We start from the raw sequence: 144,179 nt of genomic DNA, 5'->3' as shown, positions 1-144,179 counted from the left end.
CTCTGTCGCACAGCAGCCCTCCCAGTTCCTCTTTGTTCCTGGGCCTCTGTCCCCTGGACGGTGTGCCCACTACCAGTGCCCCCAGGTCCCTGTTGTTGTTGGGGTTGTGGGTTACCCTGGGTGCCCTGTACTGGTACTGCTTGACCTGTCCTGGAGACAGAAGCATGGGCCCGCTGGGTGGGTGCTGTGCTGGTGTTTCCAGAGGGGGGTAGGTCTGCTGTGGCCTGTTGCTGACTGAGGGTAACCGACTGTCCAGAGGTCCCCGATGGTCCGGGCTGGTCATCAGGTTCTAGGTCGACAGAGCTGCTGTCATCACTGGGGGCCTGTTCTGGGGTGGGATGGACAAATCTGGACCCTCCTGGCCGGTGTGTTGGCGTTCGGGCCCTGTAGGGGTAAAATAGTATGGTTATTGCTTTTGTGTGTGCCATGGCGTGCGATTTGTGGGTGCCCTTGTCCCCCAGTGCTGGCAGTCCCATGTGGGAGGAGTTGTGAGGGTAGTTTGTGGGGGGGGGATGGGTATGTGCAGTGGTCATGCTTAGGTGATGGGTGTCCATGGTTTGTGTTGGCATTCAGGGGTTGGGGTTGGGTGGGTTGTGCTGGTGAGACATTAACAGGGAGTATGTGTGCTGGGGGGTTGGGGATGAGGGTGGGGGTGTGGGTTGGCATGCTGGTGGTTGGGGGGGTGAAGTAGTTGAGATTAGACTTACCAGAGTCCATTCCTCCGCCTACTCCAGCGAGGCCCTCAGGATGCAGGATGTTAAAGACCTCTTGCTCCGATGCTGTGAATTCGGGTGGAGTGGTTGGGGGTCCGCCGCCAGTCTTCTGCACAGCGATGTTGTGTCTTGACACCATCGACTGCACCTTCCCCCGTAGGTCGTTCCAGCGCTTTCGGATGTCTTCCCGATTTCTGGGATGCTGTCCCACAGCGTTGACCCTGTCGACGATCCTTTGCCATAGCTCCGCCTTCCTGGCCAAAGAGCTGGGGCTCTACCCTCATTATTTCCTCCACCATGACCCTGAGTTCTTGGTCCGAGAACCTGGGGTGTCTTTGGGGTGCCATGGGGTGGTGTGGATGAGGTGTGGGGTGGTGTTTGTGGTGATGAGTGTGGTGGAGTGTGGTGTTTTGTGCGTAGATGTGGTGTGGGTGATGATGTTGGGTTCCTGTGTGTGTTGTGCTTTGCGTTCCCTGTGCTCTCTCTCTGTGTATTGCGCCTTGTCTCTGAATTTCGATTTGTGGGGGTTTGAGGGTGATGTGGGTGTGTGTTTTATATAGTGATGGGTGTGTGGGTGTGTTGTTTGTATGTGTATCAGGTGTGTGTATTTCGAATTGTCCAATGTGGCTGTGTTTTGTAAAGGTGTGTGTATTTTGAGCGCGGCGGTGTGTACCGCCAATGGAATACCGCGGTTGAAAGACCGCCACGTGGATTCATGGGTCGTAATGGCATGGGCGTGTTTGTGTTGGCGTGACGGTGGAGGTTTGGTCATCTCCAGTTTATTGCTGACCGCTGATGAGGCGGGCTTCAGTGGATGTTGGGTTTTTGGCGGTTTGGCAGTTGTGGGTCAGAATGACCGTGGCGGTTTACCGCGGCCGCGGCGGTATAATGGCGGTCTTCTGACCGGCGGTAAGAGCCTTTTACCGCCGAGGTCAGAATGACCCCCTTAGTCTCTTTTTCGGAGATTTTCTTTACCGGGACGAACCAGCAAATCAGGCCGGGTGGCGGTTGAGGCAAGCCGGTTAGAGTTGCCACGGCCGGTCGGTCCCTCTATGGAGCTTTTTTACAAAAGTTGTCCAAACTTCTCCAAACTTCTGGGGCTTCTCCCAGATGTCCTTTTAAGGTTCTTTTGGGGTCCACAGCTCACTCCAAGGGTCCAGAAGTTCTGAGATGGTCCTTGGGGCGTGCGGACTACAACTCCCAGAATGCACCTGGCACAAACTCCTTTTTGGCCACTGGACAGTGGTCAGCTGGTCGCTTTCTTCAGGAGTTGGTGCAGGGGACTCTGGATAGCAATTTTTCACCTGTAGCAAACAGGGAGTCCCTCCTTGAACCAGTTGAAGCCAGGCAAAGTCCTTCTTGTGGTGAAGCCCAAGTGTGCAGTTGGTGCAGTCCTTCTGAGTGCAGGTTCCAGGTGCAGGCCAGGGGTCCAGCAGGGCAGTCTTTCTTCTCCTTTGGTTCTTCCTTGTTGCAATCTGATGGGGATCTGAGGTGTGGGTGCAGGTCTGCCAGTTTTATCCTTGCTCCTGGGTGAAAAGCAGGAGGGTCCTGGCTCTTCAATCTGGTGCAGGGTCCTTCCCCCTGTGATGAACACTTCCTGGGAAGTGTTGGAAAAATCAATCCCAGGAGGCAACAGTCTCTAAAAATCCATCATGGCTGAATCTGATTTTTGGAGGTTACATCTGGCTGAGCCCACCCACTGGTGTGGCTAAAAATCATAAACACACCCCTCTCCTGCCCTCTCCTAATCTAATCAAGGGGGCACCTAGTTGTCTGGGGTTGCAGGATGTGGGGGTGTTGCTGGTTGCTCCAAATGTCCTTCTCTGCCTTTGAAGACCAGTTTGGCAGCCCTCCCCCTTCCTGCCTCACCATCTGCTGAGGGGAGCTTCCCTCCCACAGGCACATTCCTTTGTGTGAAGCCAGGCCACTTCACACCTCATCAAGGCAGCTTGACCAAGCTACTAAAGGCTGGCCAATCAGAGCACAGCAGCAAAAACAATGCAGGGCTGAAATGGGCAACTTTTCAGGTAAAGTTTAAAACTCTTTACCTGAACAAGTTATATTAAATCCAACAACTGGAAGTTGTGGGATTTATTACAACAATTAATTTGATACCAAATTCTTGGTATGCATCATTTAAGGAGACTTTAAAAATTTAAATAAAGTCTCCCCATTCTAGCCTATGAAGGCCATGTACTACAATGAGGGAAAAACGAATTTGGATGTTTTTACCTCACCAGGGCTTATAAAACTATGTGGGCTTATAAAACTAGTGGGGCCCTCTTATGGGGGCCCCTGCAGTGCCCATGCCATTGGCATGGGCACTGCAGGGGCCCCCAGGGGCCCCGCGGCACCCCCTACCGCCATCCTGTTCCTGGCGGGAGACCCGCCAGGAACAGGATGGCGGTAGGGGGTGTCAGAATCCCCATGGCTGCGGAGCGCGCTCCGCAGCCATGGAGGATTCCCCCGAGCAGCGGGAAGTCGTCGGGAGACCGCCGACTTTCCGCTTCTGACCGCGGCTGAACCGCCGCGGTCAGAATGCTCGTGGGAGCACCGCCAGCCTGTTGGCGGTGCTCCCGTGGTCGGTGGCCCTGTCGGCCACCGGCCGCCAGGGTCAGAATGACCCCCTACATACCTAAGGACCTGGTGCCCAATTATGTGGTGAGAGATGACATAGATAAATGGCTTTTTGCTTACAAGGTAACCCTGGGGTGCACAAGGGGGATGGCTTGTGGAAACATCTGTCTCCAGTGAGGAGGGAAACTCCTTACACTAGACGTAGAGGACCAAACTAGGTACACCCATATGAAAGCCATATTTTGTGCTGAATTTGGACTGACCCCTGAGAAGTAATGCCAGAGGTTCAAGGACAGGCAAAAACCTCCACACCCGCAATGGGTGGATTTCTTGGACTATTCCATTAAGGCACAGAATGGTTGGATGATGGACAGCAAGGGTAATGATTACAATGGGCTGTACAACTTGATTCTCAGGGAGTGCATGTGTCATATTATTGTTGCAGAGCTGTACCAGCACCTAGTCAACAGCAAGATGGCTGACCTCAGGAAGCTTGCTGAAGAGGTGGATCTCTGGGCCAGTGCTAGTGTGCCAACAAGGCATCAGGGGTAAACTCTCAAAAGGTGGTCAGTGGTCCCACCAAAAGAAAAAGAGGAGATAAATACTTAAAGATTAGGTGTGCCCCCCAAATAAATCCCAAGGGAACAGCAGTAATAGGTCCCAGTCTGAGCCAGGGAAGAAAGGATTCTTTGACATACAGGGAGATGTGTTACCCAGTGTACTAAAGGCTACAAGTATGGGCACTCCAGGAGAGACATCAAATATCCCAAGAGAGCACAGAGTCCACCAGTAGGCAGACTGTAGGGCTTATGCAGAAGGAGGTCCCATTTAGCTTTGGTGAGAAGATGGCGGTTACCTTAGTGACCCTGGGATATAAGGAGATTGTGCCAAAATCCTATATGCCTGCAAATAATTCTAAGTATAGGCAGTGGGTCACTGTGAAAGGGAAACATGTGGAACCTCTGAGGGACACAGGAACTAACATGACCACTATACAGTGTTAGCTAGTACCCTCAGAACAGATCCTCCCTCACACATTCTATTAAGTCACAGACAGCCATTAGTATTGGCCTACAAGTGACTGTGGTTCCCTTTCAGTGGTGGGATTTCATGTTCTCTGAATTTAGCTTTGAGTCCTACTATGTCTGTAGATTGGTTATTGGGCAATGACCTGGAGCAGACTGTCTGTAGATTGGTTATTGGGCAATGACCTGGAGCAGACTGTCTGGAAGGAGGTAGAGCTCAGGTCATACTTGGAGATGTTGAGATTGACTGAATGGGCCTATATAACCACAAGGTCATTGACTACCCAGGAAGGGAATCAATGGCAGCCGGAGTCTGGAAAAGTAGCTCAAGCAGCTGCTAAGGCCATCATAGAGGCCGTCCATATGACGATGATGGCTATCTGCTGTGACCAAGACCCTCATGAGGATTTGTACCTATGTGGGGTTCCCCTAAGTGGTAGTATCCAATGGAGGCAATAACTCCATGTCACCATACATAAAGTCCATGAGGGATGTGTGGCATGACTTTCCAGTTCTCCAAGCCCTATCACCTTCAAACAAAGTGGCATATGTGGTGAGATTGAGCAATACCTGTAAAGATCTGACAATAGGTCTACTTGAGCCCAGGAGGTATAAGTGGGACATCCTCTTGCCATACCTTTTGTTTGCCTCCATGGAGGTTCCACAGAAGGGGGTTGGGTTTAGCCCATTTGAGCTCCTCTATGGACACCTTTGTAAGATAAGGATGGGAGCACGCTTCCATGAAACCCCCTTAGATATGGTCAGCTACATGCTGTTGCTTCGCAAACAGATGCAACACTTCTCAGAAGTTGATCTTTATACCAATAAATAAGTCATGAAACTCTGGTATGACCAGAAGGCCACTCTAGTAGAGTTTCAACCTGGCCTATAGGTGTGGGTTAAGGATCCTGCAAAGCCCTGAGCTTTCCAAGATCGCTGGACAGGCCCATATGAGATGAGAGTGGAAGGCAGAGTCCACCTACCTTGTGGAGCTCAAGACCCGTGGAAATCCATTGTCAAGTGACCTACTTCAGTAGCTTACAAAGTGGCCTCACAGAGATAAGTAACCTACCTTAGAAATCCTATACATGTCCCATATTGATTATGTGGATAAACTCTGCAAGTGTCACCCCTTACTCACAAAAGGAACTGCAGGAAGGCAGATGGGACCAAGGAAGGAGCTCCTGTTTTGGGGATAATGATGTAGGCTCCATTCTCACATTTTTGCTGTTGTTGTACCTTTAGGAGACACAAAGGACCACTAATGAAACCCTGACCTCGCTCTGTGCTGGATGCCCCCCTGTGAACCCTGTACATGTGGCAACAATGGATCAAAGATGAGTACCTGCAAAGAACTAGATGTTCTTCTGTAGTGGCTTGTTATACCTGAGTTCTTATTTATCTCTTTTATTTTACAGATGTGAACGAAGGACTCTGTGGCATAACAGATGGTGTTAGTGTTTCAGGTGAGTTGATCTCTGGATGGTGAGTCACAGCTTTCTGCTTTGGCAGGCTATTGTGCTGGGATCCTCACCTGTTGGTGTCCTTGAAGCAAAGCACGCCTCATTGCATAAGTGTGGTTTAAACAGACTGCAGTGCCTGTGACTGCCCACCAGTCACACCCAATATGGCTACAAGAATGCAGAGATCACACAAGATCCCTGCATACTCGTATCACAGAACAGCAAAGTAAACAGAGCATCCAGTGCTTGCCAGCTAATAAAAAAAGTAAGCAAAATTTGTAAAACAAAAATGCATACGAAATAAGGGCATCATTACACAGCACTCGGGGCATATATTATATACATGAGGCAACAGATCAGATCACTAAGTGCTTGGGGCATAGGTTTAGAGCCCACTGACATTCAAGAGCACACAGTGCTTGGGCATATTATCCATTGAGCATCATATAGTACAGTGCTCAGGGCACCATACATCAGATGGACCACATTTATGAGCACCACACAGGAACACTACTTATCAGAAACCACGAGGAGGATATATGGTATGGGACATGATACCTTGAGGGTGTTCCACATAAACCGTCTCAAGCCTCAGTTTGAAAAGCCTGAATTTGCAATGCTCCTGGTAAAAGATGAAGGGGTGGAAGAGAAGAGAGAAACAGTCCCTGAACCCCTATTTTCAGATGAGTATAATGGATCAGTAGAGGAGATAATCCTCTCCAATACTCCAACTCTAGAGCAGCAGTCTGACATTTGCCAGTTATAGGGACATGTTTTTATTTCTGTTCTCCCTTATCCCTGGGCTAACACGTGTGTGTACAGATATCATAGACACTGGAGACAGGCTGTCAGGTAAGGTGAGGGCCAGTATCAAGGAGATATTATAGGTCATGGCACTATGGGTGATTGAGCGCTCCAATAGTCCCTAGTCTAGCTCCCTGGTGCTGGTACCCAAGGCTGACCACAGAACGGTACTCTGGAACTCGGTTTCTGTGTGGACTACTGAGGAATCCATTCTGTCACTGAGACTGATACACACCCTACCTCCCAAGCTGATGAGCTCAAAGACAGGCTGGACCAAGGTTCCCAATACATATGATCTCTCTTCAGGATATCGATAGATTGCTCTGAATGAGGGGCTAAAAGAGAAATCTGCATTCTGGACCTCTGCTGCCCAGTTCAGAATGATGCCATTTAGCTTAATGAATGCCCCTGCCACCTTTCAGAGATTGGTCAAAAGGATCCTAGCTAGTAAGAAGGTCTTCTGTGCTGTTTCCTTATGACATATCTGTTTTCAGCTCTCAATGAGAGGAACACCTGTACAACCTCCAGGAGGTGCTTCAGGCCCTGAAGCAGACAGGCCTGACTTACAAAGCCAATAAGTGCTGGATTGGGAAGGGTTCTCTGGTATATCTGGGCCACATGGTAGCCAGGGTCAAGGTGCAGCCTCTCCCGATCAAGACTGAGACAATCCTGGGCTAGCATCCCCCTAGAACACAGACAGAGTTGAGGGCCTTCTTGGGCCTCACAGGATACTATAAGAGGTTTAAGTGATATGGTACCATTGTTTCTCCCTTAACAAAGCTGACTACAAAGCAGTCCATAAAGATGATCTAGATGGAGGCTTGCCAGATAGCCTTTTATACACCATGTGCTCAGCGTCTGTACTTAGGGCTCATGACTTCTCTAAGGTGTTTGTTGTATAGACAAACACTTCAGATTATGGCATGGGGCTGTCAAAGCACAGTTAAATGAGGAGGTCCTAGACCAACTAGCAGTCGACATTAGTAGGAGGTTACTTTCATAGGAACAGAGGTGGTGGGCAAATGAAAGGGAGGCCTTTGGTATGGTCTAGGCACTGAACATTTTAGACCTTATCTATTCAGGATTTACTTCCAGGTTCAGATAGATCATAGGCCCCATGGATGGCTCATGCAAGTGAGAGGTGAAGATCCCAAATGTTGAGGTGGCCCTGCAACCAACAGGGAATGGACTTTATAGAAGTACACAGTCCTGGGTCTGACCACAACAGTGATGATGGCCTATCCATGTTATTCTTTAGTGATGGGAACTCTCAAGATGTTGGGTAGTTCTCCCCACTTTCATTTGGGAGGACCCATATTTGACCTGTTGTGCCTTAATCCTCCATTTTTGTTGATTTCAAATTAAAGGAAAATCTTCAGAAGCTTCCCATTCTTTAACATATTCACTGGGTATAAATATTTGACCTCGGACATCAACTCTTCAGTACACTTCTGTACCTGTGAAGACTCCACCAGTAAGGAGTGCTGTGGTGATGACAGGCCTGCTACTCTGCTGAACTGCTGCCCTGCTAGACTACCACCATGCTAGACTGCTGCTTTACAGATTCAGTACCCTGCTGCCCTTCTACCCCCCTGCCTGAGTCAGAGGAATTAGACCTGCACCTGAACCCAGGACTCCCAAAGCAACTCCAAGGGCTAATCTGCTGGTTTCCTATTCAGAGCCACCGGAACATAACAGACTCCCAACCACCTGTACCAGTACCCAGATCCAGAAGGACCCAGTCCCTGACCCCAAAGTGGTACACCCAGGTCCCTGGACCCTTGGTGTGGATCTAGTGGACCTTGATTGACATTTTCGGGGGCTTAACAGCTGCAAACAGGCCCATTAGTTCCAAAACCTTGTTGCTCACACTGCCTGCCAATGTTAAGTTCCATTAAGTTGACTCTTTGCACTACATCATCAAATGCTCACTTGGACTGCCACCATGAAGCTCCAGATACTCTGCTCTCAATGATAACAAGATCTTCATGCTACAATGCTGACAGTCTACGATGCCATGTTTACACTTTGCACTACATCAACCGTCCAGTATGCTTCCCTGCGCCTTGGGGTCCCCTCGACCACAAACAGGACTTTGTGTCCTTGTATCTGACCCAACCTCCATTGTGGTCGGCCTGAACTTGTGAATTTTTCCCAGTGTCTCACAACCAGATATCCTCAAATGGCGCTTTGGATTTTTTGGTTCTCTTTTCACTTAAATCCTTAGAATCTCTGGTTCTATTGATTGGCTTTTGATTGTTTTGGTCTTGATTTATTTATGAAACTTCTGACTATCCCTCTAAATTGGGGTGGGATTTTTCTTGTGCTGTTTTATTTACTTTATTACTGTTTGAAGTGCTGCACTAATACTTTTCACATTGCCTCTAAGTGAAGCCTGACTGGTCTGTGCAAAGGGGTGGGTATAGGTCAATTTGGAATTTGCTTGTGCCTCACCCTGACTAGGATTGTGGTTGCTGTTTGAGTAAGGCTTTACCTCCCTAAACCAGTAACCCTATTTCTTACAGTGAAAGGGCCAAATGTATGGAAGGAATGGGATCAAACGCTTACTGCAATAGATGGGAAATTCTCTCATTGCAAGACCACAGGAAAACCTTGAGGCACAGATAGAACTTACCCTACTTGCCAATTGAGTGGTAATCCAGGTTCTAAGAAAAATGCACTACTTGTGTCAATTCCTGTTATAACTGTTCCATTTGAGTGGATGGTAATTGACATTGTTGGTCCATTTGTACCTCCTCTGCAGCAAGCAACAAGTAATTATTGGTTCTTGTAGATAAGGCCATCCGGTATCCAGAGGCAATTCCTCCAAAGAGCACAACTGAAAGGTAGCAGCTAGGGCATTCCTAAGTATCTTTTTAAGTGTTGAATTCCCTAAGATAATGATTTCTGCCCCTCCCAAGATGTGGTGAAGATGTGGAGAGGATGTGGTATAACAGCCAGAGCTGCCGACTTTGGAGCTAGGGAACCAGGTTTGAGTCTCAGCATCAGTTCAACATCCTGTGATTCTGGGCCAATCACTTAATTTCCCTTGCCTACCAAAAATGAGTGTCCTTGTGTAAGATAACATGTGCTCATGTAAAGCACTACAATACTTTTGGGTCAAGTTTGTGCTTTATAAAAAAAAAATGCAAAAAAAAAATGATCTTCTCACAAATCAGAGACATTTGGAAACAAAGTAGTGTGACCTACCACTTCTCCACAGCAGACCACCAGTAAACTAATGGTTTTGTTCAATGTTTAAAAACTCTTAATAGCATAATCAGAATTCTATCTCAGAACCTCGGGAGGTAGTGGGTTTTTGTTCTGTCGTGTTGTAATATGCCTACAGAAACATTCCACAGAAGAGGTAATAAAGCATTCCTTTCAGCTTTGGATTGGGCATGATTCAAGGGTGATTAAGCATTACTTTTGTCTTTCAGCCTTTCCAGTAGTATTGGTATTCAAACAAGGATCAAGAGACTTTGGGCCTGATTCTAACTTTGGAGGACGGTGTTAAACCGTCCCAAAAGTGGCGGATATACCACCTACCGTATTACGAGTCCATTATATCCTATGGAACTCGTAATACGGTAGGTGGTATATCCGCCACTTTTGGGACGGTTTAACACCGTCCTCCAAAGTTAGAATCAGGCCCTTTGTGTGCACTTCCCAGCCCATAATGAGGTGACCAAAACTGAAGCTCACTTGATCCTCAGAGTTGATAAACTAGTGTGTTGTATTCGAGGCAGGAGTCGTTCCGGTAGGAGTTAACACGTTTATTGGTTTTTAGAAAATACATATAAAAAGGCTGCCGCTGTCGCGTCTTCCAGCTTCCTTCCGATCCCTTCAATCGTCCTCACAGAATGCCCGAGGCACGAAGACGCGACCGCGGGATGCACGCAACAGTTCGGGTTCGGCACGCAACACCACGAGCCGAACCTACAAACACAACATAGTGGCTGGGTGTTTTTTGTTACTTCAGTACCTTTGAACCCATCAATGGCTAAGGGAAAATTCCTTTAACACATAGGCCCTCATTCTGACCCTGGCGGTCTTTGACCGCCAGGGCGGAGGACCGCGGGAGCACCGCCGACAGGCCGGCGGTGCTCCAATGGGGATTCCGACCGCGGCGGTAAAGCCGCGGTCGGACCGGCACCACTGGCGGGCTCCCGCCAGTGTACCGCCGCCCCATTGAATCCTCCACGGCGGCGCAGCTTGCTGCACCGCCGCGGGGATTCCGACCCCCCCTACCGCCATCCAGATCCCGGCGGTCCGACCGCTGGGATCCGGATGGCGGTAGGGGGGGTCGCGGGGCCCCTGGGGGCCCCTGCAGTGCCCATGCCACTGGCATGGGCATTGCAGGGGCCCCCGTAAGAGGGCCCCTACATGTATTTCACTGTCTGCTGCGCAGACAGTGAAATACGCGACGGGTGCAACTGCACCCGTCGCACAGCTTCCACTCCGCCGGCTCGATTCCGAGCCGGCTTCATCGTGGAAGCCTCTTTCCCGCTGGGCTGGCGGGCGGTCTGAAGGCGACCGCCCGCCAGCCCAGCGGGAAAATCAGAATTACCGCCGCGGTCTTTCGACCGCGGAACGGTAATCTGACGGCGGGACTTTGGCGGGCGGCCTCCGCCGCCCGCCAAGGTCAGAATGAGGGCCATAGTGCCACAGTTAAGGCCATATTTTCCAAATCAGAAGAACTATACCAGTTTAGGATGATGCATTTTGGCCTCAACAAGCTTTTCAGTGCCTGGTCATCCATGTTGTATCCAGGCTCAAAGTATTCTTCATGACACACCTTGCAACATTGCCAGGGCAGATATCTGTAAATGGTAAACAATTTTAGACCAACGTATGGTGTTGTTAAAGGCTGGTGAGGCATGCTTTTGTGAAATAGATTCTGACAACTCAGCTTAGACCTCTGCAAAAAAAATGAAGAATATCTTGACTTTACTCAGTTACATTTCACCATGCAGTGTTAGCACACACTATTTGAGTGAATTGTTAGTTGTATGTGTGCGAGTCAAATTAAAGCAAAACCAGAAGGAATCTCCAGGCATTTATTTGCGTGGAAAAATAAGTCTCTTACTTGGGGCACATTGGAGTGTGGCCTGTGAGGAATGGAGTAGTAGGCATAGCTATCAGAGCTTCCTGGCAGCCACCCAAAATCAAACATTATTGCATTTTCAAGATTGAAACCCAATGCTACAGAAGATCCAGCAATGTTATCTTCATTTTCCTTGATTACACAACAGCAATCCAATACAAAAGGAAATCTTTCTGGAGTTAAAAAATGCCTTTGTGAAACTGAAATTGGTTGCATGTTGGAGTTCCTTGTTAAACTGGACATCGACAATAAGACTTCATTTTTCATGCTACTTATTTCTAAACAGAGGTAGTGACAAAGCACAGGATAAACATAGGTCTTCGTATATCAGTGGTGTCTATTGCTTTCACCAGTGTTGATCTTTGTTCTCCTTGTTTCCCACAAAAATCAGATCACACACATCCCCAGATACATATCTATGCACTGCAAGCCAACAAGGCCAGATCAGCAGACAGCGTGACTCCCACTGGCTCTTGTGCTACCTGAGGAAGCGGACATGTTCAACTCTGGCTGACAGGTTTAGTCTACAAAAACCCATGCTGTAGAAAGTGATTTTCTTTGTACTATCTTGGGAAAGGGATGCATGAAATCTTCTGTAATCCCAATACTAGACATTTCCTGTAATTCCAAGATCGGCAGAATAACCTTTTGAAGCTGGTCTTTCTGTATTTTAAACAGTTCTAATGAGCTAAGATGGTAGAAGGAATAATTCCTGTGTCCCTGGTGTCGAAATCGACTCAGTTTTCGTTTGACATCGTATTGCATTGTCCCTATTGTTCACAAATTAAATATCCTATGGCAATTACAAATGTGTGAAGTGCAGTTAAATAACATTTATAAGTATCTTATAATGATTTACAAAAATGAAACTGCAGTTTAGCTCAGTGTTAGAAACGGTTCTCTAGTTGACAGAGGTATGTCCCTTGTCCAAGTAAGGTTCACAATCCTAGTCAGGGTAAGTCAGATACAGACTATAAATTAACTTGTGTTCACCCTCTGGTAGCTTGGCACAGAGAAGGCAGGCTTTACCTAGGAAGCAATGTGTAAAGAATGTGTGTAACACTTAATGTAGTAAAACATTGAAATCACCACATAAAAGTAATCCACACCAGGTTACAAAAGGGGTTTCATTTAATGAACAAAACACGATAATAAATTGCAAAAATCCAATGAGTAGAAGTTGAGCTATGAATCATTGAAGAATATCTGCAAATGTAGTGCTTGATAAACTAAAGCGCCAAGGTTGAACTGGGGCTATCTGGCTGTCCTACACTGGGTAAATCCAAAAGTTCAGTCTGACCGTGTTGGAGCACAGGCTGACTACAGGGCCCAACCTTGTCCTGCTAAGACAGTACCTTGTATGGAGGGTTGCGTCGAGGTTCTGATGTGAGGAGCAGAGAAAAGGCAATGTGTCTGTTCCAATTAGTGCAATTGGGGATGCAATGTCAAGCGGTCAAGTCAGTGATGTGATGTCATTGAGGTACAGCGTCAAACCCTTTATGATAAAGATGATGTGTGGTGAGCAACGCTGCCAGTGGTGTGAAGGCGATGCATCAGGGCTGATGATGATGTGCCAGTTCAGAGCTGCGCAGTGGGTGTTGTAATATCTTTGTCCACAGCAACAACAGTGATGTGTTGAGGAGAGATGCTGCGGTTCCGATCCACACAGTGACAGTGATGCATGTATTTCTGTTGGAAAGACCTGCAGAACCCGCTTCCAAAGGCCAATGACTGGATTGATACCACATGTTAGGGTAAGACTCAGTTTGCAGAGTCCAGAAGCTGTAGCAGCGGGGATTGAGGGGAGTGAAGTCTTTGATGCCCCTGAGACGTCAGAACAGGAGGCAAGCCAGCAAGCCCTTAGAATCACTTTGTCTCCGGGGATGCAGAGATAAAGGTCCAGTCATTCTCGCTACCAGGCAAGGAGAGCAGCAGATAGTAGGGCAAGAACAGCAGAGCAGGGGTCCAGCAAAGTCCTGGAGAGATCCATTTCAGCAGCACAGCGGTTCTCCTTCCTGGCAGAATGTCCTCTGATCTAGAAGTGTATTGATTTGGTGGTGTCTGGGGTTTCAGTACTTATACCAAACTGTCCCTTTGAAGTGGGACAGACTTCAGAGAGAGGCCTTTGAGGTGTAAAAAGTTCCTGCGCTTCCTACCCTGGCTACTGACACATTACAGGAGGTTATGGAGCCCATTGTGAGGGTTCGCGACCCAACCTATTCAGGTGTAAGTGTGAGTTCCTCCCTCCCACCCTGAAAAGGATGACTCATTATGATGTTAATGGCCCATTAGGATGTAGATGGCCCATCAGCCACACCAAAGCTCCTTTTGTGTGTGGCTGTCTAGAAGCAATACATAAGATCCCAGCTATCACCCACCCCAATGTATATTCAGAGATAGCCAGATGCAAAGAATGATTAAAGTGAAAAAGTGGCAACTTTTTTAAAGTGGCATTTCCAGACTTGCAACTTAAAATTCAACTTTACCATGAGATTATGATTTTAAATTGAGTCTAGAGACACCGAATTTCTATCTGGTCCCAATTGGAAATGTCATAAGGCAATCCCAATTTTAACCTAGGGGAGAGATAGGCCTTGCAGTGGAGAAGAGCAAATGTAAGAGTTTTCTTTCATTTCCTGGACATGTAAAACTAAAAAGTAGATGTCCAACTTCTTGGGGGTTCCAGTACCTACATTAGGAGTAACTTGTATGTATTAAAAACAAAGGTTTGGGCCTTGCATCTGTGTTAACCTGCCAGGCTGACATGGCAGTTTAAAACTGCACTCAAAGGCTCTGCAATGGATGGCCTGAGATATGTTTTAAAGGACTACTAATGTGGGTGGCACAATCAGTGCTGCAAACCCACTGGTAGCATGCAATTTACAGGCCCTAAGCACAGGTAGTGCACTGTACTGGGGACTTAAAAGTAAATTAAAGATGGTAATTGTGGATAGGCCAATGTTACCATGTGTGAAGGAAAGAGCACATGCACCTGAGCACTGGTCAGTAGTGGTAAAGTGCCCAGAGTCCTAAGGCCAACAAAAACGAATTCAGCAAAAATTGGAGAAAAAAGGCAAAAGGTTTGGGGATGACCCTGCAGAAAAGGTCAAGTCCAACCCAGTGTAATATGCATATTTGAGTGAAACAAGTGTTAATATAATTCACATGCCTATTAACTCCAACAGTTGGAGAACATCTAAAATAGAAGAAACAAATATGAATTTATTGTACACCTCACTTTCATTTGCTTTACACTTTAGTGTTTAAGAGTAAGTCCAAAGACAGTCAACCAAACCCAGTTTTTCATGACCTTCACAATATCATAAATGTTCACAATAAAGAGGTGTCTCATCCACACCAGCAGCTCCCACCTGACGCTCCTGATAGCTGACTGACAACAGGTTGGGGTGACTTTGTCCCATTCCCTCCTGCATGGCCTGGTTAGTCTCCAGAGGCAGAAGAGACCCTTCTGAATTAGATGGTGGAAGACTGGGTGCACACCATAGTCTAGCTACATAAATAATAGTGAAGGATCTGGAGCCTCAGACAGGAACAGAGGAAATTCCAGTTCTGGTTGACTCGCCACTTGAACAGTGAAGCAGAAGGGTGAACGGGCCATAGAAGCAGTGACTTCTCAGCAGCGGAACCCGAGAGACACAAGGTGGCTGAGTGCATGCAGCAGCACCACATTGCAAACAACAGCAACTCCGTCTGCAGGAGCCATGCCTGCCATTCGCTGGTGATACCTTGAAAACGGTCCTAGGATGCTTGTTTGCAGTCCAGGGAGGACCTGGCCTGGCAGTTCAGTCAGATCTGTTCCCATGAGAAACAGGGTCAAGACTGATTTGCATATGGCTGGGTCCAAACGTGGTGGTATGGTGAACAAAAGAACAATGGATTAAACCTAGATCTGTGACTGGGGGGTGAGTGTTTGAAAAGTTTCAACACTCCGTCCATCATCCTTTTGTGTTGCTAAAGTTGCCCTAAGTGTGAAGGGTATGCCCAGAAGTGGGTACCTTGTTCACTGTGCCACTGGATTCAAGCTAGCCTGGCTGATGAAGGGTGCTATTCTAAACCAGTTTAAGAATGCTTGTTGCTAGTCCAGAGATGACCTGGCCTGGCAGTTTGAGCTGGACTGTTCCCATGAGAAACAGGGTCAAGACTGATTTGCATATGGCTGGGTCTAACTTCTGGTAGCATGGTGAGCAAAAGAATGATAAATTAAACCAAGTTCTGTGACTGGGGGTGAGTGTCTGCAAAGTTTCAACACTCTGTCCATTGATCCTCTTGTGTTGCTAAAGATGCTCTAAGTGAGAAGGGTATGCTGAGACGTGGGTCCCTTGCTCACTGTGCCACTGGATTCAAGCTAGTCTGGCTGATGAAGGACGATACCCTGATACCTGTCCTAAGATGCTTGTTTCCAGTGAAGGGAGGACCTGTCCTGGCAGTCTGGGCTGAACTGTTCCCATGAGGATCAGTCCTGGCCTGGCACTTTGGGTTGGACTGTTCCCATGATGAACAGGGTCAAGACTGATTTGCATGTGGCTGTGTCCAAATGGGGTGACATGGTGAGCAAAAGAATGATGGATTAAACCTAGATCTGTGACTAGCGGGGGTGTTTGAAAAGTCTCAACACACTGTCCATCATCTTTTTTTCTGTCCTAAAGTTTCCCGAAGTGGTAACGCATGCCCAGGTGTGGGTCCCTTGCTCACTGTGCCAGAGGATTCAAGCTAGGCTGGCTGATGAAGGGTGATACTGGTCCTAAAATGCTTTTTGCTGTTCTAGAGTGGTCCTGGCCTGGCAGTTTGGACTGGATTGTTCCCATGAGAAACAGGATCAAGACTGATTTGCACATGGCTGGGCCCAAACTGGGGTAGCATGGTGTGCAAACGAATGATAAATTAAACCAAGATCTGTGACTGGGGGTGAGTGTCTGTAAAGTTTCAACACTCTGTCCATTGATCCTCTTGTGTTGCTAAAGATGCTCTAAGTGAGGAGGGTATGCCGAGACGTGGGTCCCTTGCTCACTGTGCCACTGGATTCAAGCTAGTCTGTCTGAGGAAGGGTGACACCTTGAAACTGGTCCTAAGATGCTTGTTTCTGTTCCAGGGAGGACCTGGCCTGGCAGATCGGGCTGGACTGTTCCCATGAGGAACAGGGTCAAGACTGATTTGCATATGGCTGGGTCCAAACTGGGGTGACATGGTAAGCAAAACAAATTATGGGTTAAACCCAGATCTTTGAATGGGGGGTGAGTGTTTGAAAAGTTTCAACACTTCGTCCATCATCTTTTTGTGTTGCTGAAGTGCCCTGAGTGGGAAGGGTATCCCCAGATGTGGGTCCCTTTGCTTACTGTTCCAGTGGATTCAAACTGTCCTGGCTGATGAAGAGTGATACTCTGAAACCAGTTCTAGGATGCTTGTTTCCGGGCCAGAGAGGACCTGGCCTACAGTTCAGACTGGACTCTTCCCATGAGGAACATGATCAAGATTGATTTGTATATGGCTGGGTCCAAACTGGGGTGGCATGGTGAGCAAAAGAACAATGGATTTAACACAGATCTGCAACTGGGGGTTAGTGTTTGAAAAGTTTCAATACTCTGTCCATCATCCTTTTGTGCTGCTAAAGTTCGCTGGTGGACCAGTTGTCACCTGCAGCTCTCCGATCCCACCTGTATAGAGGCAGATCACCAGGGAAATAGGCATTGAGGCGTGACCAAAGAAGGATGTGTGATGCCATACAGATGAGCAGCCTTTTGGCACATTTGGCTGTGGTAAATCCTTTGCGATGGTGGGGAGGTCTCAGCTCACCAAGTGAAGACTGAGGTTGAAGCTGGACTCGGAGGCAGCTCAAGTATACTCTTGGTACAAGGCATTTGTTTGGCATGCTGCAGCAGCAGGGCTTATGGCAGAGAGAGAGAGAGAAGTCAACTTGGTTTTGCAGTAGCAGCTGGAGACTGGGCAAAGTAGCAGAGTAGGGGCAGGGGAAATAAAACAAAAACATATATATATATATTTTTTTTAAACTTACCTTAAGCTCACCATCGCACTCCAGACACAAGCTCCCAGCCTGCCCTGTGGCCAATCATGAAGCTGCTCAGAGCAGCATAATAATTGGCTACAGCACTTTGGCTTTGCGCTGCCAGGCAGATTGGGAACCTGGGCCTGCTGTCTCCAACCCAGGAATACAGTGCCCAGGTTAGACAGAGCCCTTTGTGCATGTGTGTTTGGCCTCCCTGCTTGTCATCCCCCATGCCCCACCCCTTTAACAATAAAACAATATTAAATATTGTTTGTCATTGTTTTATTTTTCAAGGTTTGCAGTTGCTGCTGACAGGGGAGCAAAGCTCTTCCGCCATAGCGGAGGAGTCTCTCCTGCTGGTTTGGTTAGTAGAAAGCAAACTGCTAAAGCTGTCCCTTTTGGCCATGAATGATTGCCCTGTGCAGAATGTTAACTACCCGTAATAGAGTGGGTTTGCTCTATTGGCGGACCTGTTTTTGGAAGACTTTGTAACAAAGGAATGCCAGGTAGGGGAGAATTTTTGTTGTTAAAAGTTTAGAGCTGGCTAGCGTCATTTCTTAACACCACCCGTGCGTCATATTTATAATTTGACCCACGGTGGCGCTAAGAACAGGTTAGAGTAATTTTTTGGGACACTAACCATTTCGTCTTGTTGTAAGGCAAAATGACGATAACACAGGAAAAATTACTCTAATCCGGTTTGCGACATAAAAACATTTCACAAAACGGATACGCGCCATTTTCCCCAGCAATAGCGTCAAAAAGAGACACAAACGCAGCAAACAGTGCTTAGGAGCCCCAAAATGGATCCCAGGAAGCCATGAGAGACCTCAGGGAGACCCCACACAACCAGAAACCAGCCAGGAGGACACAGACATGACCTGGGGGAGAGACAAGAAGAAGAGGAAGTGTCGCTTCAGTGAGGAGGAGCATGAAATCTTGGTCAAAGAGGTGACAGAGCACCAGTATCAACTATTCATCACCTCTAAATTGCCAATTGGAAGGAAAGAGGCAATTTGGCAACACATTGTGGACAAGATTAACAGTGTGGTGGAGGTCAGGAGAACTGTCACATAGCGCAAAAATGCTGGCATGACCGTAAGCGCAGGACAAAGGAGAAAATTCCAAGGAACAGGAAGGCAGCACTGAAGACCAGAGGAGGGAGTCCAGCACCGCAAGAGGACCTGGACGAGATGGAGGAGAAGGAATCAGCCGTCATCCCAGAGGAAATCATCACTGATATCGCAGGATAGGACAGCACAGTCTACCAGGAAACATAAGTTGCATAAGGGACCAAAATGCCTAAATGTTAAGTGCAAGAAGGGGGAGGAACATACCTACTACACAATGCATGTCAGCCCTGAAAATCAGGCAGTGGAAAGGGTAAAGGGACACGGCACGGGTGTAGGGGCTGTGCAGGGGCATCCAGGGGCACAGCACAACACAACACCAACAACCTTTGCATGGGGGTACACCTCCATGTCAAGGCTGCTGGAAATGCTGAAGCAGACTAGGAGGGTAGGGTAGAACATAAAACTGGGCTGTTGACACAGGATATCTGGTATTGTCAGAATGTAAACTAGATGACAATGCTCAGTCTCAGGCCGTTGGTTCAAGCAGCATTTACCATTGACAACATTTGCCACTACTACCTGTGCTGTGTGTGCTGGTCAATTAGGAAATGGCAGTTAGGTGCCCATAGCACAAACACACTCAAAATGAGGGATCAGTATGACTATGTGATCAATCCCCATCAATCCCTATCCAACTGTGCAACTCCTGTCAACTGCTCATGTCCATAGACTCAATCAACATCAGACACTGTCACATACATTATGAAGTACACAGCAGTAATCTCATACCCATGCTGCCCATTCCAGGGCCTACCGGGTGCCTGCGTCACAATAGCTGCAATGCCACCATGCAACATCTCAGGTGTCGTAGTGCCAAGACAACAGCATTGAGGGGAAGGACATTTGTGTGTAGCTATGCAAACACACCCACACAGTCATAAGAGGAAATGGAACTCTGCCAGGCTCATCAGTGTAATGCAATGTAGCACATATACGCAAACATAAACATGAGAAACTACCAATGGTGACCCCTGTATTGCTTCATGGAAATGCAATACATGGTGTGGTGCTAGGTCTCAGCACCGTAAAGGTGTATGTGAAAAATGATAGACTGGGACAGGGCCCTATTGTTATGTGTGATGCATGTGGCATCAGCAAACCAACAATCATTGTAAAGCCTCACCATGCAAATGGAAGCAGGGAGATGGTTGATTAGGACAAGAAGGTAGCAAGCTACGATTTGGACAGAACCCACACCCAGAAGATGTGACGCAGACAATTCCCCAAATTGCCCACACTACATGTGACATTCAGGTGGGGCATAGGCCTGAGAGGGTGCAAACATTAATGACAAAAACAATGCATGGGAACCAAGATTACATTGTACCACCAATAGGAAGTCAGTGACGTCACATTACAACTGCCACAACAAAGACACACTAATTGTACAATATCTTATTACAGAGGATGATGGCTCTCCTGTGGATCTGTCTGTCCTGGACTATCCTGATGAACTGGATGACCAGCTGACAACCATCAGCCAGGAAACCTTCCAAGATGTCCAGGGAACCCTCCAGATGCTACCTCCAGTCGCAAGGAGGAGCACACATGTAGCAGCCATCCCAGAGGACCCACCCACCACCCTAATAGTACGACCTGCCAGCTCAAAAACAGCTGAGGACTCTGATGACACTGGGACCACCTTTAATAGGACAGTAGTGGGAGTACAGCGTGAGCTGGCCAAGGAGTTGCGGGTGGGGATGCAAACTATGGCAGCCAGCCTTGAGGGGATGTGCATGTACATGATGACCTCCACAGAACAGTCATCAGCCATACAAGTCACACAATACCTACTGCAAGGAGTCCAACAGTGTCGGAAGGAACTCACCACTGCTGTGAGGGAGTTGCCACAACACCTGCCCTCCCAATCTTGCAGCTGCATGCATGACTACAAGCTGGACTCCCTCTGGGCAGACATCGCTGCCTACCACAGGGACGTTGCTGCCATACTCAATAATCAGCAGCTCCTTCTTGATGTAGTGATGCCATAATTAGTTCCACAGATGACAGCTCCTGGGAATTTGGAGTACACTTCTCCAACCACTGAAATGTGTGTTGCCCCCTCTAACCCACCACCACCCTCATCTAGGGCTGAGGAGACGACATACACATCAGAGGATAAAGATGTGGAACAGATAATATTCACCCATAGGAGTGCCCGGTAGCACCAGCCCATGCCACATGGGCACTGATTTTCCTTTGTCCTGTGCTTGACAGCATGCCAGTGTTGCTACAGTTGGTGACATGCACTCTTCACCAACACACTGTTATCCGTACCACTATGGACTGCAATTGTTTCTCACCACTCAATTCGCAATTCATGTTCCTCTGCACTGAATGACGCTTCATCTCAGCATGTCCAATGACATGTCCCTCAACATTGCACTTGTGCTGCGTCACAATAGAATGCTTTCACTAATGGGCTCACAAACCTGGACTATGTAAATATTGCACTACAGCATTTTAAAATAAACAGCATCCATACAACCAATTTGTCTCTGTGTAATTTGACACACCTACTTCGCTGGAGATTTGTGATGCATGTAACATGTCAATGGTCACACAGTGTCAATACCAGAGTGCAGAAATAATGTGGGCAGATATTTACGCACAAGGGCCATTCCACAGAAGTGTCCAGTTAAAGTGTGTGGGCATGTGTTCCCTCTGTCAGTATTGGTCTCCATGGTGCTACGGTTTTGTGCGGGTCTAGTCATGAGTCTGTTGGGGCAACCCTTGAGTTCACAGAGTATTTTGCAAGGAAGAAGTGTACCAAAGCAGAAGAGCAGCTTAAGGGGATAGGGAAGCTATGGTAAGGCAGATAATACAGAAGAGTGAATGCAGAGCAACCTTAGTGTGACAAATATGGTACAGGTCAGTAACGGACAAACATGCAGGGCTCATCACTAAGATTGTTCACAGGGTAGGACTCAGAATTTACCACAGCAACAGGGAACGTCAGTGCCTCTGTGCAGATTATTCTCACAGCTAGTCGCTATGCAAACCCCATAGAAAAGTGGCAGCAGAAGTGAATCTGTGTCTGGACCTTTAGGGCACAAACAAGGATAGTACTTACATACACAAGACTAGCCCTTGTTGGTGGGGCTAAAGACACAACAACAATTCCTGGAATACAGCCATTGCACACCATCACTGTTAGGCACTAATGACTACATGCAACACTAGACAAAGGATGGGGCCTGGATTAGCCTCCTGGAGACCAGGTGCCGGCACAAATACAAAGTTAAACACTTCTAGACAGGTGAGGACTGATAGTACACTTACCAGACACAATACCCCAAGAGGAAACAGAAAGCAAGGGAACCAACATGGAGGCAAAGCTAGGCAAAGGGAACAAGCTCTGGTTGACACAAAGGCTGAAATAGGTCTGAGTAACATAAAGCAGTCTCTGGCAGAAACAAACATGAACAAGGCTGAGAAACAGGGAGCAGAGTCTCACTGGAACAAGCAGGAACAGCACTTGGTAAACAGAGAGCTGGTTCTGGCTTAATCAGGACTGTAACACAATCCAACAAGGGGTCTGGAACACAAATGAATCGTACTTCAATGCACGATGAGGAGCTTTAGGGAATGGCAGATTCTAAGCAGTTCCAGGCAGCAGCAAGTCCAGGGCAGAGTCACATGGCTGGGCTGCACAAGAGAGGTCACAGATGTGTGAAGTTTTCAGTCTCTCACAAGTCCTGGAAAAGAGAATCCAGTATAAAGGGACAACCAGACTTTTCCCACTAGAAGCTATGGACAGAGGATTACAGGTCTTACAGACTACCAGGCAGTGCATTATGGGACATGAAGTCCATGCAGGCTAATGTAGTTCTTCTATAGCATGCCCTATGGAAAAGGGAAGCAAACAGGAGTCAGAATGGGAGTCTGGGTGAGTGTTAATGATGATTCCCAGGGTACAACAAATAGACCATTTACAGCGCCCCCTAGAGATGGGATGGAAGAGACTTAACACATGGCAGTGACAGGAATTATTCCCAGGAATGGACTGCGCAAGGCATGTGTTGTGAACATTGCTTGTCATATCTGAGAAACTCATGCTATAACTTTTCAGGAATTATGCACCTCTTGTCACACATGCTCCTTGCAGAGTTAGCAAATGTCACACTTATTAATGCCTGGGATCTGTTGATACATTCCTAATACCTCTGATATTTCACACCTACTGCCTCATGGATGAAGTGCTTATTTACCTCATGATCGGAGATGTCATAGTTGTGTGTCATGTGCTACAATAGACCACGTTGGCAATGTGGATGTGTGTCATATGCTGTGCTCCTATGATTTTGTCCTTCATATATGAAATTCGAAAGATTATTTTTTTTTATATGTGTGTGATGTTTGCTGTACAATCATACTCATCACATGTGATGTTGCATCAGAAGTTGTCAGATTTGTCTTTGTAACATGCTCCCTGTGGTAATTCTCACTTTCCTAAAGAACATGTGATGGAGAAATCAGTAACCAGAGAAGGATTGTGTTGTAAAGTGAGGTGTTTAATTACATATCCTAACAAGGTGTTTAGAGTGACTATTGGTGAAAATGGTTTTTAACAATCTGCTGTCTGTGGCACATTCCTGCAGCTGTGTTTGGATGTTATCCCTCATTTTCCCTGGCACCATCCTCCTCCTCCTCAGGCAGTTCTTGCTCGAGTTCTTATAGAGGGTTGTTCCTCCTCACACAAATGTTGTGCAGGATGGCACGGGTCAATATGATCTTGCAGACCATTTCTAGGGCATATAGGAGGCTGCCTCCTGTGATGTCCAGGCACAAGAATCTGGGCTTCAGGATGCCAACGGTCCTTTCTACAATGGTGCGTGTCCTCTGATGTCCCTCATGATAGGCACGCTCTGCTGCAGTACTTGGGTTGGGGAATGGGGTCATGATCCATGGCTGGATCTCGTAGCTCTGATGAGCTGACAAATTAGGAATAAGTATTTTGTTGTTGCTTGCACCAGGAATGTCAATTAGCATGCAGTTGATATCTTGTGTCACCTATGACCCATATGTGTTTGTGGTATTGTGCGAGATCCTGAGCTTCTGTGAGGTTTTTTCTGCAGTGGGTTGGTTGACTTGACAACCTGTGTTTGGCTCATTGACCAGGTATCTATGATTTTGTTTCCAAACTGCTGGTCAGTATGTATGTACCATGTGTTGTGTAGTGAGCAACATGTTTTAGTGTGCCATGATACTTCCACACACACAATAGATTCCGATGTGGTGGTAACATGGTTGTACTACATGGTCTAGTCATCCCATCCAATTAGACACATGTCATTGCAGATGAAATGCAACAGTGAGGCCCTTTGATTAGGCTTGGTGACAATGCAAAACATATCTCCCTCAGTTGGTAACACTGAGGTATTCAGTATTGACACTGCACAATTGTCCCATTTGTGACTTGGTTCTATGCAAACCTTTGTAGTTCCCTCTGCCAGTGGCTCAGGGGAAACCGTGCACATACACTACCAAACTTGCTCCAGGTAACCTGGCTAACTGCCTTGTGGAGGTGGATGTATTTGTTCAGGAAGGGCCATCTCCCTGTACATATTTTATTTTGATGGACAATTGGCTCTTTCAGTGTGTGCAGCAGTGTGCAGTTTGCATTAGTGGTTCATAGCACAGTCCACTTCCTTATTGCTAACTGGCAGCAGCACCCCAGGAGTGATGTATGATGTTGGGACTGCCTCAGTATTTCCGTGTCACCTACATGTGAGTCTGCATCATCATGCTATGTGTCTCATGGTGTTTGACTTGCAGCAACAAGCATTGCACAGCCCTTCCACAGTACATATTGCTTGGGAGGGGTTGGGATCGACTATGTCGCCTAATGTAATAGTAAATGGTTCATCTTCCAAGTTGTACTTCCAGTGCAGGCCATGTCATTGCCACTGTGTGCTTTGGCATTGGTCCCTTGTAGCTCTAGAGTGGCAGCTAATGTTATTGGCAGCCGTCAGTTGTCCATAGGGGTGTATCCCATTGTGTCAGGGTATACAACATAACTACCTGTGTCACACCTCAGTGTCTTCCTGCCCACGTGTCAATGTAGTGGTGTATGATTGTGTGTCCTACAGGGTCGCTGTGCTGTGTGTATATTGCTAGGTTTATGGACTTACCGACAAGAAGGCCATTGCCATACCGTCCATCCTGGAAGTTCTGATTGATGGTGATGTGGTGAAAGATGAAGGAATCATGTATACTCCCAGGATTCTTGGCCAAGATGTTGGTAAACAATCCCTGGTGGTCAACTATGGCCTGCACATTTATGGAGTGGGTGTGCTTTCAGTTCCGGTACAGATGCTCTGTTGCTGCAGGTGGTACAATCCAGACATGGGTGCAGTCAATTGCTCCAAGCACATGAGGGAAGCCATTTATTTGATAAAACCCCTGTTTGATCTCCTGCTGCTTCTGCTGGGTGTTAGGAAAGCTGATGTGGTGGGATGTGAGGGAGATGATGGCATCTAGGACCTTGGGAACGAAGGTGGAGAATGAAGGCTTTGATACCCCAGCGACCAGTGCACCCATTGTTTGGAAGGAGCCACTTGCCAACATGTGCAGGACAGCTAGCAGCTTGGTCACCGGTGATATATTGTGTGGTGTCTGCAGGCTGGCTGTTATATGTGGCTCAGCTGCTGGATGGCTTGCTAGTTGAGTCTATACCTCCGGATGATGTCCTGTTCCCTGAGGCCCTGGAGTTTTGTCCTGGTCCTAAAGACTCTCTCCTGACTTCTGCGTTGCCTTTGGGGGCCACATTGGGGTGGTGGTGGCTGCTGCTGTTGGTCCTGTGCTTTGCGTCATCTAGCATGCTGCATCAGTAGCACCTCCATGTTGTCCATATTGAGCAATGATGTTGCTTGTGTGTGTTTTCCTTAGGTAGTGGTGTGTTTGCCTCATATTAACACCTGCCCTGACCTGGGTGTTAAAATTTGACGCAAATCGGGCTTAGCATCATTTTTCAGGTTCACCTCCCCTGTGCATCATTTTTGCCCTGTTGGATATATATGGTGCTAAGAGGTTTGAGTCATTTTTTGGACGGAAATACCTACCTTGCATCTCATTGATGCCAGGCAGTTTCACGCATCCTTAAAATGACGCAAACGCCATCTTTTTGACACTAGACGGGTCTGGCATCAAAATATAACTATGGAGTTAAGTTTGCATGGGATTTGCATAAAACAAAATGACGCAAATCCGGCGCTAACAGAATATAAATATGGGCCTTTGTGCCCTATGGAAGTAGCCAGAGTGCTCATACCCTCTGAAAGGAAGAACCTCCAACCTTGTGGTGGCAACCACTCTTATCCCCTTACCTCCTGAGTTGTTCTAAGGCTTGGTAGCCAGCCTAAGATGACTATGGGCAGTGGGATGCGGAGCAGTTCTATACGGTGTGTTAGCCTACCCATTGGGGAAAGGCACCATTGGGGCAGGCTGTAAGAGGCTTAATTCTCCCCCTTATTCTTTCAAGTTTAAAATGGAAAAGGTACAAAATTCAACATGTTTGTTCAGGTCAAATAAAAATTGTAATGCTCAATGGATAAAGGGGAAAGTTTTGATCTACTTACAAAGGGCTCAGAGGAACCAAAGTCAATTACAGAATGAGAATTGGAGTAATATATAAGTTATCTTAATGATTTTGATAAGAGAACTTCGTTATCAAACTATATCAGGAAATTTGTAACAAAGCATTGTCTCTCTGCAAAAGGGAAAAATGGTTTTGAGGTTGATACCCAGACAGAAGCTGCTGGATGCAGCACCCAGGACATTGTCAAGCAACTCGATCATGGCACGATATGTGACTTGGATGCTTCTGTGTCGCCTATCCCTTTTAAGAGTTTAATGGAACCAAGACTATCATCCTACCATTGTTTATAGCAAATAATCTGTGAGAATACATTGGGGTCTATAAGTAATATAGAGGGTAACTATTAGGGAACTCAGCAAATGCCTGCAGGCAGGGAAAAGGTGTCTAGTGATCAATAGCCACAAAATGAATATAGCATACCATCTTTATCTTTGCTGGATCTGAGCCCTATAAGTCCATCAGCTTTATTCGATGTTTAATTATTTATTAAAGGGACTCTAACAGGCATTTTAGAAGCATTGGTACTGATAAACATACAAATTCAATCACTGATCCTATAGAATATGATTGGGGAATTTCAAAAAGTGCACATTTGTTTGCCGACACTAATTAGACCTGTGAGTCCTAGGTAGATGATCAGTCTTCTGGGATAGGAAATGTGGTTCAGGAGGGGGACTCTTCCCTCAGGCATAATTGTGCGATGGCAGTTTCTTCCTTAACACAGGAAGAGAGAGTGAGGTCAGTTTATATCTCATCACCCAATGCTAGTTAAAAGAAGATTGCAGCATTGGAGGGGGGGTTCTAAAACTGACCTCAAATTATAACCTCTCCTATGGGAGATAACAAAAGGTGTTAGTCTGGCAGGCATATACATTTTTTATAGGAAATCTAGTTCTTAGTGCCCAAGAAATACACAGTAAAAAACAATTGAGTCGAAGCCCAAACATGTAAGAAAAAGTAAGTGGTATGAGCAGGAAAAAAGCAACAATGCCATGGCACAGAGGTGTATAAAGCCCTCAATTGTTAAGAAGGAAGGTAAGCTATCTAAGTGCAATATGGAAATTACCTGAAATTAAATGGAGAGCAGCTATTAGCTAGAGTATCCAATAATCAGAAGGTTACAAAACAGTTATAAAACGGGTCCCAGAAAATGTAATCTGATTCGGTCATCCGTAAAGGTAAAAGAGCAAAAAAGCTTTGTCCTCTGAATAGGTTGAAGATGCTATTGTGGTTTGAGCAAATCCTAAGTTTGACAGATATCCACCTGATTTGAAAAGTGCGGAATAGAAGGTCACAGGATGAGAGAAGGTAAAATATTGGAATGTTCATCTTCTTTGAGTGGAAACATTCTCTGGAAAGCACAGGAGGATACAGTGAAAAGCAGACAGTGAAAAGCATGATGGGTGATGGTGCACCCTACACACTGCAACATTGCGCCGGCATCAATGTTGTGGGCTTTTTCCCTCTGGGCCAGCGGGCAGAAACTCTGTTTCCGCCTGCTGACCTAGTAGAAAACCCTTGATAGGGGCTGCAGGAAGGGGACCGCACTGGCTGTAATCCAACCACTGGAGTTTGACAGACAGCCTTTTCTGCCCTCCAGACTCATAATGAGGGGTAAAATGTCCAAGTTGACAAACAGTGAAAGTTGAAGTCTGGCCAAATTAAAAGGGCAATTTAGAATTTGAATACAAAATGACAAATTTACCAATCATAATCCCGCAAAAAATCTCTGTCATCAATAGTAATGGAATCCTGGAAAAATCCCGCTCCGGCAGTTAAAAAGTGCACCAGCACATTAGACAAAAGATGGAAGGCGAAAACATGTTCTGGTGCCTCAGCCACAGGTCTAGACGAGGAGGTAGCGTTTCATGCAGTGCCAGATGTCGAAGCACCAGGAGCCAGCAAGTCGACAAAGGCTCATAGAAGTCATCCCGCAACAATCGTATTCTCATTGGACAAGTCTGGCAATGAACCCTCATTGGGAACATCATCAGATCATAGATGCTGCGTGTTGTAAAGCAAGGCATACCTCCAGTGCAATTCCGAGGGGGCACTGAAGCAGTGAAAGATGGAATGCACACAATTAAAGATTGATTGAAATGAGTGACCAGTTCCTTTCCAAATCAACCAAGAATGATGCTTCAAAGTACTGCATCATGCGATCATGACTCAGGTCAGTTGGTGGGAGCACCATCATTTCTCATTGTTGTTAAAGTGATTGGGAATCCTCCAAAAACACTTGGGCTCTGATTTTTACTTTTACACGTAAAAGACTGTGTTATCGCAATTTTGCGGGTAAAAGTATAGCGCCGGCTAGCGGAATTCCTGGACGCCGGCAAGCTGCCATATATATGGAATGGCACTACCCGGCGATAATGCACAGTTGGTGTCATTATAAATTACGCTAAATGAGTGGGTGAGGTTTAGGGGGACCCGGATGTTGTGTGCCTAATTATGGCGCTACACTGTTAATTTTAGAATAATCAATGCCAATGTATGCAACAATACATTCACCTATAAGTCGCATCACCACTATCAAATTCACCCATCATGAACTCTCCATCAACCCCAGCATGAAAGTATGTGGTCAAGCAGGCTCTGAGACCTAGGCTGGAGGTTACAGATTGACAGGTCACAGATGGGCTGTGTGTAGTCGGAGGACAAACATATGAACAGGTATCATAGAACAGTCCCATGGATAGGCACAGCAAAACCGCAATGGTATAAGGAAATTGGCCCCAATAAAACACACATGCCAGAGAGGTGCGCACATTTACCAACACACCATAAAGTCAGATGCCACATGAATTTAGGAACACTTAGGCCATCAGAACCCAGCCCTGCAACACGGAGAAACACGCACCCCTCAGGCTGGACATCTGGACACATACTCTCTGGCCTACATGGTGCCCATGCAAGGCCTAAGCCCACCAGCATTTGTATTCAGGGCCTCCAGGATAACTGTTCACATTCTTCATCCCAAGAAAGGAATGTTGTAATTGTTTTAAGGGTACCCAGAGAATTCTGTAAAACACTGATCAGAACCATTGCGCATAGACAGTCCTCAGACCCAGGTTCTATAACTGTTCTCCCAGCCGTAATGTTTAAACAAACTGTTCCTTTTTTTTCTGGCACCTCTTGTCTTTTGTTTTTTAAAGTAGATTCACAATCAAGAAACCACTGTATCCCTGCGGAAGAACGTGCCACTTAGGTTTCACTGGCGGATGTGAGCACCACATGTTTTTGAAACAGAAGAGCTTTCAGTCTGCTCAGCAGAAGTATGAGGCCATGTGTCTGCTACTTTTATTTCTTGCATGGTGGGGAGAAGTACACTTCCACAACAAGTCACAGTTTTAGAGACTAAAATGACATAAGTAATGCCCTGTCACTCACATCCTACAGCACCCTTGATTACTCAGAATTAATTACCTCCCATTCGAAAGCAACTGGAACACCAGATGAATCAAAGGCACAGGAATACCCTTCAGATGCCAAGCCATATTTGCAGCTGAAGTATAACATGCTCTGTGCAAAGAATATCTGTTTACAAATTAATGATTGGCTTACGGAAGACTTGCATTTGTCCCTGCTAAGAAAGACCTCTTTCACGCCATTGAAACATCTGTAATCAAAGGATATTTCTCACACTTCATGGATGTAACTGTCTCCTAGCAGTTCAAATCTGCCTACAGAAAAATTGAAGTAAATTGGAATGTTGAAATAGGCATGGTTTTCTAGGACCTAATACGAAATCTTCTAAGACTACATCTTCAGTAAGGAGACTAAGATGTTCTTTTATTGCTGCTAATGTGGAAGATTGTAACCATTATTTACCCAGTTTGCCCACCCTGTATGTTGTCACAACGAATATGTGACAGAACAACTAGGTCCTAAACAACTATAGCCTAAACCACTACTGCTAAACAACTAAAAAGTCTCTACAACTAAGTACTGAACAACTACTGTCTCAACAACTATTGTGTCTGAATAACAATTGCCTGAACAACTAATATATATATATAATCTAAACAACTAATAAACCATAAAAACCAAAAGGAAAACCTTACCTTAAAATTAGTTGTTCAGGCAATTGTTATTTAGGCACAATTGTTGTCTAGACAGTAGTTGTTCAGTACTTAGTTGTAGAGACCTTTTAGTTGTTTAGTAGTAGTGGTTCAGGCAAGTAGTGGTTTAGACCTAGTTGTTTAGGGTGTTTCCCGTCACAACACCATAATTTTGGGTCATGACATAACAAGTTTCTACCCCCTCCCCCATGTGGAATTTACACACCGTACATGACAACCATTTGCGTCCACTGGCCACAATAATCACCTTTTGGGACCTGAAAGTGTTGAATTGAAAGTGCCCTACTGAACCCAACTTTTAAGCTGTTCATCGGTGACATTTAAAATCATTTTGACAATTGTCAAATTTACTTAATAACACACAATAAACTTCATCCAATACTCATAGTCTTCTAAAGCCAACTGGGAAACAAAGGAATCTTAATAAATTAATTTAGTATCTGTTAGCAAAATGTTTCATGCTTTTGATGGTGACAATTTAAAATGAGACTCAGCATCTTTAACATTATGCCTAGTAAAATATGAAAACTTTTCTACATATGTTTTAGAACTCCCCACTGGTGGAGTTGAACAATGTTCCTATTGTGCATAATTATCTATTCTTGGGGTACCAGCTTGGTGCAGAAATGGTGTCCATAATATTGATAACAAAACATTTTCCCATAACCCCCTCCAGCTACCCGTCCCAGTTTTCCCAAGAAACATTTCCTGTCCACCCTTGACCTCTTTCCCTCACCTCCCCAACCCAGTCAGTCCCCTAGGGCCCGACTCTCCAGGTCCCAACCTAGCACCTCAGCCACAACATCGCCGTGATCAGTGGTGCCAGTAGTCACCGGATTCTGCAATGCACCAGGCAACAGGGCAGCCAGTGTTGCAAGGAGCCACAGCACGGACAGTCCCCCACCTATCAAGCATCAAAAGTTGGTCAGTGCCCGCGGGAGAGGGGGAAGACACCAGCCACTAAAGCCGCTCCCAGGGGTACAGGTGGGAGTGTGGAGTCAGCTGCGACACCTTCCAAGGTGGGGAAGGGGCACAAAAAACCCGGCAAGTCTGGGAAGATCGGCACGACGGAGAAGACCGACATCAGCCCCGCTGCCCAGGAGGTGACCGCCAGCACCAGCCCCACTGGCCAGGAGGTGACCGCCATCGGCCCCACTGCCCAGGAGGCGACCGCCATCAGCCCATTTTCACTTTCAAATACAATATAATATTCAATCTCAGAAAGCATAAAATCAACTGTTTTTACATCCCAGGCCCAGGTGTAATAATCATTGACTAACACATTAAAACCATATGGAATTTGAATAATTTCTCTAGGGCCAAAGATGTCAAATGGTGCTTTATCCCAAATAATTCCATCAGGAACTGGAACAACTGAAATGTTCACAAGGGTCAAGTCTCTTCAGAGCTTATTTGACGATAGGTATGGTTTTGAAACTTCCTCGATAAGTTCAACAGCAGGTCATTTAAGGAAGATAGTGACAGAAAGAAAATGATGACAAAACCAATACAAAGCAAAAGGCAATCAAAGTTAGAAGTATCCGCAGATAATACCATTAACAAACCAAACAGTTCTGTTTAGGCCACATGAAAAGCTTATGTGCTTTTGATACAGGTACTGTAGATGATGCTAAAGAATTTGAAGAAAAGTAGTCACTGTTGCCAAAATAACTAGATTCAGTCTGCAGAAACTGGAGCTGGTGCAGGTGAAAGGGAACTGGTAGATATACCCATTGGTGTTTCATATTAAACAATCCCAACCATTTGTGTTGCATTTGAAGAGTGTAAATCTGAATTTTGGACATTTCTTGTTGCTGAATCACAAAACTTTCATTCTTGCCCTCTCCAGGCTCGACGAAATAATTTCAGCATTGCTGAGTTATTGAAGATGTAACTCCTGGATAGTAGTGAGAGGGGTACAGGAAATACCATGGAGCTCTCATGGTCTACTGCGCAGGATGGGCCACATGGTGTAATTTGACATTGTCAATTGAAACAAAGCGGTTTTATTTAGAACCAGGCAGCAGTGGTAGCTTGATAGTTCTGGTACCATGTGTTCCCAGGACTGGAACCGTTTCTCTGCAGGATGGGCCAGACTCCTTATTCACAGGTATCTTTTCACAAACTAGATGCCCAACTTTAGGAATCTAGCCCGTGAATGTTGGTTGTAAATCCCTCATTCCCAAGGTGGCGGTATGTGCAGATACATTTTCATCATAGAACTGTTGTAATTCCTGCACAATAATGACATGCTCATTTATGCTAAACGGTGTTTCTGAAGTCACCACACTAGGGTAATCAAGATCTGGGACATACGTATGTATCAAAAACAGGACTTAATAAGGGGTATGTCCTTCCAAAGATCTTCTGGGAAGATTTAATTCTCCATGGACTCCATACAGGTGATGAAGTCAACTACAACCTAAACCTAATACTCTTGCTGTTAAGGATTGCTTTAAATCTCACTTTTTTCGTTCCACAATCGTGTTTCCCTTGGGATGATAGGGAGACAAGAAATATACTTGATTTTACATTTCTGGCATGCTCTCCCTGAATGCCCTAGAGGCAAAGGCAGGGCCCTGGTCTGTCCAGATGAAGACTTGTTAATAACAGTTCAAATGAGAGCCAATTGTTGTGGCCACACCCAAAGAAATCTGAAGCATGAATCTACAGAGACTATGATATATTTGTATGCACCATCAGTTTGTAAGGGACCGCAATGGTCCAGGTACACACATTGTAATGGGCTGTTTGTAAGTATGAGATATGTCTACAGTGGGAGTTTGATGGTGGATCCTTTAATTTGTTGGCAAATGTCACAACTAAAGACATATTGCTTTGTCTGTTTGTATTAACCTGGCCACCAATAGCATTTCTGCAATAGTCAGATGGTAGCCACCACACCAGCATGGGCAGAAACAACCCCTTTATGTGCTGCTTTAACAAGATCTAATCTTTGTCTTGGTTGGGGATCACATAATCACCCAACCCTGGTATTTTTGCAAATGAAATGTATTGGGCGTTTAAGTGGTAATAATATTTTACAGAATATGCTTTTGGTAAGGGCTTGCCACCACCTGAAGCTTTCAAAGCAGCCAATGTTTTAGCTTCCAGCCTTGTTTGGGAATGAGTAATCATAGCAACAAAAGCTGTAAGCACAGCAGATTTGGCAGCTTCATCATCCAAATGGTTTCCTACAGTTTGTATTCCAAAACACTGGTCACCCAATGTATATACTGCATGATCCTTAGGCAGCTTCTCTTTAAGACATTCTACCTTCCCCAACAAGAATGGTGTTTTTAACACAGTATTACGAATCACACTCAATCAAGGTAAAAAGTTCAGGATCTGTGTGTTCCAGTACCAAAATTAGAGCCTTAAGTCTGCACGTTCTGATGTGCAGTCCCCTAGGGTCTGAGTGTAGGTCTAATGAAGGAGGAATTTACCTTCCCTCGTTACCCCACAAACAGCTGTGCAAGAGGAGGAGTACTGGTGTTTAGTAACTACAGCTGGTTGAGATGAACCAACAGTGTAAAAAATTATTATTCAATATTGTTCAAAAGGCAAAATGTTGGTGCACATGGAGTATTCAAGTTCATGTAGAAGGAATTCTCGGGTCTGAAGTTTTGGATCAAAAACATAATTAACATCAGTTGCATTCAGATGTAGCCCATTGAATCCAATGTGGATGTGATGCTTTTGAACACTTGCGTTGGTAATGCCCTAAAGGGCTGGTATTCAGGTAATACCAATAATGTGTTCCCTTGAGCTACTGGTCTCTCCTTTATGACAAGCACAGCTGTCAGTATTTGTTTCTGAGGGTTCAAAACCCTGTACAGCAGCGGAGTACAAGTGTGATTTGTAAAGAGTGAAATGTAACATAGGATTACCATGATTACCTGGTTTGTTTTGTTGTCATGTTTCTGCAAGTGTTTTGCTTCAATCATGACTATGATTAATGCTCTGAGAATGCGTATGAATGTTCGAGTGTTCACTGCTTGTTTGAGACATCTGGATGAATTCAACCATAGAGTGGTTATATGCATAGTGCATATTCTGGGATGTAGGTTCTGCCAAAATTGAAAAATCCCAGCAATTACTGTAGTTTTGTTTTATGGTTTGGGTGGTTATATTTGTACAAATTTCTCTTGAAAGTGGGGTTCCAGGCTCTTTCCCTCATTTGATAATTTGTATATTAAGAATAGGACACTTAGAAAAGCAATTTTTATTTTTTGAAACTGAATTTGAAGGTTTGTGCAGGGAGTGCCAAAACAATGTGATCCTCTCTTGCTAAATGTGTGTTGTTATCATTGTCTGTCAGATAGATGTCATTGACATAAGACAACTTCTCAGGATAATGTAATATACATGTTAAACGGGCTGAGAACAATACTGAACTGTTCTTATACGCTCAAGGCAACATAGAACATTTTCTTTGAAAGCTGAGTGTCATGAAGGCATTTAAATTCCTGCTTTTAGGCAGTAAGTCTTTGCAGAACAAAAACCAATGTAAATATCCAGGTGTGACGGGCTGGAACCTGTTCGCCCGCACTCAGACTTCGCTTGTGCTGACGCTGCCACTGGTGGGCCCAGGCAGCCCAGTTCACCTCCCCGTGATTGGCTGGACGCTTTGGAGTGGCGGGATGTCAGGAAGTCAAAATCGCCGCTACCCGAGCGTACGGTGTTTGTGAGGAAGGAGTTGGAGGTGATCGAGGAACCGTGAACCATTATCCAAAGGAGGAGTCGGGAGGAAATACGACGGACGCCGAGAGCAGAGGACGGAGCCAAAGTAATAACCGGAGGCAGTTGAAGCATTCGTATCCTGGAGGAGACGGCTGGAGACGAGCATCGGATGCCCCGAAATCCAGCAACCGGGAGGACGAGCTGCTGCATCCCGCCACGCTTCCGGAGAAGCGTGGCAGTACAGGTGAGTGGGACCACGACCCTGAATCCGAGTGAAAGAGGGGAGAGAGAGAGAGAGACAAACAAGGGCACAAGCACAACACAAACAAGGGGAGGGAAAGGAGCGGAATCAAAGGGGAGGGGGAGGGTCAAAAAAACTTACCACTGAACACTGTAAAACACAATAATAGCATAGGTCACCGAAGACACCACGCACAGGATAACAAGCACTGTAGAAGGGAAAAACACAGAAAGCATATATGTTAACCATAAAAATCACTAGGAGAACTAGTACCTTGAAAAGAATAGTGGGATAAGACTGAAACAAAAGAAAGACTTACCGTAAGAGCAAATAGACAGAAGTGCCCAGTCCACTTACCGCTACTGTTCTCCATGTGCCTCCCGGGGAACCCCTACGGAAAAGGAACAGAAAAGAGGAGAGTGAAGACCAGACCACGGAAAACACCCTACAACCTTATACCCAGCAGTTAAAGACAATAAATACGTTCCTGCACTTGTTCACCTCTATCATTCCAATAAAACTTCTCTGTTGTCACACCTGGAAATCTGTCGGAGTGTTTCATCCCCTACCATCCGGTCACACCAGGGTTGTTTAGCATTTTTTTAGCACTATGTTAAGTGCTGTATTATGTGAATTTTGTACGGCAAATGTGCGTGTGTGACAGTAATCTAAGACTATTCTATATGAATGATCCGGCTCAGCTACGGGAAACAAAGGGTTATTTAGAGGAGATACAAAGGGGTCAATTACTCCTTGGTACTCAAGTTATGAGATAATTTCCCTCACTGGTGCTTTAGCATCATGCTTAATGGGATATTGAGGTTGTATTTGCAGAGTTGATCCTATTGGTATAACGTGGCAAGGGGAATCCCTCTATCATACCACATGGTGGTGGTACAGCACTGGTGCTTGCGCCAATGCCAAAGTTATAACGTGAGCTTCTTTTACTGCATATGGAACAAGGACTGAGAAAAAAGGCAAACTGACATCTTCCCCTCGTGGAAGCATATGGACAAGTTCAGGTGGCCAATCTTTTTCAGCCAATACTATGTGGTACCTTAGTGTTAATCTTCCCCAAAAGATCATGTTGATGGTAAACTCTATGTCCCCTCAATTTCCGTTTTTAATTGGTAATTCCTGTTGGGGGGAGACGTGCCTGTCCGCAGCTTGCACTTTGAGAAAGTAGTTTGCTTGTGTCACATCCAGAAGTTCTAGAAGAGTGTGGTGAACTATCACGACCTCTACTGCACTGTCTAGCAGAGCCACTGTCTACATCCTGTTCTTCAGTAATGTTCTCAATATGTGTGTAAAGGTTAGCTGAAATTGCTGCAAACTTTTTCTTTTTGAATTGGGGTTTTTGTTGTGGAACTTTCTCTTCCTTTTTTACCGAAACTTCCAATTAGCATTTAGATGCTTTTCTCAGTTTCACAAACTCATTTTGGTGATTTGACTGCCCTCCTCTCTTGCTGCCTTTGTCAGATATGTCCTGGAGGGGACAAGCTGGTCAAGTGTCAGTATATTGTTATCTATTAGGAGTTTTTAAAGTTTCCCTACTCCTTGAATTGTAGCACTTTTCTGGGGACTCCTATTTTTTCTGTCTATATTTATTAATTTTCTGTTTATCCAGCATTGTTTAGAACCCTTGTTTTGTGTTATTCTTTTTGGATTTACTTTTCATTTGTGATTTTCCTCTTCTGTCTCCCAGACTACCCTGACCTATACTGGTATAAGTCTTGGAGATAATCTTCGGCAGCTTGCATTCCTGTTCCTGTGGAGGAACATCTCAGAGTCACTGGTGGTAGACAGCCAATGCTACTGCTTCCCCCTTAAGGTTAGTTGATATATTTGAGGACTCTGCCAAAATTGTGCATTAATTGTATCCCCAAATCCAGGGCTGAGGCTGCCCCATATTTGTCTTGAATTTGTTTTAACACTTTCTGAAGATTTGCAAGTATTGGTGTACCATGTGCAGTAGTGTAAATTGCAGCAAACAGTGCATGCCATGTGGCACAGTTATCTACTGATAGAACCATCCCAAAGGGCAAGTACATTGTGAGAATTTTAGATGTGCCTTGGGGTTCCTTACGGGGAAACACTGCTTCTAGTAAGCTTACATTTTGGGCTAACCAAACTGGAATTTCTTCCAGTTTGGTGGCTACCTTACCCGTTATTAACTGCACAGTCGCAGAATTTATCCTGGTTGTAGCCAAATGTGGTGCTGCTGGACCAACACTTGCTGGGGCGATGTTTAACATTCACCTTGCGAATTGTATTAAGAGCCTATATATATATCTAATGTAAATGCTACAAACAAATGCGCTACTTTGGGTTGTGGTATATATGTGGTTAGTTCTAGCCATAGGTCCTTCATTACTTAAGAGACCTAAATGAGCATTTTGTACAATGTGTGGGAGGGCGCCTTCAAACCAATTTTGGTGTTCTGGTATTTCAAAAAATTCATAATCTCTGTATTGTGCAGGTATGTTTGTTATTATGTAATTATAGAAAATGTGTATTTCCATCTGTTGCTGGAAAAGTGACCTCGGAGTAGAAAATGTCTTTTCTGTATCCATCATGTACCTCTACCATAACTCTAACAAACCTACCCTGTTCAGGGACTCGATAAGCTAATAGCTGCTGCGTGAGAGGATGTCTCACATTTGCTGGAATTGCAACCCAATAGGGATCTGCCATATTTGAAACCTACAACACTCAGAGATAGAAACAGCAATTTGGAGAAATCCTTTTACGGTTCAAGCTTGAACAATGTACAGCCTAAGATAGATACTCCTTATTTAGCTGAGGAGGATATTTCCCTAACACCACGGACGTCTCTTTATAAGCAAATTAGGGTGCCTTTAGCATGTGAGACACAGTAAATCCAAATCAATCTATGTTTAATTTGGATACTCTGGAGATCCATTAAGTTAGTGCCTGACCAACGTTGTTGGTGTAATGTCGTAGGACTCTTACCATGGGGGTAAGACTGCTTGGTTTTATGCGGCAGCACCATTGCATGTGAGTGACGGAGTCAGTCCCACACCAACTGGAAGCTGTCAGCTTAAACTTTCAGCTAGCAGCACCTCACCCAAACCAAGAAAGTAAAGGTGATTTGTGGCAGCCTGACACATGACACTCTGGCCCTTATTTATACTTTTTGGGGCAAAACTGCACTAACGCAGCAAAAAGTTTGGCACCGGCTTGCACCATTTCTGTGTACCAGCTGGGCCCAATATTTACGTAATGGTGCAAGCCGGTGAAAAGGGTAGGCTAGTGTAAAAAAATGCTCTTAGTCGGGTGGGGCTGGCGGTATTGAAGAAGGGCGCTTTGCACCAAAAAATGATGTTAGGCAGGTTAGAGTCAAATAAAATAACTTTAACCTGCCTAGAGTCATTTTGTGACGCAAAACCATCCATACCACATGACTCCTGTTTTGGAAAAGACAGGAGTCATGCCCAATACCCCAGTGGCCAACACATTTAAGTGCACATTTTAAGTGCCATTGGGGGCCCATTTCAGTGCCCCCAATGGCACTTAAAAAAAACATATTTACCTATACTTACCTATACTTACCTGGGATGGGGTCCCCCATCCTCTGCTGTCCCTCTGGTGTTGGTGGGGGTGTCCCTGGGGAGGGCACCTGTAGGCTTGTCATTACAGAGCCTGTGGGTGCAGTTTCAAACTGCCATGATGACCTGGCAAGTTAACTTACTTGCCAGGCCCACAACTTCCTTCTTAATACATTTGTCACCCATAAGGGAGGCCCTGGACAGCTCCAGGGGTAGAGGGCAGAGTATTATAAAGTTGGACATGTACTTTTTAATTTTACATGTTCAGGTTGTGGAAAACTCCAAAACTATTTTTTTTACTACCTCGAGGCTTCTTACTCCCATAGGTTGACATCGGGATTGCCTTATCACATTTCATTATCATAATTTACAAATGGGAACCAGATGGATATCTGGACTCAATTTAAAATCAGAACTTATGGCAAAGTTGGATTTTAAGTTGCAAGTCTGAAAATGCCACATTTAAAAAGTTGCCTCTTGGTAGGTGACAGCTGGACTCTTGTGCATTTCCTCTAAATAGCCACATACAAACTGAGCTTTGGTTTGCCTGATGGGCCATCTACATCCTAATAGGCCATTAACATCTTGATGGGTCATCCTATGCAGGGTGGGAGGAAGGAACTCACACTTACACCTGACAAAGGGCTGAAAAGGCCTCTGTAGTCTCTGGAGCCAGGGTAGGAAGGGCAAGGACTTTGTACACTTCAAAGACACAACTTGGTAAAAGTACTGAATCCCAGACACCACCAAATGAATACACTTCTAAACCAGAGAACATTCTGCTAGAGAGGACTGCTGTGCTGCTGAAAGTGACTGCAAATCACCTGGATCTGTGCTGGACTTTGCTGGACCCCTGCTTTGTTGTCCCTGCCCTACTACCCGCTGCCCTCCTTACCTGGTAGTGAGAAGGAATGGACCTGCTTTGCTCCATCCTCAGAGCCAAAGTGACTCCAAGAGCTTGCACCTTGCCGCATGTTCTGAAGTCTCAGAGACATCGAAGACTTCAGCTCACCCTGCAGCAGCACTTGGACTTTGCTTGCTGCAAGTCTTGCTCTGCCAAGTGGTGCCAATCCAGTTCTGGGCACTTGGAAGTAGAAACAAACTACTGAAACTGTAACATCAATACGTAGCCATCAATCAGCCAGTTGGAACAGATGCATCTCTCCTCAATGCTGACATATTGTTGCTGCCACTGAGGACAAAGGCCTCTTATCACTGGCTGTGAAGCATAATGATGGTGTATCACATACAATGCTAAGGAACCACTGCTGATGCATCATGGATTGCGTGGCTCAGAACCAATTTATCACCTATATCCAGCAGGAATTACACCGACTCATGGCCTCCCCTGCTCCACGCAGTGAGCTCTGTCAATGTCACAACAAAGTACTTTTTCAGCAGGATATGGTTGGTTCCTGTATCCAGCTTGCACTCCATTAGTCGGCCTGGCTTTTCAGATTTCACTCTCCTCTCTAGCATGACCAGATAGCCCCAGTTGGTGCTTTATGCTTTTAGTTTAGTTTGAAAATGTATGAAGTGCATGGCTACCCTAAGGCCTTCCAGTGCTAGGTGAGGGGTACAACAAACTAAGATGTGCTCCTGTTTGACCAAACTTTAACTGTAGATTAGATAGAGGGTTATAGAAAGAACCATGGCTTTATCACCTTCCTAAATCTTGACTCCTCACTTGTTGATCTAGATGCAGGGCTAATTAGGCAAAGGATCTCCCACCCCATTTGGATTTCCTAATTCTTGGAACATTCAGATTATGCCCCGAGCTGATTTGGGGCATCTAGTTGAGTGATACTGTGCCAGTAAGCCTCTTAATTTCTGGGGGCCTTTGTCATGAATCAATTTCTTTGCTAAACTTAGGGTTTTAAACTTAACGCTTGCTTCAGCTGGCAGGCAACATAGTGTTTTCAATGCCTCCTTTGCTGAATTTGTCTTAGGAATTTTCAGTATCATTCTAACAGCTGAATGTTGTACTACTTGCAGCTTCTTTGTGACATATTTCATGGAGCTTTAGTAAAGAGAGTTACCATAATCCAGATGCAAGGTTATGTTTTTCTTAGGTTTTCTGGGAGTAATTTGATAATTTTTCAGATTATCCTTAGCCCCCCAAAGCAACTGTGGGCCAGTTTTGTTGCTGGAGAGTCAATTGTGAGGACATTATCCAACCACATGCCAAGGTTTAGTTAGCACTATATTTTCAGTTTTTAAAAACTCATCTCAACTTCTACTTATTGGACTTTTGCCATTTAGGTCTTGCTTTGTTCATTAAATTAAGCTATCTCTTTTTAACCAGGTCTGGTATCTTTTTATGTGGTGTTTTCACTATTTTACTGCTTTTTAATTTTGCACAAATACTTTACAGATTGCCTCCTAAGTTAAGTCTGCCTGGTCTGTGCCAAGCAACCAGAGGGTGAGCACGGGTTAATTTACAGTGTGTATCTGGCTTACCATGACTAGGACTGTGGTTCCTTCCTGGAAAGAGTGCATACTTTTGCCAACCAGAAACCCAATTTCTAACTACCTATTTAATGGAAGTTGACTATTCTGTTTACATCACACATGGTAACAAGTATTGACATTTGCCTTAGCATTTGTTTATGTGAACGCCAGTGTATGTGACACGGAGTCTAATTTTGTGGGTATGTGTGTGTGTTATGCTTGCAAGTGTGCTGCTGGTGCTGGCATAGAAGTAGGTAATTCTTGGTTTATGGGTGATTTCACCCATGCCAAAAGTTGAGTGGGGTACTTTTATGGATAATGCAAGCCCTGTTATACTGGATGTAATTCTTCACATTTAGGGATATGCTGATGCTGATGTATTGAAAGTTTTTCTTGACACAATAGAGAGCACCAAAGGTCTATGGGCCACATAGCAAAATGTTAGCCTTTGTATATGGGAGGTAACTTTTAACCAGTGCCCCCATGGTAAAATTCCGGCACTGACATATGTAATTTCTGGTAATAGGAGGCATCCATGAATACTGGAGGTTATTGTTGATATATGGGAGACACCATAGTAAGCTTCTGGTAATGCCATGGAGGAGATCATTTTATGTCAAGACAGTAGGCTAGCATTTTTCATAAGCCTTTTATTTACCACTTTTGTGCGGCACCTTTAAAGACTTATAGAACCATCTGAAGTCACAATAACAATAGAACCGCAACAGTGCATATAACTCCATGACCACAGCATTCTTCCTCTTTTGTTTGTTGCTTCCGAGCAGATAAGTATGCCTTATGTACAGTCTAATGTAATGAAATGTATTAATAGTATGTAGATTATATTGTGTAGAAAGTTATTATTATTTAGGTTTTATGAAGGGATTTGTGCTTTATAACCCATTTTTGGGTAAACGTCATAAATATAGTTAGTAGGTTAATTATCTTTTATTCGTAAGTATGTATTAAGGTAGCAAAAGTTAGGGCCAGATGTACAAAACCTTTTGCACGTCGCATACAGCAAATTTTGCTGTTTGCGACATGCAAAAAAAAACTTTGCGATGCCCAATCCCCGTTTTGGGAGGCGGTAACCTGGTTACTGATTCGCAAAATGGGACTGCGAGTCGCAATTAGGAAGGGGTGTTCCCCTTCCAAATTGCGAGTCGCAACGCGATGTTATATTGTTTTGTTTGCAAAACAATTTTAGTTACCACCAGGGTCACACTGGTGGTAACCCATTCGCAAAAGGGAAGGGGTCCCCATGGGACCCTTTCCCCTTTGTGAATGGCATGAAAAACATTTTTTCAGAGCAGAAACGTTTAATTTTTTAGTTTTGTAATGCATCTCGTTTTCCTTTAAGGAAAACGGGCTGCATTACAAAAAAAAACTGCTTTATTTAAAAGCAGTCACAGACATGGTGACCTGCTGTTTCCAGCAGGCCACCATCCCTGTGAGTGCAGCGAGTCTCAAGGGGGTCGCAAATTGCGACCCACCTTATTAATATTAATGAGGTTGGCCTTTGCGACCCCATTGCGAGTCGCAGATGGTGTCAGGGACACCATCCTACATTCTGAATTGCGACTCGCAAATTGCGAGTCGGTCTGACTCACAATTTGTGAGTCGCAGTTCAGAATTTTACTACAACTGGCCCTTATTTCTTAGTTTAATATTGAAATAGAGTTCTGAGTCATATGTAATGTTATTTTGATAATGTTACTGTTATAATGATTTTTTTTCCATTCTTTGTCTCAAGCTCCTCCTTGCCCTCAGCTGTTTGGGTACAAATGTATGAGTGCCTCCTTGTGCTCTGTTGTGTTGTCCACGCTTTGTTTTATGGTTACACAAGCGCATCCTTGCTCTCTGCTGGACTGTCACAGCTATGATTTATGCTACGTGACTTACGAGCGCTCCCTCACCCTCCAGCATGCATGTTGCATACAAGGGATTTTGTTTTGACACATAAGAGTCTTTTTCTCTAGAAAATAGATCTCTTATTGTTAATGGACTACACTTCACGTTGTTTTGCAATTGAACACCTATTGGTTCCTCAGCAATGGTTTCTTTCAAGAGAAAGACGTTGTTGGGAATTGCGATCAAGTTTTTCAAGGGCAAGCAAATTATACTTTGGTATTTGAGAGCAAGGCATAAATAGATTCAGATTAATACTTAAGAAAAAAGAGAGACAGAAAATGTATTATATATACTTTTTTAATATTTAGAAATTGTTATAATAATAATAGAAATTATTACGGAGTAAATAAATGGCGGGAGACAAATTCGGGAGCAGATGATAAGGAGATTGATTAATTAGGAGATTGGGGAGACAGTTCAGTTGACAATAAAAATGTATTGAAAGACTATAAAAGAAAATGTACATTAGTGGAGGAAGTTGAATATTGGTCCCTCTCTAAAGAGGCAATAGAGAAAAGAGGCCCAGGGGGCAAATGCTTTAAAAAGAGAAAACATATTGAGAATGAGAATGTGGCAAGAGAACCTCCAGAAACTATAAAAAATATACCAACAGGCGTCCTCAGGGGCACAATGGAAAGGCAGGACAGCCCTGCAAAGGATATGGGCAGTAAGCCTGATTGGATTGAAAGAGATTTCACAAATTAAATGGATGAATACATATTTACTTTGAGTTATGATGAGGAAATGGATGAATTTGCAATTCTGGATTCCACAAATATAGAACAGAAAAACGAGGTTAAGGATCCTTTGGGTTATGTTTTTTTTTAACCATCTGATGTCAATGTTAACATCAAATGTAGTGTGTAATAGTGGTCTATGCGTCATGTTGTGGAATATATTACACAAAACATAAGGAAACCTATAGAGGGGGGAGAAAGAAATATGATGAGAAACGAGTTCTCATGCCCTGGTATTAAAGACAAAGATTCCATGACAGCTAGTCTGTATCAAGATTTAAATACATTTCTGTTTGAGCTAGGCTGTGATCCAAGAAAGGGTTTAGAAAGATCACTGAAGCAGTGTGAGGATAATCTGTAGATATGTTAGAGACTTTAGCAAGAATATTTGTTATGGTAGAAGAATCACATGTTAAAGGGACAGATCTCAACAATAGGGTATCCAGGTAGTTGCTGGACCTGGATGCTTATTTGAACAGCCAGGTCTTACTACAGTTATGTCATGAGTTGCTTGTTGATGATCTTTTCCAGTACCTTTGCTAGGAATGAGAGCAGGGAGATCGGACAGTCATTTTGGGGTTTTCTGGGGTCAACAGTGGGTTTTTTGAGTAGTGGTCCGACTTCAGCATGTTTCCAGGTGTCAGGAAAATGTTGTGGTGGTGATAGAGGTGAGTTCCTGGCTGATCCTTTGGTTTCCAAGGTTGAGGATGTGGTGAGGGTATGGGTCGGTGGGAGCTCCTGAGTGGATGGATTTCATGGTGAAGGTGATGTCCTGGGTAGAGAGGATGTTCCAGGTGGTAGGGTGTAGTTTGTGCTGTTTATGGTGGTGGTGTATCTATTGAGGAAGTCTGTAGGTCTGGATTGGAGTTTGAAGTTTCTGTATATGGTTGTGACCTTGTTGTGGAAGAAGTGGGCAAGGTTGTTGCAAAGCTTCTGTGAGGGTGTGATGTTTTCGTTGGAAGCCGAGTTAGAGAATTCCTTAACGATGTTGAAAATCCCCTGTTGGTGTTGGCACTGGTTTTAATGCTGGGAGCAAGGGCTTTCTTTGTTGCCCTCAGCAGGCATAGGTAGAGATTGAGGGAGGTCCCGAAGGCTGCTCTGTCAGAGGCATCCTTGCTGTCGCACCACCTCATCTCCAGCTGTCTGCTGTCTCATTTTGCTGTTCTGAGTTCTTGGGTGTACCAGCTGGCCTTTTTGGAGGATTTTCTCTGGTTATTGCTCTTTATGGGGATGATGCTGTTGGAGCAAATGGTGATCAAGGCATTAAAGTTTTTCAATCCCTGTTCAAGATTGGTGGTGGTAGAGGGGTTGTAGGTGCTCAGTGGGTCTGCCCAGCTGGTCTATGAGATTTTGTTCCACCTCCAGTGGGGGGTGCTGGTCATCTTTGGGTGGAGGTGTGGCGGCTTGAGATGCTGAAGTGGACGATGGAGTGATCAGTCCATGTCAGTTGTGTGACATGACTGTATTTGATGTGGTTGCTGGAGGTGACAATGGGGTCCAGAGTGTGTACTGCGGTGTGTGGAGGGCCATTGATGATCTGGGTCAGTCCAAGGCTGCTCGTACTGCCGAGGAGGTGTGCAGTGTTGTTGTTATTGAGGAAGTCAATGTGGAAATTTAGGTCGCTGATGAAGATGTAGTACTTGGCTAGGGGTGCAATGAAGTCTGCAATGGTGTTGTAGAAGCTAGAGTTCGGTCCTGGGGGTCGGTATGCAAGGGTACCTCTGATCGTTGTTTTTTCATCCATGTGGAGCTTGAAGTTGAGATGTTCCATGGGGGTGGTGTGTTGGTGGTGGTGGTGCAACATATGGTCTCTTTGTGGATGATGGCTATTCCTCCTCTTGGCTTCTTGGTGCGGTCCTGGTGAATTGCACTTGTAATTGTATTTATATATCACTTACTTTCCTTAATGAGGCATCAAATTGCTTTTCAACGAGTAGCTCACTACTCCGGAACCCAAGAGGAATTAGTGGTTTATTATTGTAGAGAAATATGAATACAGTATTAGTATTAGTATGAGTTATTTTGAGCGGAGGATACGTGAGTTTGTTAGCTGGATTGACTATTGTAATGGAGGGATAGAGGAGGGAAGAATATAGAAGTGTTAGTTGGGAGTTTATAATAATAGGATGAGGCTTGGGATGAGTAAAGGAGAGATGGGGAAGGGAAGGCTCTGTGGAAAGGAGTTAAGGGGATCATAGTAGCAGAAGAGGTTTTGGATGAGTCAAAGGTGAGATAAATGTGAGTTGTTTGGGAGATCATAGTAGTAAATTGGGGTAAAGGTTTTATATCCTTCAGGGATCGCTGTGGCAATGTTTGGAGTGGATGTTGGGTTGAGCCACGTGTTGATGAAAAAAGAGAGTCAGCTGCGAGGATGAGGTCCCATAATTTGGTGGAATGCTTTCATAGTAAGCATGTGTTTAGAATGGTGCATGTGTTCTGAGTGAGGCTGGTCAGTGGTCTGGTGTGTGTGCTGTGGCAGGTGATGTGGCACTGGGTGCAGGTAAAAGGTCTCAATGTTTAGCATGGACCAGTGTGGTGGCAGTGTTTTTTTAAGGTGTCTGAAGTTCAGGTTGTAGAGATTGGAGATGGTGTATCGTTGGGAAGAGTGAGGACCATCAGTTGTGGCACTGGGTGTGGAACAGGTGTGGACAGGTGCAGACAGGCTTGCTGTTGGCATCTCAGCGGTGCGACCGCTGCAAGCATACGCTGCATGGTCATGCTGCGGCCTGAATTGAGTCGCTCCTGTGATGTGCAGGGCTTCTATTGGTAGGAAGAACAGTGAGTGGGAAAATCTAGTACGGAAAACTCAGGACGCTGCAGTGTCACTTGATCAGTCTGGAACAAGCAGGAACTGGAAGCCACAAGCAAGTGTCAGGCTAGTTGTTGGTCTTTCCAAATCCACACTGACCCAAACTCCACCCTCCGAGGGACCCTTGTCTACAGGCCCCCTGGCCCATGACAACAGTTCAGCGACTCCATTACCGACATCATCAGCTCGCACTCTCTTGCATCCACTGACTACTAACTCCTCGGAGACTTAAACTTCCACCTCGAGAACACCAACAACAACAACACTGAACTCCAATGTATAGACCACTGCTGCATCCTCTTCTCCTTCAAGAAACCCACCACAGATCCCCCACCGCAGTTGGAACAAGGTCACTGTTAGAAATTGGGTCTTTGGTTGACAGTCACGTTATCCCCTGTTCAAGCAAGGGCCCTCACTCTAGTCAGGGTAAAAGAGAATCACCCTCATCTAACCCCTGCTTACTCCCTTGGTAGCTGGGCAGAGCAGTAGGCTTAACTTCAGAGTGCTAGGTGTAAAGTATTTTTACCAACACACTCAGTAACTTAATGAAAAGACAACAAAATGACACAACACAGGTTTAGAAAAATAGGAAATATTTATCTAAACAAAACAAGACCAAAACAACAAAAATCCACACTATACAAGTCAAGTTATCAATAAAAAAATGCAAAAAGAGTCTTTAAGTAGTTTCAAACACACACTAACACTGTCAAAAAGTACTTTGGGTGTGCCAAAAATAACCCCGCACGGATGAGTGCATGTAAAAAAAAAAGGCTTGCAAAGCGTTGATTCCAGTCACGAGTGGGACCTTGCGTCGTTTCTCCTTTCGCCGGGTCAGGACGCGTCATTTGTTCTCTCCGCAGGAGAGCAATGCATCGATCCGGTCAGCACTCTCGGGTCCGGAAAGGCCTTGCGTTGTTTTTACATGCCCAGCGGTACTTGAGCTGGGAATCCAGCTGCACGATCATCCGAAAACCCCACAGCGCAGGTTGCGATCTCCCAGCCTCCGTCAGCGATTCTGCGTGTCGTTTCTTCAGTGATCTTTTCCCCGAATGGCACTCTGTGTGTGGATTTCCTTGTCTTTAGGCTGCCAGCTTCTCCTTTCAGGGTCCAAGGAACTGGAAGGGCACTACAGGGCAGAGTAGGAGTCTCTCCAGGGACTCCAGGTGCTGGCAGAGAGAAGTCTTTGCTGTCCCTGACACTTCAAACAAAAGGAGGCACGCTCTACATCAAGCCCTTGGAGATTTCTTCTCAAGAGGGAAGGCACACAAAGTCCAGTCTTTGCCCTCTTACTCTGGCAGAAGCAGCAACTGCAGGATAGTTCCACAAAGCACAGTCACAGGCAGGGCAGCTCTTCTTCCTCAGCTCTTCAGCTCTTCTCCAGGCAGAGGTTCCTCTTGTTTCCAAAAGTGTTTCTAAAGTCTGTGGTTTTGGGTGCCCTTCTTATACCCAATTTCTCCCTTGAAGTAGGCCTACTTCAAAGTAAAGACTCTTTTGAATGTGAAATCCTGCCTTGCCCAGGCCAGGCCCCAGACACTCACCAGGGGGTCGGAGACTGCATTGTGTGAGGACAGGCACAGCCCTTCCCAATCCGGATTCCGCAGCAACCCCAGCACCGAAACCGCCCTCATCGCCACCACCGATGACATCGGAGCCATACTGGACAGCAGCGAAACGTGGCCCTCATCCTCCTGGACCTCTCGGCGGCGTTCAACACGTCTGCCACCACACCATACGCTCACGCCTCAGCAATGCTGGAATCCGTGACAGAGCCCTGGACCAGGTCACCTCCTTTCTCACCGGCAGAACCCAGAGAATCCGGCTCCTCCCATTCCACTCGGAGGCCACCGAAATCATCTGTGGCGTTCCCCAGAGTTCGTCCCTCAGCCCAACGTCTACATGGCCACGCTCGCTAACATCACCGGATCCCACAACCTCAACATCATCTCATATGCCGGGGACACCCAGCTGATCCTCTCCCTCACCAAGGACTCCGCCAAGACCTACCTCCACGAAGGAATGAAAGCCATCGCCAAATGGATGAACAGCAGCTGCCTCAAACTCAATTCCAACAAGACGGAAGTTCTCATCTTCCGCTCCACCCACTCCGCCTGGGATGACTCCTGGTGGCCTGCCACTCTCTGAACCACTCCGACTCCCTCGGACCACGCACGCAATCTAGGATTCATCTTGGACCCCTCACTATCCATGGTCAACGCCATCTCCTCCTCCTGCTTCAACACCCTCTGCATGCTCTGAAAGATCTATGGATGGATATCCACCAAAAACAGAAGAACAGTCACCCAAGCTCTTGTAAGCAGCAAACTGGACTACGGCAGTGACCTCTACGCAGGAACCACTGGCAAACTCTAGAAGAGGCTGCAACGCATCCAGAACACCTCCGCACGCCTCATCCTGGACATCCCCCGCCACTGCCACATCACATGCCACCTGAAAAACCTGCACTGGCTCCCAGTCAACAAGAGAATCACCTTCAAACTCCTTACTCACGCTAACAAAGCACTGCACAACACCGGACCAGAATACCTCAACAGATGACTCTCCTTCTACACCCCATCCTGGCATCTCCGCTTTGCCGACCTTGCCCTCGCAACTGTCCCGTGCGTCCGCAGAACTACAACCAACGGTAGATCATTCTCGCACCTCGCCACCAAAATGTGGAACACTCTTCCCACCCACCTGCGCCAGACCGAAGCAGTAGCAGCACCTCTCCCCCTCTTCTCCTCCCTCCCCTCCTCAGCGCCTTGAGACCCTCACAGGTGAGTAGTGCGCTTTACAAATCCCTGATTGATTGATTGAATAACTGTTACTTTTTAGAATTGATTCCAACCTAGATCTTGAAACTGAAGTGTGGGACTCTTAAAACCGTCTGTTGCTCTTTGAGTCAAATTAGGCCCACAAAACGGACACAGTGCTTAATTGCGTACATTTATGGGCTAAACCAACCTGCCAACTGGCCGTCTCCTCTTTCAACATTTTATACTTGAATAATAATGCAGTATGAACTGCACGCTGTCTCGCATTTTTAGGCAGGTTAATTCCTTCCAGAAGGCCTGCCAGGGAACTCTGCAGTTTTCTCATGTAGAACGGCTGAAATGAAACATCCTGACAGGAGGATATTTCAGCCGAGGAAACAACTCTGGGAGAATTCCGTGGTTTATCACCCAGGAGTTAATCATGCAGTCCTCTGAAAGGGACAGCACATTAAAGGAATCTGTCTCTTTAAATAATGCATATCATCACTGCCATATTAGGGTTTTTTACTTTCAACTGAACCGTCTTTTATTGACACAGGCAATCTTTTGTACTTCCCCAGCATGAAATTATAATAAAACACTGCATCTCGCAGATATGTAAAGTGTCCTTGACATAAAGAGCGAACATTTCACATGGTATATTTCAATAGAGACTGCCACTCATCATAGAAAAAAATGGATTGGAGGTGTTCTCATTAGAGCGTCTTAAAAATCCTGTTTTGTACAGCTGGCAATAGGACAGCAACTGCTGCAAAGTGGTGACTGAAAGCTAAGAAATGTAACATGAATGCCGAAGATTCGGCCTCCGAGCAGTTTTTTTTATTTGTTTTAGATATTGTATATCGCTTTTGTTTGCTTTCAAGAACAGACAGCTATTAAATTGACATTAGAAGTGTTAGTTGGTCTCTTAGGTTCAAAAACTCCGCCCATATAACTGAGCATATATTTCATCAAGCACGCAAGCAATTCCAGAAAATGTAAGGAAAAAATGGTGATGGCCGACTTTCAACAAGCAGGTTCCTAGACATAGATAATGAGATTCCGAGCACCGTGAACATTCACTGTGTTAATGTGCACTGCATGATGGGTTTGTACATTTATATAGAGAATTATCCAACTGTCACATGTGGGTATGTTTTTCTCAGCAGCTGTGGTCTAGCTGTGTAACTGGGAGCTTTTTGAAATTACTATAAATGGAAAAGACCCTCGAACGAATGGCTAACGCATGGGGCCTCAAAATATATTGCGATTATAGGTAAACGGTTTCTTGCAAGTAAATATCTTCATTTAAACTGGGACCCAGCCACTATGGTAGTCTTACGGCCAGAACTCGAAGAGCCTTTTACACAGTAGTTGCAATCGGCAGAGTCCAACCTTCAGAGAAAGTTATACCATAATAAAATGCCAACAACTGTTATTCACCGACAAACACATAAGACAAATGAAATGCCATCTGATTCATGGAGCATCTTTCATTTTCTTTGTGGTGCCTCGGGACTGGGCCATAGGGAGATTCAACCTTACAGGAGATCACCCATGCAGAAAGCAAGAACACCAGGACCTAATGGCTCCAAAACAGAGCGGTCTCATCTTTCTTGTCTCACATGTATCAGGAGCAGTATTTTGCCTAATTTTTTATTCAGAGGAAAGATTTTCCATACCTCATAATTGAAACCTAATCCGGTCGTTTAAATGCAAAACGAATTGGTCGGGTGTCACTTCTTATGTGCCATTTCAATTTAAGGAATTATGATGAGAGCATCACCCATTTTAGATTAATCCTGCTGAGCTCAAATACACAATGGAGGTGTGAAATTTGCAGGTTTGGTCTGGTAACATTCTGTAGGGAAAATCAGCACAGAGAAAGAAAACAAGGGTGAAGGAACAATTTTTGCTTCAAAAAGGTTAGCTCTGACTAGCGCCATTTTTTAAAGTCACTCGGACGTCAAATTTATACTGTGACGCTGGGTGGTGCTAAAAAAAGTTTTGAGTCATTTTTTCCCCGTTAACCATTGTGCCTTGTAGTAAGGTAAAATGACGTTAATGGAGGAAAAATGACTCTAATATAGGCGGAAATTCAAAATCTTTGCCTGAAATAGGGTCAAAAAGAGACGCAAATGGAGCTAACAGTGCAAAGGAGCCCCAAAGTGGATCCCAGAAGCCAGGAGAGACCCCAGGGAGACTCCAGTCAACCAGGAACCATCCAGCAGGACACAGACAAGACCCGGGGAGGGAGAAGAAAAAGAGCAAGTGTAGTTTCAGTGCAGAGGAGAACAAAATATTGGTGAGAGAGGTGACGGAGCATCAAGATCAACTCTTCGTCACCTCAAAATTGCCAATTGGAAAGAGAGAGGCAATTGCCAGGAGATTGTGGATAAGGTCAACAGTGTGGCAGAGTTTAGAAGAACAGTGACTGAGTGCAAGAAACACTGGCATGACAGCAAGAGAAGGACCAAGGAAAAAATGGCACGGAACAGGAAGGCAGCACTGAAGACTGGAGGTGGGAGTCCACCACCTCAAGAGGACTTGGATGAGATGGAGGAGATGGTTGCACCAGTGATCCCAGAAGAAATCGTCACAGGGATACAAGAACAGGACAGTGCAGAATACCAGGAAACACCACAAATGCAGGGTAAGTTGCAAAGTGGAAATATATGGTTAAATGTCAATGCTAGAAGGGGGCGGCACATAGGACACACAATGTATGTCAAAGGAGCACAGAAGGACACATTGCACATTAAGCAACTTGCACTATGCCAACGTAAGCTTACTCATGTACCTGTGCCTTGGGAGTGCCATGCACCATTGAAACATACACAACCTGGACATATTAAGAACACCAGGCCTAAATACCCACATGTACAAATGCAGAACATGGAATAGATGGCATGTATAATAACTGTGCCACTGGTTGTGATATCACTAAATCCCTTGTTTGTAGTCACATCAACACCTCTAACACAACCAAGACCTCAGAAACCAGGTAGTCAGTCAATACCATTCTTGGGGCAGCTACATAGTGGCGTCCCTTGCTGTAACATATTGTAACAGCCTTGCCTCATTGCCCAAACGCATGTGTGCTGCATCTCACAGCACAGTAGTCATTGCAACTGTCCCTACAGTCCCCAGGCATGTGCCGGTAGCACCACCACACTTAGACAACACATCCACATGAGGCAACCATCCCTACATCATGCAGTCAGGGTGCCCCCTGGGTGCATGGAACAATTAACCCAACAGGTGCTGGCGGAATAGCAGGCTGGACTGGAATCATTGCTAATATGCCACTACCGAGACCAACTGAACTGAAGTTGTGTTTAACCACACATATTTATGCTGAATTGAAATGTGCCAAAACACAAAATATGTACCATAGATTGCTAACAGTAGGTCACAACAGTCATAGGCTGAGCCCACAACTATGTCAGACATATGGGAATTGGGAAATAAACACACTCATACAACACATGGGGTATGGCTTCAACATAATGGTGGTTAATTCCACATCAACGGGTGGGGGGTGGTGCATGGGCAAGCCAGGTGTTGGTAAGACTGCCAGTGCAGTGTACCCACTGCACTTGGCAGTATGAGTCACACATTGGGATGGCAGCCAGTAATATGTCTGCACATGGTAGCTCTGTGGGGCACAAACTAGACAATATAGGTGGATCAACTGGAGTCAGTGCCAGTTGTGGCCTGCATTCGGTGTAACAGGACATGCTGCACCCAGCCCTGCAAGTCAGGCACTGGAAAGGGCAAAGGGCCAAGGCATGGGATACCCTGCACTGCGCATGCCAAGTACATGGGCTTTGCAGGGCCACCCTGGGACACACCACACCACTTCACCAACAAACATTTCATGGGGGTTACACTGCTATGCAAAGGCTAGAGGAAATTTGGAAATATATCTGGAGGGTAGTGTTGCACGTATCACAGGTCTGGTGTCACAGGACTAATGCCATAGCCAGTCCCTCAGCTGCTGGTAACCTGCCATGTCCAGGCCATTGGCCCATGGGACATTACACATTGACAACAGTTGCCATCACCACCTGTGCTGTAGGCGGTGAACAATTACACAGTGTCACTCAGGTGCCCCTTGGACTGTTGCACATGAAATATGAACCTACCTCAGGCACTGAGATGAGTACAACTCCTCAGAATAGGCAAATATCCATGGACACATTTACCATCAGGCACTGTCACAAAAAGAATGATGTACACAGCAGACATTTTACACCCATATTGGCCATCCCTGGGTTCAACCTGAGCTTTTGTCATATGAGCTGTACTGTCACCATAATGCACTCATGTATCATGGTGCAAGAATGGCTGCATTGAGGGGGAGGACTCAGGTGTTCAGTAAGGTAAACAACCTACTCTGACAGGAGTTGAAACAGTACTCTACCAGGTCCATGAGTGCTATGCAAAGCAGCACACAAACACAAACACAAATCACAACATGAGGAAACATCAATGGCAAAAAAGAGCACAGTGTGGTGACTATGCCATCGCAGGGGTGGTGCAAGATCTCAGCACAGCATAGGTGTATGTGAAACATGTAAGACTAGGACAGGTGAAGATTGCCATGTGTGGTGCTGTGCCATGAGCACAGCAACACACATTGCAAGGCAACACCATGCACATGGATGCAGATGGAGGGTAAAACAAGATAACATGTTGTCAAGACACAATAAGGATAGACAACACACTTAGAAGATATGACGTAGACAATTGTGGCAACTGGGCTTCCATTCATGTGACATGCAGGTTAGGCACAGGGCTGTAGACTGCAGCTATGATGTACTGGAACAATCCATTGAACATATGGGGGTATCATAGGAACCTGGCGCCACTGGAGCATCACTTTCAGTGACTCTTCAGTGGCGCTAATCACTGCGCTGTACTGACAAGCTAGCGTTAAGACATATTTTTTTGGCATTATGTCACCTTGTAAATACGTAGCCACCTGATCATAACAGTGCATGGAAGGTGGTGCAATGGGTGATGCTGTGGGTGTGCCACAGCAACACATAATATATTTCAATGCTGCCTCAGATGAATGGAATATTGTACAGTTGAGGTAGGGCCAAACCTTTTACGCCAGCCCAGGGGTGGCATTAGCAGGGTGCACCGAGGAGGAATACATTTTTAATTCCTCCATTTCTGAATTCCTATGTCTGCTGCAATCTGCAGTATGCATAGGAAGCGCAAAATGCAAGAAATAATCGTTTAAGACCGTGAAGGTGTAACTCCATGCACATAAACAATCCTATGTAAATGAGGATTTGGCTCTTCCAAGAGTGCTGCGTTCTACAGCTCACACAGAAGTGCCAGAGTGCCATTAGTGATTGTTAATGTGCAAGAAGGGACACTTTCACACACATTAACAGTCACACCCCTCAATGCATACGTCCTTGAACAATGGTGCAAGGATGCCTACAATTACGCTGGCAGCTGAATCTTACACCAGATTGGGGGACAACACAGGGGTGCCCCACAATCACTTGCATAAGGTGCAATCTTGTGTCACCAAAGTGAAGCAGTGCAGCACTGATTTTTATTGCACAGGACCGTGCAGCACCACTTCAACATCAACATGGTCCTATAATGACAATGAGCTTCAATTATCAAGTCAGTGAAGTGACTTGTCAACTGCCATAACGCAGATAGACTGATTATACACCATCTCACTGCAGAGGGTGATGGTTCTACTGCAGATCTGCCTGTCCTGGAGTACCCTGATGACCTGGGTGACCAGCTGGCAACCATCAGCCAAGAGACCCTCCAAGAAGTCCTTGTGAACATGGAGATACCACTTCCAGTCACAAGGAGGAGATTTGAATTAGCAGACATTCCACAGGCCCCTCTTAGCACCCCAAGAGTACGACCTGCCAGCACCGACACAGCAGAGGACTCCGAGGACACAGGTACCAGCTTCGAGAGGACAGTGGTGAGAGTCCAGCGGGAGCTGGCCAAGGAGGTGTGGGTTGGGATGCAAACAATGGCAGCCAGCATTGAGGGGATGCACACATGCATAATTACTGCAAGAGAACAGACTGCACCCAACCGACGCACACACTCCCCCATGCGTGGAGTCCAGGAGTGTCTGAGGTACACAGCTGCTGCCATGAAGGAGAGGCCACAACAACTGCCCTCTCAAACTGTCAGAAGTGTGCCTGAGGACAATAAGGACACAATGTACCAGGAATTGGTCTCACTCAGGGCAGACATAGCTGCTTACCACAGGGATGTTACAGCTATACTTAAAAACCAGCAGCTCCTCCTTGCTGCAGAGATGTCATATGTGGTGCCACAGATGACAGCTGCCGGGAATTGGGAGTCCAAATCTGCAACCACTGAGGTGTGTGTGGCCCCCTCTACCTCTCCACTACCACCATCAAAGGTAGAGGAGGCACCACACACATCGGAGGAGGAAGATGTGGAACAGATCATCTTCACTCGTAGGAGCTCCCGGTAGCACACCATCCCATGCCACATGGGCAGTGTTTTCCTTAGTCCTGTGCTTGACATCATGCCAGTGTTGGCTCTCTGACAGATATGCACCCCACCTCAACACACTGTTGACTTCTCTGCTATGGACTGCTATTGTCCCTAACTATCCATTTGACAATTTAATGTACTCCTGCACTGAAACACACTTTACCCAAACATGTCTCGTGACATGTCCCTCAAAACCTGGACTTGTTTTGTGTCCCAATTGGATGGATTCTGCAAATGGGGTCACAGACCTGGACATTGTATATACTTTGCACTGCTACACTTGTAAATAAACACCACCTACACAACCAGCATGTTTATGTATGTTAAGACTCTTCTACTGTGCCTAGTGTTTGTGATGTGTGTAACGTCTCAAGTTCACAGAGTGTCAGTACAAGAGTGCATTTATATGTGGGCACATATCTATGCACATGATACCTCATGTTGTACGTTGATGTTGGCCTTATCCGCTACAATCAAGTCACTGAATACGTGATATTTTCTGAAAACGTGTATGCTACACCCACTACATACTGCAAGAAGGGGTGTGAAACAGTCATCGGGCAATTTCATCAGCTGGGAGTACCACTAGAACACATTGGTGTGAAACAGAGGGAGTCAAACTCATCCATTATTGCCACTGCTCAGTTTAGTAGGATAGGAGTGATATGTAGGCAGTAGTAACATGTCCCACAGTGACCAATCTCCCAAAACAAAACACATACAATGTTAGCTGAATTCCCACACCTATCCTTTCACATACATGGTCAACATAGTCAGCTTGAGTGTTGGGAACACTGGATGGCAGGTGCACAGGTAAGTAGATGTGGTGTAGCTGCCAATGTGACAGCTCAGTCATAAGGAAGAGTTGAAATTGTCAAGAGAGGGATTTGGATGCAGGACGGAGTCCCCAGGAGAACACACAATTTGCTCTGTACAACCATGGGAAGACCCTGAGACCAAAGCATCTGACACAGACGTAAGGGAGTATTCAATAACATTTATTATGATAAATAAAACAATTAAACAATAATACTTAACACCTATCCTAATCTAACATATCCTAAATATACATTACCCACAACAGACCATTACTACACTAACCTTACACATTTAACTACACACTTTAAACATTTGCACCCACCTCCCTTTGAATAGCACATGCACTCCTACTCAAAATCCAGATGGTACAATGGCCCTGATGGATGAACTGACAAAGCTGCCTTGGCACCATTTTCCTTACACCATAGCCATCCACAATAAGATTAGGTAACAAACAAATTCAGATGTGCTTAGACTTTCACCATGTGTGACAATGCTAAGGCAGCTTCAAATTCACATTGATCAGGGCCACTATTCTTCTTCTTAAGTATCAAATTTTCAAACATACATCACCTGACACTGTTATTCTGAGTATTGGTTGTTTACCATAAGGGTTCAGTGTTGATAGGTACACATGCAAGCCCGATCAAAAGGACTGTCACCTACACAGTGAGCATCACATCTACCTACACATTCGTTGACCCCACCCTCTGTGCCCCAGGGAGTAAGGCCATGCAGATCAACATCTCAACTGTCCAGCTCACCCACCAATGCATGCCCACTCATACATGGAGTCAGGGTGTGGGCCATAATTTCAGGGATGACAAAATATGAAGCTGGTATCCATAGGTCTCTCACTTCTACATTCATGTGTCCAGGTGTAGACACCCATCAATACCTGATCAGCCAATACCATTCCTCACACACCCATAACCATGTCAGCACAAAATTGTACTTGACCTGCATGCACGTCTATTACATTCCATTTAGTTGTCATGTAGGTGGACTACAAGATTATTGGCACCAGGCTAGTAGACAAATGTCCACACATTCATACATGTACATCACAATACAGGGATGCCCCAATTTGTCAAGTAAATGGTGCATCACTGTGTTGTGTGAATGATGGTGTGTTCCAGTGCCATTACATACACAACGGTGCACATCTGAGTCACATAAGGAGCTACATGTGGCTTGTCATCACCTTGTTTATACAATGCTGGCCATTGGGCGCTAGAAGCCTCGCAACATATGATTTTCTGCTTGTGCATGGGAAACCACTTAAATGTGACAAATTGTCACCATCCATCCTAATCTGCTTTCTGATCATTTTACAGCTCATCACTCCTAGCATTGGGTGCTGAACTCATGACTCACTCACACTAAATACCTCAACACTACACAGGACAGACAAAATCACACTTATTGGATTCATCTGGGTCCTCAAATCTTGCCACTTCACCTATGGTGTAGGGGGGAGCTCCACCTGAAATATATGGATGGAAAACCATGGTTAGTATCACATCACTGTCACTACTAGTTGACAACATATGGCAGTATGTACTATTTCAGAAGAGTGCGGTATTCATAGAGGTTGTGGACAGTGCAACAGACACACCACTGCATACTCACTATGAGACTGTCACTCTGGTGTATGAGAGACATACATCTGCACTCTTATGCTGGGCCTGAGACTCATGTAGTGCTACACACTGCAACAACCATGTGTGGCCAATCTGTAGAAGAAGGAACTCCATGGTATGAGGTAGAGTTGGGTGACAGATAAATGACATAGCCCTTGTGCTCTGCAAGACAACTGATTCAGGTATTCTGTCTTGTCCTGCACGGCACACAGAGGCACTTTGTGGAGGACAAGCGGCTAAATAGTTAGTCTGCAATTCACATGCATTGTGTAATCCACGCCTGATGTGTCACAATTGGCTGATGGCATCTAAAGGCCCATTGCCAGTGCACCCTAAGGTGGGTATTCCACCTTTGGAAACAGAATGGCAGGGCTGATGTATGTGAAACTCTGACATTATTGCACCATATATATCGATGGTCGTACTTAGTTATCACAATCCACTCACAAATGGAATGCTGGCAGTGTTTAACCTTATCATACATAACACAATGTAGGGGCACAGATGTTGCCATGGCCCATGAAATGTGTGACTTATTGATGGATGTGCATGACTATCCAAACTTCTGACTTGCATTGGTTAAATGTTAGGGTACGTGAAGCCCATGTTTATACTGGCACAGCGACACTCCATTCTGGTTGCATGCGACCTGTCCACATGCATTGCATGCAGCATGCCAACACATCTGCTACTGGCATTCAAGTGTAGTGAACAGTGATTAATTAGCCAATAGGGTATTCACCAACATGCCCACCAATCAACACAACAAGATGGTCAAAAAGATCCTGCTCCCTGCCCACAAGGTCAGCCCAGAGATGCTTTAACTGATGGTCATCACGACTGGCATGGTACACCCTTTTCTGGTGGTGGAGCACCTTTCCCCACTGCAGCCACCTTGCATCCATATGATAGCCCTGGATCACACGGCCACCCATCTCTAGCATCAATGGGAGTTAGTAGGCTACCAACTAAATAAAGCCTCCCAGCTCCTCCTCCTCCATTCTGGTCACCCTCCCCCTGCCAGACATTGCACTAGGGAACAGGTAGGAATAAATGTTAGACAGTACAATGGAAAAAAAGAGTAATGAAAGGAAACTTAACACCAAAAAATTCTATAACCCAACTAACCTACCTATAGAACTAACCCAGACAAACACCCGACAGCACAAGTACAAGGTAAAATACACTGAACACAACAAATTCACAGACACTGGGACAAATGACAATAAAATACAACAGTAAACATGACCGGAAGGACAGCACAAGATATACTAAATCGCAAGAAGACAGCACCAACTTCAAACACAACCACACAGTCAAAAGAGGCACAGACTGTAAAGAGAAAGTGAAAGTACACCCACTGTACCATGCCTGTAAGCAGGATATCCTATTACATCACTTCCTGTGCCCTTACGTCACATTTTCTGTTATGCGTTGATTTTTTTGACACATTTGATATTTGCATGGGTTTTTCTGTCGCATTACTTATGTGCACCTATTTATATTGATGCATAACCTTTATGCGTTGATTTAATAGTAAATCAGCATTGCGAGGAGTGCGAAGGTGGAAAATACGCTAAGGGCCCATGGGTCATGTAGGTTGCATTTCCGGATATTTACGATGCATTTCGGTATTTTTTTTTTTTTGCTCTACTTGTGATTGTGTGATTTTTAGATTTGTTGATGTATGCACCATGTATCAACATAATAATTGTATTTGCTGGGCTGCGTTATGGCATTTTGTGTATGGTCACATCTGGTAGTCCATTGTACAATGTAATTTGTGTGTGATTGTTGTGTTACACCAATGTGTGTATTACAGAATCTGCATCATGCAAATGTATACACGTCATGCATATGTCTGTATGTGTGACAACAGTGTATCCACATATGTATGGCAGTCAGTACTGTGCAAGCGTCATGGTATGTGATTGTGATTTGTGTTCACTTATGTGCTGTGTGTAGTTATCTTACAGAGCATCACATTTCATGCAATGTTCACAGCTAAGGGATTGTTGACGATGGCTGATGATTGCAAATTGCGACAAATGTCTCCATATGTTGACTTTGAGTACATGGATGACTTGTGTGTGGACTACACATATGTCTGACATGCATACATCTTTGCTACATACTGTGATTGACACGCTCTGCATACCTTCCTACCATTTCATGTATTGAACACAATCGGTTGCTGTGTCCTGCAACATTTCAACAATGCAATGATGCCCCATGTGTGACATGTTACTTGGCAACCCTTTGTTGTCTCCTGCACCAGTTGCACATGTGTAGCAGTGCACCAACGCTACCTACTCTGCACCAGGGTGCTTGGCTATCTGCCATGTGGAGGTGGATGTATCTGTGCTGTATGGTACACCGCCCTGGACATATGCTTTTTTGATTGACAATTGTCTCTTTCTGTATGTGCAGCTGGGCGCAACATGCATTTGTGCCACATTCATCTGAGTTCATAGCACCATCTACCTCCTATTTGCAAACTGCATACTGCACCCCTAGGGTGGTATTTTTTTGTTGGCACTTCCTCAGGTCTTAGGGGACAGCAACATGTGAGTCCGCACCTTCATGCTATGTATCTTGTAGTGACAGACCGGCAGCAAGAAGCATTGCACACCTCTTCCATGTTACATGCAGTATAGGAGGTTAGGCAATTTAGAATGTGGCTTAAAGTAATGTAGAGATGGTCATCTGCCAAGATGTACATACAGTGCAGGCCATGACTATGAAATTGTGGGTTATAACATTGTTCCCTTGGTGTTCCAGAATGGCAGCTAATGTTTGTGTCAGCCATGAGGTGCCCAAGGGTGTGTATCCCACTGTCACTGGATGATCAACATAACTAGCAGTGTCTCTCCTATCTTCCAAAACAATACTGTCCATTTCCACTGATTGTGCTGTACTGCAGCATGTTGCATATGTGCTATCACCTGCACATGTTACCCTGGCCATATGTTACTGTATGGTGTATGTCTTGCGTGTCCGACAGGGTTGGGGTGTTGCATGTACATTACTAGATTTGTAGACTTACCCACAAGTAGGCCATTTCCAAATTGTCCATCCTGGAACTGTTCATTGATCGTACTGTGCCCGAATATGTAGGCTTCATGGACACTCCCAGGATACTTGGCCAAAATGTTTAGGAATAATGTGCGGTGGTCCACAACGTTCTGCACATTATTGGAATGTGTGTGCTTGCGATTCTGGTATAAGTGCTCTGTTTCTGCTGGTGGTATGAGCTGCACATGGGTGCAGTCCATTGCACCGAGCAAATGCGGGAAGCTGTGGATTTGATAGAACGTCTGTTTGTTCTCCTGCTGCTTTTTCTGGGTGTTGGGGAATATGATGTGGCCGGGTGTCAGGGAGATGATGGTGTCTAAGACCTTTGGCAGGAATGCAGAGAATGACGGCTGTGATACACCACCAATCAGTGCACCCGTTGTTTGGAATTAACCACTTGCCAGCATATGCAGGACAGCAAGCAGCTTTGTTATAGGTAGTATGTTGTGTGGAGTCTGCAGGCTGGCTGCAATTTGCAGCTCAATGTGGTGCAGCAGGTGTATTATGGCTTGCGGTTCAGTCTATAAGTCCCAATGATGTCCAGGTCCCTGAGACCAAGGAGGGTGGTCCTGGTTCTGAAGACCCTCTCCTGCCTTCTGCATTGCCTTTGTGGGCTGGTTGTGGTGGTGGTGTTTGCTGGAGTTGTTGCTGTCCTCTGCGCCGGCTAGCAAGCTATATCAGTATCACCTCCATCTTCTCCTGTGAGTTGTGATGTTGCTTCTGGGTGTTTTCCTTAAGTAGTGGTGTGTTCGCCCCATTTTAACACCTGCCCTGTAATTTTTTGGGTCCTCCTTGGATGCCTACCCTGCATCTCATTGACTTAAGAAGGTTTGACGCATCCAAAAAATGATGTTAACACTATTATTTTGACGTTAGACGGGTCTAGCATCAAAACATAAATATGGAGAAAAGTTCGGCACAAACAGAGTATATATATGCCCCTAAGCACAGGGTGTGGAAAGACTGGTGAGAGGAGGAGGACACACAGATTTATGAAGCCCTTGTGTTGCATTTGCATTAAGCAAGGCAACACAAGGGCTTCAGTGATACTTACTAAGCCACAACAAGGCAATATGCATGGACCTGCATGGCTCAGTAAATTCAGAGAAATGCAAGGCAGAACAATTCAGCGCCTTGTGTTACTCTGCATAATGAAGACATTCCATTGGTAGAGAGTGGGTGCTTCCATGCACACACTCATGGATTTTTGTGCGTTCCCAGAATTACTAAAAATAATAAACCTGGAAATGTGTCAAAATGGTACACCTTTTCAACAGAGGCATAACAAGGGGAAATATCTACATTTCTCCTGTTTATTTCCACTTTGTTTGTGTACTGCATTTTGCTACACACCTAGAAAGAGGAAAATGCCTCTGGGGATTGTTTTTGTGCAAGGTGGTGTCCCTCCCTGCACAAAACTAATCCTGCCTGTAACAAAGACACCCTTGCACCATGGTGAAAGAGTGCATGCAGTGGTGCTAGATTGCACTGTGTGAACCCAGAGAGAGAGTGAGAGCTGGAATTTGCCATATCTTAGCAAATATGGCACATTCGTGCTCCCTTCCTTTGACGCAACACAGCAAGTTACCTTATTGTGCTGCATCAAATCCTAGTAAATCCGGTCCTCAGTGTGCTTGGTCTCTCTTTTTAATTCAGGCTTTGCCCGTGCTAACTTAATGTGATGGGGTCAGTTGCCACAGTAGAGATGGGGATACACAATGATGCCTCTTTTGTTAGATCAGTTTCTGTTGTTGTAGATGATAAGCGAGGGGCACATGCCTTATAGACAGGCCAACAGAAAATATGTGATTTTGCAGACACTGTGTTTTCTGCATAATTATGAACTTGCTGCATAATTAATCATCTACTGCATAAAGATGTTAACAAATTGTTTCTACCGCAAATGGATCAAACATTAGAAAAAATGCTGTGATACATGTTGCTTCTCAGTGGAAAGATGTTTACAAATGTTGACTGTCCCCTTTTCATGTTACTTCTTGCTGTATTTGGATATTAAACTAGTAGTAATAAGGTATAAGCATTGCCCAGGCAGTGTAAGCCTAAATGCAAATGACAAAATACAAAGAATTATTGATGAGTAACAGTGAATGATAGGGATGTTTTTCACTAAGGGGTTCTGAGTGATTCAAACAGAGAGCAAGAGCAAAGCTTGAGCTGCCTATGATGCCACTCAGAACCCTGAGGTGAGAAACATCCTATTAATTCAATGTTTACCCCTCTAAAATGTTATGTGAGGCTCCCAAAATCATTTGCCCCTGCTTTTAGCTGTCAAACAGTGGCAGAGAATTAATGGGTGAGAATTACATAATATGTCCTCTGTTATGCATCCCTGCCCAGAGGTTTATAAACAAAAAAAACACCTGCCATCATTGACCAAAACCTGCACTTTACCTGCCTTCCTTCCCCGTGCTGTACTTTCTGCTTTGAGTCAAAGCAGACAAGTAGCGCTGCACTGACAGGCTCTTGGACAGTCACAGCCAGCCTGGCCTGGAAGGCCTTTATGACAGCATACCAGTATATTACCAGTTTTAATATCAACTGTTGCTATGTCATAGTAGTGGGTTATGAGATTTAGAATTTGAAATAAATTATAGAGGCCCTCTATAAGAGCTATATTTAGCAATTAATTAATACTATCACAAAATGTGTAGCATTGCTTTTTCTTGCCACATATTTTAGATCCCCCTGCTGCAAATGTTGATCCTTCCCTGCCACATAGTTTCAGAGGTCCCATTTATAGGTGTGCGTGTATGTGTGCAAACCCGAACACCAAGGTTTGCATTAAGTGCTTTGCCTATTCAGCAAGCTCTGCGTTCTTCCATTTCATAGCATTGTCATCATCTAAACCACATGCAATCCACAATTCCTTTTAATGTTTTACGTTTTCAAACCTGCTTCCTACACGTCCAACTGTCACTGAAAGACTATTTGTCCTGTACCTATGTGTGACCTTTTGAAAATATTACTGTCCACCAGAACACTTTCCAAGAGAACCAAAACACTGACCCACATGTATCTCCACAGTATATACTTTGCTATATGCTACATGTTTCTGGGTTAGGTTGCCAAATTCTTTCTAGGGAAAGCATATTGCAGTACCGGTGGGGTTGAGAGTGCTTTTGTGACTTTAATAAGTGTTTAGTATTAATGAATGATGATGAAAATAGCAACATACCCTAAGGATGATAGTGATGGGACAAATGTGAGCATACACTAGGACTGCCAAGCGAGGATGCTGATATGAACAAGTATTTAGGATTAATGAGTTATCATGCAACTATAACAACAGGGTTGGACTGGGAAATGAAATATGCCAGAGCCCCAAAATAGAAGTACCTCCCACTGATGAATTGGAAAGCTAAAATTGAAGCCCATGTTTGCAAATTGGGGCAGTTTTGAACTTGTAAAGATATGCTGTATAGGTGTTTTGCAAGGTATAGAAGACAGATATAGAAGACTACATGGATTTCAGCTTGCTTCAAGCAATGATTTTTTCATATCAGGGAAATCAACCGTAAGAACAGCAGGTCCACAACCAGCCGGAAAATATGGCCCGCACACTGACCTGTCAGACCAGCCCATCAGACACTGCTTGATTGCCCTACAGGCCTGTCCGATCCTGTATGACGATGCACTCAGTTACTGGCTGGTGGTCAAAAGCATTCATTCTCCTACCTATTTATTCATACTTACATTCTCTCATATGACAATATGCTCCTCCATTTTTGTACCCATTCATTGTATGATACACCTGCTGCCAAGTTTGCTCACCCTCTAGTCCACACAATAAAACAAAGGTTTATTGCCTTTGCCAGTGCTTGCTTGTAATTCTGTGCTTGCATTTAATTGATAATGCTTCAAGTTCTTTAGTAGTTATGTCTGATGGCTTCCTGTGTCTATTGTTTCAGTTGATTAAAGGATGAAGGCGACTTCATTAATTTGTCATTGTGGAATCTCACTGGAGTTCTTTTCCTAGCTGCTAATGAGGAATTGTTAAAATAAAGGATCCGGGAACTTTTTGACTTTTGTAAATTACTTTCTCAATACCACCCTTGCTTCTTCTCTGACTCTGACTATTTAAATCTGTTTTTCATGTAGTTATTACTGTAATTTTTCTAATATTTTTAATATCCGACCTTGGTTCCCCCTTTTAATTAGCACTGCCTTTTTATGGCAATTGGGTTTTTTGGTAGAATATTTCATTCTGTTCTGATGCTTTCGACTGCAGAGCCCTTTTAAATTGTCCCATTAAAGGAAGATAACATGATGTCAAAGGTGTCTAAGTCTAATAAGTGTGAAATATCGCATTTTTCTTCAGAAACTAGTGCGAAGACCTGGGATGCTGCTGATTTTCATTTCACACTTGGAGCTTGCCAAATGTGGATACTTTTGAGGTTGCTTTTTTTATTCCATGAACCAATTTGAGCTGCAAAGAATCATTTGATAATTCTAACATAGTTTGTCTAAAGTAGTGGTTTTTAACCTGTGGTCCAATAAACCCTGTTAGTCTGCGGAGCCTACTCAGGGGGTACACCACTGCTTAGAAAATTAAATAAGAGTAACCTATGAGTGAAGGGTACTTGAGTACAGAAGCAACGTGTAAAATTGAGAATTTTAAAAATGTCTGTAAATTTGAAGGAATGTGAAATTGGAGACAAAAAACGAAGGCCAAATTTATGAAGTAATTGTGTCGCTTTTGCAGCATGCAAAACGGTACAAGCGTGATACAACTACTAAATGCCATTTATCAAGCCACACAAGGCCACCTTACGTGGCCCTGAGTGGCTTGATAAATCCAGCCGAGTAACAAAATGCAGCACAAACTGCTCTATTGCACTACTGTCTCCAGGGAGCTCTTCCATGGGTGTTGGTGGGTGTTCCCCTGCAACACCCATAAATTTTGAGGCATTCCCAAACGTACCATAAGTGGTGTACCTGGGAATGCACAACAACTGCTATTTCTCCCTAGGTGAGGCATAACAAGGAGAAATATCTTTATTTCTCCTCCCTTTTTCCTCTTTTTATGTGTTGTGCTGCACACATAGAAAGAGGACACAGCCCAGGGGAGTGTTTCTGTGCAGGTAGGTGCCCCTTCCTGTACAAAAATAAATCCTGCTTACAATGCAGGCACCTTTGTATCATGGTACAAGAGTGCCTGCATTGCAGCTAAGCAGCACATTGTGTGCAAGTGCTGGAAAAAGACAAGAATGTGCTGTAATATTCAAAATTCAACACATTACTGCCCTTTCACCTCCCAGCCCCTCGTTCTGCCCCGCGCTACTCACCCTCTCTCCTGCTCCTGCTTCTTTTCCTCTTTCCTTCTTCTCTGTTCTTCCTCCTCACTCCTCGTCTGTATTCTTCTTCTGTACTCCTCTTCTCCCCGTCTTCTCTCCTCTTCTCTTCTTCCTCATCTTCTGCTGTGGTATTCTGCACTCTGTTTCTTCGTTTTTTGTATCTCCCTCCGTGTTCTTCTGTGTTCTTCTGTGTTCCTCTGTCTTCTTCGGTCTTCCTCTGTCTTCTTCTGTCTTCTTTTCTTCTGTTCTTCTTTTCTTCTTGTCTTCTTGTCTTCTGCCTTCGGCTCTTCTGCCTCCTCCGTCCTCTTCTCCCCGCGCCTGCCCTCCTGCTCCTGCCTCATCCCCCTCCCCCACTTGCATCCCCCCCTCTATCTCCCCTATCTAACCCGTTCACTTTCTACCTCCCTCACTCCTCCTATCTACCTATCTCTCATCTCTCTATCCCACTATCCAACTCCCTCACTCTCCACCTCCTCCTATCTTCCTATCTCTCTATCTTTTTCCCTATCTATCGATTTCTCTATCTACCTTTTCTCTCTACCTATTTCTCTATCTCTCCCCCCCTCCCGCCACCCCCTCTATTACCTATCTTCCTATCCCCTCACTTTACCTCTCACCCTCACCCACCTCTACAACCCCCCCTCCCCTATCTTCACAACCCTACACCTATCTTTCTCCCTAATCTCCTAAACCTCCTAACACTCTCCCCCCTCCACCCCTAAACCCCCCTCCCCCAGCTCTTCTCACTCTACCTGTCCCCCCCCCCTCCCTCGCGCTTTTTCGCCGCGACCTCCTGCACGCCCCCAGCTGACCCCTCCCCCCCCTCCTACCTCATATGGCGACCGCGCAGCGGGTGCGCCGCTGGCGCGCCAGAGGCAAGCCCGTCTGCGCCCGTCCGCGCCTGGCCCGCGCCCAGCGCCATGACCCCTGGTCCCCAGCACTCCCAAGCCCCGATGATCCGCTATGACCCCACCACCCTCCATGCCCTCAACCCAGGACGCTCCAACACCTGCTTCCAAGCTCATCCCAAACGCACCCATGGACCCTTCGCCTGCAACTCCTGCAAACGCATCTTCCACCACGCAACAACTACGACCACAAGCCCACGCGCCATCAACCACCTCAAGTGCATCCTAGTCAACGCTCGCTCCGTTCACAAACACGCCGTTAAACTCTGGGACCTCCTAGACTCCACAGCACCGGACGTCGCCTTCATCACGGAGACCTGGATGAACGCCTCCTCTGCTCCAGACATCGCCACCGCCATCCCCGAAGGCTACAAGATCTCCAGGAAAGACCGCACCAACCAAGTAGGAGGAGGTATCGCCATCGTCTTCAAAGACTCCATCAGCGTCACCACCTCCACTGAAGACTCCCCTCTTGCCGCTGAACACCTGCATTTTCAGATTCGCACCGACCCGAGGACCACCCTCAGAGGATCCCTCGTCTACCGTCCTCCCGGACCTCGCGCCCCTTTCAGCGACACCGTCGCCGACTTCATCTCCCCGCACGCCCTCGCCTCACCGGACTACATCCTCCTAGGCGACCTCAACTTCCATCTGGAACAAAACAACGACCCCAACACCACCACCCTGCTCGACAACCTCGCCAACCTCGGCCTCAAACAACTGGTGAACACTGCCACCCACATCGCCGGACACACACTCGACCCTATCTTCTCCGCCAGCAAACACGTCTTCTTCAGCCACGCCTCCGCCCTTCATTGGACCGACCACAGCTGCGTCCACTTCACATTCCGACGCGAGACCCGCCACCTCCGCACTCAACCCATCCCTTGCCGACAGTGGAACAAGATCCCTGAAGAGCAACTCTTCGCCGCACTCGCCGCCAACCAACCCACCCTCACCACCGACCCCAACGTCGCAGCCCTCAACCTCACAAACTGGATCTCCAACTGCGCAGACAACCTTGCTCCCCTCAAACGCTCACAGCGACAGAACAACACCAAGAAACCCCTCTGGTTCTCTGACACCCTCAAAGAATCAAAGAAAACTTGTCGCGCACTTGAGAAAGCCTGGCGCAAGGACCGTACCGCTGACAACATGACCGCCCTCAAGAACGCTACCCGCAAACACCACCACCTGATCCGCACTGCCAAAAGGAATTTTTTTCACCGACAGACTGGACAAAAACAGCCACAACAGCAGAGAACTCTTCAGCATCGTCAAGGAGTTCTCCAACCCCAGCGCCAACGCCAACGCCGTCACGCCCTCACAGGATCTATGCGAATCCCTCGCCACTTTCTTCCATCGCAAGATCAGCGACCTCCACGACAGCTTCGGACACCAGACCCAACCTAACACCACCGAACCCACATCCCCGACCATCACCCTCAACAACTGGACCCACATCAGCACGGAAGAAACCAAATCCATCATGAACTCTATCCACTCCGGCGCCCCTTCGGACCCCTGCCCGCACTTCATCTTTAACAAAGCCGACAACATCATTGCCCCGCACCTCCAGACCGTCATCAACTCTTCTTTTTCTTCTGCTACCTTCCCCGAATGCTGGAAACACGCCGAAGTCAACGCCCTACTAAAGAAACCTACGGCTGACCCGAGCGACCTGAAAAACTTCCGCCCCATCTCCCTTCTGCCTTTCCCAGCCAAAGTAATAGAGAAGACCGTCAACAAACAGCTGACCACCTTCCTGGAAGACAACAAACTGCTCGACCCCTCACAGACCGGATTCCGAACCAACCACAGCACTGAAACCGCCCTCATCTCAGTCACAGACGACATCAGAACCCTGATGGACAACGGTGAAACAGTCGCCCTCATTCTTCTCGACCTCTCGGCTGCCTTTGACACCATCTGTCACCGCACCCTAATCACCCACCTCCGCTCCACCGGGATCCAAGACCAGGCCCTGGACTGGATCGCCTCCTTCCTCGTAAACCGCTCCCAAAGAGTCTACCTCCCTCCGTTTCGCTCAGAACCCACTGAGATCATCTGCGGCGTACCTCAAGGCTCATCACTCAGCCCGACACTCTTCAATGTCTACATGAGCCCCCTCGCTAACATCGTACGCAAGCACGACATCATCATCACCTCCTACGCCGACGACACCCAACTTATACTCTCCCTCACCAAGGACCCCGCCAGCGCCAAGACCAACCTACAAGAGGGTATGAAGGACGTCGCAGATTGGATGAGGCTCAGCCGCCTAAAGCTGAACTCTGAAAAAACTGAAGTCCTCATCCTCGGCAACACCCCGTCCGCCTGGGACGACTCCTGGTGGCCCACGGCCCTCGGCACCACACCGACCCCCGCAGACCACGCCCGCAACCTCGGCTTCATCTTGGACCCCCTTCTCACCATGACCAAGCAAGTCAACGCCGTGTCCTCCGCCTGCTTCCTCACCCTCCGCATGCTCCGCAAGATCTTCCGCTGGATCCCCGCCGACACCAGAAAAACCGTGACCCACGCCCTCGTCACGAGCCGCCTGGACTACGGCAACACCCTCTACGCTGGGACCACCGCCAAACTCCAAAATCGCCTGCAACGCATTCAAAACGCCTCACCCCGCCTCATCCTCGACGTACCCCGCAACAGCCACATCTCCGCACACCTGAGACACCTGCATTGGCTCCCAGTCAGCAAAAGGATCACCTTCCGACTTCTCACCCACGCACACAAAGCCCTCCACGACAAGGGACCGGAATACCTCAACAGACGCCTCAACTTCTATGTCCCCACCCGCCCCCTCCGCTCCTCTGGCCTTGCACTCGCCGCCGTCCCTCGCATCCGACGCTCCACGGCGGGTGGGAGATCTTTCTCCTTCCTGGCGGCCAAGACCTGGAACTCCCTCCCCACCAGCCTCAGGACCACCCAGGACCACTCCGCTTTCCGGAAACTCCTACAGACCTGGCTGTTCGAGCAGCGATAACCACCCCCTTTGTCCCTAGCGCCTTGAGACCCGCACGGGTGAGTAGCGCGCTTTATAAATGCTAATGATTTGATTTGATTTGACTTTCTCTCACAAATAGTGCAGCAAGGTGGCTTGCTGTACAGCGTCACAAATATTTCCCTTAGTTGGTGTCCTCAGGTTGACTCACAGAAGCAGTGCAAGTGCATCAAAAAGACTTTCAGTATGGGCAATAAATGGACTCAATTGAATTTAGAAAAGCTCCAACTTTCTCACTAAAATGTTTGTTTTATATTTTTTGTGAATTAAATATATTTCATCACTTGTGTATTTATTTGATCAATGCTTGTTTCTGCATATTTTGTTTATTGTTTTGTGGTTCAAATCATCAAAAATGATGAGGTTAGGGTCCCTGGTTTCCATTAAGGTCTCAATGGGGTGTCCTTGGATTCCAAAAGTATTCAGTGGGGGTCCTCGGGTTCATTAATGATTAGGGGTGGTCCAGAGAAGTGAAAAGGTCAGAAAACCCTCGCTGTAAAAAGAATGTGTAGAGTATCCCAAGGATGTAATGCAGGACCCTGCACCCCTGCATTGCATAGGGAGGGTACCTCCTTTCAGAGGGGGTGCACTCAACCTTACGCCTATGGATATTTGTAAGTCAAGGGCGCCTCAGGGGCTCATCAGTCTTTAGGCGGGCCCCATCATTTTTCTTTAGGTCACTCTGATATCGCTCACTTTTATGTGATGGTACATTGGACATCTGTGCAATATTCAGTGACCAGATTATCAATATATTGCTTCTGATTTATAGGTTTGAATCTACTGAATACCACAATCCTCAGCAATAATGGCAGAATGTGTTACAGGGATTACTGGAGTGAGACTATAAGAATTTTGTCAGTGCTGGGAAATTCTGGGTCAGACTTGGAACCTCTCAGTTTCAGTTCTTGAACTGATCGGTCAGGACAGATGTCGCGTTGAAATTATTAGTGCAATTCTGGTGCAAAATTGCACACTCAAGCAAAATGAATAGTCAATGAAAGGAAAGGAAACTTTTCCCACTTCTCTCCAGTGTTTGTGAATGGGAAGGACCCAGGCCTTGTGGTGATGCGAGCTCTGATGGTGCCTGACTCGCGTCCTCTCTGTGTGACCTGCAGAGCCACCTTGTACATGAAGGCCTCATCGGGCCAAGCGAAGACAGCAGCACAGCGGTGGAAGGCCCGCTGTTTATGTCACCAAAGCCTGCTCCCGTCTGCCTTCAAGTACCAGTCAGAAGCCTTGCCCCCTGCACTTCTCAGAGGCATGCAGCACTTTGGCCAGCAGCTCCCTATACCCTGCTGCCAACTGGAAGCATCCTGCCTTAAGCCAGCCCACCTCTCAATGTAAGTGCCATTTCTGGATATCTGCAACACTGATGGATCTGTGCCTGCTGTGAGGGACTGAATGCATGCCTCTGAGAAAATCCTTACATTCGGCTCACACATCAAGCCTAGTACTTAACACTTCCCCACATATTCCATCCACTGCCCATGGGGAACACTACCACATCTGGCTACCTCCCCAACAGACAATAAGGAAGGGCTCAAGTGACTATCACTGGTGCCATCAATAAAAGTTCACTCCAACACCATCAAGCCATCTTAATGGACTGCTGCACTCTGCAATACAATTGATTGACTGATGAGGGCACATACTGCACTGGGCCGAGGAGCACTACCCACGCATACCCACATAGAGAACAGTTTGCACTGTGACCATGGTGGATGACCCTGTGCCAGTTGTTCACCCACCACAAGAGCACACCAGTGTGGGAGCGTTCTCGCTGCTCAGCGAGCTGGCTGACCCAGCAACAGCATCTCTCTGGTGGAAAGTATGCGTTGGCCGACTAGAGAACTACATTGTGGCCACTAGTGAGCACAACAGAGCAGTCAAGAGGTTGCTACTCCTTCACTTTGAGGTGGATATAATATATAAACTCTTTAGACACCTCCTAATTACCGGCACGATTGACTATGAGGTGGCAGTGAGAGCACTAAATGCACACTTTGATTCGCAACTGAATCAAGACTTTGAGCGATTTAAACTCAGCCATGCACACCAGAGGGAAGGAGAATCCATTGACCAATTCTATGCCCAGCTCAGAGAGCTCGCAAGCATGTGCACAGAAGATGATCAACTGAAGTAGATATGGACCGGATCATCCAAGGACACAGGAACAAAATGCTCAGAGGCCTCATACAGAGGCAACCCAACATCAGCCTGGATGAAATCATGATAATGGCACAATCTTATGAGCTATTGGCTAACAGAGGGGCTGAAATCGACCTGATCATCTCACAAACACCTGAAAAAACCCTGATGGTAAAGATGGAACAAGTGGATGCAGTGCTGATGCAGCAGACAAAGAGAAAACCCAGAATATGCATCCAGGTTAAACAATGGGGATGTTGTGAGTAATGTTGGAGAGAAGAACACAATCCAAAAGACTGTCCAGCTCAGGGGAGGACATATTCTAATTGCGGAAAACGAACCCATTTTACCACTGTCTGCAGGGGAGGCTCACAAGGGAGAGTAATGAGAAGAAGGCACACACCCACAAGGGCGATCAAACAGCCATCACTAGAATAACCAGTCTCACAAGATATGCGCTACCTGACACTACACTATGTACATGAAGACTCCAATACAGAAGAAAAAGTATTCTAAAAGTCATTCATGAATGATCTGAAGAGGCACGAGAGACCCCAGCCAACGTGTATAAATGAAATAGCAGGGTCTCGAGTAAAAGCACTCATAGGCACAGGCCTCCGTTAATGCAATGGGCACACAGCAATATCAGCACCTCTAACCCTGCCCAACACTGGCAACATCTGTAGGAAAGTACCATCTTGCCTGGCATGTTACCCCCATTTTTCACTGTATATATGTTGTTTTAGTTGTATGTGTCACTGGGACCCTGGTATTCAGGGCCCCAGTGCTCATAAGTGTGCCTGAATGTGTTACCTGTGTAGTGACTAACTGTCTCACTGAGGCTCTGCTAATCAGAACCTCAGTGGTTATGCTCTCTCATTTCTTTCAAATTGTCACTAACAGGCTAGTGACCAATTTTACCAATTTACATTGGCTTACTGGAACACCCTTATAATTCCCTAGTATATGGTACTGAGGTACCCAGCGTATTGGGGTTCCAGGAGATCCCTATGGGCTGCAGCATTTCTTTTGCCACCCATAATGAGCTCTGACAATTCTTACACAGGCCTGCCACTGCAGCCTGAGTGAAATAACGTCCACGTTATTTCACAGCCATTTTACACTGCACTTAAGTAACGTATAAGTCACCTATATGTCTAACCTTTACCTGATAAAGGTTAGCTGCAAAGTTACTTAGTGTGAGGGCACCCTGGCACTAGCCAAGGTGCCCCCACATTGTTCAGGGCCAATTCCCCGGACTTTGTGAGTGCGGGGACACCATTACACGCATGCACTACATATAGGTCACTACCTATATGTAGCTTCACAATGGTAACTCCGAATATGGCCATGTAACATGTCTATGATCATGGAATTGCCCCCTCTATGCCATCCTGGCATAGTTGGCACAGTCCCATGATCCCAGTGGTCTGTACCACAGACCCTGGTACTGCCAAACTGCCTTTCCTGGGGTTTCACTGCAGCTGCTGCTGCTGCCAACCCCTCAGACAGGTTTCTGCCCTCCTGGGGTCAAGCCAGGCTTGTCCCAGGATGCCAGAACAAAGGACTTCCTTTGAGAGAGGGTGTTACACCCTCTCCCTTTGGAAAATGGTGTGTAGGCAGGGGAGGAGTAGCCTCCCCCAACCTCTGGAAATGCTTTCATGGGCACAGATGTGCCCAATTCTGCATAAGCCAGTCTACACCGGTTCAGGGGACCCCTTAGCCCTGCTCTGGCGCGAAACTGGACAAAGGAAAGGGGAGTGACCACTCCCCTGACCTGCACCTCCCCTAGGAGGTGTCCAGAGCTCCTCCAGTGTGCTCCAGACCTCTGCCATCTTGGAAACAGAGGTGCTGCTGGCACACTGGACTGCTCTGAGTGGCCAGTGCCACCAGGTGACGTCAGAGACTCCTTCTGATAGGCTCCTTCAGGTGTTGCTAGCCTATCCTCTCTCCTAGGTAGCCAAACCCTCTTTTCTGGCTATTTAGGGTCTCTGTCTCTTGGGAAACTTTAGATAACGAATGCAAGAGCTCATCCGAGTTCCTCTGCATCTCTCTCTTCACCTTCTGCCAAGGAATCGACTGCTGACCGCGCCGGAAGCCTGCAAAACTGCAACATAGTAGCTAAGACGACTACTGCAACTCTGTAACGCTGATCCTGCCGCCTTCTCGACTGTTTTCCTGGTGGTGCATGCTGTGGGGGTAGTCTGCCTCCTCTCTGCACCAGAAGCTCCGAAGAAATCTCCCGTGGGTCGACGGAATCTTCCCCCTGCAACCGCAGGCACCAAAAAGCTGCATTACCGGTCCCTTGGGTCTCCTCTCAGCACGACGAGCGAGGTCCCTCAAATCCAGCAACTGTATCCAAGTGACCCCCACAGTCCAGTGACTCTTCAGTCCAGGTTTGGTGGAGGTAAGTCCTTGCCTCCCCACGCCAGACTGCATTGCTGGGAACTGCAACTTTTGCAGCTACTCCGGCCTCTGTGCACTTCCGGCGGAAATCCTTTGTGCACAGCCAAGCCTGGGTCCACGGCATTCTAACCTGCATTGCACGACTTTCTAAGTTGGTCTCCGGCGACGTGGGACTCCTTTGTGTAACTTCGGGTGAGCACCGTTTCACGCATCCTCATAGTGCCTGTTTCTGGCACTTCTCTGGGTGCTACCTGCTGCTAAGAGGGCTTCTTGTCTTGCTCGATGTCCCCTCTGTCTCCTGACACAATTTGCGACATCCTGGTCCCTCCTGGGCCACAGCAGCATCCAAAAACGCTTAAAGCACGATTTGCAGCTAGCAAGGCTTGTTGGCGGTCTTTCAGCGGGAAAACACTTTTGCATGACTCTCCACGGCGTGAGGGATCCGTCTTCCAAAGGAAAAGTCTCTAGCCCTAGTTGTTCCTGCAGAAACCTAAGCTTCTTCTGTCCAGTAGAAGCTTCTTTGCACCAACAGCTGGCATTTCCTGGGCATCTGCCCATCTCCGACTTGCTTGTGACTTTTGGACCTGGTCCCCTTGTTCCACAGGTACCCTCGACTGGAAATCCATCGTTGTTGCATTGCTGATTTGTGTCTTTCCTGCAGTATTCCCCTATCACGACTTCTTTTTCCTTTGGGGAACTTCAGTGCACTTTGCACTCACTTTTCAGGGTCTTGGGGTGGGCTATTTTTCTAACCCTCACTATTTTCTAATAGTCCCAGCGACCCTCTACAAGGTCACATAGGTTTGGGGTCCATTCGTGGTTCGCATTCCACTTTTGGAGTATATGGTTTGTGTTGCCCCTATCCCTATGTGTCCCCATTGCATCCTATTGTAACTATACATTGTTTGCACTGTTTTCTAAGACTATACTGCATATTTTTGGTATTGTGTACATATATCTTGTGTATATTTCCTATCCTCTCACTGAGGGTACACTCTGAGATACTTTGGCATATTGTCATAAAAATAAAGTACCTTTATTTTTAGTATAACTGTGTATTGTGTTTTCTTATGATATTCTGCAAGTGACACCTGTGGTACTGTAGGAGCTTCACTCGTCTTCTAGTTCAGCCTAAGCTGCTCTGCTAAGCTAATCTATCAGCCTATGCTGCTAGACACCCTATACACTAATAAGGGATAACTGGGCCTGGTGCAATGTGCAAGTACCCCTTGGTACTCACTACATGCCAGTCTAGCCTCCTACAACATCTTATACCAAAATATTTATGTACAGGAGCCGCACACCCCTGCCCCTGAAGGAGCGAATGACAGTAAAAGTCCAGTCAGAGGACAAACAAATCCACACTATGTTTCAAGTGGTCAACAGAGAAGCTGACCCCGTCCTCAGCAGTCTTTCAGAAGAGGATTTAGGACTGGTGTCTTTTGCAGAAGCATACAAACATTCCAGATAAATTAACTGTTAGGGCAGTTCCCGGAGCTGTTCACTGGACTGGGCTGTCTAAAGGCACCTTCCATTCAGCTGCACATCAACAAAGCTGTGAAGCCAGTCGCTCTGCGATACCAGTGCATCCTGTTTCACCTCTGACCACTAGTGGAATAGGAGCTAAATAAACTTGAGGACTAAGGGATGACAGAGAAGGTGTCGGGACCCACCCCATAGGTATCAGCAATGGTAATAGCAGAGAAAAACCAAGACAACCAGGAAAAATCCAGCTATGCATTGACATGTGCCTCCACAACAAGGCGATCAGGAGAGAAAGGCACATTACTCCCATGATAGATGACAAAGCCGACCTCAATGGCTCAAAATGGTTCTCCAAACTGGATGTATATGCTGGGTCCGACAACTAGGCCTAGCAGAGGATAGCAGGTATATCACCACCTTTTAGACACACCTGGGACTAAGAAGATACAAACAGTTAAGTTTTGGCATATCATCCACTGCCAAAGTGCTCCAGGATGCCATCCGGCAGACCCTGTCAGGACTGATCCATTCCACCACAGCCGAAGATCACCATCAGCACCTAAAGGCCACCCTCAAGCGGCTGTCAGAGCATGGACTTCTTTTTCAGACATCTATTGACTTTTTCAGATATGTATTCAACCAGGAGTGTAGCCAAGTGGAACCCCGAACATCTCATGCTACTAGGCAGGCCCTGGCACCACGAACTGTGATCGAAGTATGGAGTTTCCTGGGTATGACAACGTACTGTGGAAGATTCATACCAACATTCGCCACCCTATCTGAGCCACTCCAAGCCATCATGAAGGGCAATGCTCCTTGGTTGTGTGGAAGAGGCATTTCAAGTGCTCCTGTGCAAAACCACCATGATGTACTTCAACTCAACAAAGAAGACTGAGTTTGTGGTTGACGCCAGTTCTGTGGGTTTCAGGGCTGTCGTAACCCAGGAAGTTGAACCTGGTTGGTTGGCCCCACTCACACATGCCAGCAAGGCCATGACCCTGACAGAACAGTGCTATACCCAGATGGAGAGAGAGGCCCTGACAATAAATGGGCTTGTGGACACTTCCACTTGTATATCTAGGGAAGACCATTCAGGGTAGTCACAGATCACCAACCACTCATGTCACAGTTCAATAGGACTGTGCCACACACGCCTCCCTGAATCGAACAGTGGGCCATTAAGCTCTAGCACTATTGCATGGAAGCAGTATACCAGCCTGGTGCAAACATCTTGTCAAGACATCCATCAAAGCAGGCTGAAGAAAACACATCAGATGAGGAAGCTGCCGAAGCCCATGTACGAGCATTCGCTCACAGCAGCTGTCCCAAAACATTGGACATGAAAGAGATCTCTGACGCAATCATGGGAGATGCGAGTCTGATGCAGGTGAAACAGGTCCTGAACAGTGGCAAGACTTTCTCAGAAATACCAACAAAAGGGACAGGCACAGAGAAAGACAGACTAACAAGGTTATGGTGAGTAAAGAACAAACTTAGTTTGACCCCAGATGGGCTCATCCTACAAGGACACCATCTGGTGATTCCCTTACAACTGAAGCAACAAGTGACCATGCTAGCGCATGGAGAACACCAAGGCACAGCAAAAATGAAGGCACACATGAGGGAGAAAGTTTGGTTTCCTGGTCTTCAACATGGAGTGAAGTGACTGCCCTTGACGTACAAACACCAAACACCCTCAGTCACTTCACACCACCCTTTCACCATACCTGTCAGCCACACATTTGTTGCACCACTAGCAGCATTTATCACACCCACTTATATCACCCTTCACTCTCCATCACTGAAACTTTTAGATTTCACTTGTGCATACTACTAGCTCAAAATGTGTTCACTCATACCAGCAATTGTCTGCATCCACCCATACAATATCTAACTTACTCACACCATTCATCCATCTCAGCTATCACTCACCAATGTAATAATTTATGTGGGCCATTCAGCTACGTCTCACCCACAGTTCTGTTTTATCTTAATTGCCTCACATAACACTGCCAAGCCACTCATAACTTATTTTTCACATCACAACCTGCAATCACTCAGAACTCAGCAACCTACAGTACTTATTCACTACTTCATATTGATTGCAGCCCACACTACTCATTTCTTAGCAAAGTAGTCCATCACAGCACAATTCATAACTCATCCCCAGCAATGTTTTTCACTAACCCAATCGTTCGGCAACTCTGGCCTGTCTCATTTCCACTTCCACCACCCCAGCAATGTTATTCAGTCAGTTGCATTATTTTTGTCAACATTCCTGCAACCATTCATAGCGCTCACAAATCTCTGCACCCACGCTCACAGTACTATCAAACTACATTCATAACCTAACCCAGTTAGACTAGTTGCCTGCAGTCATTCACAGCCCCCACTCAGAACATCACTGACAGCCAAAACAATTGTGTGCCTTCAGCCACGTATAACAAATAATCATACTCAGCCTGTTTGAACTCAGGTTGTCATTCACACATATCCAGAACCTTTTCAGGTATCACACCTCCCTGACACTACATACTAAAGTCACTCAGAATGACCCTGAGTCACATAAAGCACTTCTTTCTTCACTCAGATTACAATGCCACTCACATCATCTGATCAAACTATCCACAATCCCCTACTTCTATAGCTCACAACAACAAGATCAACTCACACCTCAACTAAACGGTAGTACCCACTTGACCACTCACAAACCCACTGAGAGACTTACTGAAAGACACTCAACCACAACATCTTGAGCCGTCTCATGCATGTATAATTACTCACTCAACGCCACTCGGACACTAATGGTGTGAACTTCTACACTTACAGTGACTTTATATAACAGGCAGTATAAAATTACTTGTTATGTGGTTGTGTAGAGTGCAGCTAGCCACCCGTGGGGTATCCAGGCACTGACAGACAGAGATCAAAATTAAATTATAGAGGTGAGACACAATTAAAAGAAGTGCAATAATATTCTTTGCTTTGTGTAATAGCTTAACATACCTGTGCTATTATGTTGATCATAGAACACTCATAAAGTAGTAATCTTGAAATTGCCCTGGAGTAACCTCAACACATCCTGAAGTCCTCAGAGGTAAGGCTGGCTCAATGTTATCTGGTAAACTGAACTGAATTCCAATCCAAGTTGCCTTTCTCTGTTTTCTGTGTACACAATTTAGTGAACAGCTAAAGTTATCCCTAGTGATCCATGAACTGCTTAGAGAACTCCTGCCCATCCAGCCAGTCACAGTCTGTGACAGACAAGTCAGGAGAGTGCCAGGGTGAATGACTCCCTACAAGTCAATCAGAAGAGCCTAACCACAGTCTTTTTCTACATTAATTCTGAATTGCTGCTTTTAGGCAATCAGAATAGTTCCCTATGGTTAGACCCTTCTGGCCGGATGCTAGGTACCCACTTAGAGTAACAATGCTCAGTGCATGCCTTCATAGAACAGTTTGTGGGTGGTTTTCTTCTGTTGAGATTAGGCATTCACTTTTTGTTAATTTAGGGACATCCTATGAAGCAGTTACTTGTGTGTGTTTTTGTAGCAATGATCTGCTCTTCAGAAAATACAAAAAAGTGGAATTCTTAACGTCCACAGAATTTCAAACAACATCCTGGAGTAATCCAACCTAATCCTGAAATCATCCCGGGATAATCCTGCAGTAGTAAATGATCATCACATGTTTTCCACTGAAGTAATCGGGAACTAATCTTGGAGTAATCCGGTCTAATCCTGAAATCATCCTGCATTAGTAAATGACATTCACATGTTTTCTACTGCAGTAATCAGGAATTAATCCTGGAGTAGTTTCTTGGATGACTTTAGAGTCATATCATTTAAATATTTTGCCCTGTACAAATACTTCCAAATGGCTTGGGATGAAATCCTCAGATAATTACAGAAGTAGCCCAACTAAAGTTATCAGATGACTTCAGAATGACCCTAAGATGATCTTCCTTTTTGAGTTGGGTCTTAGGGCTGGGTGGGAGACCTACTAACGTTCGCATAGGCATTGATTGGTGCACCACAGTTTTGTGCTCATGATGAACACTTTATCACTCAAAAAATAAGATTTTTACATATATTGAAGAAAGTGTGCAAATAATCGAGTGAAGAGGTTGAAATAAATCCAAGATACAATCAAACATTTCATCCCCGAAAAACAGACAGCAGCATTCTAAATATAGAGGAACCTAGCAATAAGCTAGTTAGGGATGCACAGGTATCCAAGTTGCTGAATCAAGAGGAGGCTTCACAAAACATTTAATAGCCATCATGACGAGGAAGGACTGCAGATTTCACAGGTAAAAGAAACAGAATTTAGTAGCAGCAATGATTTGCGATTTCAGGGAAAACTCAACATGTCTGACAAACCAGGCTGGGCAAGCACTATATCTAATTGATTTGGGCCATAACTTACATACCCAGTGATTTGGATTACATCATGTTAACGTTATCTCCTTTTAGAAAGGTTTAAATTTAAAAAATGTGGGATGTCCAAGCATGCATTGATTCTAATGCTTGGTTAAGATGGTCCACTATAGTGGCAAGGGATATCGGGGAAACATAAGCTCTATCAAGTCTATGATTATAACATACACCATACCACCAACCTTGAAAGGATAACTTTGAAGAATCCTTCCAAGATTTAGGAATTTGTTGAAATGCAACAGTTAATAATAAGTCCACAATTAAAATATTATTCTTTTGATATTGAGGCCATTCCTCCACAAGACTTCCTAAAAATATATTTGAAAAGCTTAAAGTAATCTGAGTATTTAATATAATATTTATCTGATTTGATACTCCTACCCAAAATTGAAATGTGATAGGACAATCAAACAACATATGTTTAATATCTGAAACTGGCGCATTACTGAACTAAGAAGAGGATGAAAAATTAGGATTCATTTTCTGCAAAGAAATTGGTGTCATTAATAATCTATTATATAAAAAGAACAAAGTTTGAACTACATTAGCTACTCTAAAGGATTTCCATATTTTAATCCAAATTTTATTCCATAAAGAAGCGGGAAAGGAAGATTCTAAATCTTTCTCTTACTGCAGTTCTATTGTAGATTTAGGGCTTTTCTCAGAGGGGGAAGTAATGAGCTGACAAATGCGAGAAGCTGACAGGGCTTCTAGCAGAAGATTTTTAATTTGAGAAGGGTGAACATTAGACGAATGTTGCAATAACATTTTTTTAATCCATTTTCAATATTAATTAAAATACCATACTTTTGGCAAAAGAAGATGGAAAAGAAAAAGATGTACTTGTTCGAAAGAAAGAGGAAAGCCATCTTCAAATAGTTGGTGCACCCTTCTTAAACCTGTTATATTCTACGGTCTCCAAACAATTGTTCTATTGTTCAACTTAATATATTTCTTATACCAAATTGATGAATTGAGATATGCTATGGATACCAATTACAAATTACTTAAACTTTTTGGCTTACACTTCACGTACTCACTTTCCTAGAATTGAAGAGGTCTCTAAACCTTCATGAATTGTCTTCTGATACAGTTTTATGTGTTATCATGTTTTCTTTCCAATTTCATATGTATATATAATGGATGTATATTTGTCATGCTTTCCATCAATACCCAAGCTGGTTTCCTTAAGAGAGAATTTTCTATTGTAACTGAGCTGTTACTATATTATTCACATAAATTATCAGTTATATTTTCTTTATTTGGATTATTGTATTAATAAACTTTACTTTTTCAAACTTAAAAAAAAAGATGGTCTGCTATACCCATCTCATCCCCATGTAAAATCAGAATCTGATTGTCATTAGCATAGACATGAAAATCTTTATGAAATTGTTGCAAAGAATCTTCCACGAAGGGAAGGTAAAGTTAAAGTAGAAAGGGAAAAAGTCCAGAAACCAAATGGATTTCCCCAAGGCAAAGCTTTGAGCCTAGAAGTAATGAAATACATTATATAGCCCGCTGTTTAAAAAAAAAAAAGGAATTAATGCAGCAGAGTGCGCAGCCACTTGTGGCCATTGGGCCAGGGGGTGAATGAGTGGCTGATCTACAGCAATATTGAAAACTGAAGATAGTTCCAATAGGATTAAGGCTTCATCACCATTGCAATCAGAAATCAAACTCAATTCATCCACCACTGCAGTCACTACCAACTGATTCCCCAGTCTCAGATGGAACACGGTTTGGGCATTGTGCATCAGTAGCAAAGATACAACAAAAGGTTGGAGGTGAGAGATAGGAGTGTTTTACAGTAATTCACCTGGAGAAGCCAGTAACACTTTTGTCCTAAATATAATGGAATGCTTGAGTGCAAGTGATGGCTTCTTTGGTAAAGGCTAGCGGTTTCCTACTTTAATATATCTGAAATCAAAGTTGATTCCATTAAGAAACATAGAATCGTGAACAGACTTTGTTCATACCAAAAGCTCCCAACTTGCTTCCTTTTGATAACAATTTTAACATGTTTTTGCAACTGAAGGGGACACACCTCTTCATGACCCTGTTGATATCCATTCTCATAGTAACAGAGCTTAAAGGTAATTGTTTGACAGATTGGCTGAGAGTATTATTTCAACTGTAATTCATTTTCTCACACAGTGGTGTATTGAAGCTGTCCACCATACCTTGAGAAGGCCACAGAGCTCAGTTATCTGGGTTTTAGGATATGCAACTAACCTAGTCACCTTCTATATTAATCCAAATCAGTGTTACATTGCATCCCATTGACATGTTTTTGTTACCCTTTCATTGTTATTGTTTCCTCCTGTTAAATAACGTTCTATTAAGATCCTACTTTCTCATGATATGCGTGGCTTTCAGGCCAGATATTGCCATCTCGCGACGGAGTTTAGTGCCAAATGTCCCTCTTATGATGTTGCTATGTGATGATATTACTATTCCAAACTTTTGGCTTTGTGAAATTGCAGTATTTGTTTTTTTACAATTATGCCAACTTCAAATGTATTTCACTCCTGAAAGGCTTTAAGTGGTTATGGGTGAGTGGTGTAGAGTGGACTGGCATAGAATTAAGTAGTGCCTGGAAGAGTGGCACAGAGTCACTCTGATAGATCATTCAGCAGATAACAAATAGTGGATTCAAATTGATCACTGATTTTTTCTGACCTTCCCCAAGTTTTGCAAATGATCTACTTCTCAGTCTCACCATAAAATATATATATATTTGTTGAGGCTGCAAACTCAAGGACTACCTAACAGAGTTCATTTTTTATAAGCAGATTCCAGTTTCCAAATCAGTTACCTCACCAATTTGGGCCCTGGAAACTGATCAACGCTCGCTGCCATATTTTTGATCACAGACCATTGATAAATTCTTTTATGAAGGGTATACCTTTCCATGTCCCATCTATTTGTGTTTCGAAAACAGTTGCAAAAGCTCTTTTGTGAATCAAAAAAGTGTTTCCCAACTCATTAGTGGGGTTTTGTGAATTGTTAATAGTTTTTTTGCAGTAGTTAACCATTTGATTTTATGAATCTCAAGCTTTCACAGTTTAAAATATTTTTGTACACCAGGCCCTAAATCAAATTCACTTGCAACAGACAATGAAAACAAAAACAAGAATCTGTATAAATCCATTCTACTGTACACCAAACTGTTGGTTCTTTCATGGCAATCACTAGTAACCAATCAGCACAAAAGTGAACGTAAGGGTATTGCTCAAAATGGTGAAATATGGTCCACATACAAAGTGTCTGGTTTGGGAGTGTATTTTGGCTCAAGTACACTGCTTTCATTGTCTAGTAAGTTTTATTTATTAGTTAAAAGTTGAAGCTTCTTGTGATCTTTAATATGTAGTGTGGGTATAAGCTACTCTTTAGAGGGTTTGAGTAATTCCATTTGTCAGATGATTCTTTTTAGTTCCCCACATTGCACATATAAAATTGACAGATTAGTCAATAAACACAAACTAGTTTGACATAAATCTAAATTATCTCCTTATCTTTCGGATGCCTGCCATTTGTTTACGCTATGTGTTAGAAAATCGAGTATCATTTTGGAACATATGGCCCTATTGCATTAATGAAGCAAAATATTGTGAGGTTACACCACAGTTCAATTGGAAAACTGTGCTCTAGTTCTTGTAGCAATTGCACAAGCAGCATGCTTTTCCCCAGAAAAATCTACGATAATTTAAGCTGTACAAACCATATTAAAGTCAAGCAAATAACACAATAAAATCTGTAAACCAATTTAGGAAAATGCAATAAGTAAAATAGACACAAATATAAAAAAGGAGCGAGGGAACCAGAGCTGGAGCTTTAAATGTCTAGACAAAGTGCCACAAAATACATCAGGGAACCAATAACAGTCAACTGCAATAGAGCAGGGCTTTAGTGAGCCTTCCATGTCAGATTAATCAAAAACATATTTAGAACTTCTTCTTTTCTCTGGAAGTCACACTTGTGCAGTAATGCAAGACAAGTTCAATCGTGCATAAAGATGTTAACTTGGTGGGAAGTTTGTGAAGGGACTCTGGGCCTCATTCTGAGGCCGGCGGGCGGCGGTCGCCGCCCGCCTGGCGGGGACCGCCATATGGCCGATCCATGGTCAAAAGACCGCGGAGGCCATTCTGGCTTTCCCGCTGGGCTGGCGGGCGACCGCCAGAAGGCCGCCCACCAGCCCAGCGGGAAACCCCTTCCCACGAGGAAGCCGGCTCCGAATGGAGCCGGCAGAGTGGGTAAGGTGCGACGGGTGCATTTGCACCCGTCGCGAATTTCAGTGTCTGCTAAGCAGACACTGAAATTCTTTGTGGGGCCCTCTTACGGGGGCCCCTGCAGTGCCCATTGCCACGGCACCCCATACCGCCATCCTGTTCCTGGCGGGCGAACCGCCAGGAACAGGATGGCGGTATGGGGTGTCGGAATCCCCATGGAGGATTCTGCAGGGCAGCGGAAAACCGGCGGGACACCGCCGGTTTTCCTGTTCTGACCGCGGCCATACTGCCGCGGTCAGAATGCCCTGCGGAGCACCGCCAGCCTGTTGGCGGTGCTCCCGCCAACCCTGGACCCGGCGGTCCTTGACCGCCGGGGTCAGAATGACCCCCTCTGTGTCCCATGAGCCTGCAGGGGGTGAGGTGGAGGCCCCACCCAGCCCAACCAGCTGTTGCCAGCCAGACATTGCTGCAGGTGCTATAACGCGCCGTACCACGTCCCGCAGAATAGGAGGTTTGTGAAGGGACTTGGTGTCCCAGGAGCCTGCAGAGGGTGAGGAGAAGGCCCCCACACAGCCCGACTGGCTGTTGCCAGCCAGACATTGCTGTAGGCACTATAAAGTTCCATACCATGCCCCCAGCAGAGGACATTTGTGAATGGACTCAGTGTCCCAGGAACCTACAGGGGGTGAGGAGGAGGCCCCTCCCAGCCTCACCAGCTGTTGCCAGCCAGACATTGCTGCAGAAGCTATGAAGCACCAGACCACATCCTGCAGTGTGGGCCGCTCCCAGGGAAGGACAGGCCTGTCCTGCACCTTTCAGTGCAAGGGAAGAGCTGGGGCAGAACCACTCCTTTTAATTCTGTATCTGGCCCTTGGCCGCCAGCTGCTATTAGGTTTCAGGAGTCACTTCCAGTTAAATTTATTTGATGGTGTGTCAAACATGAGGAGTCTGATAACCCTCTGGAGTCTAAGCATACTGTTTCTTAAAACCATCCTACCAGCTCCTTAATTTTTCCGCTGATGAGTTATAGATCTGTCTTGGTCTCCTGTAATAGACTCCTGGAAATAATTCACTGATTTTCTGGGGTACCTCCTTATGTACTTTTAAAGCAGTTTTTTGCTCTTGAGAAGGGCACTCTAAACTTGTACGTAAGAACTTGCTTAGACAGTGTTAATTTGCCATCCCTGACTGCCCTTGGGGTGGGACTTCGTCTCCCAGGATTTCAAGGGCTGTAGAGGCATACTATCATCGTGCTAAAAGCAAATCAAGTCCAGTGCATCACAGGATGCATTTTGACTGTGTTTGTTTGCCACACCTGACTGCCTCTGGGGTGGGACTTCATCCCCCCGGATCCCAAGGGCTGTGAAGGTGGCATGCTACCATTGTGATAAAAGTGCTTTAAGCCACTGCGGCATGGCATGTGCTTAGACTATTTGTTTGCCATACCTGACTGCTCCTGGGGTGGGACTTTGCCCCCGGGAATTCACAGGAATGTGGAGGTGGGGCGGTACACTATTAGTGCACTAAAAACACATCAAGGCTCCTAAGTATAAGAACAGGCACCTCTTCCTATAAAACTACCTTCTATTGGCAAGGTTCAGGATGGGCAAAGAAAAGCACTTGACTCATGACCAATCACTACCCCTCCAATTAAGTGCACCTCCAATTATAAAATGCTTCATAGATGACTAGGAGAACTCACTACAGAGATAGAGCTTACAGAACATCGCCTCTCTCTCTTGAGGCACGACAATCCCCGGGTGATAATTTAATCCCCACAACTCATAGCTCCAATGACCAAATAAAACCCTTGTATACTCCTATGTTGTTGGAACCTTTCATGAATCCGGTCCCTAATACTGGGTCTCTATACAACCGTCCCCCCCAGCTGTTAAGTGGTCTGGGATGTCTAAGCACACTAGACATTCTTCACAATAGCCTTCCTTGACTGCTATGCTTAATAGTAACAGGCATATTTGTGATATTGAGGCCCAACAAGGGATCCTGTGCAAGGTCTCCCTCCAGGATGCTGTAGCACATAAATTACCTTGAATAAAGCAACTTATTGAAGACTGCATGCACAGTTTCAAGGAGTTACTTCAGTCAGAACTTAGCCATATTTATGACTGACTCGAGTCAATAGAAAGAGTTCTCCCTCCTAAGACAGGCTTGAGTGTTTCCAAATCTAGGCACCTGTTAAATGCTAGGGATAGTAGTGCTGCTCAGGACAGCAGGCTGTCAACTTTCAAGCACTGATCCTGCCACATCCCCCACCCCTCCATCTCTACCAAATAGGTCACAAAGTAGCAATTCAGGTGTGAGTGGCAAGGGCCCCAATTCATCAAATTATTGTATGCAGGACAATGGTGTACAGGTACCTTGGCACTCAGGTGTAAACCATTCACCAGCTTCCTGCTCATATGTTGTAATATCAAGCAAAGTACTGAAGCTGCATGTTGGCCAGAAGGAGTCCCATGAGAAATTATTTAATAAACCATTGGACTAGTTAGTAAAACTTAGAGATTTTCCTTTGACCCAGGCCAGAAACATTTTATTTACTAGACAGGTTTCCTGGCTGGGCTTTGTGAGGGTGGGTCATGAGGGGGACTGTATTATTATCAACTTTAGATTTCCTTCTCTGGTTCACTCAGTCTTAGGAAGCAGGACAAGTATTAACCTCGAAGTTAATAGTGGAATTCAACCTCTGCCGCTTGGATATTTTTATAGGGCACTTGCTTTTCAATATGTTCCTATTATCCTGGAAGCCCCAGTGGCTTTCCTGTCCCCATCCCCAATTTGGCAATTTACAGTCTAGAGAAGTTGATACTGATGCACAATTGGTTTGAATCCCTAGGTGGAGTAGATTGACTAACAAAAGACAAGCAGCAAGCAAGCCTCCCTATTGATATGAATTGAGAAAACTTGGGTCCACCACGTTCTCCTAGCCCTCTCACTACTAACTCCCACCCCATGTAATTTTCTAACACTGACCATGACACACATTCGTCCGGAGCAGTTACCAGAGTAGGCAACTCAAGAATGAATGACCAAATAAAGCTAGTTTAATGGAATTGGGCACGATTGGGTTCTAAATTGGTAAAACCAGAGTGGTGTGACTTTATAAATGATTTTGATATCTGCCTGTTTCAGGAAACTTGGGCATTGTCGCCTTTGTCTCTCCCTGGGTTTGTCAGCTTTTTTAAGGACACAATCTCATCGGTGTTGGGCAGGCCAGCAGGGGGCTTAATGATTTGGGTGAAATCCACCATTGTTGGCCAACTCAGGGAGGTTGATGTGGATTCACCTGACTTGCAATGTGTGAGCCTCACCGTCTCTGGTGAGGCTACATACTATATTTATAATGTTTACTGGAGGTCTGAAGGTGTAACATCTGAGCCAAATGTGATAGACATTCGGAAAACCCACCTGTCCGCTATTACAGTAGTTGCTAGAAAGATAGTAGGTGGGGACTTTAATTGTCAATTAAACCCCTTAGTAAAGGTAATCAGACCCGCTGACCAAAGAGGATGCTGCTTGGCTTATATCTGAGCCAGGAATTGCGCCCATCAAAAAATGGTCCACTGTAGCACTGCAAATTACTGCCCTCACACTGAACCAAGGGTTGTGTGCATACAACAGTAGATCTAATTCTTACAGGCAAGGAGCTCACACATAGAATAGAGTAAATTACACTAGACTAACTAGCCTCGAGATTGCTGTTAGACTCTGGGCCAAGTTAATTGATCTGAAATTGGTCCGACTTATAGATAGCGATCACAATGCCTTGGCATTATCATTGAGATTAAACATTTAAGTTAAATACCAATGCAGCAGAAGAGGTTTTTGATAGAAGTCTGGCAGTCACTAACAATAGGTGTGGGGTCAAGTGGAGTAGGGTTAAACTCAATCAGGAGTTCATCAGCGGGATTTACACTCTGGTTTCTGACTCCTTAGAGAGGTTTTCATCATTAGACTCTCTAGAGGTTGGCTGGGAGACCCCTGGGACATTTGCAAAAATTAACAGTCATTTATTCTTAAATTTTAAGGACAGCTTTTTCTATAAAGAAGTAGGTTGTGGCAGTTGTGGGGAGGCATCAACATACTTGGTATAAAGCCAGAGAAAACTTGGTAAGGGCAGTGAAGGAGCATGACAGATCTCTGATCTTAGTCACTAGGATCTGCTACAGAAAGGCACTTTTAGTTGCCAAAAAAGATTGGGAGAGGGAAAATTGGGAGGGACTTTTAGAGGCTGCTAGATCTAAGGATCACCGTTCCTTCTGGAATCGGGTTGCGACCAGAAGTCGGGATGGTGTAATTCCCCTGGTGAGTACCATTTCTGCTGATGCCTTGGTTACACATTTTTCAAGTCTTTATACTGACAATGGGGCTCAGACAAGCCATCCAGCTGGTGTGGTAGATCCTAGGGCCACTAAAATGTATTGTTGTGTTAATAGGTGTGAAGACTCGGGTTGAGTGGCTGGTCTCCTCCCGGCTACCCAACAATTATCAGATGTTGATTTACAAAATATTACTGCCCAGGAACTGCTAAAAGCTATAGGTTGGATATGGAGTGTTTACTTTTCAATAGTATTTACTGCTATTATGAAAGGGGCCCTTACACCACCTATGTGGGTAGAGGCTGAAGTCATCCCCATTCATAAAAAAATGCTCTATGGATTTTCTTACCAACTACAGGCCAATCAATCTTATAGACTGTTCCAAAAGCTTTTTAGTTAGGTAATACTGTGCAGGTTACAAGAATAGATGACATCTAACAATGTTCAAACTCCTCTGCAGGCAGTGATTAGGGAGTATGTTAGCACCAAAGATCAGGTGTTTTACCTTCAAATGTTGAAGTGGATGGTTGGTGCCCTGGTAAAGGCCGTCTCAATGTTGATTTTGTAGACATTCTCTCAGACTTCGAATTAGTCCCCAGTGAGACCCTGTGGAAGGTTGTGGCTGATACTGGGGTCCAGGTTACCTATTCGATATTTTAGCAAGACTGCAAACTAAAAACTATGCGTGAGTTAGCTGTGGTAGTGCAGGGGAATTGACTGAATCCTTCCCAGTTAAGACGGGCTAGGCAGGGGTGTGCCCTCGCTCCTATGTTCTTTTCAATAAACATCAACGGCCTGATTGACCATCTTGAAATATGTGGCAATGATGCTCCTAAGCTGACTAATCAGAGGGTTCCAGCACTCATGTTTGCAAATGATACTCTACTCCTCTCTAAAACCCCAATGGGACTAAAGAAATTGTTGACCTCCTTCTGTAAAGTTAGAGGTTTGAAGATTAACATGAGCAAGACGAAGTTTATGATATTGATCCCAGAGCACCCCACTTTGGCAAATCCTACATTGGCAGGGACCCTCTTAGAGCACGTACGTGCTTTCAAATACTTGGGTATAACCCTAACAGGGCATTTGGGCTGGCCCACACACATTCTGCACTATAGATTGAAGCTGGAACAGGTCGCAGGGGGTCTTATCAAGACACTCATGAGATCCCATTTCTGCATGCTCAAACTTGCATTTTGGCACATCAAGGATACGGCTCTATTTACCATGACGAATACTGGTCCAATGACCAGTGCTTTTCTTCTTGTTCAAGATTCATACAAGTTGAGGGATTTTTGGATGAGCTAGAACCGCCTTTGCCTAGGCGGTTGTATCAGCAGTTTTGGTACGGCACTCTGCCATTGGGCTCATACACTGTAAAATGGGCTCACATCTAGGAAACCAATGAAGCTATGTGCCACATGTGTGGCAACCATAATGAGAAAATCGAATGTGTCCTGTTATTTTGCCCTCCATCCATCAATTTCAGGAGGAAATGGTTACATCCACTGTGCCGGACCGTGGGAGTTAGGGAACATAAAGAGGGTGCTAGAATACTGACATATGATGATAATCGTATGATCGCTTTTTCTGTAAGTAGGTTTTTATTGGGCATGTGGAGATTAAGGCAGGTGCATTTGACTGGCACTGTGAAATAATGATTCTAAACTGAACACATTTTCTTCTATGACCACACTGTGATGATGAAACAGTTTGACTGTTGTTTTATAATGTTCTTGTTTGAGGCCTTATTAGAGTGAGGAATCACAGAGATGTACTGTTTATGCACATCACTTTATCATGCTGAGACTAACTGAACACTTGCGCTGTGTTTAGGGCACAATAGGGAACCTAGCCCTGCAACTGTTTAAAAATAAATGTTTACTTTTGTTTTATTTATTTTATATGGATATATATATATCTTATGTTATTGTGCTTTTATGGCTGTGTGCTGAAATACGCTTATATTGTAGCACCGGGTTACGAGACATCTCATTCTGGAGGGGTTGGCAAACCCTACCTTAAATCTGAAAATTAGCAGCTTTTCCATCTCTCTAATTATTAACACTGAACAACGAGAATGCTAAATTCCATTGTGTTTGGATCATGTTTTTTTTGTTAGTGCTTCTCTGTGGGGAAAGCTGGTTTCTAGAGCATTGTCAGCCCATGAGGGTGCACTCAGGGCTAGAATCTAGCAGGGCCTAGAAATGGTTGACTCTCATATTGCTGCTGAAGTGATCTATGGTGCCCAAGCACCTGTACTGTAATTTCTGGGGCGACCTGGGAATGAGCTACTAAATTGACAATAGAGGGCATGACAAACTAGTGGGAGGGACATTGGAGAGGAGTCCTCTGGATTAACACTCTGTAAGTAGCATCTGTATTTGCATATATTCTTTCTCTTCCTTTTTTGCTTTTCTTTTATTTTATATGTATATTTGTATCCAACTGTTGCTGACCATGCTATGTTTCATATATTTGCTGTAACCTAATAATACATTCAAGCTCATAGCCTGGCCTATTGTTCTGGACATGTTGGGCTGTAAATCATTAAAAAATGATTTGAAAAAAGAGCATGGTAAGGAGGTCAGTCACTGTAATTCCCTGAAAGCAATTACCATTAAGCTAATTACATTTTCTACCCTGTGACAGTGCTTCTGAAAGCAACTGTGCTGTTTATTAAAAAAAAAATCTTGGAGCAACTCTAGTTCTGTGTCACAGGTGAACTAATTGAGAATTTCTCCTGATGTAGCATAAATGTTATTGCTACCTTTGACGTCATAATGATCATCCAAACGTGACTATCTATACATTTTATTAATTGAAGAACTAATTCATTATAAAGTGGTGCACCAAAAGCCTATATTAATAAGCATTTACTGTGAGGTACAGAACTAAAGCGTGGTGATATAGCCTTTAAACTCTGATTCTAAGTGAACAAACCTCTTTATAATGGCTCCTTTAATTATCCATTTTGGTAATTAATGGTTTGCACTAAAACAACAATGAATTTCAGAGAAGTAACATTTTAAAAGTTACATGCAAATGTTAAAAAATGTAGGTCTAGATTATAGGTAGAGCAATGTATTAACAGATATTTCATTTACAATCTACTATAATATGAACACTGACAAAGCTTAATAATATTAAATTAATGATTCTTAATGTTATATGTGTATTATTATTATTATTTGCATAAATGCATATGCCATTCTAATTCACTTTACTCAGCCTAAGTGAGGCCTGCAAGGCCCTGTTTCCTGACTGTGTAGAACAATGTTTAGTCATTCTTGCTTAGGTGTAATTTCTTTCAGAATCCGTTCCCATGAAATGCTAGCTTGGTCACAGATGCCCTATTTTACTCATAGTGAGCCTGAAAAACTAACCCTGAGCCTAGTACATTCAGGAACTGCAGAGGTAAATTTTCTACATGTGTTTCAACCCATATGGATGATCTAAGATGGATGCTTTTCTCCTGTCAGTAATGGTAATCTTCACATATGTTGCATTTCTGTGTTGCAAGATAAAATTTGACAGGACATTTACATCTTACGAAACTTGCTGTCATGGATGCTATTATACTGTTCCCCAGTTGAACTTTGGTCAGTCTCCTTCTTCCCCCCTTGTTGCTGGTTTGCCTTGGACTCTGAGAAGTACAGTGCTCTCTACCCTAATCCTTCTTTCGAATGCTTTGATGAGACTTAGAAATGTTCCCCTGACCCAGAGAAGAAAACTCTTGACCGAGCTTCTGAAATGCTGACGCCTTCCCTTTTTACCTACCTTTTGCCAACTTTGGTTAGTCACCTTTTGCCCCAGATGTCATTACTCCAAATTATTTTTGTCTTTTCCCTTTTCGTCTACAAGTGTTTAGCCTAGCACATGATAACTTTTGATTTGTTAATCTGTAGGGTTTTCCCCTTGCTCCAGCTAGATGATTTTAAAATTACCTTAATGCTTAGGAGAACTGAACAGTGCTTGTTTATTACTGATCAGATTATATTGTTGTTGTTTTGTATTTTTATTGTTGACTGTTTAATTCTTTTGATGTTAGTTTGAATCTATTCTTCCCCCTTGGTCAACCAATGGTGATTCTGTATCTTTATAACTTGACTTGACTTTGAGTCTGAGTTTGTAATCAAATCCCTTAACCTTGTTTCAGACTGGAGTTTCCCTTGTGTGGATGCATAGGTAATACTATCAGTTTAAACTACAAACAAACAACCTCATGTCACAAATACCTGAGTATGTGGTACTTGTGTAGGCAACAGGGCGCTGTATGTGTTCAAGTGAAAAGAAACAGTCAACAAGTAAGTGGAGGGAGATCTCCAGGTGTATTGGCGCTGTTGAGAAGAAAGTTGATTCAAAGTTCATATTAAGGTACACGTTTGGCTGACAAGGTTGTGGTTAGGTTGTATCCTCTTTATTGCATATGTGTGTTTATTCTTTAAAAATGTGTGTACTCTCCCTGCTTAGCAGCATCTCGTGAAGAATTTCTGTCGTGTTAAGGTGAAAAAAAAAGAAAACGTTGTACAGAACAAATTATAAATCATTTCTAGGAACAGATTTTTCTGGCAACATTTTCATTGGAGTCAGTAAAATATGAAAAGCGTGCCGTGACTGTGATTAATGAGACTGGGAACACGGTACTCTGTAAAATAACTAACCAAAATGCATAATTCAAGCAGCCGTTGTAAAGAGGTTTTGTTCGATAAAGAGCTGAAATTTGCAAGAGTCTTAGAAAAGACCACGTCACAAATGTCTTCATCGCGGGTGTGTCCTAAAATATTAAGTGTTGCAAAATAATGTGAGTTACAATCTCAGAAGCCTTGCACACTGATCCAGAACAGGCTTCTCAGATAGTTAGGTTCAAAGATGACGAGGCAAATTACCCTTCTGTGATATAGCACGAAGGGGATACTTACTGGACAGGTTAATCTCGAATAATAAAAATAACAAAAACGAAGGAATGCGTGCATACTTTGGACAAATCTGGTAGCACCTGAAAGCTGATATGCAGTCTACCTCTGAAATCCCTTGCAGAATGTACCCTTTGCCTGCAGGTATCCTTCAGCTAACCTAGGACCTGTATTAACAGGCAGGCTGGTTTCATCCGAGGCAGAAGAAGCACTGCAATTTTTGCTAAAGCTTACTTGAGCTGAAATGCTCCACGCTGTGTGGGATAATTATTTATCCGACACATGCCAGAGCATGTGAACGGCATGTCTTGGAAGTGAAAAAAATACATCAAACCGTGTGCGTGATATTCAATTTTTCATCTGCTGAGTGGCTTGGCAGATGGATTTTAAGTTAAGTGTCTTTTACAGAGTAATAGCTTTTTTATTCAGTTGATCGGGCATTTGTGGAAGTCATTTTGTGATTATTTAGCCAGAGTGAAGAAAATATGTTGCAGTACAGTAGCCTAACTTGTTGAGTGCTTATTTCACGGTCTAAGAACAGAAACTAGCTGTGCAATGTAATTGCTCTGAGTACATTATCAAATGGACTCATCCCTCAAGGACGACGCCCTGTGAAAATAGGGCAACAGCTCCTGTAATCGCTCAAGAAGCTAAGAGGTCTGGGCAGCAGCACTTTGGCAATTTCGCAGAGATAGCAGAATTGTGCTGTAAAGTCTGTGTACCAGAGTTGGGACACTTGCGAAAGGAACATGTTTTGCTATTTTGTGCTGTCCAGGACGAAAAGGAACCTAAAACAGGATGTATTTTTTCCTAAAAGTCTTACTTTATAGTTTATCCATTTTCAATGAGGGTAGAATTATTGCCAACTTGTCGTAAAGGTGCATTTTAATTCAGAAGTTAATGCAAATCAGTGCGACATATATCAGTAACAATTTTAAGAGTAAAGCGTGCTGAGTTATTTCAATGAATACTTGTTTTATTCGGGACATAGACTAGCCATAAAAGATGCACAAAATAAACAAACAACAGTTTGAAAAACAATTACCAATAAAAGAATCACTCAATATAGCGTTCATTAAAAACATGAAAGAGTTAAACAGGTATACTAACAGCAGCCTCCCGCCTCCAACCACAAAAAACACTCAGAATCAAAATCTTCCATAATCATAAATCTGACAACGCAGTCCCCTTCCACCCCTAATAAAACTAGTACACCACAAAGCCCTCCGCTGATCTCTAAGAACTTACAGCAGCTTTTAGGATAGCGCAAACCCCATACCATACTTCACAGGTACATGAAAGAAGGAGGTCAAATAGTGCTTATCTATACTTGCTAAAACCCGTTAATGTTGAAATTGGTTAGTTAAATAATTTAAGATACGTTCTGAAGTAAATGCAAAAGAACATAGAATGCATCATAGATTGAACGCAATGGCTATTACAGGGGCCTCTCCCGAATACTTGGGGAGTTCAAAAGCCTGACCACAGTGCCTGCACTGAACCGAAAAAGCAGAGACCACTCCCACCCGGACGGTGAGCTACAACACTGTGTCCTCCAATTCATGGAATTTGCAGTACCTTTATACAGACTTCCCATTCATTGTATTTTCAAGTCTCTGAGAGTGACAACAATCGACAAGGAGTGACTTTACCTTTATTTTATCGGATTTCCTGATTGTGAGTGGCGAATCAAACAGCTGCTAAGTTCAGTGCATCAGAGACTTTACGAATGTAGGCCAGCACTGGAATGGAGACCCTTATTCAGATTCAGGCAATCTGTGATAAATTCCCTCTTCACTTTTGCCTCAAGATTAGATCACACGCTAACAATAAAAGGGGTGCCAATTTAACCAGATCTTCAACATACATAAACCTGAGCTTAAAATGTAAAATAAAATGAGAGCTTGTAGGGGGTAAATGCATAAGCATCTCGCATAGCATTTTTTCTCTCTCTGAAGGGTATTGGTCTTGCCAAAACCCCAGACCCCCAACTCATAGAGAGCTGCAAAAACACAATGAGCGCTGTAGATATTGAGGGTTGGGAAATCTGTGCCCCTTCCACCCCACTGAGGTAAATTAAAAATGGCTCCATCTACTGTGCTGAGTTTCAGACAGGAGTTTCTGATATGAGAGTCCCATGCCCTTGCACTGCTAAAGGTATTCACCAGATAATGAAAATCGTTTTCACTTCCTAAAAGGTGTTCCTTAACCCCTTCACTTCCAGGCCTTTTCCCCCATCAGGTGCCAAGCTTTTTTTCGGCTATTTGGGGCACTTCGCACTTAGGCCCTCATAACATTTTTGCCCACATAAGCTACCCACGCCAATTTTGCCTCCTTTTTTTTTTTAAACATCCTAGGGATTCTAGAGGTACCCATAGTTAGTGGGTTTCCCTGGAGGAGACCAAGAAATAAGTAAAAATAGAGCAACAATTTCGTTTTTTTAAATAAATGGAAAAAAAGGGCTTCAGAAGAAGGCTTGTGTTTTTTTCCCTAAAAATGGCACCAACAAAGGATTTGCAGTGCTAAAATCACCATCTTCCCATATTTCAGGAAAAGGCAGACTTGAATCAGAAAACCAAATTTTTCAACACAATTTTGACATTTTACTGGGACATATCACATTTTTACTGTTTTTTATGTATTTAGCCTCCTTCCAGTTAGTGACAGAAATTGGTGTGAAACCATTGCTCGATCCTGGACAGCTAAGCATTTCTAAAATGTAGACAAAATTCTGAATTCAGCAAGGGGTAATTTGCGTAGATCCTACAAGGTTTTCCAACAGAAAATAACAGCTGTCATAAAAAAATATTGAAATTGAGGTAATAAAACAGCCATTTTTCTCCACGTTTTACTTTGTAACTTTTTCCTGTGATGTGAGATTTTCAAAAGCAATATAGAGTTGTGTCGGCTGGACTCTTCTGGTTGTGGGGATATATAGGGCTTGTAGGTTCATAAAGGACTCTAGGTACCCAGAGCCAATAAACGCGCTGCACCTTGCAATGGGTTTTCATTGTATACTGGGTATACAGCAATCCATTTGGTGAAATATAAAGAGTGGAAAATATGCATCAAAGAAACCTTTGTATTTCCAAAATGGGCACAAGATAAGGTGTTCAGAAATGCTAAAGCAAGTATTCTAATAAAAAAAAAGAATGAATAGTCATGTATTCTGAGTAATGGATTTGCGCAGAAAATGTAATAATATGGAGAAAAATAATGCACACATTTGAAAATGTGTCAACGTGAGTGGCAGCCCATGTTCACAAAGTATACTTATTAATGGCTTATTAATATGAAATATGGAGCTTATGTTTGATTAATATAGTAGTACATCATATTAAGGGTTATGCATTATCTCTTACCTTTGTTAATCGAAGGCCTTAACTTAGCAAAGGTCTTGCCTAGTTGCACTGCCTCATGTCAAGCTGTATTTCTGAACCAATTAATAAAATGTCTGCTTAGAGAATTACATTGTAATTTTCCATTGTGCTAACTAAATGTGTCCATAGCTAAACATCTTTCCCATGAGAACCGCTTGCTAGAAGACAATGTTCTTGCTAAATGTAACAATATTAGTGTAAAGTGTGTAAGACTGGCTTTCTCAGGAGGAGAACAATGGAGACACTGACTGAAGTAAAAGCTGCAACAATATTGTCACCTGAGGAGCCGGAAAATGAGGACATTACAAGAGAAGCCAATCAGCGACATATGAACTGTGTAATAGTAGAAATTATAGATTTGAAGTTTTAGTTTTATTGGACAAAGTGTGAACATGCGATCTGTTGACCAATAGGACTTGGGAAGTAGTTTTAGGAAATCTAACTTAGCCTGACTACACCGATGGAAGACAGTGCATTTGCCCATTTTCTTCTTGCCGAAAGGCCATTACTTTACTGAGCGTCTAGAGACCTGCTTTACTTTAATGGTTAAAGTCTTTGCATTTTCTGAACTTTGATGCTGAATCCTGATGCCTTGCTGACTGAACTGATGTACTGATGATGAAGACTATTTTAGCTTGCCAATCCAATTGAGGAGAGATATATTATTACTGATATGTTTCTTAAGTCTATTTGCTTTTTCTTTCTAGGTACCAACCGCACTATTTTGATAGAGCCATAGTTAGATGTTTTCTAAATTTGTGTTGACTAAATTGTTTTGCATGAAGCCCAACATGCTAATGCTAATCTGGTGTTAGATAAGGCTCATCACAAAAGAGAAGGACTGGGAGATTATTGGTCCAGTGTATAGTCTCCCAGAACTCATAGATACAATAGACATAGTACACTGTTCCATAAAAAAGGAGCGCAGGGCTGGAGAGAGTCAGTAGTTAAGGAGAGCACTCACACACCCAATATGATGTCAAGCTTCATCACTGGGCAATCTCCTTGTCAGACCAGTGCTGCAATGTCTGGTGGGCCACCCCTGGTACGGTGGTGGTACTTAACCGGAGATCGTGTAACCACATTTGGTTAAACCCGAGGTGAATAATGACTATTGAAGTATGTAGGAGAGAAAGAAAAGATGGTTATTAATTTGCACCGTAACCTTAGAATGTGTAATCGTTCACGCTTTGATACGATTACATTTCTTTCGCCGCTTTGGGCAGCCAGTGATGTTTCTGGATGTTTATCATTTGATTTTGAGATTATCTTACGTGACATTAGCGTTGTTAATATAGGGAAATAAATATTCTAACTTTTACTAAAAGATGTGGTTATTCAAGATGGAAAGGTCATGGTGTGTGATAATTACTGACACTAATTAATTACTAATGCAACATATCATCATTTATTATTAAGATCATTGATTTATCACTGATTATTGGTCTGCATGTACTGGATCTATGGTGGGAACATCTTAAATGTGATTCAAAGGTTCATCGACCTATCCATGTCCCCTTGTAAGTTTACTTATTAAGGTCCGATGCGCTAACAGAAGTGATAGCAGACTAATGGTTTGTCTCCTTAAGAGCCCATCATAGATGCCCGGTATAGCTTTTGGATTTATTTTTCAGTTATACAAATTGAATAGAAAATGTTCCCTTAGGTCCTCAAAGACTTTCCCTGAATCTCTGATCTTGCCAATTGTTGTTTGAGGATGTTCTTGGTGTTCTAGTGATAGTGTGAATGGAGTAGGTTTTGCACTTGCATAGCTTATGCAAATCAAGGTAAATTGTGAGGTTTTGTGAGGGTTTAGGGAGTTTGCATACTCCAAATGAAGTTGTAGAAGGAGTGTGCATACTCCGCAGTGTGAGAGTAGGGAAGTCGTCAAACTTCACATGTTTGTGGTGCTTTGTGCTCCAAAATTGTCCACATGGTTGTTGATGTACGGACTGTGCGTGGTCTAAGACTTCGGAGTATATTGAAAAGTGTATGAGATACTTGGTTTTATGTTGTAATTTGTCTTGTTTAATAGGTCGAATGGGCGTGGTCGACAAGTCAGTGTGTGAGTCAAAGTAAGTGAAAGAAAAATTTTGACTGATATCTGGTGAGTCCTGTGTGCACCAGGACAGACCCACTGATCAGTTCAGAGTAAAATTTGTGGGTCGAATTGTGCTTGTGAATCAGGGAAGCTAAGAAAGAAGGATTAGCTGTAAGAGCAGTAACAGATATCAGTGAAAAATCCGTAAAGTTACTGAAGCGATTGTGTTACCTTTCCTGTAGTAAACCAGCAGATTAGGTTTTTGATTTTGGGTTAGTGCTCGCAATAATTTTGCATTTGTTTTGTGTGAATCTAAGTTTGGAAAGACAAGCCCCAAGACTTTGTCAGCCACAGAACATGTGAGTGTGACGTCATTGGAGCCGCACTTGGATAGGTTAGTTAGTGAGAAGGGTAGCACATGGATTGGCAGCCATCGGTGAGGTGCAATTGGTTGACAAGGTGGCTGAAGAGAATTCTGAGATTAAAAGTTACTTCCTGATTTGATTTTGAATAACAAAAAGGTTAAAAAGATCACATTTTTTCAAAGCTTTAAAGAGTGCTTTAAGGGGAGTAACATACATTACAACCAGTATAGGTGACACTACACCGTCAGATGGTACACCAGCTTACACCTTAATGGAAGAGAAGGGTGTTGCGTCATGTCTTTGGCTAAAGCAATGGTGCAAAGTGACAGAGAAAGATGGAAGCTTTGAACTACAAATGGATTGTTCAATTTGAGTGTTTTACAGCATTTAAGGATGGTGCTATATGAATCAAAGCCCCTTCTGAGACCAGCACAGTTTGAGGCATTAACGATCGGGACGCTAGTAACCAGACAGCAACAGCAGGAGAAATTCGAGAGGAGAATGAGAAAGGCAGAACCGACTTTAGCACAGGCCAAATGGGACAGTGCTCAGAGAGTTTGGAGAAGCAAGACTTTGCATGGAATTAAGTTGTTTCCAGCAATTACACAATGGACTGAGAAAGAAGGAAGGAAAGCTACTAGAAAGACTAACAGAAGCCCTTCCGAGAGTAGGAAGGCTAGAAAATCCTCGACAGCGGAGGAAGAGTCAGACGATGATGAGTTTCTTACACAGTTACTGAGGAATCATCCTCCACCATATGCAGCACATGCGAGCGGTCCAAGCACTAGTGCTGGCCCTACAGCTCTGACACAGATTAATGGGGCAGTGAGTCTGTTACAGGTGGATACTAGCCTGACACAGAGTCCGATGCAGAGTAGCCTTAAAGTGCCTACTACTCTAGTAGTACAAAATTAGGTGCAACTGCAAAACGTTCAGAGAATTTACCCTGATGTGCCTATTGTGGAAATTGCCACAAACTTAATAGTGCTTACGAACAGGTTTTCCCGACACCGATGTTGGTTCAGACAGAACCAACTCCCCTTTTAATGCCCCAAGTGCAGCCACAGGTCATGCCGAGATTCACTCCAATAACAGGGACACAATCAAATATGTCTTCATTGATGAATCAGAACGTGGGAGTTACTCTCCCACAAAACTTAAGTGCCAGACCAACCCCAGATGCTATATGTCTACCTATTACTGTTGGTCCCGCCGTATCCTTATTGGCACAGAAGAAACCCAGTGTATGTGAACATGGTGTCATGGCACAGAATGCAATGGAGGGAGGACATAATGAAAACACTTGAGCAGTCTCTCCTCTGGGACAGACCTTTGACAGATCAAGATCACTGCTGGACCTTAGTACTTCCAGATACTTTGATAGGGTCAAACATTAGCCAGAGCTTGACATTTTTGACACTGCAGACCCCAAACGCAGTTACACAGCAGATGTCACTGGTACAGGTTAGCAACATCTTGTTGCAAGTTTTGACCGCTCAGCAGTAGACTAGCTGAATACCCTGCAGAGTGCTCCAAAGGGAGAGGCATACTTGAATTATGCTAGGCTAAGCATGGAAGCAGGTTAGCTCATTGAGGGAACTATGGGTGTGAATCCTACACAGAAGCAGAATTGAGATATCTGTGCCCGACAATTACAAGGGCAATGAGCAATGTGCATCAGAAGCTAGCAGACCTGGCAGAGAAGTACGGCATAGAAATAGAGAAAATGAAGCATTTGAAAAGGAGGTACAGATTAGATATTGAGACTAAAGATTTTGAACACGTGAGATCTGCCGGAATGAAGGTACACCTTAAGGAATTACTTCAAAGTGCCCAAATTTGGGGCGCATTACACCAATGGGAAGGCAGATGGGTAAAGAAAAGAGACAACAGGAAAAGGAATTCTGTGGAGCTGACTTCAAATGGGCAGCAGGACCAAGATCCAGTAAAGATTTTACCAATGAGAGAGATTCCAGGAGGGAATTTTGTTCATGTCCCTTGGAGCAGATGTAACATCCTATCATTTACAAATGATTATCCAAAATTGAGAGAGAAGCCAGTAAAATGGTACCAGCAGACAGACAGGTTTGTAAAGCTTGCGCAGGGCCTGTGGGAGGATTTTAACACTTTATTAAAGATAGTGGTCCCAGCTGATCTGTGGATACAGTGTAAGAGGAGTATAGATTGGCCAACAAGAGAACCAGAGAGAGATACAATTATGGCTGCACCTTCTCCCAAGGTAATGAAATGTTACTATAAGGTGATTGAATTTTTGAAAACGAGAATTTCGGCCAATAATTTTTTTTTGGCAGAGAATAGACAGGACAGCTCAGGAAGCAAAGGAGTCGATACATGTGTATTATGAGAGATTGTCACAGGCATTCAAGCATTACAGTGGTACAGAGACAATTGAGGCGAAGGACATGATTCATTTTGTGTTCAGATTTGTGGAAGGATTGAGACCTGAAATTAGCCAGATAATTAAGTGTCATTTGATTTGCTGGCAAGCAAAGCCGATTGATGAGGTGTTTCAGTATGTAAAGTACTGTAGTGATGAAATTGAGTTGAAGCAGAAAAAGCTGAAAGAGAAGGCGATGGTGATGCAGATTAAAGCTGCACAGACAGGCATGGAAGAGAGTTTTTCACAGCAGCTACCGCAGCAGCAGAAGGGAAGCATGGTATTTCAGCCCCATATGAGAGGTAGAGGTTGCAGAGGTAACATCAATCGTGGTCCAGACTTGGGTACTGTAGTAGTTCAGAACGATGTACAGCCGGTGAAGAAATTGTTGCCTTATCACACAATTTGCAGAACCGTTGGACATTGGATACAGGAGTGTCCGATATTGGTGCAGGAAGGTGTTGTTCAACAAACTAATGATGTCAATACATTCCAAAACATGAGCGAACCGGAAATGAGAGGTCCTAATCCAAATTTTCAAAATAATATGAATCAGGTGCAGAATCATCAACCCATGCAGCAGGTGCAAATGCCATGTGTACAAATGACCCAGTTGAAGCCAATGCAACAGCAGGTTCCCATGGTACCTAGACAGCAAATTCAAATACCTCAAGCCCCAATGGAACAGCAGAAAATGATGCTTTCTCAGCAGGTCACAGGTCAGAAGCTTAATCAAAGTAATAACACAGTGCACCCATTCCCGTTACACAGTAAGAATGGAATAAATGATGATTGGGTGAGTGAGAGTCCAGATGAGGAGGCATATGTGCTTGCAACCTCCTTAGAAGTAGATCAGAGAGGTCCCTTTGTGACGGGAAAAGTCATGGGTCACAGAGTTTCATTCTTGGTTGACACTGGAGCTACACGTTCTACAGTAAGATCAATTGAGGCTCCAAACTTGCCCCTTCCAGGTAAAACAATTCAGATTGTAGGGGGAGCAAATCAGTATTTGACCAACTCAAATACAGAACTAGTTCAGGTTAAAATTGGCAACTTCGAGGGATTGCACAAATTCGGAGTCTGTTACTCAAGTCCAGTATCCCTACTGGAAGGAGACTTGCTGTGTAAAACAAGATGTTTGATTACTTGTTCAAATTATGGAATAGAGATTCAGACAAATAGCGATGATGAAGATGACAAAGCCCCAGAGACAGAATTTGAGACAATAAATGAAGAATACCCTCTGACTGAATTTTTTCCAGTATCCACAGTGAAGGAGCTTTATCCTGATTTACAGGGAACAGTTAAGGAGAAGGTGTGGGATCTGACAAGAAAAGAGATAGGTCCGATAAAGGGAGTTGAACCAGTTAAAGTTACTGTAAAGCTGAATGCTATTTTACCTCCAATTCCCCATTACCACATGCCACAAGATGTCCTTATGAAGGTCGCCCAAATAATTGCAGACTTTGTAGAACAAGGGGTTCTGAAGGGAATTTTGAAAAGCCCATGTAATTCACCGATAATGGGTTTGAAAAAGCCCTATGGGAAAGTTCGAATTGTCCAGGATTTGAGAAAAGTAAATCATGTTGTGGTCAAATGTTGTCCCGTGGTGCCAAATATAGCTGTGATAATGTTTCAAATTCCATGTGATGCTGAATGGTTTAATGTCATTGACTTGTCACAAGCCTTCTTGTCTGTCTTTTCTGTGCCTCTTCATGAGGACAGCCAATTTCTCTTTTGTTTCAAATTTTTGTACCCAGTTTCCTGTTGGTGTCAAATTCCTCAAGGGTTTTCAGAATCACCTTCCATATTCAATCAGATCTTGAAAAAGAATCTGGAGTCACTGGAATTGCCTTTCCAATCAACCTTGGAACAGTACATTGATGACTTGCTGATTGCGTCCAAAACAAAGTATGAGTGCAAGTATGACATGATTGACTTGCTGAACCATTTGGGAAAGAATGGTCATAAAGTGTTCCCACTTAAATTGCAATACTGTCAGAAAGAAGTGAAATACTTGGGTCATCAGATTGAGAAGGAATCAATAAAGGTATACAGAGAATGGGTTACAACCATATTGCAAAAGAATCCCCCTACTATACAGAGAGATGTCAGGATGTTTCTAGGGATGGTAGGCTACTGCCGCCAATGGATTCCCAATTTTTCAGCTATTTTGAGACCATTGTAGAAACTGACTTACAAAGAAGTCAATGATTCCAAAGTGTTGGACCAGGCTGGAATGAAAGCGTTCACTGAATTGAGAGAGAGTCTGTGCAGAGCTCCAGCTTTGGGCATGCCTGACTATATGAAACCTTTCACATTGTTTTGTCATGAGCGTGATGCATGTGCTGTCTTGACGCAGGTCCATGGAGGTGTAAACCCCCCAGTAGCATATTTTTCAGCTACTTTGGACCCAGTTGCAGCAGCCTTACCAGGTTGTTTGCACAGAGTTGCACCAGTTGGAAAAAGCCTTACACAGTGTGAGTGCATTGTGATGGGACATCCTTTGACTATAATGGTCCCTCACTCTATTGAGATCCTACGTACAAAAATGAAAACCAATATTTGACAGGTGCACGATTGACCAGATATGAAACGAGTATTCTAGGGTCACCGAATTTGTCATTGAAAAGATGTAGAGTTATGAACCCGGCAACCTTACTTCCAAAATGAAAATGTTGAAATTGAAAAATTAGAAGATGACATGATTGTCTTGAAGTAATTGACTTGTGCACAAAACCAAGACCTGATATTAAAGACACTCGATTGGAAGAGAATGATCAAATTATCTTTGCTGATGGTTCTTGTCTAAGAGACAGTGCAGGGACACTGAGAGCAGGATATGACGTGTGCCCAATTACCGGTATCCTGGAAGCTTCTAGGCTTCGAGGAGTGTATTCTGCTCAAGTAGCAGAACTGGTAGCCCTTACTAGAGCATGCCATGTTTCTGCTCAGCTGAAAGTTACCATCTATACGGGTATCCAGTATGGATTTGGAATAGTCTATGATTGTGGCCAGTTGTGGTCGCAGAGAGGTTTCATGACCTCATATGGCTCACCAGTGAGAAATAGTGAGAGAATTAAAGATCTGTTGAATGCTATTCAAATGCCTGAAAAGATTGCTGTGGTGAAATGCAGTGCATATCTGAAGTCTCAGGACTTCGTGTAAATGGGAAATGGAAATGCGGATCAAGTCGCAAGGTTTTGCGCATTGAACTGCATATCTTTCTAAGATAAGTGGGACCAGTTACCTGAAAAGGATGAAACATGTCCAAGTTTTGCATTGAAAGTAATTGACACGTTGGAAGAATTTAAAATGTTGCGAAATAATGTTGAAAACGAGGAAAAACATTCATGGAGCAAAATGAAATGTGTACAGCGACAAGATGAATTGTGGGTTTCAGATGAGGGTCAATTTGTTTTGCATAACAGTTTGTTGTCTCAAATGGCTAGGTATTATCATGGTCATGCACATGTTGGGAGTGATGCCATGATTCGTTTGTTCAGCACGATTGGTTCAACCCAAGGTTTAGACAGGTTGTTGAAGCAGTTTGCCATTGTTGCATCCTTTGCCAGCAAATAGACCCAGGGAAAGTGACAATGGTTAGTTTGAGCCACATTGGAAGAGCAGGAGGTCCATTCAGCAGAATGCAGATGGATTTTATTGAGATGCCTGTGTGAGGAGATTTGAGATATGATCTAGTGATTGTGTGCATCTTTATTCACTGGATTGAAGCTTACCCTACATGAAGAAATGAGTCTCATGGTAGCAAAACTACTGCTTAGGGAACTGATACCACGTTCCGGAATTCCAAACTCTTTAGAATCAGATAGAGGAAGTCACTTCAACAACAAAGTAATTCAATTACTGTGTGGATCATTGAACATTGAGCAGAAGTTGCACTGTAGTTTCCACCCTGAAGCATCAGGACTAGTGGAACTAATGAATGGTACCTTGAAGTCGAGAGTTGCAAAGATGATATGGTGTTGGACTACTGCGAAGGTCTGGTTGATGTGATTCACTCTTTCTCCCAGCAGGTGGAACCCACCATACTGCCACCGATCCATGGCCCAGGGCACAATCTGAGGGCCGGTGACTGGATTGTGTTCCGGAAACACGTGAGGAAAACGTGTTCGGAGTCCTGTTGGAAAGGACTTTTCCAGGTAGTTCTGACAACTACCATAGCTGTGAAGTGTGCTGGAGCTCTAAACTGGAACCATGCCAGTCACACGAAGAAAGTGATATGTCTGACTGATGAGGAAGCAGAGTTGTTGACAGTACTGATCACAGCAAAACAAGTCTCAGGGACGGAAGAAGAACAAAGGGGAACTGAGACCGGATCTGAGCCTGCTGAGGACGGTTCAGTCACTCCTGTGAAAGATGAAGGAGAAGACACCCATGAGGGTGACAGTGAGCCTATCTCAATTGAGGCAGCAGGAAAGCCTAGTCAAAGGAGGGCTTTCCCAGAATCAGAGGATTTTTATAGACAAACAGAGCAATTGCCATACCCCAAGGGAGAAGGATTTGAGGCAGATCAAAGTCACTGTGATCTGACTCCTCCTGAACCAGTTGCAGGTCCGTCAAGAGAAAACGCCATAGAACAAGGAGAAGTTATCAGTTCAGCACTGAAAAGAGCATTAACCAAGGGCTCACTGAAAGGAGATAAGTGGCCGGAGTCACAAGCAAAGAGAAAGGAAGTAGTTGCTGAAAATACAATCAAAAAAGAAGTAGATACAACAAGGAAAGAACATCTGAGTGAAGGAGAATTGAATGGTGATCGAAAGTTGAAAAGAAAGAGAATAGCAAGTTGAAGATACACAGGTCCTGAATGGGCGTATGCAACTGCAAGTGAATAGCAGAGAGATTTTTTGTCCTATTGTTTTGTTCGAGACATTCCAGGTCAATATTTTGGCATTTGAAGGAAACTTATGAACTGAACTGTTGAAACAATCTGAGAACATTTTTGAGAAGGAGACTGTTGAAAGTAGACGGAGAAGACTTTGATAACCTGATTTGACTTTTTGAAACCTGATTTTGACAAGCTGCTAACCAGTTTTGGCAAAGGATCCTGGAAGAAAGACTGAGAGCTGTAAATAACTGCTGAAAGAAGATTTTTGTTTTTATTTTGCTGCTCTTTTTTAAATTTCTCTTCTGCTTTCTGATTCTTTACAGATCATGAATAACATTAGCCAGCAGGGTAGGAAAAATAGGTGCTGTAAATATATGAGTATTGGGCTGGTGATTGTATGTGGGATATTGTTTGTGTTATTGATTGTGAGAATTACTGTTCTTTATAGGAGCAAAGCCAACTATACTTCTGTTTCTGAAACAACCACTGCACTAACAGCAATAGAGAAGTTTAGGTTAGATGATAAGTATTTGCAAGAGGGTACTAATGCCCAAGGGGAACTTTCTTCTAATGTCTTCTATTACTTGCTGATTGAGTATATTGAGACAATGGATGTGAAGAATTGTTATGTGTGTATGCAGATTCCTTCATCAGTCAAAGAAGGAGTTACTCATCACAGTTTACCTCTCATTTATGGGATAAGTTGTAGTCTCTTACTAACAAGATTCTATAACCAGGATTGCATCCAGTACTTTTACTCTAACCTCAATGTGGTGTTTTCATTTGTCCCTATAATTTGGTATTTGAGTAGAGTAGCTAAGGACAATGACATAGTATTAGTGAGAGGTTTATTTGAACCTACATTAACATTTGGAACAGCTTGTGCACACCACAATAACCTGACATGCTTGCTTATACCTTTTGAGAAGAGATTCTTAGATCACACAGATGACAGGAGAAAAGTTTTGAAGGAGAAGTTAGAAAAAGGCTTAGAGAAAAGGACTTACAAGAATGATTATACTTATAGTGCAATTAAAACACAAGGGAGATTAGCTCTGGATGGGTAACACGTAGGGAAACGTTGTATACATAGGCCTAAATCACACACTGACATTTTATTTGTGGAAATGAGTGAATGTAGATGTGTTTTTGTTTCAGAGTAAAGGACACATGTTGAATGGACAGGATCCAGCGATTCCTGGGATATATTACATATGTGGTCCTAATGCTTATTACCGTCTTCCAAGAGTATGGTATGGGACATGTATTTGGGATTAGTTTTCCCAAGGAATTTTCAAATGGCTGACTTAAAGAAGTTTCCGAAAATGATTGAATTACATCAGATAAGACAGAGGAGAGAGTCTCCTCTGGTATGGTGGGAGATATATTTGGAGCAATAATTCCTTCAGTGAGAGTTGTTCTGAATTCAATAAAGATTCAAAAGTTGTCTACTATTGTGGATAACATTTTGACAAATTTTTCAGGAGCCATTCTCCTGAAAGCTACTGAATTAGCTGTGGAAAGAGCTATGACTTCAAAATCGCCTTACTTTAGACATTCTTTTGGAGAAGGATGGTGGAGTTTGTAGAATGCTTAATTCTAGGCATTATTGTTCATTCATTCCTGATAATAGTAAAGCAATTAGAAGCTTACTTACTAATCTAACTAATGAAAGTCCTGATTTGAGAGAATTGAAAGAACCAGGTGTTTGGTAGAAAGGAGGCAAAGGTTTTGCTTCAGTGGGAAATTGGATCAGCAACATTGGGAAAGGGATCTTGTTGAAAATATTACAGGGAATATTAATTATAAAGGTTTGCCTAATTGGAATATGGAGAATATATAAACTGTGTAAAAGAATTACATTGAAAAGGTCAAAGAATAATCAGAGGAGGGAAGAAAAGAAAAGGGAAAAATTGTTCAAAGAAAATTGGAAAAGGTAACAAACACTTGAAGGGATTGAAATGACAGAATTTTAGCTGATGCAAGCAGGTATTCTAATAAAAATAGTAATGAAGATTCATGTATTCTGAGTAATGGATTTGCTTAGAAAATATAATAATATAGAGAAATGTAATGCACATATTTGAAAACGTGTTCATGTGAATGGCCGCCAATGTTCACGAAGTATGCTTATTAATGGATTATTAATATGAAATATGGAGCTTATGATTGATGAATGTAGTAGTACATCATATTAAGGGTTATGCATTATCTCTTAGCTTTATTAATCGTAGGCCTTATCTTAGCGGAGGTCTTGGCCTAGTTGCACGGCCTCATGTCAAGCTGTATTTCTGAACCGATTAATAAAATGTCTGCTTAGAGAATTAAATAGCAATTTTCCATTGTGCTGACTAAATCTGCCCGTAGCTAAAAGTCTTTCTCATGAAAGCCGCTTGCTAGAAGACACTGTTGTTGCTAAATGCAACAATATAACTGTAATGTGTTTAAGACTGACTTTCTCAGGAGGAGAACAATGGAGACACTGACTGGGGTATAAGCTGCCACAATATTGTTACCTGATGAGCCGGACAATGAGAACATTACAAGAGAAGCCAATCTGCAACATGTGAACTGTGTACTAGTAGAAATTATAGATTTGAAGTTTTAGTTTCATTGGACAATGTGTGAACATGCGATCCCTTGACCAATAGGGACTTGGGAAGCAGTTTTAGGAAATCTAATTTAGCCAGACTGCACCGATGGAAGACAGCGCATTTGGCCATTTTCTTCTTGCCGAAAGGACATTATTTTACTGAGCATCTAGAGACGTGCTTTACTTTAATGCTTAAAGACTTTGCGTTTTCTGAACATTGATGCTACATCCTGATGCCTTGCTGACTGAACTGATGTGCTGATGATGAAGACTATCTTAGTTTGCCGATCTAATTGAGGAGAGGTATATTATTACTGATATGTTTCTTAAGTCTATTTGCTTTTTCTTTCTAGGTACCAAACGCAGTATTTTGATAGAGCCATAGTTAGATGTTTTCTTCATTTGTGTTGACTAAATTGTTTTGCATGAAGCCCAACATGTTAATGCTAATCTGGTGTTAGCTAAGGATCCTCACTAATGAAAATCTGCTGTAGGGGATTATAATTCATGTCTTTCTTTTGCTGAATATGATTGTACGTAATATCATTTGCTCAATTGTTCTTGTTGTTAATTTGCACCATAACCTTAGAATGTGTAATCGTTCAAGTTTTGATTAAATTACGTTTCTTTCGCTGCTTTCGGCAGCCGGTGATGTTTCTGTATGTTTATCATTTGATTTTGTGATTATCTTACATGACATTAGCATTGTTAATAAAGGGAAATAAATATTCTAACTTTTACTAAAAGGTGTGGTTATTCATGACTGGAAGGTAATGGCGTGTGATAATTACTGACTCCAATTGATTACTAATGCTTTTGATCATCATTGTTTATTAAGGTTATTGATTGATTACTGATTATTGATCTGCATGTACTGGATCTATGGTGGGAACATCTTCAATGCGAGTCAAAAGGTTCATTGATCTATCTGCGTCCCCTTGTACTTATTACTTAATAAAGACCGACACGCTAGCAAAAGCAGTGGTTATTTGCACATCTCCGAATTACGGAGTCCCCATACTAGCATGTGAATTGCAGGACATTTCTAAAATAGACATCTTTTTTACACACTGCTTTATATTTGGAAGGAAAAAATGTAGAGAAAGACAAGGGGCAATAACACTGGTTCTGCTATTCTGTCTTCTCCCATGTTTCCCAATACAAATGGTACCTCACTTGTGTGGTTAGGGCTAATGCCCGCGACAGCAAAATTAAAATCAGACTTGTTTTTTGGAAAGTGCATAGCTAAGGATTTTGGCATCTTGCTCAGCCGGCACCTAGGGAAACCTACCAAACCTGTGCTTTTTTCAAAACTAGACACCTAGGGGAATCCAAGATGCGGTGACCTATGGGGCTATCACCAGGTTCTGTTACCCAGAATCCTTTACAAACCTCAAAATGTGGCTAAAAACACTTTTCCTCACATTTCTGTGACAGAAAGTTCTGGAATCTGAGAGGAGCTCAAATTCCCTTCCACCCAGCATTCCCCCAAGTCTCCCGATAAAAATGGGACCTCACTTATGTGTGTAGGCCTAGTGCCCTTGACAGGAAATGCCCGAAAACACAATATGGACACATCACATTTTCCCAAAGAAAACAGTCCTGTTTTTTGCAAAGTGCCTAATTGTGGATTTTGGCCTCTAGCCCAGTCGGTATCGAGGGAAACCTGCATTTTTGAAAACTAGACACCTAGGGGAATCCAAGACGGAGTGACTTGTGGGGCTCTCACCAGGTTCTGTTACCAATAATTCTTTGCAAACATCAAAATTTACCTCACTTCTGTGGGTAGGCCTAAAGCCAGCGACAGAAAATGCCCCAAACGACAACATGGACACATGACATTTTCCCAAAGAAAACAGACCTGTTTTTTTAAAAGTGCATAGCTGTGGATGTTAGTCTCTAGCTCAGCTGGCACCTAGGGAAACCTACCAAACCGGTGCATTTTTGAAAACTAAACACCTATTGGAATCCAAGATGGGGTGACTTGTAGGCTCCCACCAGGTTCTGTTACCCAGAATCCTTTGCAAACCTCAAAATCTGGCACAAAAACACTTTTTCATCACATTTCAGTGTTAGAAACTTCTGGAATCTGAGAGGAGCCACAAATTTCCTTCCACCCAGCGTTCCCCCAAGTTTTCCTGATAAAAATTGTACCTCACTTGTGTGTTTAGACCTAGTGCCCTTGGCAGCAAATGCCCCCAAAACTCTACGTAGACACATCAAAATTATTAAATACAAAACTACCTGTTTTTGAAGGGGATCACCTGCGTCTTTGGTTCTGGGCTCAGCAGCCATCTAGGGAAACCTACCAAACCCAGACATTTCTGTAAACTTGACACACAAGGGAGCACAGAGAGGTGTGGCTGGCATTGATCCCCCAGTGTTTTCTTACCCAAAATCCTGAGCAAACCTAAAATTTAGCTAAAAAAAATAAAATGTTCCCCACATTTCTGTGTCATATCACTGCACAGCGCAGCACCCAACATTCCCCTCAGTCTCCTGATAAAAATGATACCTCCCTTGTGGACATGGGCCAATCGCCTGTGACGGGGAGAGCCAAAAACATGTTGAACATGAGGGGGGGGACCACAACGGGTCCAAAGGGGCAGTTTGGAAAAAAATGTTTTTAGGCTGACAAATTTTTATTGGTATAGATGCAACAAAGCTGGGTGGTAGGAATTTTGTGGATTCCTGCAGATTTCTGAAGGTTCCATCACAAAAGTGTGGGGAAAATGTGTGATTTCAAGCAAAGTTGGAGGTTTGCAGGACATTGTGGGTAGGAAAATGGTGCGGTGTGCATGTGAAGCACACCACCCTGGACTCACCCAGATATTTAGGGGCATATTTATACTCTGTTTGCACAGAGTTAGCATAATTTTTAAAAAATCTAATTTAGTGCAAAACTAATTCCATATTTATACTTTGGCGCCAGTCCCGTCTAGCTCCAAATTTATGGAGTTAAAGTCATTTTTCGGATGACGAAACCTACCTTGCCTTAATGAGATGGATGGTAGGCGTTCCCGTGCAAAAAATGACTCTATAGCCTTAACGCCATATTTATACTCCTGTGCACAAATGGTGCACTGGAGGGAGGATGGGTCAAAAAATAGGGCAAAGCTTGCTTTGCCTCATTTATTAATGCCTGGATCAGGGAAGGTGTTCGGGGACCTGTGGGCCTATTTCCAAGGTGGAACACCATGGAAAAAGCCCACAGGTGCCCTCCCCAGGCCCCAGAGACACCCCAACACATACCAGAGGGACAGCAGAGGATGGGGGACCCCATCCCAAGTAAGTACAGGTAAGTCCAGGTAAGTATTTTATTTTATTTGAAACGGGCCCCCATACATGACACAAGGTGCAATGGCCATGTCCAGGGGACCCTGGTCCCCTGTGCTGGCCACTGAGGTGGTGGCCATGACTCCTGTCTTTTCTAAGACAGGAGTCATGTGGTATGGATGGTTTTGCGTCAGAAAATGACCCTAGTCAGTCATTTTTTTAACACTAGCCTAGCCTTTGCACAGGCTTGCACCATTCTATAAATATGGGACAGGCTGGTGCACAGAAATGGTGCAAGCCGGTGATAAACGTTTTGGTGCAAAACTGCGTTAGTGCAGTTTTGCCCCAAAAAGTATAAATCAGGGCCTTAGTTTTCAGATGTGTCTAGGTCTCATAGATTTTTTCACATGTCAGCGTCCCAAAGTTCAAAAAGTGCAGCCCTCACCATTCCAAGTGGGATGATTTTGAGAGTTAGCCATGCTCTCATGGCCCAAATGTAGAACCAAAACCCAAAATAATCAAACATCCTCTTGCTTGCCATTGGAATACCTTGACACACTCCCTGTACCTGTGATAAGGGATCTGACAATTCACCTGCCCTGCCAAATGTTCTGAATAAAATATTGGAATAGATATAGACAATACCATTAATATTTTTAATGAGTGCAGAAAGACTGCCAATTTATCATAAAGGTGTATTTACATTCATACAAATTAATGTTGATTATATTGTGCTTTGTGCTAAATGTAGCTTTTTAATGAATTCTAAATAACATGCTGCGACAACCATAGACAATAACATTCATTCATATTATCAATATGCAATCATTCTAAGGGCTATATAAATCTGAGTGTAAGTATAAAAAAAAAGCTCAAATGGTACTTGCATCTATGTTACCGCTCCCACCCATCAGGAACTGACTGCAAATTGTGATGGTATCTTGTTTTGCCCCAGAACATAAGACTAGATCTTGTGGCAATTGCCTCTGCAAAATACTGTGCAAGAGGTACTTAACAGATGTAAAATACAATTATATAACTCTTTGTGCGCGTTTTTTACACATATGTGTACATCATCCTTAGAAAACATCCATAGCCTGGATTGTTTTTTGTTTTTTTCCCCACACGCTTTTACTGCTGTGTGTAAATAGACAACTTAATAAAAAATAGGCATACTGGGAAATAGGCATCTCTTAAGCCCATTTTCCAAACATTAGGGCCCGTATTTATACTTTTTGACGCTAAACTGCGCTAACGCAGTTTAGCGTCAAAAAATTTTGCGCCGGCTAACGCCATTCTGAAGCACCATGCGGGCGCCGTATTTATTGAATGGCGTTAGCCGGCGCAAGCAGACCGGCGCTGCCTGGTGTGCGTGGAAAAAAAACTCGTACACCAAGCAGCGCCGGCGTTGGGAAAAATGGCGCTAGGGCGTCTTAAAAGTGGTGCAAGTCAGGTTGACGCAAAAAAATCGCCTCCACCCAATTTGCGCCATTTTTAACGACGCCCAGACGCCATTTACATGACTCCTGTCTTAGTAAAGACAGGAGTCATGCCCCCTTGCCCAATGGCCATGCCCAGGGGACTTATGTCCCCTGGGCATGGTCATTGGGCATTGAGGCATGTAGGGGGGCACAAATCAGGCCTCCCTATGCCAAAAAAAAATATTTAAAAAAATATATATATACTTACCTGAACTTACCTGAATGTCCCTGGGGTGGGTCCCTCCATCCTTGGGTGTCCTCCTGGGGTGGGCAAGGGTGGCAGGGGGGGTCCCTGGGGGCATGGGAGGGCAGCTGTGGGCTCATTTTGAGCCCACAGGTCCCTTAACGCCTGCCCTGACCCAGGCGCTAAAATCCGGCGCAAATGCGGGGTTTTTTGCCCCACCCACTCCCGGGCGTCATTTTTGCCCGGGAGTATAAATACGACGCATTTGCGGCGCAGTCATTTTTTTAGACGGGAACGCCTACCTTGCATCTCATTAACGCAAGGAAGGCGTTCACGCAAAAAAAATGACGCTCTTTCCTCATACTTTGGCGCTAGACGCGTCTAACGCCAAAGTATAAATATGGCGTTAGTTTTGCGCCGAATTTGCGTCGAAAAAAACGACTCTAATTCGGCGCAAACGGAGTATAAATATGCCCCTAGATGCATAGCTGAATATATTTGTTAGCCTAACATCCCAATCCTGTTTCAAAGAATCAGCACTTTCTGAATTTTGTCCCGACACTGGAATTTACAAATGTCATCCATATGGTGGAAATACCATATGTTGGGAGGGTGTGGCACATGGTCCCAGTACTTAGCACACTCAACCCTCCCCCAACACAATAATAGACTTGAGACCTCAATTAACTCTTGGAATTGAGACTGCTAAACCTCTCAGGCCGTATTTCTTGACAAACAATTTACACATATAATTCAACTTGATAAAATAAATACACACCAAAACATTTTATTTACATGCCTATGACACTCAAGTATGCTTATACATCAAAATTCCTGATTCTGCGACTAATGTTCTTGTGCATCTGTACTTTTTTAGCAAGATCATGACTGGCTCCTACTGTGATGTACCCCATGCAGGAGGTCCAGACACCCAGAGTATACCTACCTAGGGCACCACATGTACCCTAACTTGAACTACCCTAAAGGGGCCAGTGCTCTGTCATCCCCCCTGCACCTGTGCAGAAGGTATTAGGTAAAGGACTGCATGCTAAAAATAACCTGCCCGCCCCACAGAATTCCAACTCCTTTACAATAAGCTGTAAGCACCCCCTTTGAGGTTCCAATGTCCCTGATAATGTAGGAGGTCTTTTAAAATGCAAGTTAAAGGGGACCTGCAATGTCCCCACCAATTATGACCTCATCCGCCACCAGCCAGCATAGTTCACCTACTGTCTGCCCCCCCAACTGCAATGAGTGTTGTACCAACACTGCAAACAAATTGTCAAATAACAAAGTGTTTCCCTCTTTGGACAAATGTACTGCATTGGGGAGGAAGAATCCTCCTCCCCTGATGCAGACATGCAAAATAGATACCAGCCTGTCAGGATAATAGGGATGACATATGACCATACCACTTTTTGCCAGACATATTATCTCTGATATTATCAATTCAAATAGGTCTCAATGGCCTACATTGGTCAGGTCCTTTCCTCCTAAGAGCAGAATTATGACATCTGGTTGTGGCAGCCTCTTTAACAACATACTTTCCAGTGACAATCTTAAGTCAATGAGATGCAAGCCCCCTTGCCCAAGGAAATTTGTGTGCCATCCAGCCCATCTGGCCTGTTGCATGACATAACTAAATACACAATGCTGCTTAGCTCTTTTGATATACAAATGCCCTAAAGCCAGCACCTCTTTACTGGTCCAGCCACTTGCATCAAAACAGGAATACAGGAAGATAGAGACATTGCTTTAGGCACAGGTCTATAGATCATGATCAACCTCACATACCTATCATAGTAATCTGATTTCCTGCTACCAGTCCTCTGTACTGTATAGCCATCCAAACCTAAAGCCACTGTAGTCTTGGCCCCCCTAGTCCAGAGGGAATGGGAGCTAAGCCCTGCAGCTGAGAGACACAATCTCAACACCCTAGAAAATTTGAAGGTAGTCAATGGCGTACCATCTCTATCCAAAAATAGTGTCCCTTGTGTGGATTGCAGTTGCGGGGGCAAACATTCCTCTAGGCTTTGCACTGACCAGTGCGCATTTCCAGAAGCCCTGTTGAGCAATATCTGCTCGCCTCTTCCTCTTTGATCTCTCTTTGAGTGAGGCAGCTTCTCTGTCATGTGGCCATTTGGCTACCGTATATCGACCACTCGAAGTGCCCCTTGCCAATTTGACTTAAACTTGTCACCAGCTCTCCTACCCTGAAGGCACCATAGAATGTCAGACAGAAAGCTGCCATGAACAACGTTGTCTCATCCCCTGATCTGCACACCCCGAGCACACTGCTGATGATACATATCAATTACTTATTGTCTATTGGGTGCCTTGAATCAGGTGTGGCTACTTCTAACCTCAGCCAGCCCTTTAAAGCCTTCCAGTTGATGAAACTTCTATTAAGATCTACACCCCCCATCTTAGTAAAAAATTACATTACAGGAGTGTGTCACCTAGCCTAGGAGACTGTTCCCCTCCCCTTGTCCGAAGTGATGTGACAAATGCTACCAATGAGTCTGGAGAAAACAATTCCCTCGAATGTCCTTGCTTGCAAAATTGCAAATATCTTTGGAATACCCACTCAAAATCCTGGTGTGTTTTAAGGGCTAAACTGGTTACCACAGGGTCTGGTAACCTGGGACAACAACTCTCCAAAGCTGCACTTGGAAAGGAATGGATAGCTCTGCCTTATCCAAATGATGGTATATGAATGCCTGCATCTTAAAGCAAGAGAGGGCATCAGCTGCAATGTTCATTATCCCTCGGGCATATTTTGATTTGAAAATAATGTTCAGTTTTAAACAGAGCAGTATTATCTTTTAGTACCCTCTTAAACTCTTTGGACTCATTGTGAAACTCCGCAGGCCATACCATGAGGGCTAACAAAATGGGAAACAACTCTGGAAATGCTATACTGCTTATGTAGCTGGACTCACTCCAGTCATCTGGTCACATTGTGCACACTGCCTTGGGCCTAAGATAGCCGAAAACCCACACTTCCTGAACAATCTGTGAATATACTGATCCCCCTGTTTGATCTGGGTGGGCTTTGCCATACTACTGACTCACTGAAGGTACATTCAGATTTGTTCCATGTCCTCATGTCCTGCCTCACCTCAAGAAACAGCCTGTTTTGGTGGTGTTTTTGTTGGAGACCTGACATAGTTTTCGCTATTGACCTAAACTATAGCCCATGGGAATAATGAACAGGGCAAAATGTAGCTGTCTCACTACTATCTGTACCTGATGCAGTGTCACCTTTCTTCCTGCTCTGCAGTCATCCAGGGTTTGAGAGAATGCTGTTACCTTATCCTCGGGCAACCTGGATACTCCTGTCACTGAGTCCAGTTCTATCCCCAAGACTACTATGCTAGTCACACGCCTGCAAGCCTTAGCCTGCGCCAGTGGTACTTCAAAGATCTGCATCAGGTCAGTGAAACGTGCCAGTGCTTCCCCACAGTGTGGCAAGCCAGGGGGTCATGACAAGAAAAGTGCATCCAGATAATGTAATGCCCAAGGGGCACTGCCATTACCCGGTGGTACCTGGTGCCCTCCCACCCCAGTCAACATCATATTAGGTATGATGGGCTGTTGTCCCAGATTAAATTGGGCTAACAACATCTTCCCCCTTTCCAAATTGTCCCCTTTTGGCACCCCCACCAACATCATGGTCCCCGTGAAAACAGACAACCTGCCCACCTGTGACAACCACGGCAATACATTTGCTAAATTAATGACCAGCTCTGCCTGTTGCCATACCAAACCTACTGTAGGGACCCCAAAGGCCATAAAATTGTTGTTCCCATGCACTACGCTGTTGCTCATAGCAGGTAATAACGCTGGCCAATGGCCCTTCTGCTCCCCTACTGCAGAGACTCTAACAACTGGGCCGCTTGACCAGTCTACCGCTTACTATGGTTGTTTTCTGCCCCACCAAGGCATTGCGAGAAATGGTGCCCTTGGTGGAACCCCTGGCCTCCTGGGCCTCTTCACGCTGTATCCTGTTTTAGCCGTTACAGGGACCCTATGTGGTGCATGTGGGAGCAGTAAAGCCAATAATTTGTCCATTGCGTTCAATCTACATTTCATAATTGCCGTGCCACCCTTGCCCTGTGAGCGCTTGCTCTGTTTCTTTTCCTCACTTGGCATATCTTTCTTTCAATAACCGTAAAACACGGGCAGCTCCGAAGAACAGGTTAGTTTCCTCTGTGATGGTCCAAATAAACAGACTCCACAGCAATAGTTAAAGCTTCAAAACTACAAGTCCCAGCCAAAAAGACTACAAAACTACAAGTCCCAGCCAAAAAAACACTCTCCATAACTGCCACCAAATAAACCACATAGCCCCTTAAATAACTTTCCCTCAAGACCTTAACGCAAACAGTGCTTAGCCTAACCATTTGGTGTCAACACCAAAATAGTCCCTCTGCTTGCCTTCCTGCAGCCCCCATATGGACACCCAACAAGCCACTGCCTTTCAGACCGAAAACTCTGAAGTGCTGAGCACCCAGACTGCCACCACTGTGTAAAGAATGCATGGGGCAGGTGGGAAAGTAAGTATCTTGGCCCATGGGGCTCCCTGGTGCTCAGTGGCTTCACTCAATGTCAGCAGTCTTCACGATGGCGCGGTGAGGGGCTTGTTGTGGGGAAGGCGTAGGTTAGGCAGCAAAGAGACCTGACCATGCCACACATGCTCCTTTAAGAACAGCCACCAGTGCCCCAGCCTATCCTGAGATCTCCCTGCCATGCGCACGGGCTTGCACCCTTCCAGAAATGACTTGTGAGTGTGCCCTGCCTACATGTGGCATTACCGCGTAGCCCACTGACATCCTATCCAGGTTCCTGCACAACCCTCCTCCCCATAAACAGCAGCTCCCCCATGAAGGGGAAACCTTGAGCTACATTCTCAAATTTAAATTTCAGGCAACTTTTTGTCATTACTGGAAGATCCAACCTTCAAAAGTAGATGGCCCATGCATTTTTACATTTGTCGGTATGATCATGTCCTGTGTATATACACTCCCTTGATAGAAATATCCACAAAGCCCCTGTTAAGGGGAGATTTCAAATTATTTTGAACCTTTGAGGCCAAATGGTGATTTAAACAATACTGTTTTCGCTTATATAAGGTACAATGCAAAGGCAAAGGTGGTTGAAGGGACAAACAAAAACATTTGAATATGTTTAAATTGTGCTCAGCACGCCTAACTGTTAAGGGTGTTGGAGGCTCACTTGCTCCAAAAAAGGTTTGACAAAATGGCAGCAAAATGTGCTATAACATAATTTCCATCAAAATGTCTAAAACTTCATGGGTGATACAGACACTTTCACAAATACAATTCCACATGGCCTAGCAAGGGCTTTCATAACATTTTTCCTCAGCCTGCTCCATCAAGGTGATTCTCACTTGTGTGGTACAACAAAGAATATGCAAAATTGCATATTTAATTGCAAAATTATCCATACTAGTTTTGCAAAATTAACCTTTTAAAGAAAAATGTGGTTTGTTGCTGTTTCACATTACGTTTTCATGCCAGCATGGACTTCAAACAAAAATATAAGCATAGCATTGGTTAAGGAAAAGAATCACTAATATACAATAATGTTTTGCTTAAAATGTTTTCACAAATTTATGCAACATTTGTTAATGTGAATCTTTTAGAATAATTGCAAGTTTTGTATGAGGAGATTATGCAGGTGTCAACAGTGTAACCAAAACTGCATTTAGACATAACTGGAAAAGTTAGGGTGGAAAATAAATAAAATACACACATATCACAAACTCAGGGCATTGGCAGAGCAGGACAAGACAATTATTACAGGTGCATATAGCACTGCTATCAATAAGGCTATAGTGACCTTAAAATTCTGGAAAGCATATATGTTGCATCAGTACTACAGGCCTGGGTTACATGCAGCATTAGTGTTTTTTTTCCAAAAATTGGTTGCACGAAAACAAGAGCTAACAGTTATCGAAAATACTGAATTTTGTTGTGAGATACAAGCTTTTCAGTTCATAATCTTAATTCTCCAAAACAAAAACATAGCATTGTCATGGAAAAATGCAGATGCTGTCTTAAAAAACATTCTTTTTATTGTTAGTAAGTAAATTTTTTGTATAAATGCCCCAAGGAAATCCAAGGTATTAACAATCCTCGAACTCCTGAAAAATTGGAAACAGTCATCTTCAGTCACTGTGGCCACAAAATTGTTATGATGGGTGATTTTAATGTACACAGGCTCGATGTAAAAACAGAGGACCTCTCCTTGGACCGAGGCCGTCAACTACTATAAAATTACTTCACAACTTTTAGCCTATCGTCAGCCCGACAGGAGCAAAGGGATAATTGGATTGGGCACCTTCTTCCTTCGTCATTCAAGGGAGGCTCAACCATCAATTATATGTACCTCTTGGAAAAGCTTAAGAAGAGACTTAGCCACTTTGAAATCACTGAGAGGGTGGAGAACAACCACAATCCCCTGAAATGCATAATTAAATTACAAGTTCAATCTGCCGAGCAGCATGTAGTGGTAGGGTCCTCAACGGGCACAGAGCAAGTACACCTGGTGAGAAGGATCAAATGGAGACCAGAAGATTCTTCTAAAATAATCCTATGGCTAAGAACCTCGCCCCGGGAATCAAACTTGATCCTTGAATGGTGAAGGAAGTCATGGGTGATCTACACATGCTGTTGCTGGGTAACTCTCAGCGTGCACAAGTAACTCACTCGGTCCAAAGAAGCATATCAACACAAATGGGCAAAAATGTGCTTAAAACAAGGTGGGCACTCCGCAGATCCCTACGTAGGCACAAGCAAAAGCCCACCGCAGACACAGCAGCGCAGGTATTAAACAGCAAGTACACCTGGTGAGAAGGATCCAATGGAGACCAGAAGATTCTTCTAAAATAATCCTATGGCTAAGAACCTCGCCCCGGGAATCAAACTCGATCCTTGAATGGTGAAGGAAGTCGGCGGGTGATCTACACACGCTGTCGCTGGGTAACTCTCAGCGTGCACAAGTAACTCACTCGGTCCAAAGAAGCATATCAACACGAATGGACAAAAATGTGCTTAAAACAAGGTGGGCACTCCGCAGAGCCCTACGTAGGTACAGGCAAAAGCTCACGCCAGACACAGCGGCGCAGGTATTAAACAGCAGAAGATCCTTTAACAAACTGATATGGGAGCTCAAGGGGCAAAAAGATAGGAAGGAATGGGGCACCTTATTCCAGCTCCTAAAAGACCCAAATCATGCCCGCTTCTGGGACTATGTAAATAAGCTTAGTACTGGCCATAAGGCAAGAGAGAATGGTGTACCAGAGTCAGCATGGGTCTCGCATGTTATAACTATGTATACAATCATCAACCCAGCACCAGACTTCGCTAGCAACAGCATAGATAGCATTCAGTGCCCTTTGATCCCTCACAGTGATAATCCCCCCCCACGATTTTGTCTCCCTTTTCCAATAGTATGTCAGAGAATGTAAAAAAAAGGACTATGAAGGATGGAGTGCCAGGACCTAACGGTCTACCTGCTTCTCTGTTCAAATGCGCCCCATCGGATAACGTTTACCACCTGACCACAGTCCTGGAGAGGGTCTATACTGTGTTCAATCTATAAAAAGGGGGTCTGCTCACTAGCTGCAAACTATTGATTAATTGCCTTCCTGGACGTGGAGGCAAAAATGTACGCACAACTGCTGTTGGACCAATTGGAGGCCTGGGTAGAAGAGTGCCAAATTCAGCCATTCTTTCAATCTGGCTTCAGAACGGGGGCCATAACAGTGGACAACATCATGGCACTTGCATACTTACAGCACCAGGCAGTCAACTTCAGCCATAAGCTGCTAATTTGCTGCTTTGTTGACTATAGTGTGGCCTTCTACAGGGTTGACCATGAAATCGTGTGGAAGAAGCTGTCATCATGGGGCATTCCTATACACCTCTTAAAAGCCATCGTTTCACTGTACTCCAGTACATGGGTCCGGGTCCTCACAGGGCCAGGGTCATTATCATGGAAAATAGAAACTAACAGAGGCCTAAAGCAGGGATATGTTTTGGCCCCACTACTGTTTAACTTGTATATTGCAAATTTGGAGAAATACTTGAAAGCTAGTAGTTTGGATCTACGCAAGATGGGCCCCACAAGATTCCAGTAGGCAGATGATATCATGATAATGGACTGTAAGAAAACCGGACTACAAAGAGACCTAAATGCCTTGAACACTTTCAACAAGACCAATCAATTGCAAGTTAAACTAGAAAAGACTAAAGTCCTTATGTTTGGAAGGTTCAAGAATAAAAAACTCACAACCTGGCAATTGGGAAGTCAGATCATCCACACAGCCAGGAAATACAACAACTAGGGTGTGTGGTTCACAGAAAACTACAAGGTAGGGGCACCGAAAAATGCAATAAGACACAAAGCTGCTGTCATCGCATACGGGCTCGCCAAATTGAATAATCAACTCCGAAGCGCCTCGGCTGCACCAATACTGAGAGTAACAAAGGCGACATTACTCCCTGCTCTGCAATATGGCTACCTGGCATTCCTGGGGTCCTTAGAATCCACCATAGAACAGGCCCATTGCAGAGCATACTTAAAAATTTTACAACAACCAAAGTATATACGTTTCACAAGATTCAGAGTGGAAATGGGCCAAAAGTCACAGCAGATAGATTGTCAAGCCGCAATCTTGAAATATTACATCAGTCTCAGGAAGGCCAACTCGCTTACATTAAAACATCACCTGAGAAGAATTTTCAAGACTCCTGGCAACCCGTGGCACATGTGTTTGGAAAACATTGATTAACAAAAGACTAAAGGAACTCTTACAAGAGTCCGATATATTGATAACTAAAACCCCAATAACAGTGCCTGCATTAAATGATTCCTATTTGGTCGGAGACCCTCAACCATACCTCCTAGAAGCAATAAACGCAGGCACTCAGCATCAAATCCTGTATATGTGAACATTAGTCCTCCCAATTAAAGACTTTAATCCTTCTTGGTCCGCACATAGGCAAAAAAGCACCTGTAGGCTCTGCTCATACCATCAAGAAAGCTGGCTACACCTTCTGTGATGCTGTCCCAAATTAGCAGCTGAAAGAAGACAGCTAATAATTCCAGTAGTGCTGGCTCAGGGAGCACGTCCTGTATGGAGGTATTCAACCTTTGTATTTCACATTCTGCGTCCTAAGCTTTGGCAAGATGTGAAAAATATGTGACAGTTTGCAGGAGGCTGCTAGCTCAGGCATCTGGAACAGATAGCAGAGCACACAAGGGTTGTAATTGTGTGGAAGCATCCCTGTGTTGCAAATGAGACAATTTTTTTTAATTTTTTTTTTTTAATTTTATTAGTCTAATAATGAATTTTAACCCACACGGTGTTTCTCTTACTTTTATTTGTAATGGTTGTAATTAACTGATCAACAAAACTGACAATAATAATAATGACAACTTGTTTCTGCATTATATATTGATGAGGTTCCTTTTAGAAAACAATACAAAATAAAATAATTAGAAAAATAAATAATATTTAAGGTTGTAAGGTCACATGTCTAGCTAGGTTAAATAGTATTTTGGAGTCATGATATCTAAGAAATAAATATATATATGTTTATCCAAAGGGACCCCAAGGAGGAAATAATAACTGTGCAGAAGGACACTTTGCCTTACCCAGTTGCGGAAGAGGAAAATGTTAATGGATTTATGTGCATCATGGTAAGAGATTTCTTGAGGGATTGTTTAGGAAGTAGTATACTGATTGAAGACTATCTAATTTGGTGAGTTTTATTTCTCTAGATCTGAGAAAGTTCGGGGATATAATTAAGAAAATGTAGGTTGGAAGGTGGAGTTGATTCTAAGGCCCATATTTATACTTTTTGATGCAAAAATGCGCCGGTGCAGTTTTGCGTAAAAAATAATACCGCCGGCTAACGCCATTTTGGTGCGCCATGCGGGTGTCATATTTATACTTTGACGCACAGCGGCGCAAACCACAGGTGGGAGTCATTATTTTTGACGCACACCGCAGCGTCAAGTCGTAAAGCAAAACGACGTTAACACGGCGGAAATGACTGTGGGTCGATTTACGACCCGCAAACCGGATATGCGCAGTTTTTTGACGCAATAGCGTAAAAAAAAAAACACGAACACTGCCATTTCAACAGAGGAGAGCCAAAATGGATCCCAGATGCCACTACAGACCCCAGGAAGATGACAGCAGACCAGGAACCAGCCAGGAGGACCCACACAAGAACCAGGACACTTTTAAGAAGAAACAAAAGTGTTGCTTTAGTGCAGAGGAACAGGAAACAGGAAATTCTGGCTAAAGAGGTGACGGAACACCAGCACCAACTGTTTGTCACCTCAAAGTTTCCAATCAGTAGGAGAGAGGCTATATGGCAACAAATTGTCAACAAGATTAACAGTGTGGCTGAAGTACGCAGAACAGTCATCGAGTGCAAGAAACGTTGGCATGACTGCAAGCGCAGGACCAAGGAAAAGATGGCCAGGAACAGGAAGGCAGCACTGCAGACTGGAGGTGGAAGTCCAGCACACCAGTAGGCCCTGGACCACATAGAGGAGATAGTCGCAGCCGTCATCCCTGAGGAGATCGTCACAGGGATTCAAGGACAGGACAGCGCAGACTACCAGGAGACAACGCACATGCAGGGTAAGTCGCATGGGGAATTAAAATGCAATAATGTCATCTACAACCGGGGGGGGATACCGGACACAAAATGCATGGAAGTCATCTTATACATGGAGTGGCATGGTTAAAGGGGCATGGCAGGGGAGCATGGCCCGTTCTGAGAAGACCTGTGGCACACCATTACACAACACCAACAACAGTCCCATGGGGCATGCTGTCATGCCAACGATGGAGCAAAGGGAAAGCCACGCCAGGAGGGAAGGCCACAACGTCAAACTGACATCCCGGCACACGTCAGCCACCATACCCCTACATTAACTAGGGCCCTCTTAACAACCTCTGGCCATACCGACAACTGGAATGTAACTGCGACAACAGTTGCCACCACCACCTCCGCTCTGTATGCAGCTCAAGTAGCCAATGGCAGTAACCTCCCCATGGATCATTCACACCTAAATTAGGGGGTGAGGATGACAACTTCAACAATCCCCAGAAACAAGACAAAGGCCCCAGTACTCTCAAATGTCAATGCCCATAGTTGTTGCAAACATCAGCCAAAGTAAACAACAATAGGAGCTACACAGCACTAGGGACACACCCATGCTGCATATGTCAGGGCCCATCCTGTGCCTGGGTAACAATGCAACATCCCAAATGTCATACTGCTCAGACAACAGCATTGAGGGGGGGACACATGTAACTGGTCACTGAAATACACCTGCACAGTCAGAGGAGGAAATAGGACATTCCTACGACTATCAGGGCAATCCAAAGTAACACACATTCCCCAACATCAGCAGTACACATTACCAATGTCAACATCCATATCAGATCATAACATTGCCATGCATAGGATATGCCACATGTCAAATACATTTAAGTGGATGTGAAAGATCAGAGATTGGGGCAGGTCCAGATTGTTAAGTGTTCAGCCAGTGCATCAGAACACCCACAGCCAATGAAAGGTCTCACCATGAGAATGGATGTAGACGGAGGCTTGAGTAGGACAATAAGGTGGCAATTCTCTATTTGGCCTAAACCAACACCTAGAGTCGTTGATGCTGACAAGTCTAATTACTCAATAACATACATGTGACATGCAGGTGGGCCATAGGCTTGGAAGAATGCCCATCTGAAGGACTGGAGCATTTAACACAAAACAAGATCACAAAATGAATTCATCAAAAGGCAGGCACGTCACATCAAAATTGTCACAACTCAGACACACTAATTGTACCCTGTTTCATTGCAGAGGATGATGGATCTCCTGCGGATATGCCTGTCCCAGATTTCCCTGATGACATGGATGACGAGCCGATAAACATTCCCCAGGAGACTATCCAAAAGGTCCTTGAAACCCTCCAGACCCCAGCTTCAGTCACAAGGAGGACCACAGAACAAGCAGCCATCGCAGAGGATCTACCCACCTCCCCAATTGTAAGACCTGCCAGCTCCAATACAGCTGAAGACTCAGACGACATTGGCACCAGCTTTGAGAGAACTGTAGTTGGAGTACAGCGGGAGCTGGCCAAGGAGGTGCGGGTGGGGATGCAAACTATGGCAGCCAGCCTTGAGGGGATGCGTGTGTGCATGATGTCATCTGCAGATCAGGCAGCAGCTATGCAAGCCCTAACATCTAACTTGCAGGAACTGCAGAAAACCCAGAAGGAAATCAGCACATCTGTAATACAGTTGACCCAACACCTACAACAGCAATCCTGTCAACGCGTGCACGAATGCAACATTGAACCCCTCAGGGCCGACCTGGCTGCCTACCATCGTGATGTGGCTGCTATTCTCAAGAACCAGCAGATCCTCCTTGCTGCAGTACTGCTCTTAAGACCTTCACAGGGAGCAGCGACCGGGATGTCTGACTCCACGTCTTCTAACACTGAGGTGTGTGTTGCCCCTTCACAACGAACAACAACAAGGACAGAGGAGGCAACACACACATCAGAAGAAGAAGACAGAACAGATCACATTCACAAGGAAAATGACCCGGAAGCACTAGTCCCTGCCACATGGCCAACATTTACCAAGGTCCTGTGCTTTGTAACTTGCCAGTCTTGCAACAACTGTACTCAAGCACTGTTCTGCAAACCACTGTATATCTTGTCACCCAGCCCAGTGATTGTCTCTCTCCTACTCATTGGCAAATTCTGTCCCTCTGCACTGTCTGAAACAGCAACCCCAGCATGTCAAAAGCATTTTGGTAACCCCTTGTGTTGGATCACAATGTAAGATGTCACTATAATAGACTCACAATCATGGACAATGTACAGATAGCACTACAGCACTTTTCAATAAATAGCACTTACACAACAAATCTGTCTCTGGGTAATGTGACATATCAACTGTGCAGTAGATGACTGAAATGTGCCTACTGTCAAATTACGTAGCTTGTCAATACAACTGTCCTGATAATATGTAGTCAGAGAAATCTGCACAGTGCCTATGATTGCATCATACTCTTCCCATCCTGAGGGACAAATCGGATGAAGTGAGAAAACATACACCATCATGCTGTGTTGGACAGAAGAATGCTTCCTCAGGGGATAACTAAGTCATCAAATAGTGGCCGCAAAATGTTGTCAACATGCAAATATAACACAAATAACATGGCACACTAATCTAAGCAAACACTACAAAAACTGCATAAATGAAGGTGTCTGAGTTTACATACAAATAGGTAATCATGCTGAACTGTGTCACAATTGATGTATAAGAGTCATGAAGACAAGAATACAAGAGTGCCAATGAGAACTCATCTTATAAGGGTGTCCATGATCATGACACTGCAGTCAGACCTAAAACTGTTTCCCCATTACCAAGTCTGGAAGCACTTTTTGTGACTTTCAAAACACATTTATCAACAGAAACACATTGTCATCCATATTAACTGTGATTGGTGGTTGCAACGAAGGGTCGACACTTTGCAAGGTAGCTCTGGGCTAGCTGCAAATCGTACACCTCAGTTGGGATTTGTTTGTAGCATAGGACACAAATGTAATAGTACAAAATTTATGTACACTGAATCCAAACCCACAATCAAGTACCATTCAACACATACTATTAACGGTTAAGCAAATATTTATTAGATGCTAATCACAATAGATGAAACTGAGGGAAAAATCTTACCTACCCTAATCTATCCTGACTACTCATTACCCACAACTGTCCCTAACTAACCTAAGCTACACTTACTTATCACATGCAATGAAACGTTCTAAAATCTACCCCCCACCCCTCTTATGAGACGGGACACATGGAGGACAACACATACTAACCTAAACACATACTATACTATCCTAAACAAATATATATATATATATATATATATATATATATATATATATATATATATATATATATATATATTTTTTTAAACACACAAGAACCCCAAAATAGCCCCCACCCACCCACCCACACACATAATAAGTGAAAATAGAAAGAATCTGGACCTACCCCATCCACTAACACTAACTAAACTAACAGCCTATACTAACCTAACAATAAGCCCCCTAAGCCCACTAACTATAAGAGCAAGGAAAGAGAAGGGAGGGGAGGGAATCATGTCCATCAAAAAATGTTTAGAGGTTCGCCCTCGGGAGGGTCCTCTTAATAGTCTTAACACGCCGGTTAATGTGGCGCACATCCCGGCTCAGGTGGCTCAACTTGCGCAGCACACGGTCTTACGTTCCATGTTGTGGAAGGCTGCAGGGTCAACAGATGGAGCTGTGGCAGTCTGGGTACCGGTGGAGGAGATCTGTGTGTGTGTGGTGCCAGGCCTAGTGGGCTGTCCTGCACCGGTGCCAATGCTGGGGCCTGGAAGTCCAGCAGATGTAGGACCAACAGTCCCAGCTGTGGGTGGGGCCACCTCGCTTGGATTGGTGGTTGTGCTGGTGGTGGCTGTGGTGGGCAAAGTAGGGCCACCCTCTGGGAAGGCTCTCCATGCCCCGGAGGCCTGTTCATGGCGATATCACTGGGCCATCCTCCTGAACCCCGACTCCACCAGCAGGATGTGCTGGTATCTCATGGCCCAGCGCTGGGATTCACGGGCCTGGTCAGGACTCATGTTTGCAGCTGTGAAGACAAATGCAGATATTCTACATTAGTAACTGCATTGTGTGAAATGGCACAAGAAGTTAATCAGACAATACATCTACTGTACTTGTAACAGCTCATATCACAATACAGATCATTGAATGTCCCTGAGGAAGTACATGGCAGGCCAGCCTACAAAGGTCACATCACACATAGCACATCCATAACCTACAAGATGGGTAACAACTGGCTTTGACTTGCAATCTGAGTTCTGGCAGTTATCAGCTAAGAATCATGCTGCATATCATCCGCCAAGACCTGGGCTACAAATGTCAGTGTACGGAAAGCAAAACTAAAGCCACATGGTTTGCAAGTTGTAACTGGACTTGCCAGTATAGTACCAAGTGCCAAACCTGAGTGTGTATACTAGGTTGCAACCAAACTGTCACTTATTCACATGTATGTGTAACATACTGGTAGCATCAGTACTAGGTACCCCATTCACAAACTCATGCCCGTGTTTGAGGGTGGGGGGGTGGATAAACAACTATCAATTTCCAACAACAAGTACACCGAGGAGTGTATAGAAAACTCCACACGTGTTTGGCTCTACACACACACCACAGGTAAGGTCTATCAACAATTAGGAGTCAGCAAACCCTAGACCAATCATAGGGCCACACATGTCAGGAAATGCAGAACTTGGTATACAACATATACTTCCAGTAAGGCCTGACTTACATCAGACACAGAGTTGCAAGAACACCCATGATCATGAATTGCATGCACACCTAGGCCATAGCACTCAAGTTCCACATACTTGTAGCACTACATATGGAAGTACATGCTGCTAGGAGGTTCTACCTACTGTTTCATAATTACGTAGGTAAATAGGGAAGCAGATGTCTATTGGAAAGCAATTTGCTGTACCAATCTTGGAGAATGTGGGTCTGACTGGCTGACTAAATCGGAGCTGACTTCCAGTGCGACTCTTGTTGATACAAGTGTCATCCACATGACTAACCCTTGTACTCACAGTGCGGCCTACAGCAATGGCCTACAATCTCTACATAATACATTTGGATACGCATTGGCCAACTCAAAACATGTGAGAAACTGAATTCCCACTCATGGAACAAGAGAAAAGCTTGCCCAACGCATCACACCTTGCTATGCATTCAACACACACATGTCCATAACCAGCAAACACAACACATAAGAGACATAGCATGGGTCTCCTGTGACAGTTACACACACATATCTGCACACATACATAGGCCCTAACTATCATGTGATTGCAAACATGCCCCGTAATAGGTGAGCAGAAACAAATATGGAGTACAATCGTCTCATCATGTGCATCCAAGAGAGACATCCAAATCCTGGTTACTTGAGGACTGCATTCCCAGTCAAACATGCCTTGTGGCCATGACACATTAATGACACATAGGTACAATGTACAGAGGGAAGGGCAGGGACTTTTGTAAGCCCCCCTGTTGTTACATTTGATTCAATTGATGTGGCCCAGCTATGGTAATTTGCACCAACCATGGAGATGTGAAGCCATGTGCATACACTTGGACTGCCATTCATATTTAGAATGTGGCACAACTAACTCCAACAAACATTCTAAGATGTTAGCTGAGAGCCCGTACACCTTTTCACAATGTTTTCAAATCCAGATCTGACATGTATCTAAAAAGATCAAGGAACACAATAATCCCAAACATTCATAGTACTTCCGTGAACGCTTTCCTTCCACACTCACCAGACTCACATGAGACATATGTCTGAGACACTTTGCTATTATCAATTGACGTGAAGGCAGCACTCATTTTCAGCATCATGTAGTGATTTTAAAGTCAGTCTAGCAATTGCCTCAACACAGTTAGCCAATATGTTGCTACATCTTTACTTCTCTGTCAATAGTACCCTATATAGACATGATTGGCTCCTATATTGTTTGGTTGTCTGACAAAAAGGCTGCACCAATTTACTTCATGGAAAAGTATCCTGTAAGTTTGCTGAGCACGTGCTACCTGACAGTTAGCAATTGTGATCCTTGCCATAGTGCATCAATTATCCCTTTATGTTTCCCCAGCATTACACACAGTCAGCAAGTTAGATGGCAGACATAGTACAAATCCTCTTATGTCACTACAGAGCATTCAATTGTGCACATTTACATGATTAGTACTCACCAACAGTGCCACCAATCATGATTCCCAGGTGGTCCAAGAGATCCTGCTCCCTGGTGATGAGGTCAGCCCATCGGTGCTTCAGCTGGTGATCACTCCTCTGGCTGGCATACACACGCTGCAGGTGATGCAGCACCTTTCCCCACCGGATTCTGCGCGCCTCTGATGGATACCCCTGTATCACCCTGGCTCGATCATGAGTGGCAAGAAATGGCACACAAGCCAGATGAAGCCCCCCAACTCCTCTTCACCCATCCTGCCAAGACGTGGCCTACCAGACATACTTGAAAAGTGAAAGGGAATAGGGGTAAAAGAAATAGAAAGGGGAAAAGGGGGAAAGTAGGGGTACAAATACAGATGAAAAGTAAACTTAACCACTAAAAGACCCCAACTATCCCCAAACTAACACTACCCACAACAGACTCCCACAAACAACAAAAACACAGGATAAGTGGACAAATGTAGACAAAACACAGTAGTACAGTATACAGCAACAATATTTATTTCACAAATGGACTTTACAGATAGCACACAGGACAAAAAAGCACAAAATCTCAGGACACCACTCTCTACACAGCCACACAGTCTAGAAGGATCATAGACTGCAAAGTGAAAGTGAAAGTACACCCACTGTGCATGATCTGTAAACAGGATATCCTATTACATCACTTCCTGTATGAAAAGTCCCGCCTTTTTCGCGTTATGCATCATTTTTTGTGTTCCAAAACTGTATTTGCATCATTTTTTTGGACGCACAGGAGTGAAAATTAGCCCGCATCTACATAATAGTACATGGCCTGTGCAAATATCTGGATGCGGGCTAATTTTCACTCCTGTGCGTCAAAAAAATGACGCAAATACAGTTTTGGTAGACAAAAATGACGCATAACGCTAGGAACGTCAACATTTCAGTGCATTAACTGGTTTTGGGCAATTTTTCTTGCTTTTTTGTTATGTTACATTTGGGACACATCAGAGATAGGCTGATTGAAGACACTATGGTGTTGATGGTGTATGTTCACATGTGTGACATCATACTGCAGCGGACCATGATCCGCTACTCCCTTCACCGTATTTTTACGGTTGGCTGATGCAATAGTTGGTCATAAGTGTGGCCTACATATATGTGTTGCACAAATTGTGCATGTTTGGCATAAGGAGAGGATAGCAATGTGACGCACGTATGTACAATACCTAAATGCCTTTGGCTCAAAGTGTGTTCTTTGGCAACTAATGTATTTGTTGACCAAGTGTGTGTGTATCACATGAAGCATATTTGTACATATGCTTGTACGAATGTGACGTCCATGTGTCTAATCCTTAGATGCCAATCATTGTGGAAATGAGAGAGGGCATGTGTTAGTCATACATGTAGCAACATCCGTAAAGTGAACTTCCAAGATTTAGGGTCACGTAGACACCACATGTGACATAGCATGTACCAGATAGATGGCAGATGCTTGTTTATGTCAATGGTCCACATTTTCTACTTCCTATGTCCTAGAGTATTGGTAACAGCTTCCTAGGCACTAGTTGGTGAATCCCACAGTAAGTCATGCACATGCATTGAGGAAGTGGGTACCATGTTGTTTGCACAGACAGACAAGGGTGAATCTCAAATGTATGATGACACCACAGTTGAGGCCATAGAAGTGAGCCCCAACTATCAAGTGGCTGTGGTGGACCAGCATACAAGACAGCACATGTCCACATATTTCCAGTGATCAATTGCACATAGGTGTCTTGTTCATGTGTGTGGTCCAATGATGATCCTGTATATTTGGGGTGTAATTTGTCACAGTTCGGTCCAGGACTCATCATGAGTCAGTGGCAGCTACTCCTGTATCTACTGAGTATCCTTGGTTGATCAATGTGAGTAAAGTGGATGTGGACATGTGAACTTACATGGGGATGGTCCTACCCTGTCACTAGAGACGTGTAATGAGACAGTCAACAGGGCAACCTTGGTGTGCTGAGTGAGATAATGTCTCAGGTGTCATGTTCCGGCAGGTGTCATTGCAACATTTGTACACAGGTTAGCCTCCGCAATTCCCACTGCATCTGGGAACATCATAGCCCCTGTGCTGATTATTCTTGCAGCTATTCACCACACACGGCCCATCACTATGTTGTGAGCACTGTGATTCTGTGTGTGAACTGTCATGGTCCTGACATGTGTGGATTTTTCATGGACATTATCAGAGGTTGCTGGTTGTGCTGAAAGCCCCGTACCCAATCCCTGCCTACGGCCCTGGGACACTGTCACACTTTGCCATTCATGCATAAATGAGACCCAGACAAGGGATGGGCCATGAATTTTGCTTTTCCCAGAGGATTTAACTCAGACGGTACAGTTAAAAGGCAGATGATGCTATCCAATTTATTTGTGTATGCAATGAAGAAGCCCATGCCCAATACCCCCTGATGAATGAGAGGTTTGCTAACGCAAGTGTGGTACATATGTAGACACAGGGATACTTTAGTGTGACGCACAGACAGATGCCAGTCAGGCTGACAGAATGCAGGGTGATTCAGGATCCAGCAATTTGACAAGTTACATAATCAGTGGTCTGACTCAGACTGTTTGGAGGACAAACTGGAGAGTTGACATGTCAAACTGTGTATGTCCTGTGTTTTTGAAGGTGACAAATGAATCCAAGGGCTGTGTTACACAGCTTAATTAGTATCAATGCTTAACGGTGTAATTGACAAAATGGCAACTCCTATGCTGTTCCAGGCATCAGCACGGGCAGTGCTTTTTGAAATGGGTGGTGTGCATGGAGGTGATCACAGGTGTGGGATGCATCTGTTTCTCACCAGTCCTGTAGGTGAGACTTGCATTCTAAGGGCAAACAGACATTTTCACACGGGAAGCAATCTACAGGTGGTAACAGGGCTTTGAAACTAGAAGACAGTGTATAAATTAACCTGACGTCCATGCAGTCAGATGTTCTATGACAATGGCATACCATAGGAAAGGGTGTAGCACACTGGATTGCTAATGTTGGTCTGTGTGTGTAGAGGAGGGAATATCAGGGTACATATCTTAGTATTCCAGGGACCTCTTCCGATAGGTGGGTTGTGACCAGGTGCATGGGTGTGTCAGGAGTTAGGAAATGGGCTGACACGTACATGGAATGTCATGTGTGCAATGCTGCTCATATGTGTGGCACTTGCGCTGTCTATGTTCTGCTTCTATGGAACTCTGTTCACAGATAGTCCTTGCAAATATTGGATGCAGTTGGACTTACTGCTGTCAAGGGTCTGGTCAGACATTCCTCTTACTGATGCAAAAGCAGATTGACTGCCTCATGTATGAGGCTTGTTTTCCCCTTATTGAGTGATGGTGTCTTAGTTGTGTGCCATATGCTGCGATGGACCTTGATTTCAACATGTATGTGTGAAATAGGTGTGGTCCTCTGCTATTGGCCTTCAAAGGAGAAATGTACATGATATATGTCATTAACAGTGTGTGTGTATGTGACCATTGTATGTTACGCATCACATTAGCTCTGGGATGTTTAGTGTCCTAATCAGTATCTCAGCAATGCTCCATGGGGCAACACTCTTACTCTGATAAGTAGAGATGAAGGTGTGCAAAAATGAATAGCCAGACCATGATATGGTGATTATTATAGATGTTTATTTAAATTAGTTAACTAAAGTGGTGAAGGAGATTATATTCAAAAGAAATTGTTGACGATCGGTTGCCGCCTGCGTATACCAGCGGCCGTGTTCTGTAGTTCCCCCTCATGTTGCAGGCCAGCATCCTCCTCTTCCTCCTCATCAGGCATGTGTGGCTCTGGTTCCAGGAGGGGAATGTTCCTTTTGATGCAAATGTTGTGCAATATTGCACATGTTAGGATGATCCTACAGACCATCTCCGGCGAATATAGGAGGCTACCACCAGTGATGTTGAGGCACCGGAACCTTGACTTCAGGATGCCAAAGGTCCTCTCGACAATGCTGCGTGTCCTCCTATGTGCGTCGTTGTAGGCACGCTCTGCAGCAGTACTCGGGTTGCCAATGGTGTCATAATCCATGGCTGGATGCCATACCCCTGATCACCTGCAAGAGAAAATGATTGGGATCATATTGATGTAGCTGGCCCTATTGAAATGACCTTTCATGGCGGTTGTTGTCTTGTGTTGTCTGTGACTCTTTTGTGTTATAATGTAGCATCCTAGGCTTGTAGGATGTACCATCTGCATTTTGTTGCTTCCTTGGCTGAATGAGTGTTTGTCTGCTAAGCGGTTGTCAGCAGTATGTTTTGGGATTTGCAGTACAGTGTGCCCTCCATAGCATTGTGACTTGTGATACAGGTGTCCGTGTGTCTTTATTGGGGGTGAGATGATAGTTCCATACACACGTTCATATCAATGTACCCTGGACATCCCATACCTTTAGACTTATGCAATGGATTAATGTAAAGGTCATTGGGACACTTACATTTTGCAAGGTGACATTTGTGCAACCCACTCCACACGTTGTGATCTTTGACGTCTTAACATTAGGCTGTACAGTAATTTCCGATGTGTGACAGGTTCAATGGTGACCTAAGAAACATGGCTAGCGATATCACGACCTCAGTGTGTTCCTGTTCACATGTTGCTGTTGTGGTGTATGTGTTGTGTGTCCTAGAGGGTTGCTGTGCAGTGTATATATAAGTAGGTTTTTGTACTTACCAACAAGTAGTCCATTGCCATACCGTCCATCCTGGAAGTGTTCATTGATTGTGCAGTGACGGAAGATGAATGAGTCATGTACACTCCCAGGATATTTAGCCACAATGTTGTTGATCAATCCCTGGTGATCGACTATGGCCTGCACGTTGATGGAATGTGTGTCCTTCCTGTTGTGGTGTTCAGTTGCAACAGGTGGCACAAGGCGTACGTGTGTGCAGTCGAATGCACCAAGGACGTGTGGGAAGCCACTGATGAGCTAGAACCCCTGTTTTGTTTCCTGCTGCTTCTGCAGTGTGTTAGGGAAGCAGATGTGGCAGGGTGTCAGTCCAATGATGGCATCCAGTACTTTGGGCAAAAAGGCGGAGAATGATGGTTGTGATATTCCGGCCACCAGGGCACCAGTTGTTTGAAAAGAGCCACTTGCCAGCATATGAAGTACGGCAAGCAGCTTGGTTTCTGTTGGGATGGTGCGGGGTGTCAGCAAAGTGGGGGCCAATTGCGGTTCAATGTTGCGCAGCAGCTGCTGAATGGCCTGCCAGTTCAACCGGTACCTCTGGATGATGTTGTGTTCCCTGAGGCCCTGAACGGTGGTTCTGGGGCGGAATATCCTCTCCTTCCTTCTACGCTGCCTTTGGGGTCCCTGCTGGTGTTGTTGTAGCTGCTGTTGTTGCTGCTGGGCTCTGCGTCTGTGTGCACGCTGGATTAGAATCACCTCCTTGGCTCCCTGTTGCTGCTCTGCTGCTCTGCTGTTTGTTCTGTGTGTTCTGATTAAATACAGGTGTGTTTGCCCCATGTTAACGCCTGCCCTGACCCAGGTGTTAAATTTTGACGCAAATTGAGCATTACGTCATTTTCCGGCTCCGCCTCCCGGCCGTGCGTCATTTTTGCCAGAAAGCATAAATACGACGCACGGCCGTTTAAGTCATTTTTTGGACGGGAACGCCTACCTTGCATATGATTAACACAAGGCGGGTTGCCGCATCCAAAAAATGACGCACACGGCGGAATTTTGCCATCCGCGGTCTCGGGCGTCACAGTTTAAATACGGGGCAGACGGAGTATAAATACGCCCCTAAGTGAGCAATGATGTAGATTCCATGCAGCATGGAACCTAAAGTAATGCAATAATACAATATTAACATTGGACATTTTTGAATGTATTTAGATGTTCACTACCTATAAGTCCTGAGGAAGACCCGTTTTGGAGCCCAGAATTGGCCCTAGAACTGTTATTGGGTCAAAACGTCTACGATAATGTTGTAGCCTGGATTGGTTTTTGGAATTAAGTGGATGACAAAAATTGAGAATTTGAACATGGACACTAATAAACGTTGATTCAATTGGAGGAATGGTCAATCAACAGGCTTTTTAAAATCTAATGTGTTATTGGAAATGAAGGAGATTTGTTGTTGATTTTGCTGTTTCTAAATCATGAGCACTTTCTCTTTTGCACTTTTTTCTGTCTTTCTTCTTGTCTTGATATGGTAGGAAGTTCAATTTATATTTAATAAATTATTAAAAGATTTTTTAATATGGAGTAATGAATGGAAATGTCAATGTTGTTTCTTTTAATGGTTGTTTATTATCGATGCTGCATGGGTGGCAATAATTATTGTTGTTAGAATTGGATTAGACATTGCTGTTTTTTTTTTTCCGGTTGGATCAATGCTATTTTGTAATATTACATAGCGATAAGCCATCAAGAACTACCACGAATATACCAACTTAATCCTATTATCAGCATCCTAGCAGCCTTAGCAGAGATTCCGTCTGACACACAGAACAGAAATATGCATGCACGCACACACCTACGCATAGAAATATACACCCATTCACAAACACAGATACACACACACCAACAATCAAACAATTTGATTGTACTAACCATGCTTTCATATTTTAATCTGTGTATAGTTCCCATGTTTTGACCGGGTCAGGTCCAGGTCCTGTTCTTGGTGGGCTACTATTTCCTGCTTGAAGCATGGCAATCTCTGCACACAAACAGCATGGCAGACAGTATAGAGCTGGTACTACAGCTGCACTTTATCAGTCTTTAGCCTGGTACTGGCTCTCAATTAATTTTAAGTGTGATGCAGCGTAGTGATTGATATATGGGGGCATCTAATAGAGAAATGAAGGCAACATGGGAGGATAGATATAAAGCACTTTGCTTAAGAGCTGCAGGGTCTGATATCCGGTGTCAGCCTTGAGGCACTCATGCTCTAAATAACACACATCATGACCTTTCATGCTATCTTGCACAAACAGCATCACTTTTATTCTGTCACTATGGAAATCTGAAGCTGTATAGCGATGCTTTTATAAAAGAATGCAGCAAAACTTCTGTCCTTGTTAGAAATTGGGTCTCTGGTTGGCAGAGGTATACAGCCTTGTCCAAGCAGGGACCAAAAATCTGGTCAGGGTAAATCACACACAATCCAAGTTATCCTTTGTCCACCCTCTGGTAGCTTGGCACTGAGCAGTCAGGCTTAACTTAGAAGGTAATATGCCACGAAAGTGGGGGGTGGCAGGTAAAATGTTGGGGGATAACCACCCTAAGGATGTAGGTCTAACATGCGTCCCCCCCAGCTGAAAGTGGGTAGAGCTACCCAATCCCTTGAGAGCTCTTATCGGTAAGGCAGAAAAATCTGGAGAGACCATCAGCATTGGCGTGGTCAGTCCCCGGGCGATGCTCCACCTTAAAGTCCATCCCCTGTAGGGAAATGGACCACCTCAAGAGTTTAGGATTTTCACCCCTCATTTGCTTGAGGCATTTGAGGGGCCTGTGGTCTGTCTGAACCAGAAGTGAGGCCCAAACAGGTATGGTTTCAGCTTCTTCAGTGCCCAGACCACAGCAAATGCTTCTCTTTCAATCACACTCCACCTCTGTTCCTGTGGTGATAGCCTTCTGCTAAAAAAGGCTATTGGTTCGTCTAGGCCCTCCTCATTCAGCTGTGCTAGAACTGTCCCCAGGCCATGCTCTGAAGCGTCTGTCGAAAAGATGAACTGCTTGGAGTAGTCAGGGGACCTGAGCATGGGTGCCATGCACATGGCTTCCTTTAGAGAGTCAAAAGCTTTTTGACAAACCTCTGTCCAATTCACCAACCTAGGTTGCTTTTTGGATGTTAGTTGTTAAGGGGGGGCACTATGATGCCTTAACCCTTAAAAACCTACTGTTGTACCCAGTGAGGCCTAAAAAGGCTCTCACTTCTGTTAGGGTTCTAGGTGGTTGCCAGGCTGTGATTGTCTCAATCTTGGCCTGGAGGGGCTGCACCTTGCCACCACCTGCAAGGTGTCCCGAGTACACCACAGAACCCTGCCCAATCTGATAGTCACTGGCCTTGATTGTCAGGCCTGCATTTGCAGGGCCTGGATCACCTCTTGGAGGTGGAGCAGGTGTTCCTCCCAGCTGGAACTGTAGACAGCAATGTCATCTAGGTAGGCAGTACAGAACGCATCCTTCCAGCTAGGACCCCATTAACCATCCATTGGAAGGTAGCGGGGGCATTTTTCAACCCAAAGGGCATCAGTCTGAACTGGTAATGTCCATCAGGAGTTGAAAAAGTGGCTCTCTCTTTGCCCACCTCAGTCAAGGTGATCTGCCAGTACCCTGATTTGAGATCAAAAGTACTGAGGAATTTGGCAGCCTCCGGCCTGGCAACAAGTTCATCAGGATGGGGTAAGCATCTGTCTTCATGACAAAAGTGAGACCCCGGTAGTCCACGCAGAACCTAAATTGTAGCTTGGCACCTGGTGCAGCATCCTTGGGTACAAGCACCACAGGGCTGGACCAGAGACTGCTGGACATCTCAATCACCCCAAGAGCCAGCATCTTGGCAACAAATCAAATTGACCCTTAACTGTGGGTAGGTAGTGTACAACTAGTTATTGTATGCCACTTCACAAACACAATTCCTATCCGCACCGCTAATCCCTAATGTTAGAAATGAGGTCTCTAGTTGGCAGCAGTATATACCCTTGTCCAAGTATGGACCACAATCCTAGTCAGGGTAAATCACACATAATCCAAATTATCTTGTGCCCACCCTCTGGTAGCTTGGCACTGAGCAGTCAGGCTTAACTTAGAAGGCAATGTGCAAAGTATTAGTGCAATAAGTCATACAGTAACACAGTGATAACACAACAGAAATACACCACTCAGGATTAGAAACATAGATAATATTTATCTTAATAAAATAAGGTCAAAACAATAAAGATTTTTTGCAAGTTTAAAAAGATTCTTAAATCTTAGAAATCAACAGGTGTCTCTTGATTACGCACAAAACCTGGTTTGCATCAAAAATAACAAGTATGGAGGCCGCAGAGGAGGAGATGTGTGGAAAAATAAGGTGTGTTTCGGATTTTCTGATATGGCACAGGCATTGCGCATTGCTTTCTACGCTGCAAGGGGCTTACGTCATTTTTTGGTGCGCGGTCTTGGTTCCTCACTGCGATTTGGGGATCTTTTTGATGTCCAGGGATGATGCGGAGAAATCCTAGGTGTGCTGGAAGAAGTCGAAGGCATTGCATCAATCCAGGAGGGTGATGCGTCAAATTTTCTGTCACACAGCAGGTGCTTTGTCGATTTTCCATTCGGGGAATCAGCTGTGTCTTTCTGGTTCAGCTGTGCGTCGATCCGGTAGGGCAGTGCGTCGAATTGTCTGTTGCAAGGAACATGCTGTGTTGAATTTCCACTTGGGAAGTCGGGCTGCGCCATTCCAGTTCGGCTGTGTGGTGATTCCTCAGTCACAAGGCAGGCTGTGCATCGTTTCCGGCAAGCTGCGCATCGATTTTCAGTGCACCAGGAATTTCCTGACGAGATTAAGGCCCTCATTATGACATTGGTGGTAACTGCCGCCTACGGCGACGGCCGCCAACATACCGCTGCCATGACCACCAGCCGTCCACGCGTATTGTGACTGTCAACGGTATTCCGCCAGAAGGCTGGCGGAATACCACCGAAGGTCATGGTGGTGGCCAGCAGTAAGGTGGCGCTGCTGTCAGCAGAACTGCCACGCCAGCAAAACACCGCCGACCGTATCATGAGCAATGATACGGCCTGGCGGTGTTTTTCTAGCGGACGCTGCTGCTGACAGCAGTGCTGCGTCTGGTCTCCAGCCGGAGGACCCCCTGCAAGCAAGTAAGTCAGGTTCTCTGACAGGAGAGGGGGGGTGTTGTGTGCATGTGAGGGGGTGTTGTGTGTGTGTGGGGGTGTGTGTGTATGTTTTGGTATGCATGCATATGGGTGTGAGTCATGTTGAAGGAGTGCGTGAATGACTGAATGTGAGTGTCCGTGTATGTTGTGTGTTGTGAATACATGTGTGCGACAAAGTATGTTGGTGTGTGTTGTGGAGTGGGTATGCGTGTGTGCACGTGTGTATATGCGTGTGAGTGTGTAATGTGCAGGGGAGGGTGGGGGAGGAGTTTGGGGATTGGGAGGGGGAGACCCCTATCAGTGCTAGGGAAGAGATTCCCTGGCACTGATAGTGCCTACCACCATGGTTTTTTTGACGGTAAGATTGGCACGTAAATCTTGGCGGTAGGCAAAGTCATAATCCCGAGGGTGGGATTGTGACAGCCACTGGGTTGGAGACTGGAGTCTCCAGCCCAGCGACCGTTACCACCCTGGCGGTCGGTGTGTTAAAGTGGCTGTCTGTGTTGGCGGTGACCGCCGTGGTCATAATCCCTTTTTTTTTTTTACCACCGGCCTGTTGGATGTATTAACGCCACTTTAACACTGAGCGCCGGGGTCATAATGAGGGCCTAAGTCTTTTTGGCCCTGAGACTTCAGAAAACAGGAGCCAAGCTCAATCCAAGCCCTTGGCGAGCACTTCTCAGCAAAGTCAGAGGTCAGCAGGCAGCAGGGCATCAGCAGCGCAGAAGTCCTTCTCAACACAGCAGTCCAGATAAGTCCTTTGGGCAGCCAGGCAGTTCTTCTTGATAGATTGAAGGTTTAGATCTAGAAGTGTCTGAGTTGGTGGGATCAGAGACCCAGTTTACATACCCAAAAATGCCTTTGAAGTGGGGGGAGACTTCAAAGAGAGGTTTTGAAGTGCAAACTCTCTCCTTTCAGTACAGGTCTGTCTGCCAGGGTCCCAGTAGGGGGCTTGGCAATCCATTGTGTTGAGGGCAGGCAACTAGCCTTTGAAATGCAAGTGTCAGGCCCTCCACCCTTCCAGCCCAGGAAGACCCATTCATTATGCAGATGAGTGCAGGTGTGACTGATTGCCCTGTGTTTGTGGTTATCTGGGTGAAATCCATAAGGAAGCTGTCAACCAGCCCTGCCCAGACATTGATTGGAGACAGGCTGTAAGCCACAGATCGTTTTTAAGTGCAGAGAAATGCTCACTTTCTAAAAGTGGTATTTCTGAAAAGAGTAATATAAAATCCAACCTCACCAATAAGCAGGATTTTCTATTACCATTCTGGCCATACTAAATATTACCTGGTTACAGAAACAGTTTCAGAAAAGTGGAAGGAGGCTGGTAAAAAGTTGGGGGATGACCACCCTAAGGCTATCAGTTCTAACAATCCTCTTATGTAATGTGTGAAAATGCAGGTGGCACTTTAAACAAATGCCAAGGTGTAAAAGCCATCTGTTGCTCTTTGTTACAGTGGTGTGATGAAAATATGCATGGTGCAATAATTAGGATAACAGTTGTAAATATATATTAAAAACACCTACCATTACAGAATCTTTACATTACAATCTACTCAGTGATTTCAGAAGCAGAATAGTACTGTCCTTAAAAGCTGCAGTTATTGTAAAGACTTGAATTGTACTAGTACCCAGGTGACAATTCCAGGTGGTGGTCAACACAAATGTCAGCAACTTTTTCTTAAGATAACATACCCATAGCCAAGATATCACAAACAATAAATATGTGATATCCTAACAGCAAAGCAACATTTCAAGACACACAGGGCCCAATTCACAAAGGTAAAGTGAAACCAAAAGCCTAACTTTAGACAAAAAGTCCAACTTTACTGCTTTGCGGCATTCACAAAGGGACTTACAAGTACTATCTTCACGACTGCAGAGGTTCCGCACTCGGTGTGAAAC

Source organism: Pleurodeles waltl, chromosome 8 (genome assembly GCF_031143425.1).
Source record: "Pleurodeles waltl isolate 20211129_DDA chromosome 8, aPleWal1.hap1.20221129, whole genome shotgun sequence".
Classification (NCBI taxonomy): Eukaryota; Metazoa; Chordata; class Amphibia; order Caudata; family Salamandridae; genus Pleurodeles; species Pleurodeles waltl.
This window is presented reverse-complemented; position numbering follows the sequence as displayed.